The 136,862-nt window shown below is 53.1% G+C and overlaps 4 protein-coding genes across 4 annotated transcripts; 3 read left to right on the top strand and 1 right to left on the bottom strand.

Annotated features, from left to right (window-relative positions):
• The first annotated feature begins 21,562 nt into the window (after positions 1-21,562).
• Positions 21,563-24,426, top strand: LBHD2 (LBH domain containing 2). Its single transcript, XM_065870958.1, has 3 exons — positions 21,563-21,631; positions 23,141-23,296; positions 24,328-24,426. Exons 1-3 carry the CDS (start codon positions 21,563-21,565, stop codon positions 24,424-24,426), a joined length of 324 nt encoding a protein of 107 aa, XP_065727030.1.
• A 9,182-nt stretch (positions 24,427-33,608) lies between these two features.
• On the top strand, positions 33,609-42,091 carry EXOC3L4 (exocyst complex component 3 like 4). The gene is made up of 11 exons (XM_065872526.1): positions 33,609-34,014; positions 34,886-35,537; positions 36,506-36,617; positions 36,837-36,959; positions 37,327-37,427; positions 37,628-37,708; positions 38,846-38,960; positions 39,476-39,595; positions 39,683-39,835; positions 40,506-40,627; positions 41,899-42,091. Exons 1-11 carry the CDS (start codon positions 33,609-33,611, stop codon positions 42,089-42,091), a joined length of 2,178 nt encoding a protein of 725 aa, XP_065728598.1.
• A 13,174-nt stretch (positions 42,092-55,265) lies between these two features.
• Positions 55,266-64,080, top strand: TNFAIP2 (TNF alpha induced protein 2). The gene is made up of 11 exons (XM_065871848.1): positions 55,266-55,611; positions 55,919-56,552; positions 58,710-58,824; positions 58,986-59,108; positions 59,272-59,372; positions 59,990-60,088; positions 60,667-60,790; positions 61,628-61,750; positions 61,940-62,095; positions 62,284-62,405; positions 63,939-64,080. The coding sequence occupies exons 1-11, from the start codon at positions 55,266-55,268 to the stop codon at positions 64,078-64,080; spliced, it is 2,085 nt and encodes a 694-aa protein (XP_065727920.1).
• A 60,242-nt stretch (positions 64,081-124,322) lies between these two features.
• LOC136119414 (ras-related protein Rap-2a-like) lies at positions 124,323-125,580 on the bottom strand. Its single transcript, XM_065872941.1, has one exon. It carries the CDS (start codon positions 125,559-125,561, stop codon positions 124,959-124,961), a length of 603 nt encoding a protein of 200 aa, XP_065729013.1. The 5' UTR covers positions 125,562-125,580; the 3' UTR covers positions 124,323-124,958.
• Positions 125,581-136,862: the final 11,282 nt, after the last annotated feature.

Below are 136,862 nucleotides of genomic sequence, written 5' to 3'. Positions count from 1 at the left end.
GAGAATGTCTTCCACCCAAACAAACCTTTGGCGTCGGGAGAGGAGGGGGTGCCTAGAACTCGTGGGAGGTCACTGAGGCCATGGGGGTGGGCGAGGGCTGGGGAGCCAGGATGCAGGGTTAGGGATCCCCAACCTGGGAAAGGGAGGAGGAGGCGGGGGGAGCTTCAGCAGGAGCAGGGCAGCCAGGTGGAGCAGATGAGGGGACAGATAGAGGTTCGAAGATGCAACACTAAAGGAACCTGTGGCAAAACTGGCTCATGGAGATAAAATCACAGTAGCATCTACCTCTGTGGGAGGTATTGACTGGAAAGGGTAGGAGGGAGCCTTCTGGGCCTCTAGAAATGTTCTATAATTTGACTTGGGTGATGGTTATGCAGGAGTACATAAAAGGAACATTCTTCAAGCTGTACACTTCAGAGTAGTGCATGTCACTGTATATCTATTATACCTCAGTTTTTTAAAAGCAGGCAAAAACAATCTTTGGTGTTAGAGGTCAAACTAGAGGATACTTTGGGGGGATTATGAACTGAGGGGCTAGGAACATTCCGTGTCTTGACCAGACCCATCTTGGTATATGGGTCTGTACATAATTAATCAAACCGTACTCTAAATATGTATGCACTTTATACGTATGATCCCTAAATTAAAAAAAAAAAAAAAAAGGCCGAGCAGCCCACGTGGCCATTTTACAGTTAAAACCAAATTCTTCATCTTAGCTTTTAAGTAGGGTGATCAAACGTCTGAATTTGTCTGGGACAGTCCCCATTTTTTGCCGTTGTCCCAGTGTCTGTATAACAGCGTCCTTCATTCCCACTGTGTCCGCCTTTGCACAGTATATTCTCTCATGCTCAGACCCAGCAGGGGTCTGCTCAGCCCTCTAGCCCTGTCCCTACTCTCTTCTCAGTCTCTGACTCCAGTCTCACTGGCCTCTTTGCTGTTCCTCTACTATTCCTGCTCCCTCCTGCCTCAGGGCCTTTGCACTTGCCAAGCCCTTCACGTTGGATGCCCCTCCCTGACCACCTTCACTTTGTGTGCTCAGCCCCAATCTGTTTCAGGATTGTCCCTTCAGGCAGCCTTGCCTACCTGACTGGGCTGGATCAGGCCCCAGCTCACCCTGTAGTTTTTCTTAGCACTTGCCTAAATGGATACCTGTGAGTCTTGCCCATTAGTCTGGATACTAGAAATCTTCCTGTGCCTCAATTTCTTCGGAGGTAAAAAGAGAATAATAATAGGACCTACCCCAGTATTTCAGTGAGTTTCTGGAAGGATTAAATGAGTTAATAACCAGAGAGTACTTTGAACAGTGCCTGGCTTGCTTTACATGCTCACATATTGGTAGCTGGTATTGTGCATTAGAGTTTTATTTCTAAAACTAAGGGCTCTGTGACCAGCTGATGGATACAGTGTCTTGGGTTCCCCGGACCAGGGAATCCCAGTGTCCTCAGGCAACCATGAGGTTCCTCTGTGTCTGTCTTAATCACTTTGGGCTGCTATAACGAAGTACCATAGACTGGGTGCCTTACAAACAACAGAAGCTTATTTCTCACAGTTCTGGAGGCTGGAAGTCCAAGGGCAGGATGCCAGCATGGTCTGGTTCTGGGTGACTGCCCTATCCCTGGTTACAGAGGGCTGTCTTTCTGTGTTTTCACATGGGGGAAGAGGTAGCTCTCTGGCCTAATAAATAGGCACTAATCCATTCATGAGGGCTCCACCCTTATGACCTAATCATTTCCCAAAGGCTCCACCTCCTAAAAACATCACATTGCGGGTTAGGATTTCAGCATATTAATTTTGGGGACACAAACGTTCAGTCCATAACAGTATCTTTACAATAAACTCCTCCTACGTAGGCTGGTACGGTGGGTTTCTGGTCTTTGCAACACTGCAAGCCAGCCTTAGCCTCAGACCCTGAAACGTGTACAACATAGAGTAACCAAGTCACAAACAACGTCTCAGTTCAGAAGTTAGAGCGTCCAGGTCTACAGAGTCAAACCTTTGAACCTGATGTAACTTTAAATCTTACCTTGGGCCCTTTAGGGCCTGGGATGAGCCCTGGGGAAAGGGGGCCGTGCTCAGCAGTGTCCCTCGTTCCTTCCCGCAAGCCACTCAGCTAGCTCGGCCCTGCTTCCACCCATCGGGGCGGCTGCCAGAGAGGAAGAACGGAGAGGCACTGGGGAGGGCTATGGCCTCACCTCTGGTCTGGCAAAGTGTAAGCTGACCCCTCTCTCCTGGGAACATTCACAGGCTCCCCAACAGTTCCCTGATATTCTCTCTCCTGGGCAGCAGTATCACTTTTCTGGGTGGGTGTTTATCTGGTGCCTGCAGGGGACCCTCTGCCCTTCCATGGAGACCACTGGACAGGACCTAAGATGACCCATCCATGCAACTCACATCTGTCCACACAACTCACGTCTGTCCACAGGAAGCACCCCTCACCCCGACAGATGTTCCAGAGCAGGCACACTCCTGGCTCTGCCTCCAGAGCAGCTCGTGAGCCTTCTTTCCCGGCTGGGAGTCCATCCCCAGTCCACTGTGCCCCAAAATGGAGGGCTGCTTTTGAAGCTCACTGAGCAATCCCTTGTACATGGACACAAGACAAAGGTCATTGTCCCTTTGCTGGACAGTCTGGTGTTTGTCTGCCTGGCACTCCCTGTCCCCTGAACCCCATTCCCCGTAAGTCTTTGTTCTGGCTCCACTCTGCTCATGGGATCCTAGAGGGGCCGCCGCAGGGGGTGAACATGTCACCGGAGGTGGCTGGTCAGCTCTCCATCTCCCCCCCCACCCACAGCGACCCCGGATCAGGGGCACCATATGATTCACGCCAGGCCAATAGGTGAACTCCTTTAGGATGTTGTATACTAAACTGGGAGAGGGACTTCCCTGGTGGTCCAGCCATTAAGACTCCATACTCCCAATGCTGGGGGCCCGGGGTTCGATCCCTGGTCAGGGAACTAGATCCTGCAACAAAGGGTCTTCATGCTGCAACTAAATATCCCACACGTGGTAACTAAGATTCCACGTGCTGCAACAAAGACCCGGCGCAGCGAAATAAATTTTTAAAAAAAGAAAAAAAAAACTGGGAGAGAGAATTTCTCGTCTTTTGCTTTAGACCGGGGGCAGGTGAGCTTTTTCAGCCAAGGTCCAGATAGTAAATACTTCAGGTTTTTCATATCCTAGTCTCTGCCTCTACTGCTACGGCATGAAAACAGCCATAGACAACATGTAAACAAATGAGCATGTGTCCCAGAAAAGCTTTACTTACAAAAAAGGAACTCGGCCCACAGGCTGCAGGTGGCGGATCCTTGCTTCGTAGCCCATGTTGCGATGGTGGGACGTCACCCCAACAGCCACAGTTCCTGTTAGAAAGAGAGAAGGAGCAGGGGGTATTTTGTTACGTACACAATAAAATTTCCTCTTTTCTTTAAACCAGTGTGAGCAAGGGTCTTGCCATTTACACTGAAAAGTGCCCTTTCAGATCCTTAAGAACAAATGAAAGTAATCCAAAAGGAACACAAGCAAATAATATGAACAAGGGTGTGTTGTACAGAAGAAGAAACACAAAGGATCAATAGATATATGAGAATGCGCTCAATCTTACTGACAGGAAAATGCAAATTAACTTCTGCTTTCAACCAAGATGGAGTAATGGGGATCAGATTTACCCTCCTACCTGAAACAGTGAAGAAAATAGTCAAAATACATGAAACAACGATATTCACGATGCTAGAAGCCAGGTGACAAAGGACTGTGATCCCTCAGACACCATAAACAAAAGTGATCCCTATGGCTGCCCATCCAGGGAGAGGGGACTGGGTGGGGCGGGGGAGCCCCGTGGGCTGCTTGAGATGAGGAAGCAGAGCTGAGGGTCTGGCAGCTGGAAGGCTCAGGACAAAGTACCAGAGAGGAGTGAGCTGCTCAGAGAGAGAGCCAGGAGATCAGCAGAGGGTCCCCCTGAGTACCCAACAGCATACTGACTAGCACTTGTGTAGAAAGAAACTACCCAAGGCTGGGGAAAGAACCAGGCATAGTGCCTGGTGCTCACCTACGTTGAAAATAGTGTTGTTTTGCAGCAGTCAGACTAGAAAAACTTGTTAATTCACCAGCACTGGGCAGAATTCTCTAGAAAGTTATACCTTGGGAGTGGGAGCTAGCCCTGGACTGAGCATTGCTCCAGATCCACCTACTAACAAATCGTAAAAACGAGACCCAAAAGTATTAAACCGTTTCCAACTAACTTAACTGCATCCCAGAACAAAGCTCCAGAAAATTTATAGGAACAGAAAAATATCCAGCACCCAGAAAGGTAAAATCACAATGTCTGGCATCTAATCAAAGACTACTAGACATTCAAACGGGCAAGAAAACACAACCCATAGTGAAGAGAATAAGCAAATAATCAAAATCCACCCAGAACTTACACAGATGCTAGAATTAACAGAGAAAGACATGAAAGCTCTATTCCACATGTTCAAAAAGTTAACAGAGGGACTTCCCTGGTGACACAGTGGTTAAGAATCTGCCTGCCAATGCAAGGGACATGGGTTCGAGCCCTGGTCCAGGAAGATCCCACATGCTGCGGAGCAACTAAGCCCGTGCGCCACAACTACTGACCCTGTGTGCCACAACTACTGAAGACCGCGTGCCTAGAGCCCATGCTCCCTAACGAGAAGCCACTGCAATGAGAAACCCATGCACCGCAATGAAGAGTAGCCCCCGCTCGCCGCAACTAGAGAAAACCTGCACACAGCAACGAAGACCCAACGCAGCCAAAAAAGAAAATAATAAAGTAAATAAATATTTTAAAGTTTATAGAATCATAAAAGACATTTTTAAAAAACCTAAGAGAACTTTGAGAGATGAAAACTACACTTTCTGAGATGAAAAACACACTGTATGGGATTAATGGCAGGTTAGGCATTACACAAGAAAATATTACTGAATTTGAAGGCATAGCAATAGAGCTTATCCGAAATAAAACAGTGAGGAAAAAAGGAATTTAAAAAATAAACAGAACATCAGTGAACTGTAGGACAATATCAAGTGGTCCAATATGTGGATTGGAGTCCCAAAGGAGAAGAGCAAGAAAGAGGAGGGACAGAAAAAAAAAAGTGAAGAAATAATGGCTGAAAACTTTCCAAACTCGATGAAAACCATAAATCACAAATCCAAGACGTTCAATGAACCCCAAGCACAAGAAACATAAAAAAAAAAAAAAACGGGCTTCCCTGGTGGCGCAGTGGTTGAGAGTCCACCTGCCGATGCGGGGGACATGCGTTCGTGCCCCGGTCCGGGAAGATCCCACGTGCCACGGAGCGGCTGGGCCCGTGAGCCATGGCCACTGAGCCTGTGCGTCAGGAGCCTGTGCTCCGCAACGGGAGAGGCCACAACAGTGAGAAGCCCGCGTACCAGAAAAAAAAAAAAAAAACCAAACAACTATACTAAGGCACATCATAATCAAAACCAGTGATAAAGAGAAAAAGAATAGCCAGAGGGTGAAAAAAGACACGTTACATGCAGAGCAACAAATTTCTCATTGGAAATTACGTGAATGAAAAGACATTGGAGCAACATCTTTAAAGGACCAAAAAAAAAAAAGTTAACTGCCAGCCTAGAATTCTATACCGAGCAAAAGTATCTTTCAAAAACGAAGGTGGAAATAAAGACATTTTCAGACATACAAAGGCCCACCATGAGGACAGAGGTCCATTGCCTGACTGGCGTCTTTGGATTTTATAGACACATTTACTGCTTGGGTAAGCTTCTCTAATCCATTTACTGGGTACCCACTAAGACTGCTAATTTTGAGTGGAACCCAGAGAACAAATGGGTTCTTCATCAGGTCTAGGCTTTGATGCAAGCTGCCTTGCCACTTAAACCCCATGATCCAGCAGAACCTGTTGTTTTTAGTGTGTGTGGCAGACAGAGGTGCTCTGTGGAGCAAGTCCCAATAGGAAAATCACTGTGTGTGCACCCAGAGTTTTGGAGTCAGGCCATGTCTTCTTCTGCCAACAACTTTTCTCCATTTCAAAGGGAGCTCCTGGCTTGCTCCTGGATCTAAGTGGCGACTTAATGCCTGGCCATGGATACCAAGAAACTATGACTCAAGCTGTCCATCATAAAATAGATGTTATCTTATCTACTAAATCTTAAACATGGATAGGCACACAGCATTCCATTGTAAAATGAAACTGGTCCCTGACAGACCTGGAAGGAACAAGGAAACTTCATGAGTAGGTGACTTAGACTCCATGGTACCTGCTGCTACTGTATTACCAACTCCTTTAAACTCACAGCTGTGCCCTCATGGGAAGTGCGGTGATCAGTCAACAGAGGATGAAAAGGTGTGTGCCTGACTTAAAGATTTGTCTGCCTGGGGTGGTGACTCCAGCCAGAGATGGATGGCTGTGGCTTTACAGACACACTCAGAAGCCCTGAAGGACCATAGTGAAGAGAAAGTCTTCCAGAGGCAAAAATGTTGATTCTATGTTGACTCATGGGGCAGTGGCTCACAGGTTGGCCAGCTGATCAGAGACTTGGAAAGAATACTTTTTCTAGGAGATCTGGGGGAAAGGCAAGCAGACGGAGCTCTCAGAATGGGCACAGAGTGAGAATAAATACTCACCAAAGGACATCTACCATGGAGGAAGCTCTTGCGTGTCAACTGGACAAGATGACCTACTCTGAGGACGTCAGCCTCTTTCCTCCCCCGCCCCAGTGCTTGCTCAACGGGTCCATGTCCAAGTGGCCAAGGAGGCAGGAATGGAGGCTACGCAGGGGCTCAGCCACACAAACTTCCCTCAGCCTGGCTGACTTGGTTTCCATTATGGCTGAGAGCCCACCTTGTCACCAGCAGGGACCCACGCTGAGCTCTTAATATGGTACCATTCCCCAGAGGGACCAGGCAGTTGCCTGGAGATATAGGACCTCTTTCATCATGTAAGAGACAGTGATTTGTTTTGCCCTTGTATATTTCAGGTCAGAACTTGCCTTTCCAGCCACATCCTTCTACGGACACTTCCATTTGTGGACTCAGAGAATGCTTTAATTAATCCATCACCATGGCAACTGAAGCAACATTGCCTTGGACTGAGGGACTCGTTTTTTAAAAAATATTTTATTATTTTTTAAAGAGATTTGATGTGGATCATTTTTAAAGTCTTTATTGAATTTGTTACAATCTTGCTTCTGTTTTATGTTTTCTAGCTTTTTTGGCCACGAGGCATGTGGGATCTTAGCTCCCTGACCAGGGATTGAACCCGCACTCCCTGCATTGGAAGGCAAAGTCTTAACCACTGGGCCGCCAGTGGACCGCCAAGGGACTCACTTTTTGTTGAAGAAAGTGTGGCAGAGAGCTCAAGCCCATGAAATTCCCTGGACTTACCATGTATGTGCCCCATCACCCAGAAGCAGCTGGCTGGGGAGAACGGTGGAAGGGTCTGTAGAAGACTAGTTATGGTGCTGGTTGAGAGCCAACACCCTGCAAGGTTCAAGAGCTATTCTCCGGGCTGTAGTGTATGCCTTGACCCAGCAGGCATTATATGGTGCCATTCCCCCACAGCCCAAAAGCACGGGTCCAGGAACCAAGCAATGGAGGTGGGAGTGGCCCCTCCCCACGATTACACCAAAGAAAGGGCGCACCGGAGGAATTTTTGCTTTCCTTCCTGTGACCTTGGGCTAGTGTCCAAGAAAGGAATGCCTCCATCAGGAAACAGTCACGCTCCCAGAGAATTAAAGTGAATTAAAGCCGAGGCTGTCCCCTCCCCCGACGGGCTATTTCTGGTTCCTTATACCACTGAACCAGCAGGCATAGAAGGGGATGTGGATCTCAGTCATCAGAGGGATTTTGAATTGAGTCTACACATTGGGGCCAGGTAGATCACGTGTGGAGTCCGGGGATTGCACTGTGGTTCTTCTTACTGGGAAAAAGGAAGGGAGTTCCTTAATGATGGGCCCACAGAGCGCTCAGGTCCTGAAGGAACAAAAGTTTGGGTCATCCCTTGGGCTGACCCAGGGTTCAGTGGTTGCAGGACGTTTTGCAAGCAGGCACTGGCCCAGCAAGCCCCCTGGGGGCTATTTCCTTCTCACCTGCCCGGCTCCACCCCTGCGACCTTATATGGGGAGCGCTGTGATGCTCGCCACGAGCTCACCACCTCCGGCTTCGGGGTTGGCTGCTTCCCCAGTTGCCCATCACCCAGCACGATCAGAGGCTAACGTAGCATCGTGCGCCCTGGGTGTTGAGGACACATGTCCCCCACTGAACAGGGGTGGATGCTGAAGGCCGAGGGGCGGGTGCCCCTCCCGGTCCACTCTCCGTCTTTCTCTGCCTGTTTTGTGCCCCAGATGGGCTGTACCCATGGGAGGCGGAGCTCAGGAGAGCGAGAAGGGTATCTTGTCCCCACCTCCCCCTTCCCGTCGCTGCAGCCACGGCTTGCTCCAGGCCCCTCTCCTTGAAACAGCTGCCCCCAGGTTCCAGCCACCCCTCCCTCCCACTGCCCCTCCCCCCCATAGGTGGTAATAGCTCCCTGCCGCTGCCAGCCTTGCCCCCCCCATCCCTCCCCAACTGCCCGGAATCCTGCTCACACGTCAATAAACAGGCCATTTTATGCTTTCCTGGATCTCCCTGCTTTCGTGTGCCCCTGCTGGGACTCTGACCAATGCAGTCCTGTGTACAGTAATATTCATGAACCGGTTATTTGCAGTTAAAATAATGAAAATCTAAATGTCCATCGATGGACAGATAGATAAATGATGGTACCTTCAAAATATGGAGTTCCACGTAGCCATTAAAAAATGATACAGGTCCAGCACCGTTCTAGGTGCCGAAGATGCAGCAGCGGCCCAGGTGGTTGCCCAAGCGTCCACTCTGGTCCAGGAACAGATTACAGAGGAGTAGAAAGAGAGAATTTTGGAGAGTGATGAGGGCTTGGAAAGAAGTGGACCTGGTAATGAGATAGGGCAGTGCCTGCCTTCCAGATGGGGAATACGGGGAGGCCTCTACAGCGTGGACACTGTAGCTGAGAAGTGAACAAAAAGGAAGGAGCTCTGTGAGGCTTTCCAGGTAGAGAAATCCCCGTCACAGAGCGGGAACAGAAGGCAGCCAGCATGGAATGGTGGAGAGGCGGGCAGGCCTAGACGTGTGTGGCTGGGCCTCAGCTGATAGGTTAAGCGGCTCCACCTTCCCTGACAGTCGCTGCCTTGGTCCTGCGGCCGCTGTGACCCTGACAGTGGTTCCTGAGGTTTCCTGCTGCCGGCCTCCCTAGGCCACAGTTCTTCCTGAGGGGTGTTTCTCTTCCGCTTTCTCAGCCTCCGAGCTGACGACGTGGAGAACTTTGAAGGTCAGGGACACGAGCGGGTACTCTGCCAAGGCCAGACACAAAGTAAGTGTTCCCACAGACGTGTGCACAGGAAGGAAGGAGTCAGGGAGCCCACGGTGAGGGCAGCGGCGGGGGGGGGCGGGCGAGGGGACGTCAGGAGGTCCTGTCTCGAGTGTGTGGCCTCTTGTTGCCTGGGCACCTTGGCACAGAACTGGCTGCAAGTTTGTGAGCCCCTCCCCATGCATGTCCCTGCGCGAAACGCCCCGTGGCTGCCTGGAATGTTCTCTGCATCCAAAACCACTGAACCCAGCAGTATCCAGCAGCTGCCCACGTGGGCTGCTCTGAGGGCTGGGTGAGAGGACTAGACCGAGGCCCAACTCTGTGACCCCCAGCTCCTCCTCTGAAAGAGAGAGGGAGACCCTCCATTACAGGGTCCCGGAGAGACCTCAGCGAGGTCACGGGTGACCTGCAGTCGTACTGGATACGTGAATGCAGATCGTCCCAGTCACACTAATAGCAGCTGATGACAGTGATGACAATGGAAGGAGAGAGGCTGGAGGCGGCGATCAAGGCAGCCGGTGCAGCCTCATCCCCACCCGGCCGCCCTCCCCTACCTGGTGGTCTCCCCCATCCTCCACTGGCCGCCAGACGCATCTTCCCGAAGCCTGGCTCTGATCACATCTCTCTCTTGCTTGGAAGGCTCCCCACTGCCTCAGGGATAAGGGGGCCCTTTGGAGCCCTTTTTAAAAAAATTAATTAATTTATCCGGCTGTGCCGGGCCTTAGTTGCAGCATGCGGGATCTTTAGTTGAGGCATGTGGGACCTAGTTCCCTGACCAGGGATTGAACCCCGGCCCCCTGCATTGGGAACGTGGAGTCTTAGCACTGGACCACCAGGGGCGTCCCCTTTTTGAGCCTTTGACCTAGGACTTCCCCTCCCAGAGTCTACACTGCTGCTTCGAGAGGGAATTACTTGCTGCTGGTGTGGCAGCTAGACCAGAAAGTCAGGCAGGAGGCGTAGGGTGGGGATGGGGGGCTTCGGGGAGGACATCAAGGCTTTGCAGCAAAGACTGCAAACACTCTAAGCGCCCTAAGTGCTCTTTACAGACTAATCTGCTGAGAACCCAACGAGGCAGGGACAGGAATCGCCCCCTTTTTCAGAAGAGCAAACTGAGGCTCGGTGAAGCAAAGTAGCGGCTGGTAAAGGCAGGGCCTGCTTCCGAGCCTAGGCACCGTGGCCCACCACTGTCCACCTTCCCTCAAAGCAGCAGGGGCCTCCTCCTATCCCAGGCTGGTGTCTTCTTCCCAGGAAGAAAGAGCAACTCCGTAAGGAGTACCAACCCCAGCTATTTCTGCACGCCAAGCACTTTCCACGTGGCCCCTCGCTTATCTGCACACAGCCTTAAGCTCCTCCCCACTGTTCAGATGAGGAAATTGAGGCTCAGAGTGGGTGAGAGACTGTCCAGGGGCGCACAGGAGTTGGAGGAGCTAGGGCTTCGTCTAGGCTTGTGTGGCCAGCAGAGGTCTGAGCATCGACCTTGAGCACAGCCTGCAAGGCTGACATGTCCTGTTTGGTGTGTGGACAGAGGAGGCCTGGAAGAGGCAGACTGATGACACTCCTGTCGCTGTGGCCACCCTTCCACCTTGTGGTTCTCAAAGTGTGGTCCCCGGACCCGACCAGCAGCATAACCCCTGGCAACTTGTTACAAATGCACCCCAGACCCACAGGGGCAGGGGCCACGCTGCTGCGCGCTGAAGCCTGGGGACCATCGGTGGCTGTTTTCCCTCCAGGGCCTCTGCTCTGGGCCGTGGTGGGTGCTCACCTCCCTTCTACTCCCCTCAGTCCCCCAGGACTGAGTGAGAAGGGGAGGGAGGGAGACTGCTGGGCCAGTCCCCGCTTCACCTGATTGAGCCCAAGGGATGATTACACCTGTCAGCAAATTATCCCTCATCTGCTGCAAGGGTATAAGGGTCCCCACCTCCCAAGGCTGTGAGGATTAAGTGAGAGAATGCGCAGGGTGGGCACCGAGGGCACTTCACAGCTCACGTCTCCATCACCATTAGAACTGCCGATCTTACCATAGATCTAACCCCACCATTCCACCACCCCGTACCGCTCCCACACCTCCCCCGGGTGCCGCCCGCAGAGCTCAGAGGATAATCTCCCTAAATCGGCCTCCAAGACCCAGGGCTCCGGGCCCCCACTGACTCTCCAGGGTCAGGGAGTCTGGAGGCCTGGCCTCTGCCCACAGGGCCTGCCGCCTGGGTCGCCCCTCCCAGCAGAGCTTCCCGCCTTTCCCCACCCTCCCACCCATCTAGGGAGCGGCGCAGAGCGCCCGGCCCTGGGGCGCGGGGTTTGGGGGCCTGGGCTCCCACTGGCGAGGTGCGCCTGGAACGGCGGATGTCGCGCTGCGCGCTTGGGGGCTTGGGGAACGGATGCGGGAGAAAATGGTGGCCGCGCGGCTGAAGGACCTGCCGGAGGTAGGGGTGGGGAGGGAGCGGAGAAGACCGGGGCTGGGGGGCTGGGGCAGAGTGTGGCGGGCGTGGGCTGTCCAGGCCTGGTCTGGCGATCTCCCGGCGGCTCCCGGGCGCAGAAGCCGGGCGGGACCGGGGTGCCAGGCCCCACCGCTCAGCCCTGACGCGCGGGGTCACCGTTCGCCGGGCCTCCAGGCTGGGAACCCCGCCCCGCCCCACCCGCCGCCCACCTAGAGCCTGCTCAGGTCGGGCCTTGCCTCCGCCGGCCGTCAGGGCTTTGCCCCCAGGCGCGCAGGAGAGTCACGCGGGGGCTTTTCGAGCCCAGCTCCCGAGAATCGGTTAAACGCGAGGGTGCCGGGGAGCGGGTAGTTTCTGCGCCGTCCAAGGGCCGAACATCCATCCCAATCGTCTGGCAGGGACTCGACGCCCCTGGGGCGGGGAGAGGGAGGACTCCGGGGCGCCCCCTGGAGGGCAGGAGGGGCCGGGAAGACTCGAGTCCCAGCTTCACTTCTGCGCTGGGAGCCCTGGGGCAAGCCGCTTCCCTCTCGGAGCCTCAGTGTCTGAGCCCGTATCCGGGAACAGAAGTTAACCGCCCTTGATTCCAGGGCTGCTGTGAGGTCTGGAGGACCCACGGGGTTGGCCGGGCCACAGCTGGGGTGCGGCTGGACAGTGTTAAATGGAGGTGCGGTGAGAGGTCTGCCTCCCGACCCCTTTGCGCCCAGTACCCCGAAAACGACAGCCCAGCCCAGTGGTTTGCAGCAGGTCTCACGTGCCCACTCAAACCCGAGCCCCACCTCTCAGCTCTGTGACCCTGGGCAGTTTCCTCAGCCTCTCTGTGCCCGGTGTCCTCCTCTTTAGAATGAGATAATAATATACCATCCTCACAAGGTTTCCAAGATTAAGTGAGCTTGGCAAAGCACCAGACAGTGCCTTGTACACAGGAAGTACAATGCAGGCTCAGCTAGAATACTGGTGTACTTCCAGAACATTTCAATGCCATACAAACATATATACGTATAAAAGGGCACATATTTTAAACTTCATGTTTATTACACAAAGGGGCTCAGGACAGGCATTGCTAATTTACCAGTGCGTCTTGGAGAACAATCTGTCCCCACCTCTGTGAACAAGAACTTCAGCTTAGTGGGGTGGCCACGTGGGGCAAGACCTGGGGTGTCTCCGAGGCTGGCCAGCTGGGTTCTGCCCTCTGCTCCTGGCACTGGGCGAGTCCTCGGGGGCTTTAGAGATTAAAACTCAGGACCGTGAGGGACGTCACTGGTGGCGCAGTGGTTAAGAATCCGCCTGCCAATGCAGGGGACACGGGTTCGAGCCCTGATCCGGGAAGATCCCACGTGCCGCGGAGCAACTAAGCCCGTGCGCCACAACTGCTGAGCCCACACACCACAACTACTGAAGCCTGTGCACTTAGAGCCGGTGCTCCGCAACAAGAGAAGCCACCGCAATGAGAAGCCAGCGCACTGCAACGAAGAGTAGCCCCTGCTCACCACAACTAGAGAAAGCCCACGCGCAGCAACAAAGACCCAACGCAGCCAATCAATCAAAAACAGAAAAAAACAAAAAACTCAGGACCATGAGCCCTGCCCAGCCCCAGTCTCTCCCTGCTCACATCGGGCAGGGCTGGGGTGAGGCACAGGGAAGGGCAAGCGACAACACTGTCCCCTATGGTAGGCGGAATGACCGAGTGGCCTCTGCGGCCGTGGCCTTGGACAGCTCCCTTCCTCCCCTGCTGCCTCGGTCAGCTCTGCGGTGGCACCGGCGCTGGATTCCAGCAGTAGCCCCACGCTCACTTGCCCGCCGCGCTCTCCCTACACCTGGGCTGCCTCTCTCGCTTCCATCCCCACCTGTCCCAGGTCACCTGTCCTCCAGGCCGGGCCCGGCGGAGACAGATTCCCCCCCCCGCCCCCCGCGCCCGCTTCCCTTCTCCGCCCAAGCTGAGTTCCCTGCGCGGGGTGGGGGGGGGGGTTGGGGGGGGGCGAGCGAGCGCCTCGCGCCTCTGAAATGGGGAGCAAGCCCCTTCCTCCCCCAGAGGGCAGGGTGCCCGCGCCGCGCGGGGCGCCTGGCGCTGCTTCCCGTCCGGTTCTGCCTCCCATTCGCGGGCGAGCCCGCTCTCTCCGGGCCCCAGGTTCTCCGGCTGTGCCTGGGGTAGATGCTGCAGGCGGCGGCGCTGAGCGAGGAAGGAAGGTCAACTGGATTCCCCTTCTCTGGCTCCTGCAACCGGAATCCCCGCCCGAGGGAGGGCCGGAGACCCGGAGAAACAGAGACCGAGAGGCAGGCTCCGGGCCACCCACGTCCGAGGGGAGAGCGAGTGCCGGGCCGCGAGCGGCGCTTCCTCCACCGCCCGCTCCTACCGTCGGAGGCGGGGCGAGGCTCCCAGGCCAGCCGCCCTCAATCTGCCTTTCCTGGGTCGGGGGTCGCGGGAGCGAGGAGTGGGGCGGAGGGCCTGGGCGACCCCGGGCTCCCCGCCCGCGCAGGGTCGCCTCGTGGCCAGCGCGCGCTGGAGGAAGGCGAGCGGACGGACGTCGCCCGGACCGGGAGGGGGCGCGCGAGAGAAGCAGTGAACGCCCAGCCCCGACCCCTGGAGCCTCCGGGCCGTCGGCCCGCCCACCCCAGCTGACGCCCTGTCTCAGGACCCCAATCCACCCAGTCCCCCTGTCAGGCTCAGCGCAGCGGCAGTGCAGGTCAAGGAGGGCGGTTCGGGTCTGGGGGCAGGCCCAGGTCCCTCTCCGCTCCCCACTCCGGCCTCACCCGGAGGACAGATTCCCCCTACCTCCGGGATCTGTCCCCGCACTTGTCCCGGCGCGGCGCTCAGCGTAGGCGGAGCACATCACAGGTCTCAAGGGCTGATGGCAAGGCCGGTGGCTCTTGGGGTCCTATAGACGCTGGGAAGGGCGCCGTGCACCTGTGCTCTGCACACCTGCTCGCCCGTTCTCTCTGGGTGTGATTCTCTTATAGCATTTTTAAAACTCTGAAATCTAATTATTTACATTAGAGAGAAATGTCCAGAAACTTTGTGCAGTCAACCAATCTTTAGGGGCTGGGGATTTAGTGTTGGAGCAAAGGTTTTAAAAAATGCCTCAGGGCCTTCGTTCTAGCGGGGTAGGGGTGGGATGTTTTCTCCAGCCGGACCTCCCTCTTCCCTCGCTGTCAATCCACCCCCTGGGCCCGTCCACTCCTCCACTGGGGTCATTTACTTAGGACCCTCCGCCCAGCAGCCCACCAAGGGCAGAGGGGCTCCGTTCTGGACCTGCCTCTCACAGAGGATCAGCACGCGAGGACAAAGTATAGGACCAGGTGCTCACATTCTAATTAACGCCTGAATTTCCCTTTGCTCTGCTCTGCCCTCGCGGGAGTCTGGGGTGTTTTACTCTAGAATGGCCACAAGATGGCGCCAAGAGCAAACCTTCCTGGCCCAGAGCCAGGATTCCACCCACTCTGAGTACCCCCAGCCGGGCGCTGTCCTCACCTCCATTCAAGCTTTGGAGGGTGCGTGTAGGTGAGGGGGCTGGGAAGGGGATAACTCCAGCCTCACCGGGGCCAGGGAACATCAGAGATAGTTGGTTCTTACTCTTCATTTGGTACTCCATTCTCTTACTGCATTGGCGGGAACACCAAAGCCCAGAGAGGGGCAGGGCTTCCCAACGGCACACAGCAAAGGCTGGGAGCAGCCGGGACACACAGCTCCTGCCTCCAGTTCTGCCCGTCTCCTGTGGAGAAGGGCCCATGGTGGAGGGCAGAAGGCGGGGAGGAAAAGCAGAATCGGAGGCTGGAGGCAATGATGGACCCCAAGACTGGACTCTGTGGGCTCAGATACAGGCCTCCAGGCCTGTCCTTAAAGATACTCCCCGTCCCAAGCCGCCGCTGCACCATCAGAGCTTTAAGCCTCAAGGGCCTTGAGCACTTCCTGAGAGCCCTATTAGGAGTGAGCGAACCCCAGGAGCCGTGAGGCCCTTGTCAGCTAACATCTTGGGTGAAAGGCAACACCTTGGGTGACAGCTATCACCCTCATTAACAAGTAGGGAGAGAAAATCCTGCGCAAGTGGAAAGGAGGTGGGATGGCCTCTGGGGGGATGGGGTGGTGGGAGGGGAGTGTGCCCACACACGCTTTCCTGACACAAGGGTGCCTGGGTGTTGAGAGGGTGTGGCTGCAGCCACAGTGACCACCGCAGCTTTGCACCTGTCCTTCTGGTCCAGGTACTGTCCATGAAGAAGTGTATGTATACTGGGGGAGGGGTCCCTTCTCAGGACTTAGCTGAATGGGGTACTTGCCTGCCTAAACACTGCCCCGCAGAGCTCCCCGTTGTCACCAGGAACCCATCATCAGGGACCAGTCTCTTAGCCGGGTACTCCCAGCCTTGCCTCATATCTGCCAACCTCTTTTCCCATTCTCACCTCTTTTCTCACCCACATCATCAAGTCTCCCACGCTGCAGCCACCTTGCCCATATCAGGCCTCTGCCGATCCTGACGTGATGCCACCTTCCAGGTCATCCTCCTTGGAAACTTGTGCGAAGAGCTACAGCCATTCCATGGCCAGAAGATGGAGGCACCAAGATTTGGACGGAGTATGCATTTTGACACTGACACTTCTCTGTCTGGCCTGATTCCCCTTTTTTAAAAAAATTTTAATTGTACTGAAGTATAGTTGATTTACAATGTTGTGTTAATTTCTTCTGTACAGCAAAGTGACCCAGATATACACATATATATAAATTCTTTTTCGTATTCTTTTCCACTGTGGTCTGTCACAGAATATTGAATATATAATAGTTCCCTGTGCTCTACAGTAGGACCTTGTCGTCTATCCATCCTATACATACTAGTTTGCCTCTGCTAATCCCAAACTCTCATTCCTCCCTCCCCACCTCCTTGGCAGCCACAAGTCTGTTCTCTATATCTGTGAGTCTATTTTTGTTTTGTAGATATGTTGATTTGTATTGTATTTTAGCTTCCAAATATAAGTGATATCATACGATATTTGTCTTTCTCTGTCTGACTTACTTCGCTTAGTATGCTAATCTCTAGGTCCATCCATGTTGCTACAAAGGGCATTATTTCATTCTTTTTAATGGCTGAGTACTATTCCATTCTTTTTAATGGCTGAGTACTATGTACCACATCTTCTTTATCCATACATCTGTCAATGGACATTTAGGTTCTTTCCATGTCTTTTTTTTTTTTTCCAATGTATTTTTGAATTTTATTTATTTATTATTTTTGGCTGCGTTGGGTCTTTGTTGCTGCGTGAGGGCTTTCTCTAGTTGCGGTGAGCGGGGGCTGCTCTTCGTTGTGGTGTGTGGGCTTCTCATTGCAGTGGCTTCTCTTGTTGCGGAGCACGGGCTCTAGGCATGCCTGCTTCAGTAGTTGTGGCTCGCGGGTTGTAGAGCACAAGCTCAGTAGTTGTGACGCACGGGCTCAGTTGCTCTGCGGCATGTGGGATCTTCCCGGACCAGGGCACGAACCTATGTCCCCTGCATCGGCAGGCGGATTCTTAACAGGGAAACCCTGTTTCCATGCCTTGGCTATTGTGATGTTTCCCTTTTTTGAACCATCAGACTGTGAATACAGATGAGATCTTATTCATTTTGATGATCCCAGAACCCAGCGCTAGCACTGAGTAATAAGTGTTAACTATTTATGTTTAATATTAAGATTTATTAATAAATAAATGCTTAGTTTATGAACAAATGGGTAGACGAATGGTGAGAAGATGGGTGGATGGGTGAATGCTGGAGATGGGTGGTGGAAAAAGAGAAGTGAGAATGATTTACTTCTGTTTATGTGTATGGATAACATAAGAATATAGGAATAGATGAATTCATCTCAGAATGATGGATGGGTAAGTTACTAAGTGGGTAGGTGGTTGGTGGGGAATGAATGACTGCATGGGAGGTGAATTAATGGATGAGTGATGGATGCAATGGCAGAATGTGTGTGTGGTTGGGTGGATGGTGTATAGATAATGGTTGGATAAGTACTGGAAGGATGGTAGATAGTGGTGCTAGATGGTATGTGGTAGGAAGATGGTGGATGCACCTACATAATGGTAGTTAAGTGATGATGAATAGGTAAATAGACTGTAGGTTGATAGATGGAGGGTGGGTGAATGTGGACACTAACTTGACGGATTGATGGATACTGAAATATCCATAGATAGTGGATGCATTACAGGTGATAGGTGGTGGGTGGTGGATGCCTGTTGGGTGAATGGATCATGGGAGTATGGATGGATGGTGGATGAACAGTAAGTGGATGCTTGTGAAGGATCTAGCTGTGGAGAATGGATGGCAAGATGGTAGATCAATGTGAATGGATATATGATTGATGGATGGATCATCAATGGTGAACAAGTCAATGGTGGCTGGAAGGTGCATGAATGGCAAATAAATGGATGGTTGCTAGGTCAAGAGATAATGGTTTGTGTACTGTGGACGTGTAGATGAAAGGTGGATGGTGGACAGATAATGAATGGGTGGATTCTGGATAGATAGATGATGATTAGGTGATGCATGGATGATGGCTAAATGATAAATGGCTACATCTTGGAATATAGATGCATGAAAGGTGAATGGTGGATGGGAAGATGGTGGAGAGATGGTAGATGGATGCTAGGTGGTCAGTGTACTGTAAATGCAAGGTTTAATGTATAGATAGAGGAAGATGGGTAGATGGCAAATGGATAGTGAATGGATCATAAATGAATATGGATGTTGAGTGAATAGTGAATAATGGATGGGGGATGATGCACAGATAATGACTGGCTGGATGGCGAATGGATTGTAATGGTGGAGGAGTCACGGTGGATGAATGCTCACTGCTGTCTCTCTACTCTATCCCCAGCACCTAAAGTAACGCTTGGTACATAGAGGGCACTCAGTAAGTTTTTCTAGAATGGATGAATATGGATGGGTGGTAGATGGCACTTGAATGGGTTTCGGATGAATAATGAATTATGGATGATGAATGGATGATAGAGGATATTGTGAGATGGGCAATGAATGGATAGATATGTGTGAATAGGGATAAGAGTTGGGTGAACGGTAGATGGCCAGTGGGTGGGGGTGGTAGATTATGGTTCATAGAAATACGAATGGATTAGGGAGGGGCATGACTGGTGACTGAATTGTGAATGGGTGAATTGTGGCTGGCTGGCTGGAGGCTAATGGTTGGGTGGTGAATAAATTCAGATAAATAGACAGTAGATGGCAGCTTGATGATTCACGGCCAGATATGTGGTGAATGGATAAATCATCAGTAGATGGATAGATAGTTGTTAAATATTGATGGAAAGCTGTTACCTAGTGAATGATGGATATGTAGCTGGTGGATGGATGGATGGTGAATTAAGGACTGAAGGGTGGGTATTTTCATGGTGTACTGATGCTTGGTAAATGGTGGGTGTGGTGGGGAATGGATGGATGCATGGTGGTTGGATGGTGGTTGAATGGTGGATAGTGAATGGATGCCAATTGGATGGTGGAAGTTAGGTGGTGGATTGTGGATGGGACAGATGTTGGTTTATTGATGGAGGGTAATGGATGGTAGATGGTCGATGTTGGGTGGTGGTTGAATGGTGATTGGATGGTAGAAGAGACACGAATAGATGGTGCATGGTAGATGACGGTGGTTGGATAAGTGGATGCTGAATGGTGACGGATTGTGGTTGTTGGATGGACGTTGGACGTTGGATAAATGATGGTGGATGTTAGGTGCCGGATGGTGGAAGGGTGGGGAATTATGTGGATCAGAGGTTAGGCATCTTGGCCTCAGGTGTCAGGCCTATCCACCAGGCTGAATGAGACTGATTGTCCCAAGGCTGTTTTGTTCCTTTTGGGGAATGGCATCAGGGGTGAGGAGGGGACTGGTGCAGTGACACGCCCCGCCCACGCACATATTGGCCCTCACACTTGAGCGTAGTCCTCTTCACTCCCCCTTCCAATTGGAGGGCGTCCTCTGTGTACCCGGCCTCCCCAAATTCTGCCCGCTGAATTCCTGCACCCCAAACTTGAGGCTGGGCGCCTCAAGTGACCAGGATCAGGTTCTGGGGGATGCGGTCTTGTCAAAGGGAAGTTGAGGCCGGGGTGCTACCTGGGAGCTGGAGCTGGGAAGGGCGGTGGCCGGTAGCCGAGGGGCGTGAGTGTGAATGAAGGGCGGGGCGAGGGACAGCCCGTGGGCGGAGAGCGCGGGAGACGAAGGGAGGGAGCGAGCCACGGAGGGCGAACGGGGCGAGCAGCTCCAAGCCCCGCGTGGCAGCCCCGGCGCGTGCATCCAGCGCGGGCGGGTGAGTGTGAGTGAGGCACAAGGGGCGCCCCTCCTCACCCTTGTCCCTGCCGGGGCCCCGCGGGGCGCCCGGGCGGCCAGGCGCGGCGTGGGTGGGAGAGGAGGAAGGGGCGAGTGGGGGGGTTGAGTCGGAGCTCCCTTGAGAAGGGGAGGGTGTGGGGACCTTGGCTGCTGGACGCTGCGCTTTGGGCGAGAACAGTATATGTGGGGGCTGTGCGCGGCCATACCTGGCCCTACACACCTGGCAGCTGAGGGAGGTGTGGGTGGCGGAGCCTTAGATGTGCGGATGCCCCACTGGCACTGGCCCCTGGCGCCGGGCTGCGGGGTGGCAGCCCTCAGGCATTTGCTGGCTGCCTGCTTGCCCCCTTGGCTCTATCACCTGTCTCTACCGCCCCTCCTCTCTCCTTCTCCATCCGCATAATCTCTCTGGGTCAGTTTCTGTCTTCTCTCTGTACCTCTCTTTCTCCAGTTCTATCAGCTCTGCGTTGTCTCTGTGGCCAGTGGGTTTTTCCTGCCTGTCCCTCTGGCCCTTTCTCGCATCTGTCTGAATCTCTGAGTCCACTTTCCTGGTCTCTGTCCTGGCTCCCCGGGCTCTACTTGAGGTTCTGGGGTCCTGGGATGGGATCCCCCATGAAGGGCTCCTCTGGAGGGACTGACCTGGGAGCATCAGCCTGGGGGGAGGGGCTTTCACAAGCTCTGGGATTGGGTGGAGGCTCAGGTGGGTATGCCCTGGGATGCCCACTGCAGTGTGTGGTCCCCTCGCAGCCTTCCCTGGGTCCCAGTGGGACTTCAGCTGACCTAAGCTGGGTGCTGGGTGAAAGAAACCTCATTTCCCAGAAAGGCAGCCATCCTGTTTTGCTGGGTGGGCACAGGATCCCCTCCCCACAAGCAGCAGGGCATCACAAGCATTCCAGCCTGCCGGTCAGTGCCCTCCCTGCCAGCACTCCTGCCCCTTGCACGTGGCCGCTGCTGTCCCCCGAGCCAGCGCCCAACGAGGTGTCTGCCTGCCAGAGCCCGCCCCCATTTCTGCCTCTGGCCTAGTGCAGGTGGAGAGTTTGAGGCCGGCGCCCACGAGTCCTGGCAGGACCTCTCTTCCCAGAGCCCCTGCTGTGTGGTCTCTGGTGGGGCTCCCTTGCCCCTGCGCCTGGCTTGAGTGGGCGTGGCCACACGCAGGCAGGAGGTCAGTCTCCCTTCGCCTTGGGTGTGCAGGGTGTCCGTTCTCAGGGAGGACTGAGCACTCCTGCCACTGCCCCGCTGCAGCCTGGGCACACCGTGTGGGACCTGTCCCTCAGCGCCCCCTCTGAGGGTGGGCTCGGGCAGGGAGCAGCCGTGAGAGAGGTCCAGCCTGGGCTGTGGGTGCTGGGCCCGGGCTGGAGTCGTCTGAAGCCTCCGGGAGGCGGGTGGGGTCGAGCACCTGGCCCACAGCAGACACCCCGTTTCTGCTCCTCGTCTCCGAGCAGCCCAACGTGGCAGCAGCATGAGTGCCCCCCAGCCCGCCGTGCCAGAGCTGAACCCAGCTGAGGAGGCTGGAGGCCTGGCAGGACAGGTATGCAGTTGGGACCCTGTGGTCTGCCACCCTGGAGCCCTGGCCTGCGACTCAGCGCATGCCTCAGTTTACCCATCTGGGTGGAGGTTCTCCTCTACGGGGGTCTGATCTGCAAAGCAGACCTTGTGCCCAAGACAGTCTGCTCTCTGCTGGGTGAGGCCATGCCAGGGTCCCCTGCCCTCAGTGCTACTTTTCCGGGTGGTATTGATGGAGCTGAAAAGTGAGGTCCCTGCCTAAGGGGTGCCGTCCTGATATCCTGAGTGCTGGAGTTGGGCTCTTCTCATTGTTGGGGGCAGTGGGACCAGAGTGGGGGGACCAGCCCAGAGCTGCACGAGGGCCAGTCTGGAGCCTGGGCTTGCCCTCCTGGCGAGGCGGACGGGGAGGGTGGACACCAAACTCCACGGGCCCGGATCACCTTCCCCCACTGTCTGGGCAGAGGAGCGCCCCTGGGCGGGGACCAGCAGGGTTCCCTGGAGGAGGGTAGGAAGGAGAATGGCAGGGTGGGATGGGGGGAGAGGGATTCCCAGAAGGAGCCCCTGGACTGGCAAGGCCAGCAGGAGGTCCAGTCATTGGGCCACGCTGGGGTCCCTGTTCTGTTGTCACTCCGATTCCGCAGATGTCCCAGGCTAGTGACACCTGTTTTCACACTTAAGGATCACTTGTGGTACTTTGTTAAAATGCTGTTTCCTGGGCCCCCACCCAGAGAGTGCATTTAAACACATGTTCAGATGGTTCTGCTGGGGGACTCAGGGCCATTTAACAAAGTCCTGCCGGCTGTGTGCCTGCCCTTCCTCGATGCACCTTTGGGGGAAGGGACACGCACCAAGCAGTTCTCTTTCTGGGTAAAAGAAGGGGGGGTGGGGAGCTCCAGGAAGGGGACCAGCCGAGGCAAAGGCACGGAGGGAAGTCAGGGCTGCTGTGGCGCGGGGGCCGGAGGCCTGTGCCACGGCACTGGTGGTTGGGGCCTCTACCTTGGAAGGCCTTGAATGGGAGGCGGAGATGCTGAGGGCACCAGGAGAGCTTGGGGAGGCGGCCCCCCCGCAGGGCTCCTGTGGGCACTGAACAATGAGCCCGGAGCAAGTCCCTCAGGTTGCCATGGCAACAGCTTCCCAGCTCCTCTGAGCTGGGGAGGAGGCCAAGGGCCCAGTAGGAAAGACCCCAGGAAAGGGCTTTGCAGGATACCGGAGACAGCTGGGGATGCACAAAAGCCCTGAGCTCGCTCACCATGTGACCTTGGCCTTCTGGTCTCAGGCTGCTGTTTGTTAAATGGGCCTAAGGGCTGAGCCCAGGTGGGTCCTGTGTTGCCCCAGGGAGAGCCCGCAATCCCAGGTGCTGAGTGCCCCAGCTCCAGCGGTGGGATGGGGGAGGGGCCGGGACCCTCTGGGGGATGTGCATGTACGCGCATGTGCTCTCCTGGCCCTGAGGACTGGGACAGTGCAGGACAGGCATGGCAGGGAGTGGGGAGCCCAGGCCTGGCGTCGCCTTGACCCCCACCCACCCTCCCTGCAGGCCATGGTGGGTGCCCGGGAGAAGGGCCCTCGGGTGGGCCAGCGGCTGCCCTCAATCGTGGTGGAGCCCGGCGAGGGGGGTGCCGTGGCGAGCGGGGAGCTGCGTTGGCCTCCGGAGGGCGCCCAGAGGGGGTCCGCCCAGAGCCAGGCTGCTGCTGCTGAGTGAGGGGGCTGCCTGTAGGGGTCCCGAGAGGAGTCAGGAGCCAGGTCCCCCACCCTCCAGCCTGCTTGCACCCATTCACCTGCCTGCCCTGTGAGCTTCTGCCCGGCGCTTAGGCGCTGCCTGGCCTGCCCCTCTCCCTATCACCGTCCCCCTCCCATCGGCACACGAGGTCCCCTCATCCGGCACATTGTGGCCCCTGGCCTGGCACACAGGTATGGGTCAGTTCTCACCCCTCGCCACCCGGTCCCGCCCCCTCTCCCCTCGCCCTCACGATTCATTACCTTTGGGACAGGCGTGCATTGCCCACCAGAGCCTGCGCGGGGTACGGGTGTGGGTGCGAGGCCGGGGAGATGGGCCAGCCTGGTGGGAGGTTAAAGGCCGAGGGGCTGCCAGAGCCAGCGGAGCTTCTGGGAGGGGGATGCGGGCAGGAGAGGGGTCAGCCAGGAGCCAGCCCTGCGGCACGGGAGAAACAGCGGGCTGGGCAGTGAGGGCCTCTGTGGAGGAGGCATGAGGGGTGCGTTGTGCCCTGGCTAGCTCTGTCCCCTGGAGACCCCTGGGGAGTCTGTCCCAGGGAATTCAGCCTCAGCTGGGGCTGCTTGACCCCCCGCCTGCCGGTTGCTCCTCCCCAGAGGCCAGCTCCCCGCCCCCGCTGCAGCCCTCCCCGGCCCGCAGGCCCCTTGCAGCCGGGGCCCAGAAGAAGCCTGTCCCTGCCGTGCCGCCCACCTCTCCCCAGACTCCCCTCAGCCTCTGCCAGGTCTGTCCAGGGTCCGCCCCTCGGGTGACCAGTCACACGTGGGCTCTGGGGAGGTCCCGGGCCTCCTCCCAACCTCTGGTGGCCATGCTCTGGGGCGGGGGCTCCCAGAGCCTGGCCTCATCCGCCCTCTCTCACCGAGGACCACGCACCCAGCACCTCCTCTACCTTCGCCCGTGGGGGAACTTGGGGCCTGCCCCACCCTCGCACGTTTCCTTGCAGACCTGTCAGAAATGCATCACCCACCAACACGGAGGCCCTTGTGTTTCTGCAGCCTCCCTCACCGCGTCTGCCGGGAGCACCAGGGAAGGTTCCAGATGGCACTGGCAGCAAGCGTGCCAGCTCTGAGGACCAGTCCCCCTGCACCCAGTGATGGGACAAGGACATGGCCAGATTCCGCTGTCCCTGGGCTCTGACAGCTGAGAGGGCCTCAGCCCCAGAGCGGCTGGGGATGCTTAGAGCGGCCTGGGCCTGCCCGGGCGCCCAGTAGGCAGAGCTGAGCTACCACCTCCGGCCTCACCAGCTCCGCCAGCACTGCAAACCCCTGCCCTCTCCTGTCCACAGCCCAGGGCCCGGATCACACCCCTCCTTGTTCTCTGGTTGGAAGCAGAAATAAAGACTCTTCCTGGTGGTCAGGGGGTGCACCTGGTGGGGATTCGAGGAGCTAAGGACAATTTTGGTTCTGCCAGTGGCATTCCAGGCAAGGGCCTCTGTTCAGAGCCCATGCTGACCAGACCAGAGTGCCCAGTGAGTGACCACTGGGTGTTCCACACTGGGGGTGAGGGTGGTTGGCGGGACTGTCGTGTTTGCTGCTCTGGCGCCCTGCCTAGGGCCCTCTGCTCTGCTCGGCCTCAGCTGAGGCTGTCCAAGGCAAGACCAGCTTCCTCTAGGTGGCCTCCCCCCTCTCCTTGGGACCTCCAGCCCTGGCTGGACCCCGAGGCAGGACTTCTCCTGTCACCCCCTACCCACTCTGGGTGCAGTAGGGCACAGGAATGGTACATGGGTGGGGTGCACTATTCCAGCTTGAATCTTATTAAATCCTTGCGTAATCCCATCGTATGGATGAGGAAGCTGAGGTGCGAAGTGAGGAGCCCAAGGCTAGTGCAGGCCCCGGCTATGACGGGATCCCTGAAGTTGGGAAGCCACTGATCCAGCCAGAGTGCCCATGTGGGAGATTGGGTAGCACCTCCTCCTGGGCCATGCGAGGGCCCTATCCCTCCATGCGGTACAGCGACATCGTTTCTTGGCTCTGTTAGCCGGTTGGGGTGGGCCTGGGGCGCAGAAACCTGATCACTGCCTGGAACCACTCCCCAGCTGTGCCACCCTCCCTCCCATCATCCCAACCTGGCCCCCTGCTCTCAGCCAGGCTGACCCAGGCCTGAGGAAGCTCAGGGCCTGGCAAGGGGGAGCCCTGCATAGATGTTAGCTCAACAAATCCACAGGCCCAGGTGGGTGGTAGCGTGAGGTCTTGGTGAACCTGGAGGAGGAGGTGGGAGACACAGGCCCCTCTGTTCTTTCCTGGAGGCCTTGCTAACCTCCAGGATGAATAAGGCACTTTCTCCTACCCGCCTTCTTTCTAAAAATAGCCCACCCCCCAAATGCCGGAGAGGTGGGAGGCGAGATGCAGAAGTTTGCCTGGCAGCCTGCTTTAATTTTAAACCTGCGGCCAGTACACAGGCCCAGGATGGCTCCTCTTAGGAGGGGGTTGGGCTGTCCTTCAAGGTCCCGCCCCTCTTCCTCCACAGACCCTTCCTGTCGGCTCCACAAGGGGGCAGGGGGCAGACACTTCACAGGAAGCCTTGCCAGGACTTGCTGACACATGGGACTGGGTCGAGGGCCTGAGCAAGCAGGAGTCATTTCCGGGTTCCTGGTGTGGAATGCTGGGGAGGGGCGGGACGATGGTGCCATTTACTGAGATTTCATCCTCGCCCCTCCCAGGCAGAGTGTGGCAGCCATTTAAACGCGACTTTCTCAAGGTCCCACAGTTGACAAAGAGCCGGGCTGGGGCAGGATCCCAGGTGCGCCCGAGGCCTAAGCCCTAGCGGTACCCACAACGCCACTCTGGAGCTCACCGCCTAACAGGGCAGCTCTTGGGTGGAGGCGACCCGTAACTGGAGGTCCCGGGTCCCCGTCGTGCTCCGTGAGCTGGGGAATAAGGGGGTGTCAGGCCCGGGGAGGCAGCCCAGTGGGGGCGATCTTCACCCTGTGGGTCTGCTGTCCCGCACAGCGCAGGGCCTCGGCCCTTAAAGACCTGCAGGCTGAGACCACGCACACACCGACTGACCCGCGAGCTTGCGCATAACGGTAGGGGGCGGTGCCAGAGATATATGCTCCGCCCCTCCTCCTGCGGCCCCGCCCCCAGCACGCAGGAGCGGGCCAACCTAGACTTTGCAACATCGGCCTCGGAGAGATTGAGGCTCAGAGACAGACACTGACCCCTGCCCAGGCCCACAGCCGGTTAGGGGCAGAGGCTGGAGCCTTGGTGTCCTGTTCCCAGGCCGGTCTCTGCCCTGGACCCGGCGGCAGTGTAAGTGGAATTTGCCACTTTGGGCCTCTACATTCAGCGTGTAGTAGCCTGGCTCCCCAGGAACCCCTAGGACAGGCAAGCATCTGGTGGTGTGGTCCTTCTCCCTCCCTTCCTGCCCTGGGCGCCAGGTCCTCTGCTGAGGTGAGCCCACTGGATCCCAACAATAACCCCATTTTATGGAGGAATAACCTGAGGCTGAATGAGAAATGCCTCTCCCGGGGCTGTGCGGCCCAACATGGGGCAGAGGAGTTGCTCTCTTCTTGGGGTCCCCAGCTGTTGCGCCCCTTCCCAACTGCCCCCTCTGCTCGGCCTTCTCCTGACCCGGGCCAGACCGGCCCTGTGCCCAAGGCTCCTCTGAGACAAGGCTGGGACTTTTCCAAAGGGATTTTACTGAGAAAGTTGGGGGGAAACAGCACGGAAATGGAGTAAAAGAAAGAGCACAGCCTCACGCTGAAAAGGGGCCACAGGTTTGGGCAGGGGTGGGGTGCAGCTGGGGGTTGGGAAGAGGTCAGGGGGCAACCCCCTAGGCCTGGGCACCACCAACTTTTTAGGGACCTGTCTTTTGAGTGGAGGTGACCTACATTGGGAGGTCCCAGCACTCAGTTGTGCCCCGTGACCTGGAGAACAGGAGGGGCGGACCGAGGAGCCCCCAGTGTCCACCAGGGCCCTGCTCCATGGGAAGACCCAGTCCTCAGAGGCAGAGATCTAGGCTGGAAGCCTCGCCTCTTTCTTGCCAAATGTGTGGCCGTGAGCAGGTTCCGATGCCTTTCTGAGTTGGTGTCCTAGTGCAATATGGGTGGGGAGCAGCTACCCCACGGGGTCCCAGGACTTGCACCGAAGAGCCCTGGGTGATCACCTCGAGGGCCCCCCACACACCACTTCGGTCTCCTGAGTTGTGCTTGCCCTTCTCATCTCTTAGTCTCTGACTGTTGGAGACACATGGGACAGGAGGCCATTGGGCAGGCTGGCCTGAGCTGGGGTGGGGGGGAAGGCCCACCCAACCAGCGGGGTGCCTCATAGGCTTGAGCTGGGACTCTTATGGCCCCACTTCACAGAGGGGAACCCAGGGCTCTGGGAGCTAATGACTCAAGAGAAAACTAGAGGGCTTCTGGAGGAGGTGCTGGTATCTCCAGGTACAGCTTGGTCCATGTGCAGATGTCAGCAAGGTACTGCAGCATCTCAGGTGCCTTCCAATCTGTTACGGGCTGGATTTTGTCCTCAAAAAATTCTTATGTTAAAGTCTTACCTCCCAGTACCTCAGAATGTGACTGTATTTGGAGGTGGGTCTTTGTAAAGAGTGACTAAGTTAAAATGAGCCCATTTTGGTCCTAATCCAACACGGCCTTACAAGAAGGGGAGATGAGGACACAGACCCACAGAGGGTGACACAGGGAGAAGACGGCCGTCCACAAGCCGCAGAGAGATGCCTCAGGAGAAATCAGCCCTGTCAACACCTTGATCTGGGACCTTGCAGCCTCCAGAACTGTGAGAAAATCAATGTCTGCTGTTTAAGCCCCCCAGCGCCCTGGGACAGCTCAGGGGCTTGTGTCTGCTCTCTTCAGAACGCTGCCCAGAGCACCTCCCCTGCTCTGCCCCAGGCCCCTGTGGCTCCAGCCCGAGTGAACAGGCCTGGATCTGTCCTCTCTGGATTTTCCCTAAGTTTTTTCCCTTGGACGCCAGCAGCGGAATCCCCCCAGGAGGGTGTCGGGCCAGCGTCTCCTCAGTGACCCTCCCCACAAAATGTCTTTAGCTGGAGCCACCTTGGAGGAGTGGGACCTGTGCTCCTGGCCACTCAGGCTCAGGCCCACCTCCTTACCTTCCCTCACGGGCGGACCCCTGCTATCCCTCCTGTCCGTGAGCGTAATCCTATCTGTCCTCGAGGGCCCCTCTCCTTCTTCCAGCTCCTGGCAGGTGGCCTACAATATTCCCTTTGCTGTCGCTGTCTCCCCCCCATTTCTGCCCTCGGGGCTCTCAGCGCCAGGCAGGGCACAGGGCTGGCGCTGGCGACTCTGCCCTGGAGGGAGGGGTCCTTCTGGGCTTGGCCGCTGTGGGCTGGGTGCCCCCTTCCAGCCAGCTGGTGCCTGCTGCCTCTGGCCTCAGTCTGACCAGCCCTCCGCAGCCGTGTCCACCCCCTCCACGGCCTCCGGAGCGCTGCTTCCTCGTCCCTCCCCTCCACAGCCCCTGGCCTGCGTTGCCAGGAGTCAAAGGTTGGAGTGATTGCCTCTGGAGTGGGAAGGGGGTGGGAGCATTTCTACAAGTGAAAGCATGGGGCTGTGGTGGAGGGTGGGGCTGGGGGCGGGCTGGGGGCCGTGGCCAGCTTGGCAGTAGCTGGGGAGTCCCAGCTGTTGGTCACTCGCTCTGGCTGCTCCAGAGGCCCCAGCGCCTAGGCCCCGCTCTGAGGCCCCAGCTCGGCCGGCTTCTCCTGGCAGCCCTGCTCTGTTTGGGGCCCAGTGTCTACTCACCCGGCAGGTATGTCTGTGCAGGTGGGGCAGGTGGGCCACCGGGGTGCTGTGGGGGGTAGGCGGGGACTCAAGGGGCTGAGGACAATTCTGGTTCTGCTAGTGGCCTTCCAGGCTGAGCACCCCGGCTCGGAGCCCAGGCCAGAATGCCAGCTCAAATCACAGCGATACACATGTGCACACATGCATACACAACACACAGAGATAGAAAGCATACAGACGTGAACATGCAGACCTACATGGACTCACGAACAGAGCCACTCACAGACACTCTGAGGCACACACGTACCGGGAGACACACTCAGGTTAACACACAGTTGTGCAAAACCCATATGCACAAAGTAGTGGCACACCTATGGGCTGATACGCCTACATGAAGTTGCTTATCTCTTTTCCTTGGGCACCTGCCATGTACCAGCCCTGGCTGGAGGCTGGGTCAGGCCCACTCTCTGCCCTGGGGGGGTTCCTGGTCAAGAGGCAGATGCCCCAAACCCTGTAATTGTCCCCCGATCATGGGAGAAGTTGTGCCCAGGGCAGGAACCAGGCCCAGAGCAGGAGGCGCTGACCATGATCTGGGGCTCAGCTGGTTGGAGAAGGCTTCTTGGGGGAGGAGCCACATGTGCTGAGCCTTGAAGGAGTCAGCAGCTGCAGAAGGTGGGGGTGAGGTCACTGTTGGCAGAGGGAACAGTCTGTACAAAGGTGTGGAGGAGAGGTGAGTGCATCCAAGTGGTCAGAGTGGGTGAGGGATTGAGTAGATGAAACTGGAGGGGCCAGTTAGGAAGGGTCTTGAATGCCCAGCTAAGGAGTCTGTGCTTCTCCCGAGGGTGATGGCAGCCCAGGGTGGGGAGAGGGGTTATGTTTTGTTGCTATTAAAAAGGGAAGCCTTTTAAGTGCCTTTTAAAAATAGGCTTTTCTGGAGTATAGAAAAGCTATTTCTAAGCAGATGATCATATCACCTACAAATAATGACATTTTTTATCAGGTCCTTCCCAACATTTATACTTCTTATTCATTTTTCTTGCCTTATTGCCTTTGCTAGTTCTTCTAGGCAAATGTTGAATAGTGTGAGAACACACGCTTGTCTTCTTCCGTATTTCAGGAGAAGAACCTTACCTTGCAAGGAAGGGTTTTAAGGGAGGTTTATGTTTTGGCAAGACCCCCCCCCCATTGCTCTGACGAGATGGGTTTCAAGGGGTCTAGGAAGGGGTACAGTTAGGACCTGTGATCAGGTGATGGGGGTTGGCAGGTGGGAGGTATGAGGGAGACACAGTCCTCTGCCCGAGGTGGCTACTTTGGAGCTTTGAAGGATGGGTTGACAGTCCAGGCCCAGGGTAGGCGGAGAGGCTGGGAGTGGGAAGGGCACCACGGGATACCTGGGAGGAGATGCTATAGGAGGGAAGGCCTAGGAAAAGGGGGTGGAAGCTGGGGCTGGGGTTAGCAAGTGGTGGGGGAAGCCCAAACTTGACTTCTTGGTCACAGATAGGGTGGCCCCAGATGAGAGCTTCCAGTGACCATGTCTTCTGGGTGGCATTCCTGCCCCTGCCACTGGCCCTGCAGTGTGGGTGCCTTGGCCTGACCTGGAGAACATGGGGCCCAGGGCTCAGGCTAGGTCTGGGCCTCCTGGGCCTTGAAGCTCATCCAGCACCACGTCCCAGGCACAAGGGCCAGGGCCTCTGAACACTCAGGGCAATGGGACAGAGAGAAAGAAAGCCAGAGAGAGGCCCCATGGGTGAGGAGGCAGGCACGGGGCAGGGGCCAAGGTAGGGTCGGCAAGGAGTCTGCAGCCCAGAAGACACCAGCGTGACGCCTGGCCAGGCCAGCCAGGCAGGGGGTGACCCTTACATTGATGGTTCACTCCTCCGCCAGGCTGGCTCTGGGGTGACGGGGAGGGGGTAGAAGAACAGAGGTCCCCAGGCCAGTGAGGAGGCCCCATCACCACAGGGACAGTCCGAGGGCCTGACGAGCAGACAAGTGGTACAGCACAGCCCAAGGACTCCTTGGAGGTGGAGGCACCTGCACCCGAGGTTCTGAAGACCAGGTCAGATTCGGGGAGTAGCGGGGGAGGCTGGGAGGAGGAGCAGCCTAAGTAGAAGGCGGGAGGCTGGACAGGCACGAGGCGGCTGGTGGGGCTGGATGGGTGCAGGTCAAGAAGGCCCAGAAATGAGGCTGCAGAAAGCTCTGTCCGGGACAGGGGGCTTCGAATGCCAGGCTGTGGGGCTCAGGCTTGGCCTGAAGGCTGCGGAGAGCCATGGAAGGGTTTAAAGTAGGAGAGTGACCGGGTTGACTTGTGCCTTGTGAAGGTCAAGAATGACTTGGGAAGCTGCAGAAGCGGGATACAGAGGGACCAGCTAGGGGCCTCGATGGGCCTTCAGTGCAGCTCTGATTTGGGACGAGGGTGGTTGAGCAGGGTAGGTGGGCTCCAAGTCTCTGCCTCTGTGACCTCCCATGAGACCCAGCCACCAGCTGCCCCTCCTCCCCCAGAATTTGCCTCTAGGCTTCCTGGGAGAGCTTCAAGTCCAACCCCGCTCCGGGCATCTGGAGCTGACCCCACCTTCCGAACCTCTGCCAGGAGAAAGGGTTCCTCGGGCAGCAGGGCTTGCTGATGCCGGGAGACACAGGAGTCCAGCCTCTGCTCCCAGGTTCCTAGACAGACCTGGGCTGGCCCAGGCTCCCCGCCCGGGAGCTGTGTGGCTTAAGGCAAGACCCTGTCCCTCTCTGAGCCTGTTTCCTCATGTATGAAATGCAGTGAACGACACCCTGCCACTTTGTTGTCATGGGGATCTGACGTGTGTCGGGCATTGGGCTGAGCACGCAATGGGTGCTTACTAAGTGTGAGCTCTTCCCAGCCAAGGTAGGCCAGCTTGTCCTTCCCCCACACTCCCTGGAGACAGAGCCCGGAGCACGGCAGGCTGAGCACAGCTGGAATGGCTTTCTTCATCACCACACCTGCCCCTGCTGGGCACTGGGGGACACCTGGGGTGGGTTGGGGGGGCAGTGGGTGCAGGGGATGGCCGGGTCCTGTGACAATGCTCCCTGCCATTGGGCTGGTCTGCGGGCAGGGTCCCCGAGTCCTGGCACCACGGGAGGACAACGACCTGTGGCCGGGGTGGGGCTGATAAGGCCCCCATCAATCACCTGAGCCTGCCCCTCCCTCAGTGGGGCCTCCTTCCAGCAGCTCAGTGGCCTCTGGGAGAGGAAGGTAGGCCTCAGCGGACCCCCTGCATGTCTGACCCCCGCACAGACATCTCACTGGAGGGCATGAGGGGGTGGATAGGGGTCTGGGTCCTGCACATCCTGGTGTCAAACTGAGGCCTGGGGAGAGGCCGTTCCTGCCCACTATCACCCAAGAGTCAGGTGCTGGCTCCAGCCTGGCCTTTGTCCCCATGGTGGGGGGTGACCTGGGGATGGGGGGGTCTCAGCCTCTGGTTGGTCAGTGACTTCAGCAGGTCCTGCCCTTCTTTGGGCCCCAGTTTCTTCAAGGCCAAAGTGAGACCTTGCCGGCCCCCCACCATCTCCAGCCCCTCTTAACACAATGGGGTGGGTGGGAGGTTCCAGCAAGCCAAGAAGTTTCTCTCCTTTCTCCCACCCCTAGCTTAACCTAAAGGCAGAAAGTCAAACACAGCCAGGCTGGGCGGAAAGGGGGTGGGGTGTGGGCGGAGCCTGGGGGAGCCTGGGTGGTGAGGGCCCCGCTCGGGGTGGGTCAGGGGCAGCCCTTGTTCTGCACCCCCATGCCCTGGGGACCCCCTCCCCACCCTCTGTCGGGGAGGGGCCAGAGCATACCTCTCTGGGTGGTGGGGAGGAGATGCAATGGGTGAGAAACAGCTTGGGAACCTCCCGCCCCTGGTTAAATATAGAAGCATGGCCCCTCCCACAGCCTTCCCTGCAGGCTGCAAGGCCCGATAAGCCCCCGGTGGCCTAGGCCAGCCCCCTCCGGCCTGACCCCACCTCCCTCCAGTTCTTAGACACCCAGGGAAAAGGCATGGCCTCCCACGGGGGTCCCTGAGCTCCGCTTTGAGCAGAAGCAGTTAGGCCTGATGGCTGAATGGGGGTGAGCTGAAGGATGGGGTGGGGGCCAGTGAGTGGCTTGTGGAGGGGGTGGGCATTTTAGCCTCAGGACCTAAGGTCCAGGAAGTCCTGGACGTGGTTTCTGGGCCCAGCCCCGGGGACTGTGGGCTGCGGGTCGGGCTGTGCCCCAGAACCCACGCGTTCAGTTCCCTCTCCAGCTCCGATGGGAGGGTCTGGCCTGGCAAAGCCGGTGAGGTGGGTACCTGGAGGAGACCTTCTTGGAAGATGGTGTCAGGGAAGGTTTCCTGATGGAAGCAGCTGTCTGTGTCTGCAGAAGTAGCTGCAGCCTGGCACAAAGATGGCTCTGGCCATGGGAGCTGCCTGGTGACATTTCCTTTTTGACAGCCCTGGGGTCACCTCCTGGGGAAAGCTTCCCTGACTAAGCTACTGGGCCCCAGCACATCCCACAGGGCTCTCATGGGTTTCTGTGTCTGCTCCTGGGGGCTAGGCACCCCCCAGGGCTTCCTGAGCCTCCTTTTCGCCCCCAGCTCTGCTGCCGCCAAGATGCCGTCGCCTCAGTCAGTGGCCTCTGGGCCGGAGCTGCACAGCCCCAGGGAGCCTGTGGTACCCCAGATCCCAGCTCAGGGCACTCGGAAGGCAAACAGCGAGGATGCGTCCAGCGCCCATCGTGAGGGCTTGAGGCCTGGCCTGGGCACCCTTCTGCGGGCCTTCTCAAAGGCAAGCCAGCGGGCTTCAGGCTGCGCACCCCAGGAGGACCCAGGCCTGCTCAGGCGCAGCTCCCGCCTCTTGTTCCGGTCTTTACGGCGTGCTCGGGACGAGGGCCCGGCTGCTGACCAGACCCAGGCTACCACTGGGCCAGGGGTGGCCCATGGCCGGGAGGCGTCCTCAAGGGCCATGGACGGTGTCAGCCCGCAGTCATCCACTGGGGCGGGGCCTGCGGAACTAGAAGGTGAGGGATCCCTCACCTCTAAGCAGGGGAGGAAACCGAGGCCAGAGAGGAGGGCAGTGGGGCCTAGGCTTCCTGACAGGCTCTCCTCCCCAGCTACCCCAAACCCCTGCCCCTGTACGATCTCACGTTAAATTCTTCCAACATTCCAACAAGGGCAGCTGAGAAAAGTGGGGCTCAGAGAGGTTAAGTGACTTGCCTCAAGTCTCACAGCTGCGAAGTGGAAAAATGGGATGTGAACCCAGATCTGCAGGACCCTAGGACTCCACAGGCTTCCACAGCCTGGCTCCTAGCCAAACCAGAGTGGTGGAGAAGGCACTGGCCCTCTCAGATCACAGCGTCACAGAGGGTGCCTGTGAGCCATGGGGCAGAGGAGAGGCCAGAGGGCTGCCCAGGAGAGGACACATTGGAGTAGGGCCCTGAAGGGGGAATGTAGGTGAAGGCAGAGCGCTCCTAGGGGCTGGAAGTTGGCCCAGAGCAGGGAACAGCAAGAAGTGCTGAAGCTGGACACAGCGGCAGGAGCCTGGGCATGCCCACCCTGAGCTCTGACCCCATTGGACCTGCAGTCAGGACCGTACTTGAAGCCACCAGGTCCAGTTCTGTAGAGCTGGGAGTGGGAATGGGAGTGGGGCAGGGGGAAGGCAGGGGCTGATCCCAATTGCTGTTCTGAGCCAGGCTTGGCACCTGGGGTTCTCTGCCTCTTCAAAGGTGATTCCAAAGGACACAGGGCACCTGGGGCTGTCGCTCCTGGAGCAGGCCTTCAGATGCAGCTCTGGGGCCCGGCAGCCCGGCTCCGGATGTGTGGGATCGGGGCCGACAGGCCTAGCTGAGGCGTCCCCCTCATTGCCCCTCTTCTCACCTGACCTCGCGAAAGACAAATCTGTGGCTGACCTCATCACGGAGCGGAAACTGCTGGCGGCCTTCGAGCAGCTGCGGCACCTCGAGACTCGGCTAGTGGCCGAGAAAGCCTCGCGCACCTTCGAGCAGGACCCCACGGGCTTTGCGCGGCGCGCCATGGACCTGTGCCTGCACTACGACGGGCTGGCTGCGGAGATCGGCGCCATCGTGCTCGAGACCCTGGGCCCGGACGGCGTGGACGCGGCCGTGCTCGCGGAGCTGGCCCGCGTGGTGCGCGCGGAAGAGGAGGCCCACCCAGAGCCCCCTGCAGACGGCGACTTTCTGTGCACGCCGCGCCACTGGCGCCAGCACTGGGAGGACGCAGTGCGCCGGAGCGCGCGTGAGCGCGTGCAGCAGGTGAGCACGGGGGAGGCCCCGGGGGCAGCCGAGGGTGCCTCCGGCTTGGCCCAGCTTCTGGCCGAGCTCGGCCGCTTGGTTCGCCACGACCTGCAGAAGGTGCAGCTGGAGGTGCACCCGGCTTACGCGGCCGCCGGCTATCCCGCATGGGAGGCCTACCTGCGCGCCTTCCACGGCGCAGTGGCCCAGCGCCTCCAGGAGCTGGCACACGACGCCCATGGCTGCGAGCAGCTCTACGTCCTGCTGGACTGGGCCTCCAATGTCTACAGCAGGTGAGGCTCCAGCCAGGACGCCATGAGGGGCAAGGAGGGGCTGGAACTGCCCACACGAGAGGCCTTCAGGAACCTGCTCTAAAGAGCACAGGGCACCTTTCTTCCCCTTTTCCTCCCCGGAGAGTGCTGGCGATATCCGGGAGGCTTCGACATTCTCTCCTCTCCGTTCTAGACCATGGTGCTCTCCCGAGAGGGGAGGGGGCCATCCAGCCGCCGGTTCCTGAAGCTGGAAAGCATCCGGGTGGGGGGCGGGGGTTGCTTATGAGGCAGGGAGCCCAGTTAGGCACAAGCTAGTCCACAGGGCGCCTCTGAGTGAATTAGCAACGGGCACCCCTCCAGGCAGGACACAACCGTGGGCTCACAGCACTTGGCGTGAGTTGGCTTTCAGCCCCACTCTCGCTTTGGATGGACACCTGGGTTCAGGGCTCTGCAGAACGTCGTGGGGTGGGTCACCTCCCGCTGAGCGCTCCCCAGCCCCACGGGCAGACAGGCAAGCCGGAGGAGGGCGCCAAAGTTCTGGGCTCCTTAATAGGCCCTGTGGCCTCAGACAAGTGCCCGCCCCTGTCTGGGCCTCCCTACTGTGGACAGGATAGTGGCTGGTCCCTGAGCTGCATGGTCCTGGGGGCGTTTAGAGTTCAGTCTTGGGTGTACCCTGACCGTGAGGGTAGTGGTCACACCCGAGGCAACCTGGTCAAGGTCCACCTGGACGGCCCTCTTTACGCAGTCTGTGCAAGCACAGCTGAACGCTGAGGGTAACAGGAAGTCCTGCAGTCAGAAGCCGCGGGGAGGGGTGTCTGGCATGGAAACCTGGAGGGCGTGGTGGGGGGCTGAGGATGTGAACAGCCCAGATTCAGGGCCCTCACGGTGATGGCGTTAGGCTTTGAGCCTATCCAGAGGGGAGGAGGGGCAGCCACTGCCCCATCAGAGTTCTGCTCAGAACTTCAGGCTCCATCCACCCTGCCTTCCAGTCCTGATTTCCTGGGCTCCCAAGACCTGGCTCTGCCCTCGGAGCCGCTGCCCCCACTCCTGGCACCCGATGTGTGGGCCCGACTCGAGAGCGACTACACCAGCTTCCTGGAGGTAAGGGCCACGAGGGGCCAGGCCGGAGGGGGCAGGGTCTAGGTTGAGTGTGGCCGCCACTGCCCCACTGCAGGGAGGCTCCATGCCCTCAGGCGTGGGCCTGTGCACCAGCAGGGTGGCCCCTGTCTCCAAGGGTGCGTGACGGGGCTCTGGGCTCGGGAGGTAGGGGACCTCCTTCCTGGGAGGGTCTCACCGCGACCCCTTCCTTACCCCGCACAGACCAAGATCGCGAGCTGCTTCGATGGCATCCTGCAGGTAGAACAGAGTCGCTGGGTGGCTGCCGAGGCCCCCGACGTGCTGCAGGGCCACTACCATACGCCGCTGTCCATCGACGTACACATGGTGTGCCCAGAAGGAGGGACATGTGTTTGGGCCTCAGGCGGTAGAGACACCCAGAGCTGTAAAATACAGTCATAACCGCCTCCCCGTTAGACGGGAGCTTGAGGCCCCATATGGGGCTGGATCAGAGGCCCTCGGGTTGCCTGGCCAAGCTGGGAGTGCCAGGCCACAGCTCCCAGCTTAGCAGGCGGCCCTGTGGGTGGGGGGAGTTGGGAGGGCTGACCTCGAGGCTGGGGCCGCTGGAAGTTGCAGGCGAGACGTCGAGGAAGGGCAGGGAAGGCTGGAGACATCACGGGGCCGCGAGGTGGGGGGCTGGGGGCGTCGGGACTGGGGGTTCAGACGCGCCTTCAGCGCGTGGCATTGCTCTCAGCTCGTGGCAGAGCACGTGAAGGCAGCCGGCGCCATCTCCGCGGAGCTGGAGGCCACCACCTTGCAGATCTGCACGCGGGCCCTTGGCCTCTTCCTGCCCAGGTAGGGGCCCACCTTGGGCCGGGGTGTGGTGGGTGGAGTGGCCAGGGTGTGGATGGTGGTCGTCCCTGGGGAGGGCCCATCCCGTTGGCTCAGTGTCCGAGATCCCCGGACAAGCCTCATCGTAAGGCCGGAGGGAGGGCGGACGCGAGGTCATAGAAGCCAGAAAGAGTTTCCAAGACCTCTGCGTACCTCTCCGCCAGGTTTGAAAAGGCTTTCCTGGAGTCGGGGGCGGTGAGCGAGCCTAACCTGTGCGCCAACATCAATGCCTGCGAGGAGTTCAGGTGGGTTTATCTCGCTCCTCCGCAGGGGCGGTGCCGAGCACGGCCGGCAGGGGGCGCGCAAACTGAGGGAACCGGGACCGGGAAGGCTACCGCGGCGGCCTCAGGCGGCCTTCCCAGGAGGCCTCCAGGGATAGCTCGCCTCTCCGCCTCCGTCTCCGCTGTGGGGTCCTGTCTCGGCCCCGCAGAGCTGAGGCCCTGGAAGGGATGCGGGGAGTTTCAAGGCCGAGCAGAGGCCAAGAAGCCCTCCCTGACACTCCGCCCCCCCGCCTCCCCGGGCTTTGCTCGTGCTGGGGCCTGGGTTTATCTACCCCCAGAAAGCAGAGGCCCCCCCGTGGGCTGGCACTGGCTGTCCCCCTTCTGTGCCAAGCGTTAGTGTCCCCCCACTTAAGAGGCATCAGCTGCTGCAGCGCGAGGGTGGGGTCCCCATGTACAGATGGGAATGTGGAGGCCCAGAAAGGAAGTGCCACTCGTCCACAGTCACACAGACAGTACGTGCTGGATCTGGGACGTGAACAAGGTCTGTGTGAACCCAAAGCCTGACCACGCTGAGGCACTGCTTCTATAACACTCTCTTGTCCCTAATCTGTGCCAGACTGGCCCTGGGCACGGCGAACCCTGGGGTTCAGCCCCAGGGAACATTCTCTGTTCCTTGGTAGGCAGCCTCTGGCCAAGCCCCTGATGGAAATTTAGCCTGCCTTTCTGTGTCCCCGGGCTGGGGACCGGGCGGAGCCTGGCCCTCGGTTTACTCAACAGTGAAATGGGGACATTACAATATTTGGAGAGGCAGTTATGAGGCTCAAAGGAGGGGCCCCTGTGTCAGGAATGGCTGCATTGCACTGTTCTGTCACCAAGAGGGGTGCAGGTCCGGCTCAGTGCTGCCAAGGGGAGCTCTGCCATGCAGTGGGACCTCCACCACTCCACTGCCCTGCCCCTCTATGACCTGGGGCATAGTGCCGTCCCCTCACTTGACTCTGCTCCCAGGGCTACTACACTGTGTAGCCCCAGGGGTCTGCCCTTCACATTATAGTCTAAGTGAATGGCGTTGGTGTGGCACCAGTCTTCATGGCTGTATGCCAGGCCTTGACCCCAGCCTGTTCCCCCTTGCTCACTTTGTCCCCTATCCTGGCCCCTCCCCAGAACTCATCTTCTGGCCAGGTTCCCAGGAAGCCTTGAAGAGCTGGAGAAGCCCCTGGTGGCTGCCACCTGCGCCTTTCAGAAGCGGCTGCTCCAGGGCTTGCAGGGTGATGTGCAGGTGAGGGGAATGGGCCCTTCTCTCCCCACTTTCCATGCCCAGCAGGTGCCCCCTGTGTCCTGGAGCCTGGAAGCCCAAGTCACGGCATTCATTTACCGTGGGGGCAGTGCTGGGGTGGTGTGTCGGGGGGCTGGCGGGGGACCCAGACAAGTTCCCAGTCTCAGAGTGGGTGTGTCCAAGGAACTCCTCCTCCTCCGGCCCCTCAAGCCGCCCCAGGACTCCCCAAGCAAGGCCTGGCTAGAGGCTCAAACTCAAACTCTGCCTACTGGGGCTCCAGGCTTGGAGGAGGCAGTCCCTGGGAAAGGCCTAGTGACATAATTTGTGGCAGGAGAGGGGATGTCACCAAGGTACCGTAGAGAGGGGGTCAGATAGCTCCCCAGAATTTCTTCCTGTTGACAGATTGTCCCTTGGCCTGAAACACCCCTGTCAGGAGCCATGCACGGGGCTCCCAGGGGAGGGTCTAGTGCGTGGGGAGGACACCTGGCTAGAAGACTCCTGACCCCCTCTGCCCCCAGCCGCTCTTCAAGGTCCTGTGCACCAAGGCCTGGCTGACACAGGACGTGCTGCAGCCCCTCCTGGACAAGGTGGTGGCATTCGCCGGCCACCTCGAGCGTGTGGTCCCGCCCCGGGCGCAGGTATGGGGGGGGTGCCGAGCTGTGGTGGGGGCATGCCCAGGGCCCCTACTGTTGACCCTGACCCAGACTCCCGCTTTGGCCGCCCAGGAGACTCTGCAGGAGGTACACCGGTACGTCGTCCGCGAGTACCTGGCGCAGGCGCTGAGGCCCCACGAGCGGTTCCGGGGTGTGGAGCGCGTGAGTGGCTCCCAGAAGATGGGCCTGGATGCCCAGGCCATTGGCAGCACCTTCCAGGGCCTGGTAGGAGCGTTGTCTGGCTGCCCGACGTGCCGGCCTCCTCGGGGGGCCTCCAGCGTGGGGACCCTCCACTAGCACCCCCCATTCTCATTTCCGCTCGCCCCTGTAAGAGCCCCTGCGGGGCAGGCTTTGTCGGAAGTGATTCTGCGCACTCTCCCCCAGCCGAGCGGGGCTGGTGGGGACGACACTTTGCATACGTTTGCATTCATTTGCATGTAGTTTGTGGGGTGTGTGGGAAAGGGATGAGGGTCGCAGCCCCGTCTGATGGGCGGGAACTATGGAAGACCTCTCCTGAGCCCCTGACCCTGAGCAGTTCGAGAGTCTGCTCCCTACACATACACCTCTTATCTGGGCTGCTGGTCCCCCACCCGCTGTACGACTCCAGGCAGGACTTGCCCGCGGGGCCTCGGTTTACCCATCTGAGCAGATTCTGGAAGACACCTCCGTGCTCTGTCGTGGGGGAAGGAAGATGACTCTTGAGCTGCGACTAAGTCCACGGTGCCGAGGCCCGCGTCCCCTTCCGCGATGCAGGAGGCAACCCAGTGGGACCGCGGTGGTGGCTTCAGGAGGGCTCTACGGGGCTCTAATGGATGGGCTGCAGGCAGGCGCGGCAAGGGGGTTCCGGGGGGGGGGGCCAGTGGCCCACCCCGCACGCGTCTCCCTATGTCCGTAGGGCTCTGAGGCCACTTGGTTGGGCCGAGCTATCCCGTGCGTGGCGGACATACTGGGCGAGACTTACAAAGACGACATCCGGCGGCACCTAGAGACACTCATCCGGAGCTACCCCGACATCAGGTCCGTTCCCCACTAGATTTGGCGGGCCCCGCGGGGCCCTGGGGTCAGGGGACTCGTGCCTGCAGAAGTGTCCCTGCGGCTGCAGGTGGGCGGGCGACGAGCCTGAGGGCGGCGCGAGCTGGTTCGGGGGCGGGGGGAGGGGGGAGGGGAGGGGGCGGGGCTCGGACGAGCGCCGGCCTGAGTGCGCAGGTGCAGGTGCAGCAGCTACGGGCCCCCGGCCTTCAGGCTGTGGCGGGGCCTCGTGGGATCGGGGCTGCCCTTCCCTCGTGGTCTATTGTCACCATCCTCATTCAGTCCTGTGGTGAGATGGGGAGACACGTCCCCACCCCTGGAGTCTGAAGGGAGTGGAAGACCCTCCTCCCGTGTCTGATGGTGGGGACACGTCCCTCCCCCGGGAGGCTGAGGGGCGGCCGCGGCCCCCACCCCTGGGAGAAGGCTCTTTCCGGAAGCCCCAGACCTGGCCAGGAGAAAGGAGGCTTTGATCCCGGGTGTGTGATGGGACGGGGCGGGGGGTGGGGTGGGGGTGGTGGTGGTGGTGGTGAGTCATGGTACCCATGGAAATCCCAGCCCGAATTTCTCCATGACCTTGGAGATTACAGGGTGGGGAGACTGCAGAAAACCCCCGGCCTAGCTCCTTCCTGGACCCACCGCCTTGCCCTGCACCCCGACCCGCCGGGGAGAATTCCAGGCCCCCAGTCCTCAGTGACCACCCCTCCCCTCCAAGCGCCCGAGGTTTCCCTTCTGGCCTGTCCCTGTTTTCCTGCCCTGGGCTGGCCTGCCCTCCCTAGCTTGTGGGGCGGTGCTTCGAGCTTCTTGGGGTGCTCGGGAGGGGAGGGGGAGCTCCTGACGCCACTGGGCGCAGGCCTCCCACCCTCATGCTGCCTCTCTGCGTGCTGCCTGGCTGTGGCTCCCTGCACAGGGCTGGAAGCAGGAGGCCCTGACTCCTTTCTGAGGCCAGCGGCTCCCCCGGCCCCGCCCCCGTGTGGCCGCATTGCTGCATCCTTCAATCCACTAGGTTTCTTGAACCTGTTGCGTAGGCCACAGAGGCCTGCCCTCCTGGCTCCACGTGGCTTCGCACCCTTCAAGGCCCAGCCACCGCTTCCAGGAGCACGGCTCCTCCAGGCTCATTCTCAGTCTCTCTGAGACCAGGCTCCAGGAATGCGGGGTGCACTCATACTTCCAGCCCAAGCCCCCAGGGTGCTCCTCACCTCGGGGTCTGGGGTGTCGTTGAAGCTGCTGGGTCTGCAGTGAGGGTCCGCGTGTCTCTGCAGGCGGGACCACGTGCTGGCCATTCTAGCGCTGCGCCGACTGGGCCACCGTCGGAACCAGCACCTCCTGACGCACGCCCAGGACCTGCTGAGGGCCGCGGCCAAGGCAGAGGGCCCCGGCGCTGCTGGGGGTCACGTGCTCTTCGAGGAGATCGAGGTGCCCACCTCCATGGATGTGCTCATCACCTGCATCTAGTGTTCCTGGGCCTGAGAGGGGCCGACCCCAGGTGGAGGGCTGGCCACCTTCCCCCAGGCACTGAGCCCCAAGTCAGGAGCCCGTGGTCCTGGAATTCCCATCCTCAGCCACGCATGGCTGGTGACCAGAATGAACAGCCATGAGAGGCATCTCAGGCATTTGCGGGGGAGGGTTCGGGCGTGTCAGAAGTTCCCATCGGTACTGCCCACCCAGGAAGGCCTCCCTGCCTAACTGTCCAGCGCCACCCCAGTCTGAAAGTGAAGAACAGAGTATTTATTTTTAAAATAAACATGAATGAAAATGGTGTCTCCCTAAGGAGGGGCAGGCCAAGTTGACTTCAGGCAGGAGGTCTGGGTTCCCATGCACCCAGGGTCCAGCCAGAAGTTCCGTGGTGACTCCATTTGCTGATGGCTGTTTCCTGCTCACTGTACCAATGGGGAGACTGAGGCAGGCCTAGAACTGGGAAGGCCCACCCCTGTGGCTGCAGAGCAAGCCAGGCTTTGACCCCGGGCCCCCAGTGCCGCGTGCCTAGTGAGCTTTGCCCAGCGGGGTGAGCGCTGCTCTGTCCCGTTCTAAGCAGGCCTGGGCCCTGGGAGACAAGAAAAGGCCAAGCCTTGTCCTGCAGCTTGAGGTATTTGGGTTAGTTGTGAGAGGAACTTCCCAGCAGTGAGAGTTGTAGGCTGCGGCAGGGCAGGTGTCAACCTGGAGTGTGTGTATGAGGGGTTGCCCCTGCAGGTCTCGGCTCTGGACGTGGCGCTGCAAGGAGATCACCCCGCTGCGCCCCCGCGCACGCCCCTCCTCATTCTCCTCTCACAAAAAGTTGGCACTGAAATTGGGCTCCAGCCTGCAGTTGAGGCTGCTCTGGAACCCATTTGCGTCAGTAAGCTCGGGCTTGCCAGGAAGGCTGAGCTCTGAGATGGGGAGACTGACAGGATGCGGCCAGAGGCAGCGATAGGTGCCTTTCCGCCCAGTCCCTTTTCGGGGTCCCGGGGGGAGCAGGAACAGGTGCCAGCGGCAGCCTGTTCCATGGGGGCACCTGGCCAGGGGTGGGGCAGGCCGGGGGCCGAGGGAGTGTCCAGATCTTCCCAAGTGGGGAATCCAGCGGGGGTGGGGTGAGCAAGGTAGGAAGGAGGAAGCAGAGAGGATGGGGCTCCCAAGCTCCGGGAACAGGTGCGGGGGCGGGGTGTGTGAGTGCTGACGCTGACAAGCGGTCCTTGTGTCAGTGGGGAAACTGAGGCCAGTGGAGGGTGGAGGTTGGCACTGCTTCACAACAGGCCCCAGCACTGGTGGCCTGGGATCCTCACAGCCAGGGAGAGGGGAGGTATCAGAGGGGCACCTCTCTTCCTAGGGAGGGGCAGGTGATTGACAGGTCAGCCTGACCCCACATGTAAAGCCCAGGGGCCGGCAGTGGTCTGGGTGAGAGTCTCAGGCCGGGGGGGTGGGGGGGGTGGTGAGGGTATAGGAAGCCTTGATCTGGTTTGGTCCTGGCCAGGTTCTCCCCTGGGAGCCCCTGCCACCCCCTCACACATTTGAGTCCCAGTCCCCAGGCCCCTCAGGGAGGCCCCCTCCTGCAGGCCCTGTTCCTCGCCCTGACCCTGACAGGCCTGACCTTGCCTGAGCCCCTTGGCTGCAGGCTGAGGGTCCTGGGGCTGGGTTTCTAAGCCAGGCTGCAGAGGTGGGAGGGGATTCAGCTCTACCACTTTCCGGCCAGGAGACTGTCGGCAAGTTTCTTCACCTCTCTGTGCCTCAGTTTTTCCAGCTGTGAAACAGGGGTTCCGTCTGTGCCTCCCAGGCCGGGGAGAGTGAAGTTAAGAGCCTGCCGTAAAGCCAGGCGCTGGCCCCACCGTGACCCCATGTTCGCAGGTGTCTGGCCAGGCCACCATCTGCAAGAAAAAGCCGAGAAGAGGCTGGGTGCAGGGGTGGGGGACTCCGTCAGTGAATCCTGAGGTGGATGGTGGCAGTGAGTGGGCAAGGCCCCAGCAGGAGGCTGGGGAGGGGTGTGGGTCTGAGCAGACTCCTCATGTTGCAGTGGGAAGGATTTAGGCTGAGACCCAGGCCCAGAGACAGGAAGTCAGGGCGTTCCCGGCAGGAGCCTCCATGCCCGCTGGGTATGTGTGCCCTGTGGATGTGCCTGTGAGCCCAGCAGAGTCTGGTGGCTGGGGTCAGCTTCCCAAGGCCAAGCTGGGGTGAGCAGGAAGCCAGACGGCAGCTTCTGTGGGGGTGCAGCCAGGGAGGCTGCAGACTGGAGGGAGGGCTGAGGACAGGGGACCCAGGGCTGGCTCAGGTCCAGGGCTCTGGCCATTGGCTGTTCTGCCCCGGGCCTGGGGGCTGTGCTCAGGACCCCCCTGCCCACCAGGTCCCATGAGGCCTTGCGAAGGGCCAGAGTGCTTCCGTGGCCATCCTGTTGTCCAGGCCAAGCATGGGGGGAGGGGGCTGGCTCTCAGAGCTCCTTCCGGACTTGTGAACCATGTTGACTGGCTGATAAGGAAACGTGTGTGCTTGTGTGCATGTGTGTGTGTGTGTGTTCACATGTGTGTGCGTTCCTGGAATGTGCCAGCCCCTGTCAGTGCCTGGGCCTTGCCTGGTGTCTGTGTTCCCCTGTGCAGCAGGACATCCTGTTTGCCCCTAGATCTCGGGTCCTGGGCCCTACCTCTGACCCCTGGTCGCACCTCTGCCTGGCCACTCCCTCTCCCCGCACGGCCCCCTACTCCTCCCGCTTCGGCTCAGCTTGGCTTCCCCCAGTGCCCATGTTTCCTGGGGCTCCTTCATGGACTGAGGGTCACGTCTGGTCTCTGGCCCTGAGCCTGTGGGTCCTTGATGAGGCTGGAGGGCAGTGAAAGGGTGTGGGGGCCGCCTGCCCAAAGCAGGGTGCTCGGGTCCGAGGACAGGATGAACCCAGCCTGATTACCCAAGGACAGCCTGGGGTGACAGGAGGGACCTGGGTGTCCCCCTTAGCTCCACCTGGACTTGTGCCCTCTGTGGCCCTTCGCCCATGCTTGAGCGTGTTCAGGTCTCAGCGCTGCCCTCCCACAGCTGGTGACCTGGGCCCTTTCCCCTCTGAGGCTTGGTCTCCTTATCTGCAATGTGGGAGGGCGCGCCCAGTAGGTGAGGGAACTCAGGGGTAGGTGACACCGGCCAAAGAGACCCGGCACCAAGGGCTTGCTGCGAGGGGCAGTCATCGTGTCACCTCCGTGCCTACACGGCCTCTCCCTCTTCCTTCCTTGCCTGGTGACCCCGGCCCCTTCCTTCCAGGCCCTGGACCACATGGGGCCCGTAGACACAGGGGCAGCACCCTCAGCGGCTAGGATGTGGTCCTGGCGGGGCCCTTCAGCGCTGCCCTGGCAGGGAGAGTAGCTGCGGGGTCCCCGGGGCCACTCTCCATCCCCTCCCTTCCTTTGCTACCCCGAGTCCCTTAGGCAACTCCAGCAGGTCAGAGGCCCCGCCCACCAAGGTCAGTGTCTGCCCACTGTCCATCCTCGGCCCTGGGGGAGGAGATGGGACGGTCCTTCCCCAGCCAGTCGGTGCAGAACACTGGGCAGTGGGCCTGTGCCAGGCACTGCGATCAGATGATCGGAGGGGGCTGCTGACGAGGGCTGAGCCACAGAGCTCCAGGTCTGGGGGAATCAGGCCCGCCGCTGGGTGACAGCGCAGGGCCCTTTTTGGCGGAGTTGCTGGGAGCCGTCACACCCCCGTGGCTGAGTGCCTCTAGGGACTCAGGGCAGCCTCCCTGGGCTCCTGCTCTAGTGAAATGCTTGCAGCGGACTGATACTTCGACAGGTCACACCCACCTCTGGGTCCACTCCTCTCCTGGGGCCCATGGGGTCATTACAAAACCCTTCATCCTTCCAGGGATTCCCATCCTCTGGGTGCACATACACCCACCCGCTCATTAGCGGCTTTTAAAATGCATTTGTTGGGACTTCCCTGGTGGTCCAGCGGCTGACTCCGCACTCCCAGTGCAGGGTGCCCGGGTTCGATCCCTGGTGAGGGAACTAGACCCCACAGGCATGCTGCAACTAAGAGTCCACATGCCGCAACTAAAGGTCCCACGTGCCACAGCTAAGACCCGACCCGGTGCAGCCGAATGTTTAATAAATAAATGAATGTTTAAAAAAATAAAAATAATAAAATGCATTTGTTAAATGTTTTCTTTTCTTTTTTTTTTTTTTTGCGGTACGCGGGCCTCTCACTGCTGTGGCCTCTCCCGTTGCGGAGCACAGGCTCCGGACGCGCAGGCTCAGCGGCCACGGCTCACGGGCCCAGCCGCTCCGCGGCATGTGGGATCTTCCCGGACCGGGGCACGAACCCGTGTCCCCTGCATCGGCAGGTGGACCCTCAACCACTGCGCCACCAGGGAAGCCCAAATGTTTTCATTTTTAACCTTAATGTTTTAGTGGTACATTCACATAGCTCAAAATTAAAAAGGTACGAAAAGGATATACAGTGAACGGCTCCTTATTCCCATCTCCCTGTGTCCTTCCCCAGAAACAATGAGGGCTCCTTATAGGACCCTTGAGTTTGTAAGAAGCAATATACGTGGCTATACACATGGACATATACACAGACAGTAGGCTGTATACACGGAACACCCATGGGATAGTGACATTTCAGGCATTGGTGAAGCACCTGCTTTTGCTGGAGGGAGTTGTGCTGGGGGGACGGCAGTCTTTCCTGAGCCCTGTGAAAGCAGACGGTAGAGAACCTAACGCTCTTAGATTGATAGGATCCCCAAATATTGGACTCTTAGCATGCGGGAAGGAGGAATGCTGTGCAAAGTCCTGCTGTTTCTGGGGTGCGCTGTGTGCTGTGATTCATGACCTTCCTCCTTCCTAAGGATTCGGCGCGGGGGTTAAGAATTAACCTCTTATTTTATACTAACTTTAAATGGAGTATAATCTGGAAAAATATCGAATCACCACGTTGTAACCTAAAACTAATATAATATTGTAAATCAACTATACTTCAATTAAAAGAAAAAGAATTAGCCTCTGGATTCAGACCTCTCTGGGCTGGGGTCCCAGCTCTGCACCTTCCTAGCTGTGTGACTTTGGGCAGTTACTCCACCTCTCTGGGCTCTATCTCCTGGTGTAAAATTGGGAGCATTACAGGAGAAAATGCTGATGTGCTGGATAAGGGCCTGGCCTGGGGTTTGCACTCCCTCCGAGTAGCAGTTCCTGTTATTTATATGCACTCTCTCCTTGGAGCCTTCCCTGGCAACCCCCTGAGCAAGTGTCTGCTCCATTTCCAGAAGGGATTGGGAGGTCCCAAAGGGTGAAGCAATGTGCCTAAAAACACAGATGTGGGAATTCCCTGGTGGTCCAGTGGTTTCACTGCCAAGGGCCGGGGTTCTATCCTTGGTTGGGGAACTAAGATCCCACAAGCCGAGGCGTGGCCAAAAAACAAAAACAAAAAAACACAGATGTAAGTGGTGGAGTGCCCCAGGGTCCAAGTGGTCCCATGCCCGAGCCCCACCATCATGCCCTCCTTCTCCAAAGTCCAGGAGGGCAGAGCTCCCTGGTATCGGATGAGGAGGCATTCCAACACCCGGATTTGAGGAACTGGTGGGCCCTGTGGCGGTTTGGGGCAGGCTCCCCCCCTCCCCTTCAGCCTTGGTGGGCTCTACAGAGCACTGGGATTCCCACCAGAGCTCCTGCCACGTGACCTGCCTCTGTCACTGGGTGGGAATTTATGCGGAGTAAGGCTGTTTTCCTGGAAATGATGCCGTCTAGGAGAAGGGCCCGCAGGCTGCTGGACCAGGGCAGCCCCGGGTCTGAAGGGCTAGGAGGAGAAGTTAGCCATCTTGCATCACCACTGAAAGCCATTGTGAAAAGCCAGGCCCACTTAGGAAACAGGCCAGGTCACTGGGGCTGGCACGGAAATTCCCTGATGCCCTGGAAGGGCATCCCTCCAGGGGGCCCTCCTGCATTACACTCCTTAGAAGGCCACTGGGGTTAGGGTCCTGCTGCCTAGTGGGCCCTGCTTTCTCCCGAGTGGTCCCACCTCCAGCACGGGAAGTGGGCCAGGCTCATCGAGCACCAGAGGAAGCCTTTCCTCCTCAGGCCTCATTTTCCCCATCTGCCAAACACAGAAAGGAGTGTGAGGTCTAACTTCCTCCTGGGAGGAAGGGAAGGGCTGTTATCAAGTAGACGGCTGCCTGGGGGTTGGGGGGCATTGCCTGCCGGGGTACGCCTGCTCTGATGGGTGCCCCCCTGGGAGGGGCTGGCCTGGGAGGGTGGTGCCTGGTCAGCTGTCCTGGCCATTCCATGGTCCTCAGCGGGGTCAGGAGACTCTGGCCGAGGTCAGGTGCAGCTGCCAATGACCCTGAGCAAGTGACTTCCCCTTTGGGGAAGCCTGGGTGGCAGCAGAGATGCCAGCCTGAAGGCCTCAGCTTTTGCATTCACTTACCTCTCCAGGACTCAGTTTCCTCACCTGTCAACAGAGGATCCAATGGCTCTGCCCAGCGCTCTTAGTGAGTGGGACATCCCCAGGAAACAAGAGGCTCCAGGAAGGGTCCCAGGTCAGGTGACCGCCTGAGAAGTGAAGGGAGAAGCAGCGCCCTGAGAGCCAGGGCTGGGGCAGTGGGAAGTGCAAGTCATCTCACAGAGGGAAGTTGGCGGGGCCGTGAGGAGGAGTCCACCCGCGGTCAGCACCGCCCTGCCAGCCAGGTCCTCCTGGTGCCCCCTGGCTCCAGTCCCATCCCCCCACCGGCTTTTGCACCTGCTGAGCCCTGTGCCAGAACGGGCTCCCTCTGCCTCCCACCCTTCTTCCAGGGAGCTTCGGGAGGGGGAAAAGAGGGAGGACATTAAACACACACCGCCTGCATTATTCTCTGGTTGGGCTGCCAGGACTGGGTCAGCCCCTCCTGCTGCCCCACAGGGTGAGGGTGAAGACTCCGTTAATTGACTGGACAAGGTCGTGAAAGAGATTGGGAATTTTTTTTTCTTTTCCAAAGATGAAAAAGGAGTAGAGGGCAGTAAAAGCTCCCATTTGTGCATCGAAGCTTCCTAGCCCAGCAGTCAGTCCTTCCTTGTGTCTGACTTAAATGCATCAAGCTGTATTTCAGTTGATCAACATTAGGGGATAAGTAATACAGCAAAACGCTTTCTGTGTGGCTTCCAGCTCCACCGCTGACCACCACGCGACTGGAACTATCTGTGCCTCGATTTCCTCATCTGTGAAAAGGGGATAATTAAGGAGTACCCATTTCATAAGGTTGATGAAATCAGTTAGTGCATGCAAAGCACTTAGCACAGAGCTTGGCACCTGTTGACAAATGTCAGCTGTCGACCCGTGCTCAGAGCAGCGTTACTCGCGACAGCCAACAGGCAGCAGCAACCCAAGCGTCCATGGACAGCTGAAAAGATAAACAATGAAACATTATTCAAGCTTAAGAAGGAAGGACATTCTGACACACGCCACAACATGGATGAACCTTGATGACATTATGTGAAGTTACATAAGCCGGTTACCAAAGGACAGTTACCATCTTTTTGATTCCACTTATATGATCTACTTAGAATAGTCAAGTTTATAGAGATGGAAAGTAGAATGGTGGGTGCCAGGCTAGTGGGAAGGTGACGAGGGGGAGTTAGTGTTTAATGAGTACGGAGCTTCAGTTTTGCAAAGTGAAAAAATTCTGGAGGTGGATGGTGGTGACGGTTGCATAACAATGTATGACATCATGCCACTAACTATATATTTTAAATGGTCAAAATGGTACATTTGGTTATGTGTATTTTACCACAATTAAAAAAAAACGTCATCTGTCGTTTCCAAGCGGAGGGAAGGCACGTGTCCTGGGCCTCCCAAGCCCTGAGTTGCATGCAAGGAGCTGACTACAGCTCCTGGCCAGGTGCTGGCACACTTGACTTCCGGGCTGGCCTGAAGGATCTTCTGCCAGTCCGCTCCCGCGTGCTGCCCTCCCTGCCAGGTGGAACTGGCCTGCAGCCCCTCCGACCCATCCCCTGGGGAGGTGGGGGATGGGAGAGCAGCTGGCCAGGGATGCTCTCAACAAGCATCTGATGCTCATTTCCTGCTGAGGGTGGAATTCTTGGCTGGCCTTTGGCTCCTTCTGGAAGTGTGGTCTCCTGGGGACAGTCTCCCCATCTGTCAAGAGGGGGTTAGAATAGCTCCTGCCCTATGGGCCCCACTGGCAGTCACACCCCTTGGCCCTCTATGCAGCCCTATTTTCAGAGGATTTCCCTTGAGTTGGGGGTTTCACGTATGTGATGCTTGACCCTCATGCCTGAACTCAGGGAAAGAAGTGCCTGGTGCAGCCACAGGAGGGGTGGGCAGCTTTTCCCACCCCCTAGCCGCAGCCTGGAGCTCAGTGAGGCCATGGAGAGGGAGCGCAGGTGTCATGGCAGCTGGGGACGAGGGTGGCTGCCCAGCATCTGCCCGGTGAAGCATCCTTCCTGTCCCTGAAGACCAGGGTCTGGAGCTCTGAGGGGATGGTGGGGTCTTTGAGCCTGACACTGTCCCCTCCCCCCATTACCCACAGCACTTTGGATTCTCCAGCGATTTCCCAATCTGTTTGGGGTTAGAAGAAGAAGCCTGGTGGGAAGGCATGGGGATTGCGCAATGAGGCCACAGCAGGCAGCCACGGAGGCACTGGGCCAGGACCCCTTGCTTCTTGCCCTTGTCACCCTGTCTGGCTGGATGAACTTGGGGGGAGGGGGGTTCTGGCCTTTAGTCTCCCCATCTATGCACTGGGAGCAGCTGGAATGACCCTCCCTGTCAAGGGGCACTGTGACCAGTTGGTTCAGATCTGAAAAATGTCACCCCTGCGGCTACAGGGAGAGAAGGGGTGGAGCCCTTCTTACTGCAGCCCCCCCTTCCCACCCCCCCTCCCCCCGAGGGACAGGATCGATGTCCAAGCCACCATTCCTAAGGAGGAAGAGGAAGTTCTCAGTTCCAAAGGGCACCCCCATCTCCCCCCTGCCTTGCCCACTTGGCCAGGCCTCCCAGCCTGCAGAGATCTGTGCCCAGTTCCCAGGGGGAGCAGGGAACCAGTGGGGAGGGGGAGGGGTGGCAAACAAAAGGGAGGGAGGAGCAGAGGCTCTATTAAGAAGCAAAAAGGAAGCTGGTGCCCAGGCGGGAAATTCCTGAGCCACAGGGTCCTTTCCAGAGGGCAGGAATTCCTAAGATGTGAAACGGGGAAGAGGTACTCTTCACCAGCACCCCTCCGGCCCTTTGACAGAAAAACAGGGCTTAGATAGGGAAACGGAGGCCCAGAAAGGGATGTGACCTGCTCAAGGCCACGCTGAGTGCGGACAAAGCTGGGCTGAGTGAGACTCAAGCCTGAGCTGTCGGGGTCCCCATCTGGTGCCTTTAGGAGCCTGTCCTGGCCCAGCGCCGGTCCCAGGAAGGGAAAGTGTTTCAGTGGGAGTCCTACAGGCCTGCGTGTGGGTTCCGACCACCGACCACCATTTACTGACTGTGTGCCCTCGAGCAAGTCACTCACTTCCCCCGACCCCCCCGGCCCCCACCCGGCACGCGGGCCTCTCACCGTTGTGGCCTCTCCCGTTGCGGAGCACAGGCTCCGGACACGCAGGCTCAGCGGCCATGGCTCACGGGCCCAGCCGCTCCGCGGCATGTGGGATCTTCCCGGACCGGGGCACGAACCCGTGTCCCCTGCATCGGCAGGCGGACTCTCAACCACTGGGCCACCAGGGAAGCCAAGTCACTCACTTTTGTGAGCCATTTCTCCGTTTTAAGCAGGACTCGATGGTGACAGCGTATGCAAGGCACCAGCGTAGGTGCTTTGTCCATGGCTGACCAACCCCCGATCCCTTAGGGAGGCTCCTCCATGAAGGCCCCCTCCCATGGCTCTCTGCGGCCACAGTGATACCCAGAGTGGGAACACTCTCTCCAGAGGGGGTGATTCTCCGCGCGGCCACCCTCCGAGGGAGTCAGGTGGGACTGTCCCCAGCACCCCGCGGGGGGAAGGGGACTCCCCACAGTTGGGCTGAGCTGGGGTGGGTGCTGGATCTGTGACGCGCGAAAGTGGTCCTGAGCGCGGGGGCCCCTCCCAGCCAGCCAATCGGAAGCCGTCGTCGGACAACGGGTCAGCGCCAGACCCACTCCGTCCGCCTTGGGTGCCGGTCCCGCGCCCGACACAGCCTGGCGACGCTTGGCCAGCCCAGTCATCCCGTCCGGGCTGGTGGGAGGTCGTGACCCCTTCCCCCGCTCCCCTGCTACGCAGGCCCAGCACCGCCTCGGGGAGGCGCGCGACACCGGACACGGGGACACAGGCAGCCCCCGCCACGCTGTGCTTTGGCCCTCGCCCGCGGGTTTTCCGCGGAGGCGGCGGGCGGGGCGAGCGGGCCCAGCGGGGGCGGAGTCTGCGTCTATTTCAGGCGGCGCCCGGCTCAGCCCAGACAGCGGCGGCCCGGCCCGGACACAGTAAGTGACCTCCGCCCGCGGTGCGTCCGTCCCCAACCTCTCCGCGCGGCTGCTCGGCCGCCCCGACCCCGAGTCTCCGGCCCCATCCCACGAGGGAGCGGCCGGCGCGACGGAGGGGACCAAGGGGGCGGGACGGAGCCCAGGTCTCTGGCAGCCCCTCTTCTAGGGAAACTGAGGCCCCCGGGCTGAGCTGCTGCGTCAGGGTGCTTAGATGCTCCCAGCGGAGGACTGTGTCCCGCAAAAAGCATCAGGGAGAGGCTGTGGGGAAAGGCGCCGGGTGTCCCTTTTGCGGTAGGAAGCAGGACCTATAGGCACGGAGGAGCTAGGCACAGGGACCAGGGAGGATTGGGTGGACCTCAGCCCTGACCCGGAAAGGAGAGTGAGGGTGTGTGTGCCTGAGGAGAAGCTGGGGGAGCTGGGAGGACCTGAGGGGTGCCACTGTTGGGCCACAGGCTGTGGCCGCAGGGTATGACTCGGAGCACTCCCCTTCCTGTCTCAGTGTGCCCAGCCACGAGCCTGGCCTTAAAGGATCCCTCTCCTGCCCTCTTCTGCTGTATCCGGGCGCCAGGGTTAGCCTGACAGACACTGGGACACATGACGCAGACCCTTACTGAGGCCTGGCTAGGTGCCAGCATGTGTCTGAGTGGTTTCCTCACATCCTTTCAGCAGTACTGTGAGGTGGGGTCCTCATCCCCATTTCCCAGATGGGGAGACTAAGGCCTATGAAGGAAGGGTGAAGTCTGGTCCACACCCTAGTGGGTGGTACAGCTAAGCCCACAGTTGTTCTCTTTCTATTGCACCAGCTGCCTCAGAGTCAAGGCCTGGGACGTGGGCCAAGGGGGCTGCTGCAGGACCCTGAAGGGTGAGGAGAGTTTGTGCCACAGAGGCGAGGAGGCAGCGATGCCATGTGGGGACCTGCAGGAGCCAGGTCTGGAGGCTGGGTAGAGCCTAGCACGTGTGGGGATGGAGGAGGTGGGGGGCAGTGAGGACAGAGGTGAGGCCGGTGGGAGCACAGCGGGTCAGATGGCCCTCACCCTCACCCCAGCGGGGGGCAGAGGTGGGGCCTGGGGGCCCAGGGTGGCGCTGAGCAGCCCCAGCCAGCCAGACCAGCTCCTGTGGGTGCCTGGCATGAAAATGGGATGGAGTAGGAGGGAAGCTGAGGCAAGGGCTCTGCAGGGCAGAAATGCCCAGTAGGCTTGCACCTGGGGACCCTGGCTTTGGGGCTCCCCAGAGTACTCCCTGCTTGGTTCTGGAGTGGAACTCTCAGGCCAAATGGCACAGGGGACGCAACGGAGATCCAGCAGGGTAGGACTCTGCCCAGGCACCTGCTGAAGCCAGTGGGAGTGTGAGAAAGCCCAGCTTCCTGGCCACTGAGTGGCTCTGGTCAAGCCTGGGGGTTTGGGACGAGTCCCGGGGCGAATGTGAGAGGAGACTGGGCCGATGGGGAGGCAGTAGGGGTTGTAGAAAGTCTGACAGGCCTAATCCCACCCCGCCTCCTGCCGCCTCAATTTCTCTCTCTGGATGATTGGATCACCCCATCTGCCTTGCAGGGGTGAACTGAAGTCACTGTTTGTATGAGTCATGACTTGGTGTGTTTACTCTCGGGTGGTGGGGCAGGCACTGTGGTTATGGATCACCGCAGTTACCAGGGAGGCCCAGCCCTGCCCCGCTCCCTCCTTTGGGGTCAGCCATGTTCCCCTCCACCAGTCCTGGCCTGGCTTTCACAATGGTCAAGGCGCTGGGGAGGGTGCTGCCCCTCTGAATGCAGCTCGCGAGGTGTTGGGGGCCATGAGGCAGGGGTGCCCGGAGCCAGGTGATCTGAGTTCCAAGCCCAGGCTGTTGACCATTGGGGCATTTTAAGCCCCTCTGAGCTAGCTGTGTGAGATGAGGAAAATAACACGCCTCCTGGAAGGGAGTGCGGAAGTGATGGGATGGGCACTCAGGAAGCGCCCAGAAAGTGGAAGCTTTTGTGACGATGATGTCACCCCATTTGTGGAGCTGGGAAGCTTGGGTTTCCAGTCCCAGTTGCCAGTTGCCGTGTGACCTCAGACAGCCCTGTGCCTCATTGAGCCCCTTGTCCCTATGGACATGGGAAAGACCCCCTGAAGTTTGAGGGGGCACTATGGTTTCTGTGGACTTGAGCCCCAAGGTCATATAGGGGTCAGGCCCTGCCTACCTTGTGGTCCCAGCCGGAGCAGCCGTGTTTCTGCTCAAAGCGTTCCTCTGTGACCCCAAAGCTGCACGAGTCAAGACAAGAACAGGCAAAATGGAGGACGGGGCTGGGGCTGGGTTCCTGCCTCGGCCCAGCCTCTGGTGCTCTGTGACTTTTCTGGACCTCGGTTCTCGCTCGGCGCCGTGGGACGGCGGCCCGTGGTCTGCCTGCTCCCCTGGGGTCTCGTGGAATCCTGGTGGTTCTCATGCACTGCAGTCCCTTCTCCCTGCCCAGAGGGTGGGCTGTCAAGGAAGGATTTGCCAAAACGAAGTGAAGGCCCCTTCTGTCTGGAATATGCCTCCCAACCCCAGCTTCCTCCCTGCCTCGGTAGTTCTCAGAGGGGCGGTGGGTCCTGAGGAACTGGTGTCTGGGAAGAGAGTTGAGTTGTTGGTGCCCATCTGGGCCAGGAGAAGGCCAGAGCCTGGTGGTCATACGGGTGAAAACACATCAACCTGGCTGTGTACCTGGACCGGGGAGCCGGAAGCCAGGCCCATCCCCTGGTGACCGCTGAGCCTTTCATTCCCTCGCCTTGCCAACCCGCAGGCCTGAGCCGGCGTGATGCTGAAGACGATGACCTTACAAGGCTTTACGGGCCAGCAGCCTGCGCCAGGGGTCCTTGACTTGCCCCGAAGCCCCCAGAAGTTGCCCTTCACCTCGGAGGCAGAGTCAGAAGCCTCCATGTCGGAGGCCTCCTCCGAGGACCTGGTGCCACCCCTGGAGGCCGACGAAGCCCCAGATAGGGATGAAGAAGAGGCTGCGAAGAAGAAGAAGAAGAAGTCGAAAGGCCTGGCCAACATGTTTAGCGTCTTCACCAAAGGGAGGAAGAAGAAGAGTCAGCCCAGCTCAGCAGAGACAGAGGGCGACTCTGAGTCCCAGTCCGGGCCGGCTGGCCGGCTGCCCACAGGTAGGCAGGGGCCCCAGGTCCCAGCCGGGCAGGGTCTGGGCAGGATCGGGGCTCACTGGAGTGGACGCCCCACTCACCCAGGACAGAGAGGGCAGGGAAGGTGGGCGCGGAGGTGTCTCCCTTGCCAGCTTCCCCTGCGCGCCCTGATCTCAGGGGCAGGGAGCGAGCGGAGGGGCCCTCGGTCCTGTCTGGGACGTCGACTCGCCCCTTCCGGCGCCTCACCTCACCTTTTGAGGTCTCGGCCCACGGGAGGTGACTGGTGGGTTTCGGGGCCCCGGGCCGCGCTAACGTCGGGTCCTGGCCGCAGTGGAGGAGCTCAAGGCTGACCTGGAGCACGGACGGCTGGAGGCGGCGGGGCCGCTGCTGGCGCTGGAGCGGGAGCTGCAGGCGGCGATGGCGGCGGGCGGCATGAACGAGGAGGAGCTGCTGCGGCGTCAGAGCAAGGTGGAGGCGCTGTACGTGCTGCTGCGTGACCAGGTGCTCGGCCTGCTGCGCCGGCCGCTGGAGGTGGCGCCGGAGCGGCTGCGCCAGGCGCTGGCCGTGCTGGCCGAGCAGGAGCGCGAGGACCGCGCGGCGGCGGCGGCGGGGCCCGCGCCCTCGGCACTGGCGGCCACGCGGCCCCGGCGCTGGCTGCAGCTGTGGCGGCGCGGCGTGGCGCAGGCGGCCAAGGAGCGCCTGGACCAGCGGCCGGCCGCGGCTGCCGAGGGCCGCACGGAGGCCGAGCGCGCCTTCCTGCACATGGGCCGCACCGTGAAGGAGGACCTGGAGGCCGTGGTGGAGCGGCTGAAGCCGCTGTTCCCCGCCGAGTTCGCCGTGGTGGCGGCCTACGCCGAGAGCTACCACGAGCACTTCGCGGCGCAACTGGCGGACTTGGCGCAGTTCGAGCTGAGCGAACGCGACACCTACGTGCTGCTGGTCTGGGTGCAGAACCTCTACCCCAAGTGAGCGGCTGGGCAGCCGGGCGCCCCGGTGCTGGGCGGGGCCCCGGGGGCAGGGAGGCCGCTCTGCAGGGGCTGTCACCCCGTGCAGGGAGTTCCAGGTGGGAGAAGCACAGATGGGCTTGGACTCAAGGGGGCAGGGCCTGGGCTGGGTCTGCTTTGCACTTGTAGTCCTTAGTCTCTTGGGCCTCGGCCCCATTCCACAGTTGGGGAAACTGAGGCACAGAGAATGGCAGGGACTTCATCATTCATTCATGAGTTCCCAGTCTGGGGAGGACATGAAGCAGCGCCCATCCAGAGCAGGAAGGGGTGTGGCAGGGGAGCCCGGGGGAGGGGGCCCTGACCTCGCCTGGGTCAGCCCAGGAAGCCAGCTCAGAAGAGACGGCGCAGACTTCTACCTGCCACAGGAGTTTGCTGCTCTGGGGCAGCTCACAGTCTAATAGAAGTCAGGCAGTCAGGCAGGGGAGGAAAGAGGAGGACAGGTCAGTAAGAGGGAGGGTGGTGTTCCCGGCAAAGGGAGTCATCTTCCAGGGCCTGAGGCTGAGCTGTGAAGCATTCTGGGAGCTGTGTGGAGCTCGTCAGTGTTTGGATTATCCAGCAGGCCCCTGGGGGCACTCCCAGGCAGGACAGGGAGCAGGGGCAGGGTGGGGCCGCTGGGCCTGTTGGAAAGATCCCCATTGTGCAGGGTCATTCAGTGAGGCCGCACAGAGCTGGGCTCTGGCCCCCGAGGCCTGGAGCCCCTCAGTTTGGAAGGCTTGCTCTGCCAGTGAAGGATACCTGGTTACCAGCCGGGTACCGCCTCAGGCATCCCCTCATTTCCCCAGACCTCTGGTCGTTCACACAAGCTGGGTGGGGAGAGACTTATACTGCAGCGTGGAAATGACCAGGGCACGAGAGGCCAGGGGCTCCTATAGGGACTGGCCCCGGCACCTAGTGTAAAGCCCACAGGAAGCCTGGAGGTGTAGCCCGTGTGAGCAATGCCCAAGCATCTCGGGGACACATCTGGGTGGCCAGTGGTCTCGGTTGGTACTGGTGGGTCAGCCTCACGGGGGCCGGAGGAAGGGCCGGTTGGGGAGTGGTGGGTGAGGAGTCGGCAGGGCATAGGGAAGTTGGCACAGGGCAGGGGTTGCGGGAGAGTCAGGGCGGCTCTGAACCTGTTCCTTCTTGCTTGTCCTGACTCACCAAGAAATGCCAGGCACTCACACTTCTCACCCTCAGCCTTCCTGACCCAGTGACCCCAGGGGCTTTTAGCCTGGGACCCACTGGGGTCACTGCAGCAGGAAACTGAGGTCAGCCGGGCATGGAGCCCCGAGGGGGGGAGTCCAGGGTTGGCTCCGTGGAGGCCTGTGTGGCCAGAAGTGCGGGGAGCAAAGGGACACAGCGCATCCAGGCTGGGGGAGGGGCAGAGAGGGCCATTCTTGAGCCTCCAGGCAGACCAAGGTCCCTGAGGAAGTGCCAGGGCTGGGCAGTCCCCAGGGGGCTCTGGGACCCGACAGAGGTGCCACAGGGATGGGTGGATCTGCCTCCTTAGAGCAGTTCAGGGTGGTGCGGGGACAGCCCTTCCTGCTTGGACTGGCCCACCTCTGGGGGCAGCAGACCCGGCTGGGGGGCGGGGGGAAGAGGGCACAGGGCTAGTGGGTGCCCAAGGCCAGCAGGGCTCGAGTGTGGTGGGGGATGGGTGAGAAGGAGGCAGAGGGTAAGGAGCTGTATCCTGTCTGTGTGAGAGCGGGGAGCCCTTAGAGCCGGGAGATCAGACCTGAGAGGTGGTACTGCCTGTTGGGTGGAGGAGGGATTGTTGGAGGTGAGGGCAGAAGCGGGGAGGCAGGGAGGGGGGTCCTGCAGTGAGCCAGGCGAGAGAGGGCGGTGGCTGGGCAGGGGGGTGCCTCTAGCCGTAGCTCGCGGCTCATCAGTCTCGGGGCGGTATTTTGGAGCAGAAGCAGATGGGGGTGAGAGTAAAGGAGGCACGACGGTTCCAGGGTTTGGGGCCTGGATCAGGCTGAGCAGGTGCAGGACCCACCACATGAGGTGGGGAAGCAGGGATGGGGTTCGGTGGAGGCAGGCAGTTGAGCTCTGGGCCTGCCAGAGGCTGAGGCCGAGGAGGAGGGCTCTTGCCGGAGGGGTGGCGTGAGCTTTCCTCATGCCAGCCCCCTCTGCCCACAGTGACGTCATCAACAGCCCCAAGCTGGCAGGCGAGCTGCAAGGAGTCAGGCTTGGGAGCCTCCTGTCCCCCAAGCAGATCCGGCTGCTGGAGGCCACGTTCCTCTCCAATCAGGTGGTGAGTCCAGCGCCAGCGCCAGCGCCAGCGCCAGGGCCGGGGCAAAGGGGGGGCGGGAAGGAAGCGGAGGGGCGGCCGGGGCAGACAGGACGTGGCAGGGAGCCTGACAGGCACATCCACGTGGGCTTCGCGCTCCCCTGACCAGCCCCTCCTCCCCCAAGGCCAGCGTGAAGGAGCTGATGGCCCGTGCCCTGGAGCTGGAGTCACAGCGCTGGACCCAGGATGTGGCTCCGCAGAGGCTGGACGGCCGCTGCCACAGTGAGCTGGCCATTGACGTCATCCAGGTAGCACGGCTGCCCCTCGTGCACGAGCGCACATCCTTGCGTGCAAACACACGCTCGCCCCTGAGCACAGTCCCTCTTTTCCATGTCTTACCGACCCCCACACCCGCCGCAGCCCCAGCCCTAGACCAGGTGGGCCCCTGCTCAGTTCACCTCACCCCTGCAGATCATCTCCCAGGGCCAGGCCAAGGCCGAGAGCATCACCCTTGACCTGGGCGCGCAGATGAAACACATGCTGCTGGTGGAGCTGGCTGCGTTCCTCAAGAGGTGGGTGACGGCCTGTGCGCACGCAGGAAGGGTCCCTGCGGCCACCCCTCTCAGCGCCCCGCCCCGCCCTCGTGCCCCAGGTGGGAATCCAAGCTAGATCAGTGCCCCTCCCTGCTCCTTGGGGGTCTGTCATTCTGAGCAGGCGTCCTCATCCCCCTGTACCACCCACCTGGGTGCTAAGAGCCTGAGGTAATCTGACCACCTGCTCTCGGCGAAGCTCCCAGCAGAGCAGCCCCCAGCTGCAAAGAAGATGCCCCGTGAGGGACTGAGACACTGGCCTCCGCATCCGGGGACGCTCCAGTCTGCACCCTCACGGTTCTCTTGGCTAGCTCCCTCCCCCTCCTCTGAGGACCCCTGCATGGCCCAGGCCTCCAGTCTTCCAGCTCTAGAGGGGGCCTGGGGGGAGGAGGGAGGCAGCAGAGCGGGGTGGACACCCTCTTCAGGAGCTCTGCAGGGGCCCTGGCCTCACTGGCCTGAGAACGTGAAGCCAGTTACAGGATGCTTCGGGGCTAGGGGCCCCTCCCTGTGCTGTGGGGAGCCCATATGTAAACCCAGGGAGGCTGCTCCCGTCCCGGTGTTTGTGCTGGTCCCGCATGTTCCCTTTCGGGTTTCACCAGCTACCAGCGTGCCTTTGATGAATTTCTGGAGAGGAGCAAACAGCTGAGAAATTACAGGGCCAATGTCATCGCCAACATCAACAACTGCCTCTCCTTCCGGTGAGGGCACTGGGTGGAGTTTGTGGGAGCCGGCATCACTGGGGCTGCCTGCCTGTGAGAGAGACAGAGAGAGAGAGAGAGGGTAACTGGGAGGCGGCTGGGAGGTGCCCGGGATGGGGGAGGGGGGGAGGGGCAGCTTCAGCAGAGATGTTGAATTAAAACGAGCAGGTCCGTAAGGAAATGCCAGGGCCTGTGGCGCGGCAGCGGCGGCAGCAGCAGTGAACGTTTATCTAGTGCTGGGGGGTCAAGCACTCGCGCAACTGATTTACTTTATTTTATTTCATCCTTATGACAACCCTATTAGGTAGGCACAGTGATCACGTCCATTAAGCAGATGGGCAAAGGGAGGTGCTGTGGAGAGGCCCTCAGTTAGAAGAGGATGTGGTGTTACGTGTGTGCTGGGAGCGGGAAGGCTGGGCCTTGCCTCGGCAGCATGGGTGGGATGACGTGGACTCGCTCCCATGGGGAACGGGGAGCCAGGGAGGGTTCTAGAGGAACGGTTTAGGAAGATTAGCCTCAGGCTAACTGGCGCTCTCGGCAGGACTGGTGTGATCTCCCTGCCTCCCATGTCCTTCCAGGATGTTCGTGGACCAGAAGTGGCAGACACCACAGGACCTCCCGAGCCACCTGCTGAGCCCCCTGGAGGAGCTCAAGAGTCGTGGCGTTGATACCCTGCTCCAGAGCCTGTTTGGGGTCCTGAAGGTAGCCGGAGCCTCCCGCCGTGTGTCACACGCTGAGCCCGGTGCTGGGGGAGGGCGGGGAGGGCCTGGGAGGGGACTGGGCAGGGAGGGTGGCAGAAGCGAAGAGCTGGCACGTGGAAGGCGTGGTGTGAGGCCAGGTGAGGGGCCCATGGCGGGCCCCTGACCTCACTCCCAACGCTTCAGCCCCGGGGCTTGGCCTCAGAGGGCCGCCCAGGGCCCTCGGGTGCAGACGGGAAGCTTCAGTGCCCGTCCCCCGCTGAGACGCCCCAGACCCTCCTGTCCAGGCCCTGTCCCCATGCCTGACTCCCAGCTGTGGTGCTCAGAGCCTTTGGCAGCCGTCACCACGTCTGCTGTGGGCCAAGAAACCCACAGAAACCCTTTAGCGCCTTTAGCAGAGAATGAGGCAGGGGTCCCAGGAAACGAGGAGGAGGGACTCCCTGCCTGCCCTCCATGGGAACCCGCCCTGGCCTCAGTGCCCGGCAGCTGTGGGTGACCAGGCGGTGACCCTGGATGACTTGGCCGGCTCCTCACAGGCCCAGCCAAGCACAAGGCTTTGTTTATGCAGGAATTTATTTATTTAAGGAGGGCGGCCAGTGGAAAAGGCCTCAGGGCAGGCAGATGGCAGCTGGTCGGCCTGTGAGAAGGGTGTGCACACCACGCCTCCAGTCCCTGCCTGTGAGCAGGGCCCGAGCGCTCCCTGGCTTCCCTGGGAGTCCTTAACGTCCCCGGCCCCTGTCCTGGGCCCCGTGTGTCCGTGTGTGTCTGTGTGTGCATGTTTCTGCGGCTGGCCCTTCCTCTGCAGGGCGTGGCCAGACATCCTGCTTCTCTCCTTTCACAGCCGCTGTTCAAGAGGTTCACACAGACCCGCTGGGCGGCCCCCGCGCAGACCCTGGAGGAAATTATCTCCGTGGTGGGCGAGAGGCTGCCCGAGTTCTCTGAACTGCAGGACTGTTTCCGGGAGGTAAGGGGGTGCTGAGCTGGTGGCAGGAGCCGGTGGGGTGGGGGGTGGTCTGGACATGCGCGCACACATACGGACGCGCTCCTTTGCTCTGGCATCCGCCCCTCCCTGGACCCTGGCTTCGAAGCCTCGAGGGAGGTGGTGAGTTCCCTGTGTGTTGGCTCACATGACCCTGCCCACTCGCCCACCCAGGAGCTCATGGAGGTTGTACACCTGCACCTGGTGAAGGAGTACATCGTCCGCCTCAGCAAGCGGCGCCTGGTCCTCAAGACGGCAGAGCAGCAGCAGCAGCTGGCGGGGCACATCCTGGCCGACGCCGAGCTCATCCAGCGCTTCTGCACTCAGAACGTAAGCCCCCACCCGCCCCTCCCAGCTCCCACTCCCATAGGCTGCCCTCCTGCTCCAAGCTCTTCACGGGCCAGGACAGCCCCTCTGGGCCTCTCCAAACCCAATCAGGTCGGACCTGAGCCTCTCTGGGCCCCTGGGTGGCCTCCGGGGCAGGGACAGCCTCCCTCCAACCAGGCCTGTGCCTGCAGGGCTCCCCGGCAACCTGGCTGCATCGTGCCCTCCCCATGCTCGCAGAGATTATTCGCCTGCAAGACCCCAGTGCCATCAAGATCGAGGTGGCCACGTTTGCCACCTGGTACCCTGACTTCAGGTGAGAACAGGGGCACCAGAGGACCTGGGCAGGTAGCATGACCCTGATGTACCCGACTGTGGTCAGGGCCTGGTGGAGCCAGAATGAGTCCCTCCAGGGTGGGTAGAGCTCAGATACCGGCCACCGTGATGCAGTCCCTTTGCTGAGTGCTGTGTACCGGCCACCATGCCCAGATCTTTACAGTGGCTGTTCACTCAGTCCTTACTGCCACCCTGTGAGGCTGACACTCTTCATCCCCATTTACAGATGAGACCTGGGGAGCTTAAGGAACGTGTCCAGGGTAACACAGCTAGTCAGTGGTAGAGCCAAGATGACAAATCCAGGGGGTCTGGCTCCACAGCCCACATTCTTAGCCTTTATGATAACTGCCCCTCAGAGGGGAAACAGATCAGAGAGACCAGGGACCTGCTGGAGGCCATGGCAAGTCAGTAGTGAAGCTGGGGTCCACCACTCAGCCTAGGGGCCCTCAGGGGCGTGACCTGTGCCCTGGGTCCTAGTACCCCTGTTCCGGAGTGGAGGCTTAGCCCCTGGCTGCCTGAGGATCTGGTGAGTCAGGGAAATTGATTCTATGGTCTGGGTCCTCTAATGCTGTCAGACTGTTCCAGTTATGGGATATGAGTTGGACTGTCCCAGCGTAGCCTAGTCCAGCCACGGGCTGACCCACTCCACCTACTCATCTACCCATCCCCTCACTTACACACTCACCCATCCATCTCCGCACTCATACAAGCACCTAGTTACCCACCTGCTCCCCCATCTTCTATCCATCCATCTGATGACCCGCCCATCGACTCATCTGTCCATCCGTTGACCCATCCACCCATCCACCCACCTATTCATCCACCCTTCCACCCTTCCACCCATCCACCTATCCATCTATCCACCTATCCATCTATCCACCTATCCACCTATCCATTCGTCCACTGATCTATCCATCCATCCATCCACCCATCCACCCATTCCACCAACAGTTACTGAGTGGTCTCCTACTAGGTACTGGTCTCCTTAGGCTGTTTTAGGCACCAGGATGCAATGAAGTACAAGACGGACAAGGTCTTCGTTCTCCCTTATGTTACTTACAGTCTGTTTAAGGTTAGCAACGACGAGGTGATCAGGCAAAGGAGTTCAATTGCGAGTTTTAAAGATTGTTTAACCAAGGTTGTGAACCGCAGGAGGTGCTGACTTTAGGGATGGGAAAGCCTCTCAGGGGAGCTGACATTTTAGCTGAGAGCTAAAGGGTGAGATGAAGCGGGTTATCTCAAGAGCATGGGGAAGAGCACTCCAGGACGGACAGCCAGTGCAAAGGCCCCAGGAGGGCAGGAGCTTCGCGCGCTCTGGAGACGCACGGTGGCCAGCGCCGCTGGAGCTCAGTGGGCAAAGGAGCGTGTGCGGGGTGGGGGTGGGGGGGGTTGCTCGTGGGCAGGGGCTTGGCTGCAGTGCCCTGTGGCTCCGCCCGGAGTCTGGGGAGCTGGGAGGGGGTGTGAGCAGGGGTGTTGCGAGCGGGCTGGACTGACAGGATACTCTCTTTGCCAGCAAAGGCCACCTGAGCGCCGTCCTGGCCATCAAGGGGAACCTGTCCAGCAGTGAATTCAGGGCCATCCGGAGCATCCTGGACATCCACACGGGGGCGCGCGAGCCCTCTAAGTCCCTGTTTTCACTTATAAAGGTTGGTTAGCTACTTCCGCGGCCTGACCTGCTTGTGAGCTCATGGCGAGCAGCGGATGCCACCCCGTTCGGTTCGGGGGCCGTTCAGACCAGCACCGGCTTCACAGCCCCACACGGCCTCTCACGGACGTCCTGCCTTCTGCTGCTGCTTCTGACCAGCCCTGGCCTAGGCGCAGGTCCCTGGGCCGTGAGAACTGGACAGGCCCTGGCTTGTTCACCCCTCCCGTGGCGGGCGGGGGGAGCTATGGGGACCCAAGGAGGCCACACATGAGAAGTTCCCTGTAGATGACGGTGGATCTTGCACGCTCTGAAGGAGGGGCCAGGAGGGGGAGTGGCCAGGGGACGGAGCTCCAGGGTCACCGCCTGTCTGTGGGGTCCTTCCACAGGCTGCCTCCGAATTGCCCTCCTCAGCCTGGGTCTTGGCGCCTCTCCAGCTCCGGGGTGGCGGCCTGAGCGTCACCCCTCCTGCCTCCTCTGGTCCAGGGCTGTGCTGAGCTGGGCTCAGCCAGGGCGTGGAATGGAGGGCAGAACTGGAGGGAAAAAAGGGAAAGATGAGCTCTCATCTGGGACCTGGAAAGGGGCCTGTGGGGTCACATGGCAAGCTGGGGGCAGAGCTGGCATCAGGGCCCCTGCAGCTCAGCCCCTGACCCTTCTCTGCTTCCCCACGGGCTTCCCCTGAGGATGGGTCCAGGAGGGGCAAGGACCTCCTGGGTTTTCTCAGCCTCCACCTTCCCCCACACGGAGACAGGCCCAGGGGTTCCTCCGCAGGTCCTCCCCAGAAGTCAGGCTGAGGTCTGGGCAGGGCAAGCTTGACCTCTGACTCCTCGGCCTCTGGATTAGTTTCCTGTTGCCACTTCAGCAAACTTCCACAAGCTCAATAGTTTAAAACAGAACTCTCTTTCGGTTGTGGAGGTCAGAAGTCTGACATGGGTCTAGTGGGCTAAAGCCAAGGTGTCAGCCGGGCTGACAGCCGGGTTCCATCTGGATGCTCTGGAGGGCCATTTCCTCGCCTTTTCCAGTTTTTAGAGGCTGGCCTCCCCTGTTCTTGGCTAGTGGCCCGCTTCTATCTCCAAAGCCAGCAACGGCCGGTCGATCTCTCTTTCACATCTCAGCACCCCTCTCCTGCCTCCATCTTCCTTCCTTAAGGACCCCAGTGATGACCTTTGACCCACCCAGACAATGACCTTTGACCCACCCAGACAATCCAGGATCCTCTTCTGATGTTAAGTTCAGCTGATTAGCAGCCTTAATTCCACCTGACCCCTTAAGTCCTCTTTGCCTTGGAACGTGACGCAGTCACAGGTCCAGGGATGTGGACGTGGGCATCTTTGGAGGGGGGTATTATTTTGCCCACCACAGCCTCCACCCATCCCCTGCCCTGTGGGGTGCCTTGTCCTATCCCAGGGAAACATGGGTTCAGCTACCCTCCTCGGCCTCTGCTTACCCCAGAGGCTCTCGGCAGTCAGACTTGGGCACAACTCCACCTCGCCTGCGCCGCTGGGCACGCCGTGACGGGGTTTGCAGCCAGCTCTCGGGTTTGTGCTCCCTCTTTCCAGGTACTGTGGCCGGAAACTGGCCCGTGTAAGTGGTGCACAAAGGCCTTTGTACATTTGTAGGAGTTAGCGTGTTTGATGTTATTATTATTATTTTTGGTAGTACTGCTTTTGTATGTGTTTTTTTATAACATGATCTTAGTTTTATAGCTTGATATAAAGCTGATTTCAAAAGTGGCTGTGGAGTGATTTATTTTGGGAGCAAGGATGGGCCATCAGTGGCTTTCTCAGCCTCTTGGGGTCTGGCAGACCCTGTGCCCCCAGTTTCTGTGTCAAATCCCCAATGAGTCCGGCCCCCCAGCGCCTCCTACCCACTTCTTACCTGTGAGCGTGAGTTTTGGGGGGGTCTGCTGTGGGGCAAGGCCCATCACTTCGCCCTTCAGTTTCCTCACCTGTAAAGGGTGGTCATGACCCTATCCAGCCCCCCCACTGTCCTTTACTGAGGAAGGGGAGGCGGGGCCTCCAGACAATCCTTTCAGCTCCACGCATAGGGCCAGTGGGAACTGACTCTCATATTTCTGGAATTGACCTTGAAGGCTACAGCTGTGAACAGAGCTGACCCCAGCTGTCCTCTACATCCCCATCCTGGCCCAGGATTGGGGGAAGGGCAGAGTCCCTGGGAGGGAAAGGGGAACCTGGGTGAACACATTCCACAGAGCTGAGGGGGGCGCCCAAGGGAGCCAAGGGTGGGTGGAGTCTGGAGTCTGGCAGGAAAGGCCTGGATGGGGAGGAAGGTCCTTTCAGATGAGATGGGGGTGGGATGGATCCACCAAGCGGTGTTGTGCAAGGAGGGGAGGGGAGGGGACAGTGGTGACTGAGGACGCCCTGCGTTTGGGCTCCGAGTGCGGGGTCCTGGGCGCGTTGAGCCTGCAGTGCGGGGTGGGAGTGGCCGCGGGTTTCCCCTGGATCCTCCCGCAGAATCCTGGGTGAGGGATAAGAGGGAAGGGGGTGCACAGGGGGACGTGAAAGGAGCTGAGGACCAGATGGAAAGTTTTAGATCAATCCGGGCAGACATTAATGGACCAAAGAGGATGGATTTGGACTCAAAAGTGCTGGGGTGCTGAGTCCCCCAGTCTCACAGCAGTGGGTGGGCCGGGGTCTGAGGAGAATAGAGGCAGCCAGAGGCAGGCACCCTGGGGTGGGTTTGGGGGGGCAGGGCCAGGTCAACTCCTGCTGGACCCAGGGCAGGAAGGGCCACCCCCGGCGGGGCAGGCGAAGGGCAATGAGAAGAGGACATGGCCGTCGCAGTTAGGGACACGTTGCTGTTCCTGTAGGAGGGGTAGAGATGTACGAGTTCCCGTCAGGGCCACCAGCTTGGGCCACCTACTTCAGTAACTTCTCGGTCGCCGCAGGAAAATTCCTTTCAGGGAAGGATTTGCCCCAGAGTTGGGGAGTGAGTGACTGGGCAGAGGGGACAGAGGGCAGAGCCGGGGCAGGGGCCCCAAGACCCGGCTCCCCATCCAGGCTCCTGTGAACTGGAAGGGAGGCCACGGTGGATGGTGGGAGAAGCATGGGTGGGACCCTCCAGCCCTCGCTCCATCCCTGCTGGGGGCGGGGGGAGAGCTGGCCCGGGCCCTCCCTGAAGGGCTCACATTCCCGGGAGACCCGGAAAGAACAGGGAGCAAGTAAGTAAACAGTCCAGGCCCAAGTGCAGGGGGAGACGGGGAGGGGGTGATGCCGCAGTTACGGGCGGAGGGCCAGCTCTCACTGTGGCCATGGAGAGTGATCACTGAGGAGGGGACCATGCGTGGTGACCCATTTGCACAGACGGGAAAGGGGCGGGATGGGGACAGCCTGGCCATGCCAGGAGGTGGGAACTGGAAGGGGCTCAGGTTTTAGGGAAAGAAAGAGCTCAAGGGCGGGGGTGGCCGAGAGTGGGCAGTGGAGCGAGACACCCCCAGAGAAGCAGGCGGGGATCCGGGGGCCTTCGCTGGGGCTGGGAGTTGGGATTCACTCCAGCTGTAGAGGAAAAGCACTGGAGGGCTTGGAAGAGGCCATTTGCTGTGATGTGTGACTGGGAAAGGCCTTGCTGGCTGCTGCAGGGAGAGTGGGGGGCAGCGGGGAGGCCAGGAGAGCCCTTAAGGGGTGCTGGGGTGCCTGGGGAGAGACAGCTTGGTCTGTGAGCCCTGTGACTGGAGGGAGATGAGCCTGGCTAGGGGCAGGATGAGGGAGAAGAGCCATCACCATCCCAGCCGGGGACCTGGGGGCCTCTTCACAGCCAGGGGAGGCCTGGGAGGAGACAGGAGATCCCTGGGGGAGAAATCTGGGGAGTTAAGTTTGAAAGATGTGCAGAAAGCGAGGGTGGCTCATTAGACTGTCCAAACCTCAAGCGTATGGGTGACAACAGTGTCTGGCGAGGCTGACAGCCACCAGGCGTTCTCCTCACTGCTCTGGGAGTGTGATTTCACAGCCCCTGTGGAGGGCCATTCAATAAGATCGGTGAAGCCCACAAATACTCCCGTGAACCAGCCATCCCGCTTGTAGAAATGAATCTTATCAACACTCCAACATCCATGCAAAACGACACAGGGATCAGGACAGTCGCTTCCACTGTAGCAGGAAAATATTGGAAACTCCCTGCATGTCCATCAGTAGACACTGGGGAGATATTTGCAGTGCGCCCAGACAGTGGAGTACCATTCGGCCAGAAAAGAAAATGGGGAAGTTCTCTTGGTTCTGATTTGAAAATTGTCCCAACATATAATGTTGAGGAAAAAAGCACAACGCAGAACAGCTGGTGGTGTTCCGCCATCGAAAAAAAACAAAAGTAGGAAAAGATAGACATCCGTGTCTGCCTGTGTGTGCATTAAGGCAGCCTGGAAGAACACACCAGGAGCTAAGCACGGTTGTTGGTGAGTGCGTGCGCACAAGTGCGTGTGCAGGGCTGGTGGGGGAGAAGGAGAGGAGGGGAGGGGGAGGGGGAGGGGAAGGGGAGGGAGACAGCAGTTGGGGAGGAGATATTCCACTGTGTCCTGTTTTAATTTTTTCATTATCGAGCCATGTGAACGTGTTATACATGTTATAATCTAACATTTCATTGAGATGCTGGAGGTCCCAGGAGAGAGGAGACTTGGGACTCTCTGGCGTGGGATCATCCGGCGAAGCCGAGGGTCCTTGAAGTGGGTTCATCAGCCTGAGATTTTCTCCAGCCAAGTTCAGTGCTCAGGTACCAGCCTGGAGTCACAGAATTGGGTTTAACCGAGAACATGGTTTGGGTCAGGCGATCACACCAGGGGGTGAGCAGAGCTGAGGTGTGAGGGGTTCCCCCGGGAGAGGTTAGAGCAGTGGACCTGGGGTCTCAGCTGGCAGGAGGCTGGTGGGCGTGTGAGATGGGGAGGGGCTGTGAAATGGTGCTGGGTCAGAAGATGGGGTCCCAGGGGGCTGGGGTGCTGTTGCAGGGGTGAGTTGGTAGGTGTGGGGATAGGAGGACCGTTGAGGTCGTGTTCCTGCTGCGGTTACCGGTGAAGACACAGCGGGGGTGAGGCTCCGAGACAGCGTGGCTGACGTTGCGGGGAGCCGAGGGCTCCAGGAACCGGGAGGAAGATGTGGATGCTGACCACGTGGTGGAGGGGGCAGCGGGCAGGGGCTGACGTTCCCTGAGAATGCCAGGGAGAGACCCAGAGGTGAGCAGACCACAGCAACATCGAGGGAAGTGGAGATGGCTTGCCTGCGGCGTAAGTGGGCACGGACCAGGCTCAGCCCCTGGCTTCTGCCCATCATTGCAGGGCGGTAAACAGTCCTTGGATTTAGTGGATGGATCAGGCTTGTGCTGGAGCCTCACCTGGGAGGGCTGCGTGGGCGTGACCCCAGGAAGGAGGGAGCCTTCCAGGTGGGTCCGCACATGCTGAACCTGCATTAAGGACTGCGGTGAATCAGGTGGACTGCGCTCCTGTACGGACGGTTATTTCCCTGCAGAGACACCCTGAAGGCCTGGGACAGGGTGGGGTCAGGGGATGCAGGGATGGTCAGCTAAGATCTCCACTACTGTGACTCTGCTTCTGGTGGATGGGGGGATGGTCCGATGGTTTAGGGCTGACCCCGAGGCTGGACCCACAGCCTCTCTTGTCCGGATGGCCCTGGGCCCTCAACTGTGGAAGTTTCTGGGTTGGGGAGGATGGCTGGGGCAGCTGGGGCCTCTCATCTCCCATGAGGCTGGCCTGAGCTTGTCCACACAATGGTGGGAAGGCTCCTGCAGCAATAGAGGGCAGCCTGGTGCACAAGCACTTCCTCTTTATTTATTACTATTTTAAAAATTGAAATATAGTTGATTTATAAGGTTGTGCTGGACTTCCCTGGTGGCGCAGTGGTTAAGAGTCCGCCTGCCAGTTCAGGACACACGGGTTCAAGCCCTGGTCCAGGAAGATCCCACATGCCGCAGAGACACTAAGCCCGTGCGCCACAACTACTGAGCCTGCGCTCTAGAGCCCGCGAGCCACAACTACTGAAGCCCGCGCGCCTAGAGCCCGTGCTCCGCAACAAGAGAAGCCACCACAATGAGAAGCCAGCGCACCACAGCGAAGAGGAGCCCCCGCTCGCCGCAACTAGAGAAAGCCCGCGCACAGCAATGAAGACCCAGCACAGCCAAACATTAATTAATTAATTAAAAAAAAAATGTGTGGCCAATGTCTGAGGCACAGCAAAATGACTCAGTTGTACACCTACATATTTACATTCTTTTTTATATTCTTCCATTATGGTTTATCGCAGGTTATTGAGTATAGTGCCCTGTGTTATACAAAAGATAGAAATTCTCAACCATGAATTCTATTTTGTCTTTTTTTACAAAATTTTTTTGGCTGTGCCACTCAGCATGCAGGATCTTAGTTCCCCAACCAGGGGTTGAACCTGCGCCCCCTGCAGTGGAAGCGCGGAGTCTTAACCACTGGGAAGACCCCACTTTTTCTGCTTGCGTCACATCTGCTAAGGTCCCAGTGGTCAAAGGCAGTCACGTGACCAGGTCCAGATTCAAGGGCAGGAGAAACCGGCTCCCTTTTGATGGGAGAAGCTGAATGCTGTGGCCACTTCCCCCTACAATCTACCCTCTGACTACAATTATTATATTCCTCCCTCATGAAAAATATATTCACCCCCGTCCCAAGATCTCCCGGAGTCTCATACTATCGTGGATCAGGCTGTCTGTCTGTGATCCCGCGATCCTGTGAACGTAGACGGGCTTCTCCAGTACAGCTCCTTGGGTGGAGCAACTCCTGACCCAGAGTCTTGTGAACTATAAAGACTAGTTAGACTTTACACACGCAACACAGAGGAGAGGATGACGTCAGTTAGCAATGCCACGCAAAAAAGGAGGGGCCGGAGGCAACTCTGAAGGCCAGCCTCTGTGTGCTGCCCGGCCCCCTATTCCGGGAGAGGGTGGCTATTCCCTGGGGTGCCCTTGAGTATCCATCCTTCTCCCCAGCTCTGGACTCCACCATCTCTTCTCCACTCGTGGCTCTGCCCTCTAAGCATCCCTCGGCCATAACAATGGCCCGCGCTTGTAGCTGAGCACCTTTCTGGTCTTCGCGTCATTCAGGGTCCAGTCAAGAGGTGGAAAGCACGCAGTAATTGGGACAGGAAGCATTTAAAGCAGGACAGCAGCAGGGCATTGGAGTGACAGGGACTGGCTACTAAGCAGGAGGAGAACTCTCACAGTGCGGGCGCTCAGCCCCTGCTGAGGGCTGAGGCACAGTTCCAAGGAAGGAGCAAATCTGGAAGTGTCCCCTCACCTCCACTCCGGCACTGGGACTGGACTCAGGCCTCAGTGGGGAGGATGCAGCCCCGGTGAAGTTCAGTGAGGTGCTGTGCCTGTAGAACTTGCTGGAAAGTCACTCCCTGGGAAGGCAGGTGAGCCGTGCACCGGCAGGTGCCGTGCTCAGAGCTGGCTGCAAGGCCACCTCAGGAGGTGGCGGAGGAAGCAGTCCATGGAGAGATGTGCCAGGTGGCAGCCAACAAACACTTTGAACCAGAAGACCCCTTTGCACTTCACTGTCCCTCCAGCGCCCTCTACTGACGAAGCTTAGCACTCTGCAAGGGAGAAAATTCCAGAATCCCCAAGCAGGGCAATATAGGAGGAGTTTGGAGCTGGGGGCTGGGCGGGCAGTAGATTGCCCACGGGCAATCAGCTTCCAGACACACCTTCTGCGCATACTTAACCTTCCATAAACATTTCCACTCAACACAAGACACCTATCCTTCCTACAAGAGAAGGTGCTCACTCTTTCTCCAAAATGAGGAGATGCAGTCGCAAGAGTCACCGTATCCCTCGCTGGCTGTGCTCTTTATTCCTCAGATTTAGTCACGGCCCACTGGATAGTCTGTTACCTGAACTCTGAATTGTAAAGTTAACCTCCAGCAAACTGCATGTACAATCACAATGTCAAGGGCAGAAAAGAGGGAAATGGTTTGCATGTGCAAACAAACGCATTAAACAAGCAAAGAGAATGAGGCAAAGGTACCACGGCCCTTGATTCTGTAAGAGCTGTGGAGAGCTTATGGAGAGGCCCTACGGTGTCTGTGGCTTCCTTCTCTCATTACTCATCCTTCTTTCCTTACCCAGCTCGGATTTTCCCCACCCTCAGTCAGAACCTCAGCTGTCCGGGGATGTTTACTTGATGAAATGACCTGAATGAAGATTCCCAAGGGGTCTGAGTCCCCAGCTATGCTGCCCTGCTATGGTTGATGCAATTCTCCGTTAACCCTTCCTGTGGGTCATGGAAATTGTCAGAAGAGCTGCAGAGAATGCCCTGCTCTGCAGACCCACCCTCCTGTCCTTACTGCAAAGCAGCAGTGCAGTTTCCCCCCAGTGATCAGAACTGGTCACTCCAGCCACAGAGCAATCCCTCGCTGGCTTTTTGCTTCCATGCATAACAAGCCCCAAAGGGCTAGGCGGTAGTATTGCCTTTCAATTTAATGAAGCCTCTGTGTGTCCCCAGGCCACAGTATGCCCCGCCGTGGGGACTGAGACCCTGAAATCAGCAGAGCTCAATGTTGGGTATAAGAGAGAGGGCTGGGCACAACTCCACTCCTTGATCCCTGGACCAGTGCGTTATGGCCACGGCGGAAACAGACCCATGTAACTGTCTCTGATCCAAACATATAAAGAAGCCTGTGAAACAGAGACTCATCCGTCCTGGATGTTGTCTCCCAACCGGCACCATAACTGAAACTTGACTAAGTCGCTCACCCTTCCAATCAGGCCAGCCACTTCCAGGTGATCAGGTATGCGGTAAGATCAGTGAATTCCATGGCCGGGAGACGTGATGCATTTCCTGGGCTGTGAAATGAGCTCCTTGCTTTCAGAAGCAATGCAGCGTGGAAACCATGATGGTAAATAAGGCATTTCATGAGTCTGTCAGTCATGGTGCTGACAGAAGCGCTGTGGGCAAGAAAGCCAAATCCATGTCCAGAATGCATCTATTCCAGGGAGGATGAATCACGGCGCCTTCGTGATGGAAGAGGTCCAATGTAATCAACCTGCTACCAGGCAGCTGGCCGCTGTCCACAGGGAATGGTGCCACCAAGAGCTAAGTGCTGACCTACAGCTGTTGTCGGATAAGGCGCTCAGCAGTAGCCAGAGCTGCCTGGTAAGAGGAAGTCTGTGTTGTTGACCCCACGCACAGCTACCATCCCTGTTACCGTAGCTGCTTTGTTCATGGGTCCATTGAGAAAGCACTGGGGTGGCTGGAGAAAGAGGCTCTTATGGGTAGAATTGTGTTCTTCCCCCCTGCCTTCATATTGAAATCCTAATGCCCAATACCTGAGAAAGTGACCTCATTTAAAGACAGCATCTTTACAGAAGTAATCAAGTTAAAATGACATCATTAGGGTGGCTCCTAGTCCAATATCACTGCTGACCTTATGGAAAGGGGAGATTTGGACACACACACACACACACACACACACACACACACACACAAATGTCATGTGAAGATGAAAGCAGAGATTGGGGTGATGCTTCTACAAGCCAAGGAACACCAAAGATTCCCAGAGAACCTCCAGAAGCTAGGTGAGAAGCATGGAGCAGATTTCTTCTCACAGCCCTCAGAAGGAAGCCAACAACTTGATCTTGGACTTGTAGCGTCCAGAGCTGTGAAACATACATTTCTGTGTTCAAGCCACCCAGTTTGCGGTGCTTTGTTAAAGAAACCCTAACAAACTATTACAGAGGCTGACTGACACCACTGCAGTGCTTCATTCTTTCACCTGATTAATAAGCGTCTTCCGAAGTGAATGCCCTTTGATAGGTATTCATACCACACACAAATCTCTGTCTGTACCCCCTCTGAGAGGTGGTCTGTCTATACACTTCTTCCCCAGATACTCTTGTCACCAAACTCCCAATTCTGTTTGGGGTCCATCCAGCCAAACTGTTAGCAACTGTCTAAATGAGCGTAGATCTGTCCCTTTAGCCATCTCTCACTCTAGACATAGTGGAAAACCAACTGTATCTCTGTGGAATATATTGTAGCAGAGAGCAGGAGAATTTACATAGCTATGAGGCAACATTGTTAAGGTTTACTGTTGACCCTGCCAGGTAAAAGCAAACTGTCTCTGGTGGTCCTTGAAAATTAGTACAGAGAAAAAGTTATTAGCTAGGCCAGTAGCTACATACCTAGTGCCAGGGCCATTTTGATTTGCCCCAGCAAACTTACTACATCTGGGACAGCAGATACAAGTGGAGTCACCACCTAATCACATTTATCACAGTTCACAGTCATTCTCCAAGATCCATTCAACATCTGCACAGGCTAAGCTGGCGAGTTAGATGTATGGGACTGTATTAGGCATTCCCATTCCTGCTTCTTTCAAGTCTTCAGTGGTGGCATTAATCCCTGCAATTACCCAGGGACACAATCAGGGCCAGGACTAGGATGAAGCAGTGAGGCACCAAGGCACAACATTTAAGGAAGTGCTCTTCTAAGGATCATGCAAATACCAAGCCTGCACTTAAAATCTGTGCCCTAGTTGCCTCACTCCTAAAGCAACACCCACTCCCAGGGTTACACAAGCAAAGTGTTGGAAATTAATACATGCACCCACCATTGGTGGGACTGTAACTTAGCACAAAATTTCTGGAGGGCATTTGAATATTTATTTTTAAAAATGTAATTCCAAGGTTTCAAAATTATCTTGTAACTTCTCACAAATTTTTTCTGTCTTGTGAATTTTTTCAAATTTCATTTTATATTTTTATTTACAGACTGACAACGTAAATATTGTTCAAAAAAGTCAAATACCAGCTCTAGGCTTATAATTAAAAAGTCAGCTCTCTGCCCCCTGCCACCAGCACCACCCCAGGCAGCCCCTTGTACTCTACCCATGGATTCTGCCCCCCTCCTTTTTTTGGGGGGGCCACGCTGCATGGCATGTGGGATCTTAGTTCTCTGACCAGGGATCGCACCGGAACCTGTGCCCCCTGCAGTGGAAGTGCACAGCCTTAACCACTTGACTGCCAGGGAATTCCCTGGTCCTCTTTCTTGATTCTTAGCTTTAAATGTTCTCTATTGAGCTGTTATCGTATAGGTCTTGAACAATCCTTTTAAAACTTATTACTAGGGTTTTCATGGTTTTAGCCAATATTGTAAATCAGACCTTTTATCGTAAAAATCATCTTATGAGGTCCTGGGCATAAAGTGTTAACCTACTGAGTTGTGTACATTTGTCTTGTGATCAGTGACCTTACCAGATTGTGCTATTTGTTCTAAAAGGCTTTTAGTTTAGTTTCTTTGATTTTTCAGGGTGAACAATAGTATCATTTGGGGGCATTGTACACGTACATGTGCATTGTGTTATATCTTTATAAAATACACACACCTTGGAGAGGATCCTGGGAAGATGGCAGAAGAGGAAGCACCAGGGATCTATGTCCCCACCTAGACAACAATCACATGGACGGAGTCTGCCTGATGTAACTATTTTGGACCTCTGGAGTCTGTTGAAGGCTTGCAAATTGTACGGAAACACTTGGATGATAAATTTTGATTGCTGATTAATTTTGATCAATTTCAGCTCCTAGCACAGTAGCAGCTACCCATCCCCCATCCCCAGCCATGTGGTAGGCGGCTTTTATATATATATATATTGGAGTATAGTTGATTAATAATGTTGTGTTAGTTTCACATGTACAGCAAAGTGATTCAGTTATACATACACATGTGTCTATTCTTTTTCAAATTCTTTTCCCATTTAGGTTATTACAGAATACTGAGCAGAGTTCCCTGGGCTGTACAGTAGGTCCTTGCTGGTTATCTATTTTAAATAGAGCCGTGTGCACATGTCAATCCCAAACTCCCAATCTATCCCTCCCTCCACTTCCCCCCCGGTAACCAGAAGTTCATTCTCTAAGTCTGTGAGTCTCTTTGTTTTGTAAAGAAGTTCATTTGTATCATTTTTTTTAAGATTCCACACATGAGATATCACATGGTATTTGTCTTCCTCTGTCTGGCTTACTTCACTTAGTAGGATAATCTCCAGGTCCATCCATGTTGCTGCAAATGGCATTATTTCATTCTTTTAATGGCTGAGTAATATTCCATTATATATATGTACCACATCTTCTTTATCCATTCATCTGTTGAACATTTAGGTTGCTTCCATGTCGTGGCTATTGTAAACAGTGCTTCAATTAACATTAGGGAGCATGCATACTTTCTAACCAAGTTTTTCTCCAGATATATGCCCAGGAGTGGGATTGCTGGATCATACGGTAGCTCTATTTTTAATTTTTTAAGGAAGCTCCATACTGTTCTCCGTAGTGGCTGTACCAATTTACCTTCCCACCAACAGTGTAGGAGAGTTCCCTTTTCTCCACACCCTCTTCAGCATTTAATGTTTTTAGATTTTTTGATGATGGTCATTCTGACTGGTGTGAGGTGATATCTCATTGTAGCTTTGATTTGCATTTCTCTAATAATTAGCGATATTGAGCATTTTTTCATGTACCTCTTGGCCATCTGTTTATCTTCTTTGGAGAAATGTCTATTTAGGTCTTCTGTCCATTTTTTAAAAAAATAGACCTTTACTGGAGTATAATTGTTTCACAATACTGTGTTAGTTTCTGTTGCACAACAAAGCAAATCAGCCATATGCATACACATGTCCCCATATCCCTTCTCTCTTGAGCCTCCCTCCCATCCTCCCTATCCCACCCACCTAGGACATTGCAAAGCACTGAGCTGATCTCCCTGTGCTATGCTGCTGCTTCTACCCATTTTTTGATTGGGTTGTTTGTTTTTTGATATTGAGCTGCATGAGCTGTTTGTAAATTTTGGAGACTAATCTTTTGTCAGTTGCGTCATTTGGAAATATTTTCTCCCATTCTGTGGGTTCTCTTTTCGTTTTGTTTATGGTTCCCTTTGCTGTGCAAAAGCTTTTGAGTTTCATTAGGCTCCATTTGTTTACTTTTGTTTTTATTTCCATTACTCTGGGAGATGGATTGAAAAAGATCTTGCTGCGATTTATGTCAGAAAGTGCTCTGCCTATGTTTTCCTCTAGGGGTTTTATAGTATCTGGTCTCAAATTTAAGTCTTTAATCCATTTTGAGTTTATTTTTGTGTGTGGTGTTAAAGAGTGTTCTAATTTCATTTTTTTACATGTAGCTATCCAGTTTTCACAGCACCATTTATTTATTTATTTTTAAAATTTATTTATTGGCTGAGTTGGGTCTTTGCTGCTGCATGCAGACTTTCTCTAGTTGCAGCAAGAGGGGCTACTCTTCATTGCGGTGCATGGGCTTCTCACTGTTGTGGCTTCTCTTGTTGCCGAGCATGGGCTCTAGGCGTGTGGGCTCAGTAGCTGTGGCACACGGGCTTAGTTGCTCCACGGCATGCGGGATCTTCCCAGACCGGGGCTCAAACCCATGTCCCCTGCATTGGCAGGCAGATTCTTAACCACTGTGCCACGAGGGAAGCCCCACCAGCACTATTTATTGAAGAGACTGTCTCCATCATTGTACAGTCATGCCTCCTTTGTCATAGACTAATTGAACATAAGTGCATGGTTTCATTTCTGGGCTTTCTATCCTGTTCCATTGATCTATATTTCTGTTTTTGTGCCAGTACCATACTGTTTTGATGACTGTAGCTTTGTAGTATAGTCTGAAGTCAGGGAGTTTGATTCCTCCAGCTCTGTTTTTCTTTCTCAAGATTGCTTTGGCTATTCGGGCTCTTTTGTATCTTCATATAAATTTTAAGATTTTTTTTGTTTTAGTTCTGTGAAAAATGCTATTGGTAATTTGATAGGGATTACATTGAATCTAGATTGCCTTGGGTAGTATAGTCATTTTGACAATACTGATTCTTCTAATCTAAGAACATGATATACCTTTCCATCTCTTTGTGTAATCTTCAATTTTTTTCATCAGTGTCATAGTTTTTGGAGTACAGGTCTTTTGTTTCCTTAGGTAGGCTTATTCCTAGGTATTGTAACTTTTTTGATGTGATGGTAAATGGGATTGTTTCTTTAATTTCTCTTTCTGATCTTTCATTGTTAGTGTATAGAAATGCAACAGATTTCTGTGCATTAATTTTGTATCCTGTCACTTTTCTGAATTCATTGATGACCTCTGGTAGTTTTCTGGGAGCACCTTTAGGATTTTCTAAAGTGGTCTGCAAAGAGTGACAGTTTTACTTTTTCTTTTCCAGTTTGGATTCCTTTTATTTCTTTTTCTTCTCTGATTGCTGTGGCTAGGACTTCCAAAACTATGTCGAATAAGAGTGGCAGGGGGCTTCCCTGGTAGCGCAGTGGTTGAGAGTCTGCCTGCCAATGCAGGGGACACAGGTTTGAGCCCTGGTCTGGGAGGATCCCACATGCCATGGAGCAACTGGGCTCATGAGCCACAACTACTGAGCCTGCACGTCTGGAGCCTGTGCTCCGCAACAAGAGAGGCTGCGACAGTGAGAGGCCCGTGCACCACGATGAAGAGTGGCCCCTGCTCGCTGCAACTAGAGAAAGCCCTCGCACAGAAACGAAGACACAACACAGCCAAAAATAAACTAATTGATTAATTAAAAAAAAAACTCACTTAAAAAAAAAAGTGGCGGGAGTGGACATCCTTGTCTTGTTCCTGATCTTAGAGGAAATGCTTTCAGCTTTTCACCTTCAGTATGATGTTAGCTGTAGGTTTGTCATATATGGCCTTTATTATGTTGATGTATGTTCTTTCTATGCCCACTTTCTGGAGAATTTTTATCATAAATGGGTGTTGACTTTTGTCAAAAGCTATTTCTGCATCTATTGAGGTGATCATATATTTTTTTCAACATCTTTATTGGAGTATAATTGCTTTACAATGGTGTGTTAGTTTCTGCTTTATAACAAAGTGAATCAGCTATATGCATACATATATCCCCATATCCCCTCCCTCTTGCGTCTCCCTCCTACCCTCCTTATCCCACCCCTCTAGGTGGTCGCAAACCACGAGCTGATCTCCCTGTGCTATGCGGCTGCTTCCCACTAGCTATCTATTTTACATTTGTTAGTGTATATATGTCCATGGCACTCTCTCACTTCATCCCAGCTTACCCTTCCCCCTCCCCATGTCCTCAAGTCCATTCTCTATGTCTGTGTCTTTATTCCTGTCCTGACCCTAGGTTCTTCATAACCTTTTTTTTTAGATTCCATACATATGTGTTAGCATACGATATTTGTTTTTCTCTTTATGACTTACTTCACTCTGTATGACAGACTCTAGGTCCAACCACCTCACTACAAATAACTCAATTTCGTTTCTTTTTATGGCTGAGTAATATTCCATTGTATATATGTGCCACATCTTCTTTATCCATTCATCTGCTGATGGACACTTAGGTTTCTTCCATGTCCTGGCTATTGTAAATAGAGCTGCAATGAACATTGTGGTACATGACTCTTTTTGAATTATGGTTTTCTCAGGGTATATGCCCAGTAGTGGGATTGCTGGGTCATATGGTAGTTCTATTTTTAGTTTTTTTAAGGAACCTCCATACTGTTCTCCATAGTGGCTATATCAATTTACATTCCCACCAACAGTGTAAGAGGGTTCCCTTTTCTCCACACCCTCTCCAGCATTTACTGTTTCTAGATTTTTTGATGATGGCCATTCTGACCAGTGTAAGGTGATACCTCATTGTAGTTTTGATTTGCATTTCTCTAATTATTAGTGATGTTGAGCATCCTTTCATGTGTTTGTTGGCAATCTGTATATCTTCTTGAGAGAAATGTCTATTTAGGTCTTGTGCCCATTTTTGGATGGGGTTGTTTGTTTTTTTGATATTGAGCTGCATGAGCTGCTTGTATATTTTGGAGATTAATCCGTTGTCAGTGATCATATGGTTTTTATCCTTCAATTTGTTGATGTGGTGTATCGTGCTGATTGATTTTCAGATATTGAAAAATCCTTGTATCCCTGAGATAAATCCCACTTAATCATGGTGTATAATCCTTTTAATGTATTGTTGATTTCAGATTGCTAGTATTTTGTTGAGGATGTTTGCGTCTATGTTCAGCAGTGATATTGGTCTGTAATTTTTTTTGTGTGTGGTATCCTTGTCTGGTTTTCATATCAGGGTGATGGGGGACTCACAGAATAAGTTTGGGAGTATTTCTCCCTCTGAAATTTTTTGGAATATTTTCAGAAGGATAGGTGTTAACTCTTCTCTAAATGTTTGATAGAATTCTCCTGTGAAGCCATCTGGTCCTGAACTTTTGTTTGTTGGGAGTTTTAAAATCACACTTTCAATTTCAGTACTTGTGATTGGTCTGTTCATATCCATTTAAATTTAAGGTAATTATTGATATGTATGTTCTTATTGCCATTTTGTTAATTGTTTTGGATTTGTTTTTGTAGGTCTTTTTTCTTCCCTTCCTCTTTTGTTCTCTTCTCTTGTGATCTGATGACTAGTTTTAGTGTTGTATTTTGATTCCTCTTTCTCTTTTGTGTGTGTATCTATGGTAGATTTTTGTTTTGTGGTTACCATGAGGTTTTTGTTTTTGTTTTTTAACATCTTTATTGGAGTATAATTGCTTCACAGTGGTGTGTTAGTTTCTGCTTTATAACAAAGTGAGTCAGCTATACATATACATATATCCCCATATCTCCTCCCTCTTACATCTCCCTCCCACCCTCCCTGCTTGTAAATTTTGGAGATTAATCCTTTGTCAGTTGCTTCGTTTGCAAATATTTTCTCCCATTCTGAGAGTTGTCTTTTCATCTTGTTTATGGTTTTCTTTGCTGTGCAAAAGCTTTTAAGTTTCATTAGGTCCCATTCGTTTTTTTTTCCATTTCTCTAGGAGGTGGGTCAAAAGGGATCTTGCTGTGATTTATGTCATAGAGTGTTCTGCCTATGTTTTCCTCTAAGAGTTTGATAGTTTCTGGCCTTACATTTAGGTCTTTAATTCATTTTTTTTCCCTTTTTTTTTTTTTTTTTGCAGTACGTGGGCCTCTCACTGCTGTGGCCTCTCCCGTTGCGGAGCACAGGCTCCAGACATGCAGGCTCAGCGGCCATGGCTCACGGGCCCAGCCGCTCCACGGCATGTGGGATCTTTCTGGACCGGGGCACGAACCCGTGTCCCCTGCATCGTCAGGCGGACTCTCAACCACTGCACCACCAGGGAAGCCCCTTTAATCCATTTTGAGTTTATTTTTTTGTATGGTGTTAGGGAGTTCTCTAATTTCATTCTTTTACATGTAGCTGTCCAGTTTTCCCAGCACGACTTATTGAAGAGGCTGTCTTTTCTCCATTGTATATTCTTGCCTCCTTTATCAAAAATAAGGTGACTATATGTGCATGGGTTTATCTCTGGGCTTTCTCTCCTGTTCCATTGATCTATATTTCTGTTTTTGTGCCAGTACCACACTGTCTTGATTACTGTAGCCTTGTAGTATAGTCTGAAGTCTGGGAGCCTGATTCCTCCAGCTCCGTTTTTCTTTCTCAAGATTGCTTTGGCTATTTGTGGTCTTTGTGTTTCCATACAAATTGTGAAATTTTTTGTTCTAGTTCTGGGAAAAATGCCATTGGTAGTTTGATAGGGATTGCATTGAATCTGTAGATTGTTTTGGGTAGTATAGTCATTTTCACAATGTTGATTCTTCCAATCCAAGAACATACCATGAGGTTTTGATATAGCAATATACAAAAACAAGATTGTTTTAAGTTGCAGTCTTTTAATTTCAAATGCATTTCCAATATCCCACATTTGTGTTCTCCTCTTAGCACAATTTCTGGTTTTGATATTATATTTGTGTGTGGATGATTTACTACCTTTACTGTGTGTTTGCCTTTACCATTGAGCTTTTCCGTTTGTAATTTTCTTGATTCTAGTTGTGGCTTTTTCTTTTCCACTTAGAGAAGTTCCTTTAGCATTTGTTGCAAAGCTGGTCTGGTGGTGCTGAATTCTCTTAGCTTTTGATTTCTCCATCAAATCTGAATGAGAGCTTGCTGGGTAGAGTATTCTTGGTTGTAGGTTCTTCCCTTTCATCACTTTAAATATATCATGTCACTCCCTCCTGGCCAGAAGAGTTTCTGCTGAGAAATCAGCTGATAAACTTATGGGAGTTCCCTGGTATGTTATTTGCTGTTTTTCCCTTGTTGCTTTTAATATTCTTTGTTTTTAATTTTTGTCAATTTGATTACATGTGTCTTGGCATGTTCCTCCTTGGGTTTATCCTGCACTTCCTGGACTTGGGTGATGGTTTCCTTTCCCATATTAGGGAAATTTTCAGCTATTATCTCCTCAAATATTTCATCAGGTCCTTTCTCTCTCTCTTCTCCTTCTGGGACCCCTATAATGTGAATGTTGATGCATTTAATGTTGTCCCAGAAGTCTCTTAGACTGTCTTCATTTCTTTTCATTCTTTTTTCTTTATTCCATTCTGCGGCAGTGATTTCCACCATTCTGTCTTCCAGGTCACTTCTCCGTTCTGCCCCACTCATTCTGCTATTGATTCCTTCTAGTGTATTTTTCATTTCAGTTATTGGGTTGTTAATCTCTGTTTGTTTGTTCTTTAGTTCTTCCAGGTCTTCGTCAAACATGTCTTGCATCTTCTCAATCCTTGCCTCCATTATTTTTTCAAGGTCCTGTATCACCTTCACTATCATTATTCTGAATTCTTTTTCTGGAAGGTTGCCTATCTCCACTTAGTTGTTCTTCTGGGGTTTTATCTTGTTACTTCATCTGGGATGTATTCCTCTGCTGTTTCATTTTGTCTAACTTTCTGTGATTGCAGTTTCTGTTCCACAGGCTGCGATTGTAGTTCTTCCTGTTCCTGCTGTCTCCCCTCTGGTGGATAAGGCTAAGAGGCTTGTGCAGGCTTCCTGATGGCAGGTACTGGTGGTGGGTGGAGTTTGGTCTTATCCTTCTGGTGGGCAAGACTTTAAGCCGCTTGTCTGCTGATGGGTGGGGCTGTGTTCCCACCCTGTTCATTGTCTGGCCTGAGGCTTCCCAGCCCTGGAGCCTACAAGCTGTTGGATGGGGCTAATGGCAACCTCCAGGAGGGCTCCCGCCAGTGGGTACTCCCCAGAAGTGCTGCTGCCAGCGTCTTTGCCCCTCCAGTGAGCCATAGCCACCCACCCCCGCCTCTACAGGAGACCCTCCAATACCAGCAGGTGGTCTGGCCCAGTTTCTTATGGGGTCACTGCTTTTTTCTCCTGGGTCCGGTGTGCACAGGTCCTTGTGTGTGCCCTCCAAGGGTGGAGTTTCTGTGTCTCCCAGTCCTGTAATTCCTATGATCAAACCCTTCTGGTCTTCAAAGCCAGATTCTCTGGGGGATCCTCCTCCCATTGCCAGACCCCCAGGCTGGGAAGCCTGGCAGGCAGCTATATACATGCTCTTGGAGCAGCCCACACATAGCATGTGGGAACTAGGGTGGGAAAAAAGGACTCTGCTCTCCAAATACTGGGAATTTGTGCTCTCATCACGGACTGCTGTGTCTGATCACAGAGGTGCAGACAAAGAGGTGGCAGCTATTGTTGTTGCACTCCCCCCTCCCCATTGTTGGAAGACCCTCTCCCACTAGCTGAAGTGACTTGCAGGGGATTTAAAGGGCCATGGCCCTTCCCCACCCCTTCCTTTTTGCTTTTTATCCTTTTGGGAGCCAGAGTAGGGCATTCGAAAACAACTGCATGTACAGGGGAACATAGTAAGTGACAGTGTATATCCAGGAAAGACTCAGAAAGACATTATGTTTACATCTCAGGCTAATCCTCAGCACAGAGACAGCCTGCAACAATAAAAATAAAAAATAAAAACAATAACAAAAAACAGCAAACGCTGGGGAAGGAGGACAATCTGATTTCCAGAGTTACTACATTGAAATGTCCAGTGTTCAACCAAATAATCACAAGACATACAAAGAAACAGGAAGGTATGGCTCATTCCAAGGAAAAACTAAACCAACAGAAACTGTCCCTGAAAAAGACCTGATAGAAGATAAACTAGACAAAGACTTTAAAATAATTGTCTTAAAGAAGCGCAGAGAACTAAAGGAAGATGTAATGAAAGTCAAGAAAATGATGTGTAAACAAATTGAAAATATCAGTAAAGAGAAAACCTAAAAAGAATCACCTCCCCCCAAAATTCTGGAGCTGAAAGGTACACTAAATGAAATGAGAAAGAAAGTAGAGGGATTCAAAGTCAGATTTGAGCAGGCAGAGGAAAGAACTAGTGAACTTGAAGATAGGACAATGGAAATTATTAAGGCTGAGGAACACAAAGAAAACAGATTGAAAACAAAGTGAACTGAGCCTACGGGACCTGTGGGACACCATCAAATAGATCAACATACACATCATAAGAGTCCCAGAGAGAAGAGAGAGAGTATACTTGAAGAAATGACAGCTGAGAACTTCCCAAGTTTGATGAAAGTCATGACTATAAACATCCAAGAAGCTCAACAAACCCCCCGGTAAGATGAACTCAGAGACTCACACCATGGCACATTATAATCAAACTTTCAAAAGACAAAGAAAGAATTTTGAAAGTAGCAGGAGAGAAATGAATACAAGGGATTTTCAGTAAGATAATCAGCAGATTTCTCATCGGAAATTATGAAAGCCAGAAGACAGTGGGCCAATATATGCAAATACTAAAATTTTAAAACCTGTAAACCAAGAATCCTATATCCAGCAAAACTGTCCTTCAAAAGTGAGAGAGAAATGAACATGTTCCCAGATAAACAAAACTTGAGAGACTCCATGACCACTAGACCTGACCTGCAAGAAATGCCCAAAAGAGTTATCCAAGATGAAATGAAAAGGCATTGGACAGTAACTTGAAGCCGTATGGAGAAATAAACATCTCCATAAATGTAAATACATGGGCAATTACAAAAGCTAGTATTATTGTAACAATGGTTTGTAACTGTACTTTTGCTTGTTTTCTGCATGATTAAGAGATTAACACATTTAAAGAAAAAAGATTACTAGTATAAAGCTTGTATTACTGTAACTTTGGTTTGTAACTCCAAACCTTGTTTTGTACATAATTTAGGAGAATAATGAATTTAAAAGAATTATTGATTTATGTTTTGGGAAACACAAGTGTAGTGTAAGTACCTAAATTAAGCTTTTGATTGTAGTGTAAATGCTGAGACATCCATTTCAAATAAACACATTGCCATCTGTTTGAAAAAGCTACTACCAAAACAAAGAGTTAAGGAACTAGGCCACCCGAACTCAAGATGTTCCCCTTTCAGAACACTGTGGGAAACGTAGAAAACTGACAACTTGGTAGAAAACTACACCCTAACTCTTGCTCTTATATTTCAATGATGAGTGACCCACAAAACCCCAGACACCATCTTTGGAGCCCAATAAGGGCAAAGCCCCAGGTCCTCTTTCTCTGTCTCTCTTTCTCTCCCACAATCTAACTATGTGGCCCTCAGATGTGCTGTGCACCCTCCAGGACCTGTGAGTAATAAAGCTTGTTCCTCAAACTTCCCTGATGGGTTTTTGCTGAAGTGCATGCATCCTGCAATCATACTAAGAAACACAAGGCCAGCCCAGCCACAACATTGGTTCTGATGGCAGAAATGCCTGTGGTGCTCACTATGAGTGACATAGGCCCAGGCCAGTGCCTTAGACATTCCCAGCCAAGAGCGTTCCCCTCAGTAGGCTGGGACTGACACAACAGTAATCGTTAAAGATGTAATTTTGTGGTACTGACCATGAAAGAGGTGAGGACAGCTGTAAAGGAGCAGAGTTTTATATGTTATTGAAGTTAAGCTGGAAGAAATTTAAATTTGGGTGTTATAGGGACTTCCCTGGTGGCACAGTGGTTAAGAATCTGCCTGCCAGTTCAGGGGACACAGGTTTGATCCCTTGTCTGGGAAGATCCCACAAGCCATGGAGCAACTAAGCCTGTGGGTCACAAACTACTGAGCCTGTGTTGTAGAGCCCACGAGCCACAACTACTGCGCCTGTGTGCCACAACTACTGAAGCCCGCGCTTCTAGAGCCCCTGCTCTGCAACAAGAGACGCCACCGCAATGAGAAGCCCATGCACCGCAACAAAGAGTAGCTCACACACACTGCAACTAGAGAAAGCCCACGCACAGCAACAGAGACCCAATGCAGCCAAAAATAAACCAAAATTAATTTAATTAATTAATTAAGTAATTAAATTTGGCTGTTATAACTTTAGGATGTTAAATGTAATCCCCATGGTAACCACAAGGAAACTACCTTTAAAATATACACAAAAGGAAATGAGAAAATAATGTAAATATTTCACTATAAAAAATCAACTAATCCCAAGAGAAGACAGTAGTGCAGGAAATGATGGACAAAAAAGCTATGAGACATATAGAAAATAAACAGCACACTGACAGAAGTAAGCCTCTCCTTATCAGTAACTACTTCAAATGTAAATGGATTAAACTGTCCAATCAAAAGACAGAGACTATCAGAATGGATAAGAACACATGATCCAACTATATATTGCCTACAAGAGACTCACCTGAGATCCAAAGACACAAACAGATTGAAAGTGAAAGGATAGAAAGAGATATTCCATGCAAATAGTAACCAAAAGAGAGTGGGGGGGGCTATACTAATGTCAGACAAAATAGATTTTGTTTGTTTTTTTTTTTTGTTACACGGGCCTCTCACTGTTGTGGCCTCTCCCGTTGCAGAGCACAGGCTCCGGACGCGCAGGCTCAGCGGCCATGGCTCACAGGCCCAGCCGCTCCGCGGCATGTGGGATCTTCCCGGACCGGGGCACGAACCCGTGTCCCCTGCATCGGCAGGCGGACTCCCAACTACTGCGCCACCTGGGAAGCCCCTGGTCAAATGATTTTTGACAAGGGTGCCAAGACCATTCAATAAGGAAAAGACAGTTTTTTCAACAAATGGTGCTCAGAAAACTGGATACCCACGTGCAAAAGAATGAAATTGTACCCTTTCCTAACACCATTTACAAAATTAACTAAAAATGGATCAAGAACCCAAATGATAGACCAAAGGCTATAAAACTCTTCGAAGAAAAACACAGGTCAAAACCTTCACAGTATTGGATTTGGCAATGATTTCTTGGCATATCACCAAAGGCGTAGGTAATAAAATTAAAAATAGACAAGTTAGACTTCATTAGAATTTTAAAGTGTGTTCATCAAAAGACACTATCCACAGAGTAAAAATGCCACCCACAAGATGGGAGAAAATATTTGCAAACCATATATCTGATAAGAGATTAATATCCAGAATATGTAAGGAACTTCTAAGCCTCAAAAATAACAGTAATTTTTAAAAAAACCCCACACTATCTAGTTCAAAAATGGGCAAGGCTTGAACAGACATTTCTCCAAAGAAGATATATAAACAAGCACATGAAAAGATGCTCAGTATCACTAATCATTAGTGATAAGGCAAATGAGAACTACAATGAGATACCAACCTCATACCCATTAGGGTGGCTACTATCAAAAAACCAGAAAACAGCAAGTGATGGTGAGGATGTAGAGAAGTTGGAACCCTTGCGCACTGTTGGTGGGAATGTGAAAAATATTGGATTGGCCAAAAAGATCATTTGGGTTTTCTGTACCATCTTATGGAAAAACCAGAATGAACTTTTTGACCAGCCTAATAGTACAGCTGCTGGAGAAAACATATGGCGGTCCTCAAAAAATTTTAAAAAGAATACCCTATGATTCTTTATTCTACTTCTGGGTATATACTCAAAAGGAACTCAAAGAGATATTTGTACACCCATGGTCATAGCAGCATTACACACAATAGCTAGGACATGGACGCAACCCAAGTGTCCATGGATGGATGAATGGAAAAGCACAATGTGGTGTATCCATACAATGCAATTAAAATAGAATTAAATGGAGTTCCATTGAACTAAAATGGGATTCATTACTCAGTCTTTAAAAGGAAGGAAATTCTGACATGTACTACAGCATGGGTGAAACTTGAGGACATCGTGCTAAATGAAACAAGCCAGTCACAAAAAGACAAATATTGTATGATTCCACGTAGATGAAGTACTTAGTGTGTTCAAAATCATAAAGACAGAAGGTGTAATGGTGGTTGCAGGGGGCTGGCGCGGGGAGAGAATGGGGAGTTATTATTTGACGGTTATGAAGTTTCAGTTTTACAGGATGAAAAGCATTACGGGGATGGATGGTGATGATGTCTGCACGATGATGTGAACATGTGTATTTAATACCACTGTAACTTTAAACTAGTTAGGATGGTAAGTTTTATGTTATGTGTATTTTACCACACACACAAAATACACAGATACCTTGTAGAATGCATGTATGGCATGTGTATAAACTGTTGGCATACAATCTCATTGTTAGGGATCCAGTAAATGACCTACCTGTGCACAATCTGAGTTTGGCAGGCAGGTGAAGATCAAAGTATCCTGGGCATTACTGCAAAAGCTTACACGGAGAAGGTGGCTTTCACCTCAGGCTCTGGGCTGTCCAACACTGAGCACCACTGCTGGACACACAGACCCCCTTGGATGTGAGCAGCTGTGCTTCCCCAGGCAGATCTCCCCCTTGGAGACAGAAGGAGACCAAGCGGGACAAATGTAACAAATAAAAGACAGAGAAAGCCTTGATAACACCACCCAACTGCCAGCCGGCCGGGTAAATACTTCCTCCCTCTCCTGCGGTGAGGGGTGGGGAAGGGCAAGAGGGGCAAAGGTCGGGGTCATGGCTCTCCTGATGGTCCCCAAAGAGTGAAGAGGCACGCACACCACCCACTGCTCTGCACACACACTTCCCCTTAACATCATATCTGGGGGTAATTACTGTATCAGAAGCAAGAGAACTTCCTCATTCTTCTTTATGGCTGCATAGTACTCCATTGTCTGGGTGCACTGCAATTATTTCCCTGGTGTCTGCGGATGGACATTTAGGGAGTTTCCAACATTTTGCTACTACAATCGAAGTGTCTAGCTGGTCCTTCATCATTTTGCACGGATGTTGATAAGATTCATTCCTAGAAGCAGGATGGCTGGTTCAGTTTGTGCATTTGTCACCTTGACCGATATCGTCAAATGGCCCTCCACAGGGGGTGTGACAATTACACTGCAAAAGCAGCGAGCAGGAGGGCTAGTGGCCATCAGCCTCGCCACTGGAAAATGGGAGCTGATCTAACTAGGAAAGCGGGTCTGTCCCTGCCTGGGGGGTGGTGAGCAGCGAGGGCGAGGAGAGGGCTTACAAAGGGCGTGAGAAACTTTTGGTGATGATGGATGTTTTAATCGTGATCGCTGTGATAGTTTCATGAGTATATATACATATGAAAATTTACTAAACTGGATACTTTAAATATTTGCAGTTTATTACATGTCAATTACATTTCAATAAAAGCCCTTAAAAATTTTTTTTAATTTTTGGCCGTGCCACGTGGCACATGGGACCTTAGTCCCCTGACCGCACCCCCTGCAGTGGTAGCACTGGAAGTACAGTCTTTTTTTTTTTTTTAATTTATTTATTTATTTATTTATGGCTGTGTTGGGTCTTCGCTTCTGTGCGAGGGCTTTCTCTAGTTGTGGCAAGCAGGGTCCACTCTTCATCGCGGTGCGCCGGCCTCTCACTGTCGCGGCCTCTCTTGTTGCGGAGCACAGGCTCCAGACGTGCAGGCTCAGTAGTTGTGGCTCACGGGCCCAGTTGCTCTGCGGCATATGGGATCTTCCCAGACCAGGGCTTGAACCCGTGTCCCCTACATTGGCAGGCAGATTTTCAACCACTGCGCCACCAGGGAAGCCCTGGAAGTACAGTCTTAACCACTGGACCACCAGGGAAGTCCCCAGCCCTTTTTCTAAAGCATGAAAACATGCTAATTGTGTGTGTGTGTGTGTGTGTGTGTGTGTGTGTCCTATCAGATTGTCCAAAAATAAACAAGTTAATTGCCTCCAGTTCTGGCAAAATTGTGAGGAAACTGGCTCCCTGTTAGTAGAAGAATGAATTGGCCTAAGTCTTTTTGGAATTAATTATTGCAGTATCCATTAAAAAGCGTTTCTATTCTTTGCTGAAGAGAAATTATATGTGCTCCTTATTCAGCTGTTATGAATTAAGATCCTATTCATTTATTTCTCTTTTTGGCTCAGTAAAATGGAGCTCCACACATCTGTTTTTTGCTTCTAAGGCCAGCTAATGAACTTCCAGAACCTGGCCTTAAAAACGAAAGACTACGTAGTTAACAAAATGGAGCCGACAGTTAAAGATGTCTCCTCCCCCCGAAATCATGGAGGGAAAGATATCATTCTGAATTATAAAACTTGATGGAAGAATTTGATTTGATAAGGTGTTGAACTCAGACCACTTACTCTGTACAAATCTTGTCTTCTGGTACAAAACTGGGACTTGTCTGAACATTTATACTGTTACCAACTTCTCACTTCTGTTACAACGCATCTGTTATTTAAACAGAAGGGTCTTAAAACGTTTTTCTAAGACTTTAGAATTTGTTGCCATGACTCATGAGGACAACTTCCGGTAGAAACCTGAACTCTGCTTACTGGTCTTACTTGGTAACCATGTGTAATCACATTTCTGGATTCCTAAACAGTGTAAGTACCTAAGAGATTTCTCGGACAAACAGTAGACAGTTTGCCTCTCTGCTAGATTTCTCTTTTTTATTTTATACATTTATTTATTTTTGGCTGCGTTGGGTCTTCGTTGCTATGCTCGGGCTTTTCTCTAATTGTGGCGAGTGAGGGCTACTCTTCGTTGCGGTGCACGGGTTTCTCATTGCGGTGGCTTCTCTTGTTGCAGAGCACAGGCCCTAAGCGTGCAGGCTTCAGTAGTTGTGGCACGTGGGATCAGCAGTTGTGGTTCGTGGGCTCTAGAGCGCAGGCTCAGTAGTTGGGGCGCACGGGCTTAGTTGCTCCGTGGCATGTGGGATCTTCCCGGACCAGGGTCGAACCCGTGTCCCCTGCACTGGCAGGTGGATTCTTAACCACTGTGTCACCAGGGAAGTCCTCTGCTAGATTTCTTATCTTAAAAAAGAGATAAAGAGTCTTATCTCACCTTAAACAAGATCTTTGAGGTAACAATCTTACTTCTAGGGAATGTATGTATCCGAAATAAATGGACATGTGTCGTTATGTATACAAGGATTCTTGCTGTAGGAGAAACTGGAAAATCCCAAAATATCCAGCAAGAGGGCAAGAGGAAATAATTACACTACATGACAATGTGGTCATTTCAGAAAATGAGCAGTCCAGTGGTTAGGACTCTGAGCTTCAACTGCTGGGGGTCTGGATTTGATCCCTGGTCAGGGAACTAAGATCCCGCATGCCGCAAAATGAGCCAGGTCCATTTTCACTCATTGGAGAAAATGTCCGTGACGTGACATTAAGTGAAAAACGCAAACTTGCAGTAGAGTATCTATGGCAGGGTCGCTGCGTGAATATGGATGTGTTTGCACGCCTGGGGAGGGGAGAGAGCAACAGACAGGCTGAGGGCGGAGGGGTCCCGTCCAGTCTGTCCTTCACATAGTCCTTTAAAATCTATGGGATGGTGGGTGACTTTTCTTTGTTCAGATTTTTTATAATAATTATTATTTTTTAATATTATTTATGTATTTATTTATTTGGTTGTGCCAGGTCTTAGATGCAGCAGGTGGGCTCCTTAGTTGTGGCAGGCAAACTCTTAGTTGCGGCATGCATGTGGGATCTAGTTCCCTGACTAGGGATCGAATCCAGGCCCCCTGCATTGGGAGCGCAGAGTCTTGCGTCCCCAGGGAACTCCCTGTTCAGATTTTTAAAAACAAAATGGTATTTTGTACAAACATGGTGTAGAAAGAGTTTGTTTAACACGTACCCATGTCTGTAGTGCTTGAGTCTGTTGGAATTATGAATAATTTTCAATTTCTTATTTGATATTTTATTTAGTTTGGACATTTTCTACAGTGAAGTACTTTTGAAACTAGAAAATCGTTTTGTTTTGTTTTTTCTTTTTTTAAGTCTATATAATAGAGCAAAGGATGCCTAGGGTTTTACTTCAAAACGAGACCAGTCACACTGGTATATTATGTGATGGGGCCTGAGTTGTGGCCGGGCTCCTCCCAAAGGGACTGGCCAATCCTTCTGCCAGTTATTCCGTGAAGAGTTGATCCAGGTGGAGGACTGAGGGGCTGGGAGGCTTAGGCCTAGGCTGGGGGGAAGGAGGGCAACATCGTCCCCTCCTGGAGGGCCAGGGCCCACCTAGAGCTTGTCCAAGACCCCAGGGCTGCAGCTTCCTGAAGTGTAGCCAGGAGTGGTGGAGGGGACCCAGTTTGGGGTCCCCAGGACAGGCAGTAAAATTTCATCACCCTCACTGCCTGGTCTGGGCCCTGTGGTGGGCGGTTAAGAGCAGCTTGTCTTGGTTTGGGGCAGAGCCACCCCCTGAAGGAGGAACCAATGCTGAGGGCTGCCAAGTACCTGGTGGGCTAGGGGGTCTTTGCCCAGGAAGCTGTCATTGGGGTCACAGGGTGAAAGGAGAGCTGGGTCAAGCTTGGTCAGCAGAGGTGCTCTTGGACCCAGAGGGCAGTTGTTTCTCAGGGGTGGGTGGGCAAAGTCCGGAACTTGGAGGTCAGGAACTGTCTCGCAGGATAAGCCCTGTCAACACTCCATGCCCCCCAGTTGCCCTGACCTTCACTCTGCTCCCTGTGAGCTAGAGACCCTGGCCCACTCTGTGCAGGAGCCCTTGGGTCCTTCCCCAGCCTGAGCAGGGGCACACGAGTCTCACTTTAGCTGGGAGGGGCCCTGCCTCAGCTCGCCCCAGCCCTATGGGGGGAAGGGGTCAGTTCTGCCGGCTGCCTCTGCCTGCCAAGTCTTTGCCCTGAGTGCAGTCAGCATCCCAGTCTGTACTACGTTATCAATAGGTGAAATCTGGGAGGCCAAGAGAGGAAGGCGAACTCTTATTTTTTCCAAGGAGATCCAAGGACTGCTCCAGAATTGTTTAGCAAGGGCTGAGCTGGCTAGTGAACTTCTAGATAGACTTAAAGAGGAAGCAGTGTTGGGATTCCCAAGGACACAGGGCACTCTGAGCTGGAAGGAGAGAAGCCAGGCGGACTGAGAGAGGTGTCCCCAGAGAGAGGGGGCTGCATGGAGGGGGCCAGCCCCTCCCCTTTGCACTGAGAGGAGGGGAGTCAGTGGGCAGGGGACAAAGAACAGGCTGGGTCACCCACGGGGACACCGTGGAGAGTGGACACCAGGGCGGGGAGCTTGGCTGGGCCTCCCTTTGGTTGTTTCCTCCATGTGCCTTCCCCACAAGGCTTAGGAGGGAACTGACAATCCAGCACTCTCCCCGCTGGCCAGTCGTTACTCTGAGTCCCCCTTCCAGATCACCACAATGACATCTGTCAGCCCTACGCCCACTCTGTTCCCATGACTCACCCCTCAGATCCCTGGCCCTGGGAATCAGGGCAAAAGGTCCGTGCTGCCCAGACTTTCCTGTGTTCCATATGCTGCCCAGGGGCAGATGGCAGCCCTGGGTCCTCCAAAGGCCAATGATCCCAATGACATTCCTGAAAAGGTGGGCCAGCCTTGGGGCAGGGCAGCTCCCGGGAGGGGGGCCCCAGCCAGGGAGTGGCCCCGCGGACTGACCTGGACGCTGTACGTCAATCAACGGGAACCAAGACTGGAAAGAAAGGGAGGCGGGTGTTGGGAACCCCCTCGTGCAGAGGAAACTTTGGAGAGCAGGGTTCCGTCGGGGAGAGGACACCAGCCCATCTCGGCTTTGCATGAGGCTCTCGGGATTGCAGACTCCGGCCTGATGCCCTGATCTGGAAGCTCGGGGCAGACGCGCTGCTTCTCTTCCACCGAGCTGGCTGCGCCCCCTCGTGGTGGCAACTCGGAATGGACCGCTCCCGAGCCCATCCCTTCTCAGGCCCTTTGCCGGTCTCCTGGGTTACTCCTTGTTCTGACTCCCTGAGTGGGGAAACAATTACAGAAAGAAAAGACCACAGCTTTAAATATTTTATCCAATAAAAATTTCAAAATGAAAGTAAATACGTGAAGTACGGCTCAGCCTGGGTTTTCTAGAAAACAGCCTGAGGCAAAGATGAAGTTGGCACGATGCTTTTTCGGGGGAGATGCAAACCAGGGAGCAAGGAGGGGAGACAGAGAAAGGCAAGCAGAGTGCGGCCCAGGGTGAAGTGATGCATCGCCACGCTGGTACCATTTCACAGCGAGCCCAAAGGGGCGAGCAGATGCTTGGCAGGTGAGTTCGCTTGGCCCGTGGGACCTCTTTGGATAGACTGGGAGGGGGAATTTCCTCAGCACTTCGTGAAAGGGAAGAGGGGAGGAAATGTGTCTGCCTAGATGCCTTCAGTTTTCCATTGGCCAAAGTTTGCGCTACGAGGAGGTCACTTTCTCACCCTTCTACGTTACTTCATTTGGCCCTTCGGTGGGCAGTCAGGGTGCAGATCCTGCAGCTTGGGATGTGGGGCTTCATCCAGAGGAGTGAAGAGGAGGCCAGCATTGCAGGTGTGTGTAAAGTAGGTTGGATATGTAGTGGCAACCAAGGAGAGGCGTCCAGCGTCCGCAGAGCACAGGGCTATTCTGTCCCAGGTGCCAGGATAATCTGGGCGCTGAGTCAGTTGGGAGTAGAAACAGCTGGGGAGGAACAAGCCACAGGGAGGTTCAGGAGGTGGGCAGCACCGAGGGGACCCGGGGGACGCGTAACATTTGTGTCCATTACTGTCTTCCCCTTGCCGCCCTGGATCTATTAGTTTCCTTGCATGTTATAATGCGGGGGCTCACTTTTCCCCCTTTTTCAATGAAAACAAGATGGTGTCATTCCAATCAGTCACAGACCCCCTCTCAAGGTGACGGCCAGCAGCTGTCTCTTGGAAGCCTTAAGATGAGCTGTCCCAGGGAATCCCCAAGCTCCCGACAATCTCTTCCCTGTGTCCCCATCGTGTAAGAGCTTCTCGTGGTGATAGGATCTGGTACCGTTTTGTCCTTGGTCCACTGGCATGCAGAGTCAATGACAATTTGTGGAAACTTTACCAGTAATAATGAGTAGCCAAGTGGTAATTAGCAAAACCTGCCGTGCCAGGTTTCAGTGTTCTCTCCTGGGAGAGATCCCTGGGAACTCTAACTTGACAGAGTTTTAGGGACAAGAAGCACAAATTCCATGAGTGGGTCACTGGCCCAAGCCCGTCATTTTACCACCAGCTGGTTATCGGGAACTCCCCAGGGCCCGTGGGTGAGGCTTGAGAGAGAAGAGGCGGTGGATCTGTTGGAATTTACTCCTGTCTTCGGCACTGGCTTGAGCCTGATTCGAAAGTGCCACTACCATCACATGACAGATGGCTCCTGGGCATGCCTGCCCTGTGACTGACTCTCTTATGACTCAGTGGGTCAGATAACAGTTCATGACGGGAAGCTCTTCTGCATAGTCACTTGTGGCCACGACTCTCTGCTGTATGTCTACCAGGGCTGACAGCTCCCAGGAGCTGTTTCATAAGTGCTGGGGAGAGTGTGGACCTGCCCCACATTCTGGAGGGCTTTGCTGCAACTCTTTTATCAGGGCTCGCCAGAGAGTCCAAACAGCATTCAAATCCAATCCTGACACTTTTATTTCCATTAGATGTGCTGGATCTTGTGGCTCAAAAAGCATCCCGCATGCACCGCAAAGCCCACTTTTGCTCTGGGTCCTATTCAAAGCCGGAAGTCTCTGGATCACTCAAAAAGTGGGTGCAGTATCTGTTGCCTCTAAAATACAAAGAGCCCCTTTACATAGCTGTACCTCCTTTTTAGCGGTAGGAGATGCAAAAGGGAGCAATCTTCCCTTCCTTTCCCTTCCCTTAGAGAAGATGTCTTGGCATGCTCAGACCGTTGGACCTGTAAACATTTCACTGATGTGCCAGTCCGCCGAATTGTCTTTAATCTCCCATTATCTGGCATGTATGAGACCCACTAGCATGTCCAAAATACTTGCCTCTTCCCGCTTAACAGATCCCATTAGCATATGGTGTCGTCAGTATAGTGAACTAGCATGACGTCATGCAAAAGATCAAGATGATCAAGGTCTCTCCTGCCCGTGCTGGAACAGAGGGCAGCAGATTTAACGTGGAGCTGGGGTGTATTGATGACCTTACCACGTAGTGCTGATTTGCTTCTGCTCCTCTGTCTTCATAGGTGTTGAGACTAAACCACTCACTAAATCAATAACCGTATATCATATTCCAGAGGGTTGATTGATCTGCTCCAGTAAAAACATATCATATCCAGCACATCAGCTATAATTAGAATTACTACCCGTTTAACCTGTTTAAGGTCACATTAGTCCACCACCATCTGCCATGATCCATCTAGGTTATGTGTTATGTAGATGCCAGACAGATGAATCAAATGAATATTTTGGAGGGACCACCATCCATACATCTTTTGAGTCTTCGATGGTGGTGCTTTTACTTGACTCTTCCTACCATATTGGCCTGGACTGCGTAGGTCAAAGAATTATTGAAAAGGCGAGTCACAAAGAGCAAGCACTTTGCAAGTCTGCGTTCATGGTATGCTGGCTAATATCGCCTTGGCCAAAGCAAGTCACATGTCCAAGCTCGAAATCAAGAAGCAGAGAGACTCTACCTCTTGATGGGATGAGCATCAAAGAATTTGTGGTCCTTAAAAAAAAACGACTGCAGCCTTGCCATGGGAAGTAGAAAGGTTGCGTGGTGCCCACTTGGCTTGGGATGTCGTCGACCTGAGCTTACGTGGAACTGCCCGTTGCGCTTGTGGCTGAGGACAGAGCGGGCTGATGATGTGCAACGTGGGACATCAGGGGTGTCAGCCACCATCTGCCGCTTGCGCCTCTCAGACCCTCTCACGCCATACTGAAGTCCAATTTTTCAGTTTCTTTCAATATCCACAAAAGGCTAAATGCACGAAAATTAGGGGGAGAAGCTAGAGTTGCTGATGCACCTGGACTGAAGAGGGCAATTGATATTCATCTTCTTTCTCCACCACTCACGTGAGATTTTCCTCGCCTTCAACAATCATTTAAATTGGCTTAGGTTGCTTGCTTGGTAGGGTGACCAAGACTTTCAGACTTAAGGAGTCTGAGACTTTAGTTGCCTTGCTTTTGTCAAAATACGGTTGCTGCAATAGGCCATTCACCATTTTCACTTAGGATATAAGCACCCAGAGATACCCCAGAGAATCCCCTGAGTTCCAGCCGTGCTGCTCTCTGTCCTCATTGTATAGCAGCACCGTGGCTTCCCATGATAACCAGGGTCAGTTACCCCCACCAAGACAGTAACTCCTTGCTTTGCTGGTCCATCAGAATACAGAGCTCAGAGTGACCAGATGGTAGTCATAGCTTCAGGTTCAGTGGAACCCTTACTGTACCCGGAGGAAGAATTCACCCCCTGGATAATAATGTAGTGGAAGCTACTGCTTCAGGGACAGGAAGCACAAATCCTTCACATGGGTTTCTGGGAGTGATGAGAAGAGTGGTCACTCCCACTTCCGCCGGCGTCTTCTAGCTATTTGGATGTAGTATCATATGTGGGCCATTGGTTCCATTCTTACCCTACACCCTGGTGGACAGACCCTCAACCCTGTAGGATGAGGTCCCCAATCTGATGTCTTAGCAGCTGAAGGTAATTCCAATCTTCTATCTGGCCAGCTGCTTCAGGGTGATATGGCCTCTATTAGGAACAGAAGATCCTGCGGTCCTAACCCATTGCCGTACCTCTTTTGCTGTATCATGGGGCCCTCACTCTGAAGTGATGTATGTAAGATCCGTCAGGCATCAGGTACGCCTTTGGAGAGCAGACCTGGCAGAGGAGCTCTGGGCATAGAAAAAAAAATCTATATCCAGGGTAGGTATTGATTCTGTTGAGGAAGAATTTCTTCCTCTCCTGGTTGGAGGAGGTCTGATGTAATAAACTGGCCAAGTGAGTGGTTGGTCTTCTCAAGGGACAGTCACTCTGAGGGCTACCATCTCTCTCTTTTTTTTTTGCGGTACGCAGGCCTCTCCCTGTTGTGGCCTCTCCCGTTGCGGAGCACAGGCTCCGGACGCGCAGGCTCAGCGGCCATGGCTCACGGGCCCAGCCGCTCGGCGGCATGTGGGATCTTCCCAGACCGGGGCACGAACCCGTGTCCCCTGCATCGGCAGGCGGACTCTCAACCACTGCGCCACCAGGGAAGCCCCTTAACTTAATTTTTAGAAGTATATTTTATTGTGTATCCACTGAACTTGAGAGGAGAGAGGTTGGGAATGGGGATGGCTCCACAGGCAAAACCAGTCACAGCTGCAAAGGACCAGGTGACGCTTTGCTTTCTTCTGTAAAATGTAATCTCAGAAGTGAAAGCAGACACCATTCTATTTATATGTAGCCAGGGCTTAATCTCAACCAGCGCGAGTACCGTGTGCTAGAAACGCCGCCAGGAGTGGAGAAGGAACTGGCCCCCAGACTGTAAGTTCCTCCAGGGGGAGCACTTACCCTCCTGTGAAGCAGCTTCGTGGCGTATCCTGGAGAAGTAATTGTACAGGAAAAAAATACTGTCCATGTCCCTGTACCCTGGGACCCTGTTTTGTGGCACCTGTCACATCCTGCTCCCAGGTATAGCTTCAGTATAGTATATAGTGTGCAGGCACCTCTACTCTAACAACATTCATGCATCTTAAAATGTTACCTTCTGGGGCTTCCCTGGCGGCGCAGTGGTTGAGAGTCCGCCTGCCGATGCAGGGGACGCGGGTTCGTGCCCCGGTCCGGGAAGATCCCACGTGCCGCGGAGCGGCTGGGCCCGTGAGCCATGGCCGCTGAGCCTGCGCGTCCGGAGCCTGTGTGCTCCGCAACGGGAGAGGCCACAGCAGTGAGAGGCCCGCGTGCTGAAAAAAAAAAAAAAAAAAAAAAGTTACCTTCTGCAAAATTGCTCAGTAAAAATAACATACTTATGGAAAAACAAGATTGGGGCAGACCACTCAAAATGTACAGAATGTCATATGCATAGCCCTAAACACTCAACATTGCATCCTAATCCCAGTAAAAATACTAGCACAGTTAAGTCAAAAAAAATTATATATATATATATATATATATAGAGAGAGAGAGAGAGAGAGAGAGAGAGAGGTATAGTTGATTCACAATGTGTTCATTTCTGCTGTACAGCAAAGTGACTCACGTGTACATATATACATTCTTTTTCATATTCTTTTCCATTATGGTTTATCACAGGATATTGGCTATAGTTCCCCGTGCTGTACAGTAGGACCTTGTCATAGGACCTTGTTACTTATCCATCCTATATATAATAGTTTGCATCTGCTAATCCCAAACTCGCAATCCATCCCTCTCCCTTGGAAAAAATAAGTCTTGAATGGACATTTTAAAAAGCAGTTTCTAGGTCTAAAATACTTGTCGGTGGTGACAATCAAACATGTTTTGTGGGATAAACTAAAACGACCTGGAAGTACTTCCAATGTCCACTTGCATGACAGTCATCGGCTAGATGCTTAGCTGATCTTGTTCTCTGGAGAAGACTCATCTCTTCCATCTGACACGTGGGTTGTGATAGTGATAGAACTTAGTGACTCTGGCTAACTGTCATCAACAGGTGATTTCCACTTCTCTGTCACTTACTGAAAGACATGTGCCTCAAACTACACATCAGAGTCAGAATCTCCTGGAAGGAAACACTTCACCTCCAATGACCGTGCCAGTCCCCTGATCCACTGACACTGTAGAGACTGGACTTGGGACACAGGCTTCCCAGGGTCACCTGCCACAATTTCCACAAACAGACAAGCCGACTGATGGGTGACATCCTGGGATTTAGTCCAGAAACGTTAGTAAACTGCTCAATGAGACAACAGTTAACTAGCTAAGCCTACGTGGACCAAATGGATTCAGCTGTGTTCTATTTTATGGGTTTGTGACTAGCACTTTTGTTAACCACTAAACCTTGGTTTACCAGGTGACACTTGGAAACTGGAATAAAACATTTCAAACGGCTTTGTGTCCGACTGGCTGCCTGTGTCCCTTTCATCGAAGTTACACAACTTGTCTGCATCGCTGTTACAGCTCTCGCAGGCTTTGTTTCTGCTGGTCAGGAGTGGCATCCCCGCTCATCTCTCATTTCAGTAATTTGAGTCTCTCATGGTCCATCTACCTGAATGTTTGTCAACGTGTTTGATCTTTTCAAAAAACCAACTTTTGGTTTCATTGACTATGTTTTCCCTCATTTTTCTATTCTCTGTTTCATTTGTCTCTGCCCTGTATTTCCTTCCTTCTCCTAGCTTTAGGCTTAGTTTTCTTTTTTCCAGTTGCTTGAGCTGTGAAGTTAAGTGGTTGATTTCAGACCTTTATTTTCTTTGTTGTGGCCTCTCCCATTGCAGAGCACAGGCTCCGGACACGCAGGCTCAGCGGCCATGGCTCACGGGCCCAGCCGCTCCGCGGCATGTGGGAACCTCCCGGACCGGGGCACGAACCCGTGTCCCCTGAGTCGGCAGGCGGACTCTCAACCACTGCGCCACCAGGGAAGCCCTTTATTTTCTTAATGTAAGCATTCGTGGCTATAAATTCCCCCTTAGCGCTGCTTCCTCTGAATCCCACACATTTTGGTTTGTTGTTTTTTGTTTTCACTTGTCTGTAACTCCTAATTACCCTTGTGATTTCTTCTTGATCCATTGGTTGTTTAGATTATGTTTAACTTCCAGTTTTTGAATTTCAGTTTCCTTCTGTTGACCTCTAACTTATCGCCTTGTGGACAGAGAAGGTATCCTATATGATATGCATCTCTCTAAATCTATGGAGGCTTAATTTGTGGCCTAACATATGGTCTATGGTAGAAAACATCCCGTGTTCCCTTGAAGAATGTGTATCTTATTGTTGAGTAGAGCGTTCTGTACATGCCTGTTAGGTATAGTTGATTTATAGAGGAACTGACCGCTACAATGTTCTGTCCATTATTGGGAGGGGGGTAGTGAAGTCTCCCACTATTGTGGAGCCAACTGTTTCACCCTTTCTATTTTTTATTCGAATACTCTGGTCTGCCATTAGGTACATATACGTCTATTACTATATCTTCTTGCTGTATTGAACCTTTTATTATTTTGTCTTGTAACAATTTTTTTACTTAAAATCTAATTTGTCTAACATTAGTATAACGAACTCTGCTCTCTTCTGGCTACTCTTGGCACAGAATCTTTCCTACCTTTTTTACTTTCAATCTGTTTGTGTCTTTAGATCTCAGGTGAGTCTCTTGTAGACATAGTTGGATCATGTGTGTTTGACAGAATGGATACTCTTGACTGGACAGTTTAAATGTAAATGGATTAATTACTGATAAAAGGGACTCTTGTCATTTTGCTGTTTTCTATATGCTTTATAACTTTTTGTCCTCATTTCCTGCATTACTGTCATCTTGTGTGTGTAGTTGAATTTTATGGTGAAACACAAATTCTTTATTTCCTTTTAATTAAGAAAATTAAAATTTTTTTAATTTTATTTATTTTGGCTGTGCCGGGTCTTAGTTGCAGCACATGGGATCTTCGTTGCGGCATGTGGGCTCTTAGTTGCAGCATGCGGACTCTTAGTTACGGCATGCAGACTTATAGCTATTTTCTTTGTGGTTGCCATGTGGATTATATTTAACATTTTAAAGTTATAACACTCTAATTTCAATTTACACAAGCTTAACCTCAGTATCAAACTCTGCACCTTTACAGATGAATCCCTTTTAGCTGTTTTCACAAAACTATATCTTTAGACACTTTGTGTCCCAAAACATGAACTAATAGCTGAATGCATTAGTCTTAAATTATACAGAAAACAAATCGTGGAGTTACAAACCAAGGTGACATCAATATCTTTTATAACAGCTCATGTATATCCTGAGATGTTTGTCTCTCCACCTGGCTTAAAGTTACTGTCCAGTGTCCTTTCCCTTTACCCCACAGGACTCCTTGAGCATTTCTTGCAGGGCTGGTCTAGTGGCAACCAGCTCCCTCAGCTTTCGTTTATCTGGAATGTCTTTTTTCTCCCTTACATCTGAAGGACAGTTTTGCCGGATAGAGGATTCTTGGTTGACAGAGGTTTTGGTTTTAGCACTTTGAATCTATTAACTCACTGCCTTCTGGCTTCCAAAGCTTCTGGTAAGAAATCCGCTTTAGATCTTATTGAGGATCCCTTGTATGTGACGAGGCACTTCTCCTGCTGCTTTCAAGATGCTTTGTCTTTCTATCCAACGTGTGATTATAGCAGGTGTGGGTGTGGCTCTCTGCATTCATCTTATTTGGAGTTCATTGAGCTTCTTGGACATTTATATCCACGTTTCATCATATTTGGGAAGATTTCAGTCATTATTTCTTCAAGTATTCTCTCTGATGCTTTTTCCTTTCTTATGCTGTGACTCTCACAATGTGTATGTTGGTCCACTTGATAGTTTCTGACTGATCCCTTAGATTCTGTTCACTTTTCCTCTATCTTTGTCTGTTCTTCAGACTTGGTAATTTCCATTGCCCTATCTTCCAGCTCACTGACTTTCTTTTGACCACTTAAATCTGCCTTTGAATCCCTCTGGCAAATTTTTCATTTCAGTTATCATACATTTTTAGCTCCAGAATTTTTTGGGTTTCATTTCAGGTTTTCTACCTCTTGACATTTCCATTTTGTTTATACATCATTTTCTTGACTTTTTCCACATCTTATTTCTTTGGGCATATTTAAGATAGTTGTGTTAAAGTCTTTGTCTAGGAGATCTGCCATCAGATCTTTTCCAGGAACTGTTTGGTTGATTTCTTTTTCCTTTGAATGGGCCATACTTTTCTTTCTTTGCCTTGTGTTGCTGTTGTTGAAAACTGGACATTTGAATCTATTGTGGTATCTCTGGAAATCAGATGCTCCCCCTTCCCCAGAGTTTCCTGGGGGATTTGGTTATTTTTGTTCTCTTGAGGGTTGTCTTTATGTCAAGGATCAGCATAAAGTGTAAACTTAAGGTCTTCTCAGCTCTTTTCTGAGCCTGCATCTGTCCTGGGCATGTGCAGTCATCTTCTGGCTGTCACTGTATATGTAATTGTTTTTGAGTGCCCTAGTCTCCAATATCCGGCTCCCAACAGAGGAAAAAGAAAAATGAAAGTGGGAAGGGCACTGGCCTATTATATCCCCTGGAAGTCACTTTGGCTGGAGGGGGGCGGATTGCAATTATGGGGAAGGGGCAACATCAAAGGTTGCCTCCCTCTTTGGACCCCTGTGATCACAAGAGTAGCTGGAGCACACGTCTCCACTGTTGGGTAGACAGGGTCCTTTGGGCCCACCCTGACCCTGCAGGCTGTATGGAGGGTGCGCACAGCTGGCACCCACAGGGCTGAGGGTGGAGGACGGGCATCTGCTGTGCTAAGACCTGAAAATGACTAAAGTTACATGCAACTTACTGTCCAAGCCTTTGACTGCATGCTGAAAGCCTTCAGTAGACTATGGAGTCCCCAGATAGTAACATCGGACAGACTCTGCCAGGGCAAGTGTTGGTTAGGTGGTAAGACTGATTTTGGGGCTTCCTACCCTGCCATCTTCCCAGAATCCTTTCTGTAAGCAAACTTTTATAAACCAGCAACTTTACTAAAGACACATATTAATTGTCACTTATCTGTAGATCCTTTGAGATTTTCTCCAGGGACAAGGATATCTGAGTTATGCCAGTTTTATTCATACCGCTGCTGTGTCTGGCTATTAAGCCATTTAGTTAGTGTTTAATTTTAGTTGAATTCTTATAACTTTCATTTCTAGAAGGTCTGCTTGAATCTCTTACAAATCTCCATGGTCATTATTTAGGGTCATTTCCTTACCAATTTAAGGAAAAATATAAAGTAAATTCTGGGGGCACAGGTTCAACCCCTGGTGGGGGAACTAAGATCCTGCAAGACGTGTGGCCAAAAAAAAAAAAAAAAAAAAAAAACAGCAACAACAACAAAAAGATGTTATATTTAAACCCAATTATAATTTAATTACATTAACTATAAATGGAATAAATTCTCAATTTATGAAACAAAGATTATCAGATTAGATTTTTAAAATCAAACTACTGTTGTTATGAGACACACATTTAAAATGTAAAGATGCATACGGTTTGAAACAAAGAGTAGAAAATTATAGTGGTGCGGTACTAACTAGAAGTTGATTTCATCTCTTTAAAAATATAAAGTATAATTCTGTGCTGATAATCCCATTCTATCCAGTTTATATGATTCTGCTGGCGTGCTCTCATGGTGTTTCACTTCCTGTGTGCTTTGTCATTTTTGATGGTAAGATGCCTCTTCTCCTTGGAAATACATTGGGATGTTTATGAATCCTAAGCTGAACTGTGTTTCTTTTTTTTTTTTTTTTAAAGTGAATGTTTTTGTTTTTAAATTTATTTATTTTATTTTTGGCTGCACTGGGTCTCTGTTGCTGCACGTGGGCTTTCTCTAGTTGCAGTGAGCGGGGGCTACTCTTCATTGCGGTGTGCGGGCTTCTCATTGCAGTGGCTTCTCTTGTTGTGGAGCATGGGCTCTAGGTGTGCAGGCTCAGGAGTTGTGGCACATGGGGCTTAGTTGCTCCGCGGCATGTGAGATCTTCCTGGACCAGGTCTCGAACCCGTGTCCCCTGCGTTGGCAGGTGGATTCTTAACCACTCTGCCACCAGGGAAGCCCTGAATTTTGTTTCTTAAAGAACAACTGCAGTGCTCTAGCTTTAATACACTTTAGCTGGAGGATGAGATCCAGCAGATCCTTCCAGGAATTGTTATGCACTGAACTGCATTCCAAAATTTATATGTTCACATTTTAACTCCTAGTTCCTCAAAGTGTGACTGTATATGGAGGGAGGGTCTTTAAAAAGGTAATTATATTAAAATATGGATATTAAGGTGGGCCCTAATCCATTACGACTGGTGTCCTCATAAAAAGAGGAGATTAGGACACAGACACAGAGAGAAGACCATGTGAGGACACAGGGAGAAGACAGTCATCTTTAGGTCCAGAGAGAGGCCTCAGGAGAAACCAGCCCTGACAGCACCTCAGTCTCAGACTTCCAGCTTCCATCATTGTGAGAAAATGAATTTTTGTTGTTTAAGCCACCCAATCTGTGGTGCTTTGTTATAATAACCCTAGCAGGGACTTCCCTGGGGGTGCAGTGGTTAAGAATCCACTTGCCAATGCAGGGGACATGAGTTTGAGTCCTGGTCCGGGAAGATCACACATGCCACGGAGCAACTAAGCCCATGCGCCACAACTACTGAGCCTGTGCACCTACAGCCCGTGCTCCACAACAAGAGAAGCCACCGCAGTGAGAAGCCTGAGCACCGCAACAAAGAGTAGCCCCCACTCACCGCAACTAGAGAAAGCCCACAGGCAGCAACAAAGACACAGCACAGCCAAAAATAAATAAATTATTAATTTTTTAAAAAAAGAGATCATTGGTTCTAGATGAAATCATCTTTAAAAAAAAAAATAATAATAACCCTAGCAAACTAAGACTGGAATTGAGTTTTTCTTGGTTGCTAATAATCAACCAATTGTGATATTAAATGGCCACAAGAAAAGATCTATGTGCTTGCATGTCAGGTAGAAGTTTGAAGAAAAGCACTTTCTGAGCAGGAGCTGGCACCCTATGAAGACAGAATGGAATCCGTGCCAGTTCTTGCTGCCTCCGGCCTTGGTGTTATGGGTATCCTGCAGAAGAGTTGGGTCCTTCATCACAGAGCTAAACGCACACACCTGGTCCAGGAGTCAGAGAAGCTGAAGGAGGATCTAGGGGAAGGTGGAGCAGGTTGAGGCCCAGCTATAACCTCACATCTATAGGTCAGTCAGCATGTCAGCAAACACTTGTGTGAGCTACAAAATGGAGACTGCTTCCCTTAGCCTTCCAAATCTGTGTTTAGGCCTATTTGTCAAACACTGATATGGTTATACCAAACTTCTAGGTATTACTGCACCACTATAATTTTCTATTCTTTGTTTCAAACATTATGCATCTTTTTTTTTTTTTTCGGTACACGGGCCTCTCACTGTTGTGGCCTCTCCTGTTGTGGAGCACAGGCTCCAGATGCGCAGGCTCAGTGGCCATGGCTCACAGGCCTAGCCACTCCGTGGCATGTGGGATCTTCCCGGACCGGGGCATGAACCCATGTCCCCTGCATCGGCAGGCAGACTCTCAACCACTGCGCCACCAGGGAAGCCCTCAAACGTTATGCATCTTTACATTTTAAATGTGTATCCCATAATAGCAGTAGTTTGATTTTTTAAATCTAATCTGATAATCTTTGTTTCATAAATTGAGAATTTATTCTATTTATAGTTAATGTAATTAAATTATAATTGAGTTTAAATATAACTTTTTTTTTTTTTTTTGGCCGCATGGCTTGCAGGATCTTAGCTCCCCAACCAGGGATTGAACCTGTGCCCCCAGAAGTGTGGAGCCCTAACCACTGGATTGCTAGGGAATTCCCTAAATATAATATCTTATATTCTGCTTTCTATTTGTCCTGCCTATTCTATTTTCTTTTTGCCATCTCTCATGTCATCTTGTAGATATTTCTTATTTTTTCATGTTTTGATTAAATATTCTATTTGTTACACTAAAGTTTTTAATATTCGCACTTAACTCATCAAAGTTTAAAGTTAATCAAAACCTTTCTGAGGACTTCCCTGGTGGTCCAGTGGTTAAGAATCTGCTTTCCAATGCAGGGGACACGGGTTCGATCCCTGGTGGGGGAACTAAGATCCCACATGCTGCAGGGCAACTAAGCCCATGTGGTCTAGAGCCTGCAGTCCACAACTAGAGAGCCTGTGTGCTGCAACTACTGAGCCCACATGCTCTGGAGCCTGCGTGACACAACTAGAGAACCCATGTGCTTCAACTACTGAGCCTGCATACCACAACTAGAGAGGTTGCATGCCACAACTTCTGAGCCCACGTGCTCTGGAGCCTGTGTGCCACAACTAGAGAACCCATGCGCCACAACTACTGAGACTGCATGCTCTGGAGCCCATGCATCACAACTAGAGAGAAGCCCACACGCCACAATGAAGAGCCCACGTGCCTCAACGAAGATCCCGTGCGCCACAACTAAGACCTGATGCAGCCAAATAAATAAATAAATATTTTTTTAAAACCTTCCTATCTTCCCATAAATAAGGATTTTTAGAAACATTAACTTCATAAGTCAGAAAGGGAAAGACAAATACCATATGATATCACTTATATATGGAATCTAAAATATGGCACAAATGAACTTATCTATGAAACAGAAACAGACTCACAGACATAGAGAACAGACTTGTGGTTGCCAAGAGGGAAGGGGGATGGGGAAGGGATGGATTGGGAGTTTGGGGTTAGCAGATGCAAACCATTGTATATAGAATGGATAAACAACAAGGTCCTACTGTACGGCACAGGGAACTATATTCAATATCCTGTGATAAACCATAATGGAAAAGAATATGAAAAAGAATGCATATAGATGTATAACTGAATCACTTTGCTGTACAGCAGAAATTAATACAACATTGTAAATCAACTACACTTCAATTTTAAAAAAAGAAACATTAACTTCATATTCCTTCCTCTAAACTTCTGCTATTATTATTGTTGTGGTTTTAATTCCATCTTGTTTTTAACCCCAAAATACTGTATAATTATTACCATTTATATAGCAATCTTCATTTAGATTTTACCACATATTAATCATTCTTTGCCCTTTATTCCTTTTTATATCACTCTCACTTTGCTTGAAGTACATCCTTTAGAATTTCCTTTAGTATGAATTTGTAGTGCCCATCCCTTTTTTTTTTTTCTGAAAATGTCTTTATTTGGCCCTCACTTTTGAAAGACAGTGAAAGGTAACTAGGTCGGCAATTGTTTTCTTTCAATATGCTAAAGAGCTCTTCCTACTGGCTTCTGAATATTACTGTTAAAAACCTAGTTATTAGTCTAACTACTGTACTTTTCTCCTCTGACTGCTTTCAGATCTCACATTGTCTTTGGTGTTCTGTAATTTCATTGTGATGTATCTTATGTATAGGTTTCTTTTTATTTATTCTGCTGAAATCCATAGTTTTGTTTGTGTATATTGTCATTCACCCATTTTCAAACATTTTCAACCACTAGCTCTTTTTTTAAAAAATTTATTTATTTTATTTATTTATTATTTTTGGTGTGTTGGGTCTTCATTGCTGTGCGCAGGCTTTCTCTAGTTGCGGCGAGCAGGGGTTACTCTTTGTTGCAGTGCGTGGGCTTCTCATTGCAGTGGCTTCTCTTGTCGTGGCACATGGGCTCTAGGCGCACAGGCTTCAGTAGTTGTGGCACGTGGGCTCAGTAGTTGTGGCTCACAGGCTCTAGAGCACAGGCTCAGTAGTTGTGGCGCAGGGGCTTAGTTGCTCCTTGGCATGTGGGATCTTCCCAGACCAGGGCTCGAACCCGTGTCCCCTGCATTGGCAGGAGGATTCTTAACCACTGCACCACCAGGGAAGTCCGCAGCCATTAGTTGTTTTTTTTTTTTTTTAAATAAATTTATTTAATTTTGGCTGCATTGGGTCTTCATTGCTGCATGCAGGCTTTCTCTAGTTGGGGCGAGCAGGGGCTACTCTTCGTTGCAAATGCGTGGGCTTATCATTGCGGTGGCTTCTCTTGTTGCGGAGCACGGGGTCTAGGCATGCGGGCTCAGTAGTTGTGGCTCACAGGCTCCAGAGCACAGGCTCAGTAGTTGTGGTGCACTGGCTTAGTTGCTCCACAGAATGTGGGATCTTCCCGGACCAGGGCTCAAACCCATGTCCCCTTCCTTGGCAGGCAGATTCGTAATCACCGCACCACCAGGGGAGTCCCCAGCCATTAGCTCTTAATATGCTTTTTTGTGGTCTAATCTGCCTTCTTTGGGGACTCAAATTACACCTATGTTGGACTTCCTCACCTACTCTCTTACCTCTCCTATTTACTTTTTTAAAATTTATTCTGAATAATCTTGAAATCTCTCAGAGTCACTGATTTTTCTCTTGAGCTGTGTCTAATCTGCCATTAACTTGTCAACTGGGATTTAAGTTTTTCAATTTTTTAGTTCTAGACTTTCTATTTAATTCTTTTTCAAATATGCTATGTGATTTTTACAGTTTTCAGTTGTCCGCTAAATTTTTCAAGCTTTTTTGTTTTTTCTTTGAACAGAATAAAAGTTTGTGTCTGATTAAACCAATATCTTGGGTCTTTAGGGTCTGTTCTTATCTTTTTGTTTCTTGTTTTTTTTTTCTTCATCTCTCATATGGGCCTGATGATATTTTTTACATATTGGATAAATCACTGAAACAATTTGAAGCTTAGGTTGTTCTCTTTCTCCAGAAGAGTTTTAATTGTTTTTTTCCGGGTGCCTGGGAGCACTTCACCATAAGAGAGGGCTTAATCTAATCTAATTTTCAGGCTTAATCTAATTTCAGGGCTTGAGATTTCCTTAAAAGATTTTCCTAAAGCTGGGCTCCAGACACTCTGAAGGTTGATTTACTTCCAGTTAACCCTCACTTCTAGGGTGCAACCCTTTAAGATTCCAGCTCAAAGTAGCACGTGTTTTCCCTGGGGCCCCAATCTTGGTGGGCCACAGACTCTGTTGATTATTTGTTGCTGCATAACAGAAACCCAGAGACTCAGTGGCTTAAGTTTAAAAGATGTATTATTTCTTATGACTCTGAGTATGGACTGGACTTAGCTGGACAGTTCTTCTGCTGAAGCCACTTATGCAGCTCAGCTGGGGAGGGAATGTGCATGTATTCACTCATCCGGGAAGGCTGGAATGGCTTCAGCTCTCTCTTTCTCTTCATATGGTCTCCCACCATCCAGTAGTCTAGTCTTGACTTCTTTATCTGGCGACTGCATCCCAAGAGGACCAGAGAGGAGCTGCTAGTCCTCTTGAGGCATTGACACAGTATCACTTAATGCCACATTCTATTAGTCAAAGGAAGTCAGATTCTAAGGGAAAGGAAACAGACTCGCCTCCTTATGGAAGGAGCAACTGTGTGTGCAGGAGTCATCATTGGTCATCTCTACAGACAAACCTCAATTCCACACCTCTAAGCCATCGAGGCTTTCAAAGATGCAGCACAGCCTTCCATCTCTCCTGGATTTGTCCCTAGGGAAAACGCTTTCCCAACTGCCAGACTCACTTCTCCGGATTCCTACTGCGTGATGCTGCCTGGGTTGTTTTCTCTGGGTTGTTATCTTGTAAGCTCTCTGGTGCTCTGAAGAATATGTTTTCTAGATCTTGTTCATCAGTTCACTTGTCTTCGGCAGGCAGTTCTAGACTACCTAGGCCACCATTACCATAAACTTCCTCTTCAATAGCCTGTTGAGAGTGATATGGTCCCCGAATCAGTCGGACACTTCTTAATAAGTTGTATGCAGAAGGGTGCTCGTGTCACTCCTTGGAATGTGGAGGTTCTTTTTTTGTTGTCTAATAGGTTGAAATAATGGGATCACCCAGACTCAGTTTGTTCACTGACTTCTCTGGGTCTTGCCTCATCTGTTTCATTCACCATTCTTCTCAAATCCTCGTTCTGGGTTCAATTTCCTTTTTCCTGAAGTGCATACTTTAATCACGGTCTGTTACTAACACTTTCCATTTTTGTTTCTCTGAAAATATTTTCATTTTATCCTCACTCTTGAATGGTAGTTTAATGGGGGGTATAAAATTCCACAAGCTCTTCATGCCTTGCAGGGCCACCCGGACCTTGGCGAGCACATTGGGTGGCGGTGGAAGCTTCAGCAGGTGAGTTGAGGGGCTGACAGTGCAGGGCACACACTGGCCTGCTAGGGGTGGTGCTGGGGCCTGGAGGTCCCAGCAAAGAGTGAGGCCCAGGTGGACCAGGTGTGCACTCGGGTTCAGCATGAGGTGGAGACTAGCCTGAGGTGGAATCTCCAATGAGGTCCTGTGCCACCACTTCAGTGTCCCCAGATGGGGGCCTTGGTGCTGGCTGGGTAGAGGACCAGCCTGTGCCGTGGCCTTGGCCCTGCAAGATCCATGGGCGGAGAACAGGGGTGCTCAGCTGTTCCCACCAGTATGATATCTGGTCCTTATGAGTCAGCCCTTTAGTCTTCTAAGATCTTCCAAATGGCTGAAATGCAAAGGATGGTTTTTAAAAATATAATTGATTTTCTTAATCACATTCTGTGCTTGTAATGAGTAAATATTTGAGCTCTGAATTACCAAATCAGTGTCTTTTAAAGAAAGAAAAAAAGAAGAATTGAGCCTCAAACCAGTGGTTACTTATTTGAAAACTTTCTCCCTGTCTGGCATACTCACGCTTTGACACTTTGTTTCCTGGCAGGGGAGACACACTAGGACACTGCTGTATAGATGAGATAATATGCAGAACCTGCTCTGAGAGTTATAATTAATGTTTTCACTGGACAATTTAGCTGACAAGTAAGCTCAGAATACTATGAAGCCTCATATATTTTAAAGCTTATCTGCAGCCCTGAACTGCAGCTGTGGCCCTTTCTGTATCACTCTAAGTATAGCTGTGACCTCCCTAGGAATGCCTTGAGAAGGGGCCTGCATCACCGGGGTATTAATTGTGTATCCAGACCCTAGAACTCAGCTCTGCCAGTTTTGTAAATGTTAGTTTTAGTAGACATTTGCATCAGTAAGTTGAGCACAAATAAAGTGATTTTACATTTGTCTGAATGAATTTTATTTTAAAGCTGTGTTAACTAGCTGTTAGCACGTCTACTTTTTTAACTTCTCTCCCAAGAATTCTGTTAAGAGGAAAGGCAAAATCAGCATAATGAGAAACAACACCGAGTTTTGCAGGCCTCTCACTGCTGTGGCCTCTCCCGTTGCGGAGCACAGGCTCCGGACGCACAGGCTCAGCAGCCACAGCTCACGGGCCCAGCCGCTCCGCGGCACGTGGGATCTTCCCGGACCGGGGCACGAACCCATGTCCCCTGCGTCGGCAGGCAGACTCTCAACCACTGTGCCACCAGGGAAGCCCTGCAAGTGTATTTTAAAAGGTGTTTAGCAGATCCCTCTATTCAGTCTGACCTCTCGAATATTTTAAAGGTAGCATCAGCACTGGAACAGATAACCTATCAAGCCCAAGTCCTTTTTTTTAAGTAGGTTTTTTTTTTAATTATTTTTGGCTGCATTGGGTCTCTGTTGCTGCGCAACGGCTTTCTCTAGTTGCGGTGAGCGGGGGCTACTCTTTGCTGCGGTGCGTGAGCTTCTTATTGCCGTGGCTTCTCTTGCTGCGGAGCACGGGCTCTAGGCGCGTGGGCTTCAGTAGTTGTGGTGCGTGGGCTCAGCAGCTGTGGCTCACAGGCTCTAGAGCACAGGCTCTGTAGTTGTGGCGCACAGACTTAGCTGCTCCGCAGCACGTGGGATCTTCCCAGACCAGGGCTCGAACCCGTGTCATTGGCAGGCAGATTCTTAACCACTGCGACACCAGGGAAGTCCCCTAAGTCCTTTTTTAGATCCTGGTTTTTGATAGTGGTGTATGGGGAACTCTTTTCTGAAAGGTTTTACCTTTTGCAATTTTAGGAAGGATTATGTTTTTAGCTTGTTTTAAAAAGCTGCAGTTTGTGGCTTCTCTACTTCATCAGCTATACCGGCCGGCCACACGCTTCCAAATAAAATAAACCCAAAACCAACCTCAGAACCGTATTTTGATCTGTCACAACTAAATAACTTTGTCAAGGGGAGTTCTATTAATATTCCATATAACGTTTAAATAAGGTGATGGCTTTTATCTTACTATCCACCTCAAAAGTAAAAACAAAACCAAAAAACTCAATTCTCAACCCGAGGCAGGGCGGGCTCTGGGGCGCGGTCGGCGTCCCCTCCCTCTGAGGTGTCGGACTGTGTTTTGAAGCCTTGGAATCCAAAAAGCTCACCGCCCTGCTCCCACGCTGGATGGGCCTCCCCACCCCCCTCCCCGGCGGTGTCACCTTACACCTTGAGTAAGGACGTCCTCCTCTGGACACGCCCCTCCCTCCAAGTCACCAAGGAGGTACCGAAGTCGCTGCCCTGAGAGGCTCCTTCCCCGCCACCCGAATGCGTCTTCGTCCCATAGATGGCCCCTCCGCCGCCGCAGCACAAACACCTAGTGGGGGCTGGCGTCGGGGGCCCTTCGTGGCCCGGCCCGTCCCCTGCCTCCCGGCCCACGGCAGCCCAGACTTCCCGCGTCCCGGCCTCTCTGCGTAACAGACCGCGATCCCGCCACAGACGCCAACTTTCCATTAAAAGCTGATACTACGCAGCCCCGCCCCGCGCAGGCGCAGGCGCAGGCGCATTGGCGGCCGGGCGGGAGGCGCGGCCAGGCCGGCGGGAGGCGCGGTCAGCCTGCCGGGCCACGGGACCCGCCTCCGCCCGCTGGAATGCGCAGCCCCTCCTCGCCCCGCCCACGGCTGCCAACCCGGGTGCGAGGTCTCCCCTGCGGCCTGCGGTCCTCCCTGGAATGCGGGCGGGCCTCACTAACTAGCCGAGTGTGACTTCACAACACGCATGTGTAACAGGACGTCTGAGAGTTCGAGCTCCGGTGTCCGCACCCCAGGAAGCCCTGACCTCCTGTGTTGTGGTTCAAGGAAAGTGCTAGAGGCCCGTCCGGGAGATGCCGGGGGTTCACTGCCTGCACAGATGGAATCTGGAGAGATATCCCCCTATGGGCCTCCTCAGCGCCCCAGTGCCTGCCCTCCCCAAGATGCCTTCAGACGGCTCCGGGGCCTTCATGCCTTTGGAACTGAGTGTCTGTCCCCATTTCACCTGAAACCACCGTGACTAGTTGTACCCACACTGCCCACGCAGCCCCCTCCCCCGGCAGGGCAGGGCAGGGCAGGGTAGGCCTTTCCGAGGGAGCCCCAGGAGCCCTTTCTGCCGCAGCTGATACCTGGGGTTCTGCTTGCGGAGCCCAGTCAGAGTCCCAGACCCAGATCCCGGGGAGGCCCCGCTCTTTCCCGCGCCAGTCAGAAGTCCGGACCCAGTGGGGTTAAACCCAAAAGTTTGGTTTTGTTAAAAAAAGAAAAATCTGGAAGTGGGTCGTGCAGCTGCTCGAGGCCGCATTGGGGGAATTGGTACAGCCGCGTGACCGCACTTCCTCCGTCTCAGATCTGCATGGGAATTGGAGTCGGCCAACTGTATGATATTCCAGGAGCTTTGGAAGGGGGAAAGGGCATGGAGGCCATGCCCCTGCTGTTCTTTGCTCTTTTCTGCCGACGAGCAAGGTCGTGAAGCGATGAGGACTCTCTCAGCATGTTCCCGTGTCTCCTCCGAGCTGCCCGGGTGCTGGCGGGGACAGCAGTGAGGGTAGCAGTAGAAGCATCTCTGTTTTGGCCGCCAGAACCTGGAATGGTAGCTCTGGGTGTTTTGCAAACTCGTGACTCTAGAGGCAGGTCCAGAGCGCGGAAGCCCCACCCCCACCCCAGGCAGTTTTTGTTAGCTTGGAACTGTTCTTAGATCGCGGAAGCCCCACCCCCACCCCAGGCAGTTTTTGTTACTCTGGAAGTGTTCCCAGAGGGCGGAAGCCCCACCCCACCCCAGGCAGTTTTTGTTACTCTGGAAGTATTCCCAGAGCGTGGAAGCCCCACCCCCACCCCAGGCAGTTTTTGTTACTCTGGAAGTGTTCCCAGAGGCCAAGCCCAGACCTTGTTCCTCCAGCTCTTCCTGATCAAGTTTAGTAAGTCAGCCTTGCTTAGATTACCTCCCGTGGTTCTGCTCCCCGCACCCTGACTGCCCCAGGTTTTGCCGCTAGAAATAATGTGGTAACAGGTGAGGTGTGGGTGATGTCACTGCCCTCCAGCTAAAGACCAGAGGAGCACACCTGTCACTGAACAAGTTGACTTTACTCCGGGCACTTCCCCGGTGGTCCAGTGGCTAGGACTCCATGCTTCCCCTGCCGGGGGCACCGATTTGATCCCTGGTGGGGGAACTAAGATCCCGCAAACCGCGGACGGTGGCAAAAAAAAGTTGACTTCACTCCGCACTGCTGACCACACACCTGGGAGTCATGGGGTGTCTCAGTAAGAAGATGGTAGAAGGCACTTGGTTACAGGCTTGTATAAGGGGGTTTTGGTGAAAGTTTAATAGGAAGCAGGGCTTTGCTCTGGATTAGACGCTGTCAGGTGGTGGGGGAAATTAAATGCTTGAATATCATAATAACTCATCTATAAGGAGGGAAGGCTGCACTTGGTAAAGAAGCATTCATCACTCATAGTAGATAAGAGAGGGGGAATGTTTGGTCATTTTTTGTGGTTTTGAAAGTATTCATTTTTTTCTGTGTTTAGACCTAATTACAGGGTGCTCTTGTTTTTGTCTCGATCCATCTAGGTCATGTTCTGTGAACTTGTTTACGTTCAACAGGAGGACGCCATGGTGTAGCTGTGAGCGCCAGGCCAGCTCCCAGATGGCAGGGGCTGCTTTTCCCTTGGTGTAAGTATGCATCTAGGTGGGCTGGGAAGCCAGTGAGCCCTGTGCTACCACGGCAAAACATTTGGTAAAACTGTTGTCCAGTGCCTTTGAAGGTAGACCATGTACCTAAAGAGTCTGTCGAAATGTGCTGATAGGCTGTGTCTCCTCACCCACAATCCACACCTATGGCCTCACAGGGAGGTCCTTATGACTAGTAGATTGAGGAGGAAAAACCTTGATCCTGGTTTACAGATGGTCCAGGAATGGATGGCTGCGGCTCTACAGTCCCACTCAGAGGTGGCCCTAAAGGAGAGTGATGGGGCTTCCTTGGTGGCACAGTGGTTAAGAATCCGCCTGCCGATGCAGGGGACACGGGTTTGAGCCCTGGTCCGGGAAGATCCCACATGCCACAGAGCAGCTAAGCCCGTGTGCCACAACTACTGAGCCTGTGCTCTAGAGCACGTGAACCACAACTACTGAGCCCACGTGCCACAACTACTAAAGCCCGTGTGCCTAGAGCCCGTGCTCCACAACAAGAGAAGCCACCGTGATGAGAAGCCCGCGCACTGCAATGAAGAGTAGCCCCCGCTCGCCGCAACTAGAGAAAGCCCGCGCCCAGCAACGAAGACCCAACGCAGCCAAAAATAAATAAATAAAATAAAAAAGAGTGATGAAGGAAAATCTTCCCAGTGGTCTCCATTTCAAGCATTCCTTTGGATTGTTGTCCACTTTGCCTGGACTGAAAGATGGCTAGAAGTATGGCTCTACATTCGCTCAAGGACAGTTGCTAATGGCTTGGCTGGATCATCAGAGATTTGGAAAAAACAAGACTGGAAGATCGGGGGAGGGTGAGAGGGAGAGGCAAGAGGGAAGAAATATGGGGATATATGTATATGTATAGCTGATTCACTTTGTTATAAAGCAGAAACTAACACACCATTGTAAAGCAATTATACTCCAATAAAGATGTTAAAAAAAAAATCGGTGAAGAGGTGATCTGGGGAGGAGACATGAGGATGGACCTCTCTGTGTAGGCATAGACTGTGAAGAGAATTTACCATATGTGAATACCCACCCAAAGGCACCTACTGCAGAGAAGGCTCACAAGAATCAGCTGGGCAAGGGACTTCCCTTGTGGTCCAGTGGTTAAGACTCTGTGTTTCCACTGCAGAGGGTGCAGGTTCGACCCCTAGCGGGGACCTAAGATCCCACATGCCATGCGGCATGGGCAAAAAATTAAAAAATTTAAAAAATCACTTGAGCAAGACAGTCCATCCTGTGCATAGCAGTTCAGCCTCTTCAGCCAGCCATCCAAGTGATCGTTCAATGGGCCCATGTACAAAACAGCCAAGGAAGCAGGGACAGAGGCTATGAAAGGGCTCAACATCATGGACTTTGCCTCACCAAGTCTGATTTGGCTGTCATCACTGTTGAGTAACAGCAGAGACTAATACTGAGCCCCTAATATGGTGTCATTTCCCAAGGGACCAACTAGTCACTTGGTGAAAAGTCAATTACACTAGATCTCTTCCACTGTGGAAGGAGCAGCAATTTGCCCTCACTGGGTAGACATTTATTCTGGATATAGATTTGCCTTCACTGCCTGTAATGCTTCTGCCAGCACCACCATCAACAGATTTACAGTACGCCTCATGGACCTTCGTGCTATCCCACAGAACATTTCTTTGATCAAGGGATTACTTTTACAGCAAAGAAAATGAAATAATAGGCTATGGCCATGGAATTCCCCCACTCGTGTCAAATGGAGGAAAGGAACAGAAAAAAGAATTTTTTACAAAATAATAATAAAATTTAAAACTGAGCTGTTTAAATGTTGCTGTTTTTACCTGTCTGTTCTTGTCCAAAAGTGGGACATTCCCAAGGAGAAGAGGAAGGTTCCACTTGTTTCCTGAAATCGCCAAAAGCCTCAGCCCAGAATTCAGCACCCCCTACCCGCCGAATTCTTGCAACATTATTTCCCGGTTGGTCGATGCCAAGGCAAAAAGACATCCTTTTAACGGTTAGAGAAGATCAGTTGCTTAAATGATTTCATGTCAGTGTTGTATTTATGGTTTTACAATAAAATGACCTTTAGAAGAAAAAAAAAAGACTTGTACAATGAAGACAACAATAAATTGCTGAAAAAATTAAAGACACAAATAAATGGAAACATTCCATGTTCATGGATTGGAAGACCTCATACTGTTAACATGTCAATACTACACAAAACAATCTATAGATTCAATTCAATCCCTATGAAAATTTCAATGGCATTTTTTCAGAAATAGCAAAAAACATCCTAAAATTCACATGGAGTGTCAAGAGATCCCAAACAGCCAAAGCAACCTTGAAAAAGAACAAAGCTGGAAGGCACATTTCCTGATTTCAAAACTGCTGCAATGCTTTGGTGCCCAGAAGAGTGTAATGCTGGCATGAAGACAAACACAGACCAGCAAGCAGAATAGACCCACCCCGTGTTTCTGTAGGTCAGAGTCTTCGCAGCCTTGGATTCGGCAGTGATTTCTTGGCACGGGCAACAAAGAAAAACTGAACAATGGATTTCATGAAAAATTTAAAATTTTGTGCATCAAAACACATTATCAAGGGACTTCCCTGGTGGCTCAGTGGTGAAGAATCCGCCTGCCAGTGCAGCGGACACGGGTTCGCGCCAGGGTCCAGGAAGATCCCACATGCCAAGGAGCAACTAAGCCCCTGAGCCACAACTACTGAGCCTGTGCTCTAGAGCCCGCGAGCCACAACTACTGAATCCCGCACACCTAGAGCCTGTGCTCTGCAACAAGAGAAGCCCCTGCAATGAGAAGCCTACGTACCGCAACGAAGAGTAGCCCCAGCTCGCCGCAACTAGAGAAAGCCCGCGCGCCCAGCAACGAAGACCCAACGCAGCCAAAATAAATAAATAAATTTATTTTTAAAAAAGACATTATCAACAGAGTAAAAAGGCAACCCACAGAATGGGAAATAAATTTGCAAGTCACATACCTCATGAGAGATTAACATCCAGAATTTAATGAGAATTCCTGAAATTTAACAACAAAAATACAATCTGATTAAAAAAATGGCCAAAGAATTTGAACAGACATTTCTCCAAAGAAGAAATACAAATAGTGAGCACATGAAAAGATGCTCAACATCACTAATCTTTAGGGAAATGCAAATCAAAACTACAATGAGATATCACCTCACACCCATTAGAATGACTTCTATGGGGAAAAAAAAAAGACAATTACAAGTGGCCCTGAGGATGTGGAATAATTGGAGCACGTTTGCGCTGCTGGCATTGCTGAGGATGTACTGCTATGGAAAACAGGATTGTGAGCCCTAAAAACTTAAGCCTAGATTTACCGTAGGGTCCAGCAAGTCCACTTCTGAGTATATATCCAAAAGAAAGCAGAAGAGAAGATTTGCACACCCATGTTCTTAGCACTGTTCACAATAGCCAGAAGGTGGAAGCAACCCGAGTGTCCACTGATGGATGCCTGAATAAATAAAATGTGGTCTATACATACACGTGTATATGTGTACATAATACAGTGGAATGTTACTCAGCCTGAAAGAGAAAGAAAATTCTGACGCAGGCTACGACATTATGATCCTTGAGGATATCACTGCAAGTGAAATAAGACAGTCACAAAAAGACAAATACTGTTCGACTCCACTTCTTTGGGGTACTAGAGTAGTCAAATTCACAGAGACGGAAAGTGGGATGGTGGGTGCTATAGGCACAGGGAGGAGGGGGAAATGGCAAAGAGCAAGTTGTTGTTTAATGGATCCAGAGTTCCAGTTTACAAATGAGAACGTTCTGGGGATTGGTTGCAGGACAACATGAATATACTTAACGCTACGAAACGGCGCACTTCACGATGGCTAAAGTGGCAACATTTGTGCTATGTGTACTTTATCACAATTTAAAAATCAACTGTGGCCTCATGGTGGGTTACAGAAACAATGCCTATGGCAGCCGTGAAAATTTTCTTCCTTTCATGTCATGTGGCTGTGTGTGCATATCACGGATAGCTTCTTTCTCTCCTTCTTCCCATTATTTCATAGAAGGATCGCAAGTGGTGGTGAACCTTAAAATTTAGTCTTTCGGTAACAGCATATTCATATGGGACTGGGCCTGAATTTATGGAGTCATTAACGCCGTCCAGAGATGGATATTGTAACTGTATCCCAGTGATGGATGCAATGACTCTTGGGACTTTGTGTCCCCCGTGGTTTGGGATGAGGGGGAGAGCATTTTCAATTTAGAGTAAATAGTTACATCTCGTTCAGTAGAAGCATCAAGTTGTGTCTGTTGTTGTGTGTGTAGGAGTGTACGTATGGGTGCTTAGCAGTCAAAGAGGGGCACTGCTATTATTCTCTCTCCTTCAAACCCACGCTTCTACACTCTGCTTTCTGATGCTAAGGCAGGGCCTCTGCAAACACATTTCTCCTTTGCCAACTAGCTACCTGTTAGCATCTCACCGAAGTAGGTAATGGATGTCGATCGGAAAGCTGCAGGAGGGAGAATGCACTCATTCTAATCTGTTTGCCAGAGAAATGGTGCTTCACCGTGAGTGTAGCAGGTGATTTCAAGAGCATTTCTAGAACCAGCAGTTTTCCCGCATTTCTAGAACCAGCCTCACTGCACTCCTCCTCTGGAATGCCAGCGCCAGCGCCCTGGTGCCCTCTCCTCAGGAATCCCAGCGCCAGCGCCCTGGTGCCCTCTCCTCAGGAATCCCAGCGCCAGCGCCCTGGTGCCCTCTCCTCAGAGATGTCGGATCTCAGCTCTTTGAGGTCCCTCCATCCAGCTGCTTAGGCACCAGCACAAATCAGGCGTGGCCCTTCCTCAGAGGTCTGGCTCTCAGTTCCTACAGGACCCCTTCTCTAAGCTTCTAAATTTTAATCATCTCAGCCTCTTAGCTTTGTTCCCCCAGCACTAGGCATGGTCGCTTCTTCCTGAAATACCAGCTCTGAGATAAATTATTGTCGCCCTTTTGCTTTTTCAGTTTTCTGATACCTGGTGAATAATCCTTTATGTTGAATTCTCTCTGTGGAAATAATTAGTCTAGTTTCCTTCTTCTGAATTGACTGGTACATGTAGTAAAGGAAGCAGTTAGAAAAAAACGAGTAAGTGGCATGTGTTGGCTGCTTCACGCTAACTCTAGCAAAGTTATAAGAAAGAAAAACTTGAGGCATAAGTTAGCTAGACTGGAAGCAAACCAAGGAGAATAAAGATCTGACTTATTTACGCCACCATTGCCATGAAGGACTGCAGAGGCGCTGCCCGGATTCTCCTTCAACAGGCTTGTTGCCTCAGCTGCTGGGAGGGCTGTTGATCGACAGACTTCAGCTGTCAATCAGGGACTACCTCAGCATATAGAGCAGGCCTGCTCAATATCACACATCCAGTGACCGACCTGATGGGGGAGTATAAAGACCTGGCCATTCTTAGCCAACTCAGAACACCTGAAGAGCCATTCTAGTTTGGAGACCCCTGTGGGGTTGGCTGGGGCCACTATCATGGTTGCATTGCTCAACTTCTCCCTCTGCCCTCCTACTTCCCTTCCCTTCCTTCCATACGTGTCCTTCCCAAAAGCATCTCTTAATGAGCGTCCTGCATGCTAAACTCATCTTGGAATCTCTTCTGAGAACGTATCGACTTTTTCTTTTGTGAATTTTGGAGTAAACCAAAGATAGAGAAGGAACTGGAGCTAGAGAGAGGGCATAAATAAACAATACTAGGAACAAAGCAGAGAATGTAACCAGAGATGCTACGGTTACTCAAAATCTTGTAAGAGGTTATGAACAATTTTATGCCAATACATCTGAAAAGACATAGGATGTATAGATTCCTGGAAAAATACAAACTAGGAAACTAAATTAAGAAGAAAAGGTAAAACCTGTAACAATGAAATACATTAGAAATCTTTTCAGAATAATGGATTTACAAGCAATACCTGCCAAATATTGAAAGAACAGATCATTTCAATCTCACACAGAACCTGCAGAGACTAGAAAAAGAGGGAATAGTCCCCCGCTACATTTTTGTGTATGTTAACATAATATTGATACCAAATGCAAACAACGGCAGTATAAGAAAACTATAGGCAAGTGTCATTCATAAACACAGAGGCAAAAATATGAAGCAAAATCTTAGGAAAACCGACTCATCAAATGTATCAAATTTATAGCAAATAACAGCCAGTTGGAGTTTATCTCGAGTGCAACGTTGGTTTAACGTCATAAAACGGATTAGTAACCATCCATGTTTGATGAGCTTAAAGTTTACCATCTTGTCATCTAAATCAAGTCTAGTGAGGATGAGGCTCCTCTGGTGTAGTTCCTTAAGTAAACAGATGCTCAAATATAATTTTTCTTGGCCTGTGGATCCATGCAACTAAGAGAAAGGTTATCCGCCTCTCCCCTGCCACACATAGCCCGCGTATACAATGGCGCAACTGGCATAGGAGAGCTGCTGTAGACATTCCTGTTCAAAAAGGGGGGCAGATGGGAAACACAAAAGAGTCACCAGGGCATCCCTGGTGGCGCAGTGGTTAAGAATCCGCCTGCCAACGCAGGGGACACAGGTTTGAGCCCTGGTCTGGGAAGATCCCACATGCCGCGGAACAACTAAGCCTGTGCGCCACGACTACTGAGCCTGCGCTCTAGAGCCCACAACTACTGAGCCCATGTGCCACAGCTACTGAAGCCTGTGTCCCTAGAGCCCATGCTCCACAACAAGAGAAGCCACCACAGTGAGAAGCCCGCGCACCACAACCAAGAGTAGACCCCGCTCGCCACAACTAGAGAAAGCCCGCGCGCAGCAACGAAGACCCAACGCAACCAAAAATAAATAAATTTTTTAAAAAAGAAATTAAAATAAAAAAATAAAAACCTCCAAAAGAACTCTCAGCATCACCAGTTCCCTGGCAGTCCAGTGGTTAGGACTCGGCGCTTTCACTGCTATGGCCTGGGTTTGATCCCTGGTCAGGGAACTGAGATCCCGCAAGGCACGTGGCAAGGCCAAAAAAAAAAACTTCTCAGCATCACCAGCAATCTGAATAGTACAAACTGAACCATAACACACTGGCAAGAAAAAGATCTGTCCGTGCCCTGAGTTGCAGGGTACTTGGAGAATCAGAAGCAGTCACCCCGCTTGTGGGCAAGTGAATGTTCCTCACTCTTTGGAAACCAGTTTCACATTCCCCAGTGCTAAACAAAGGGCTTGTGATTTGAACACCATTTTCGAGCTATCAGGTTGGCTGCCACAGTTTCATGGGTCCCTCCACCTGGGCACAGTGCTTCCGGGTAACATGGTACCCTGACAAGTGGTCATATCGGCCACTTGCAAATTCACTGTAGAGTTATTTAGGTCTCAGTTGAGGCCAGAGGGACTGCAGGAAACTTGTAAATAACATACATGAGTTAGAAATTAGAAAGGCAGGAAGAGAAAGAAAATTAGTGTCTGGGTCTTTAATTTTATGTGTGTGTGTGGTGGGGGGGGCATATTACACCCAGAAAGCTGCTTCATACATATTCCTGAGGTCACAGGAGCTGATCACCTGAGCCTGATCATTCCTGTGTTGACCAGTCAGTCAGGAACACCCCTGGGCTCTAAGCCGACGCTTGGATCTGAGTGGTAGTCTGAGATGGTTCTAGTAATTTAAAGGAAGAAATGGCTATTTATGTATTTTTTCCTGGATCAGGCCTGATATCCAGAGGGCCTGGGATCCAGGGACACAGAACCTCCCCGGAGGCCTCAGCCTAGGCAGGTAGAGTCAGAAAGGCAGGGCAGGCAGGGCGAGGGGAGTCGCCAGCTGGCAGTCCTGGGGCCCCAGCTCTCAGGGCTGGGAAGGGGCTGCTGTTCACCCGCCCACCCCAGCCCTACACCCTGCTTTCTCTGCACCGCCCACACCCAGTCAGGGAACAGTCTTGGCTCTATAACCTCTGCTTCTACAGGAGGAGGGGGCAGCTTTGGACAAAGCTGAGGCCAGAAGATGCTTCCTGCCTGCCACCCCACCGCCCCCTCCCCTCCTCCCTGTGTTTGAACCGTCCCCTTGGAGAAATGATGGTTCGGAAAAGGGTGTGAGGTAATGCTGCCGGGAGGAGTGACCCCACGAGACAGAGGGTCAGAGAGTAGTGACTTAGCTGGGTTTCAAGGCTTCAAAAGTAAGCACCCCAACTGCCCCAGCCCCCAACATCCAGGGGAAAGAGAAGGGATAAAAGACAGGGGAGGTCCCAGCCTAGCCCTCTCCTGTGGGGCGAACTGGCTCTCAGGCACTGTTAGGTTCTAAAATATATTTTTTGTGTTAAAATCCATTCTTCTAGTCAAACATCATACACAATATAAATAAAACTCCCAGAGCCTTGTATAACCATCACTTTATAGATAAATTTCCTTTAACAAAATTATTTCAGATCACAGGCACGGAGCTTTCTTTTTTATTATTTTTAGAAGTTTGCTCAAATGGCTAAGTTAGGTTTGTAAATTTGAAAATTTTGTTGCAACGGCTGAGGTAAAATTGTTAACTTGTGCAAATAAACACAAGTAACCATATCAAAGACCAGTTTTTAAAATTATAAAACAATAATATTTTTAAACCAGTACAAGAAAAGTCTCTTTTATCGTTACTTGAAAACTATACAAAAAGATTCTTCACGTTTTGCTTCTACTTCAGCACCCCTGTCACTGTTAAACTAGGCAGGTATTCAGACAACATATCCGACTCTGGCAAGTGACAAGGAAAATAACACTAGCTGCAGAAAGCACTTCTGCAAAAACACAAAAAGATGTGGTGCCATTTTCACCCTAGCAACTAACTTTTCCGGGAAAATAACTGAAAAGCAAAGATATGGTGTATGGAAACTTTAGGAATTGTAGCTTTAGGTTCTAGAAAGACAAATATTAAAAACTATCAACTTCTAGAGTCATTTTATTTTCACTTAATTCACAGATGCAGAAATCGACTAGATGTCAATTACAAAACTGAAGGCAGAGCTGAACTGTCTTTGCCTAAGTACACAGTTGATTTTTCCCCTCCCAGGGTACACAACATCCCTTTCAAACCAATGCTATGTATGTCATAACTATATTTAGAAATACGCAGAGAGGAAAATATTACTGCTGCAATTCAAGGCTGTAAATGAGAGGGGAACACATGAAAGCCTAATGGATTGGAAAGCTTCGATTTAGGTCATGTTCCTCAATCAATGTCAAATGTCAGATGACATTTGAAGGTGTTAATTATGACCAAAAAGAAAAAAAAAAAAAAAAAGAATCCTGCAACAAATCCCACTTGAAGAAAAGGGTAATACTCTCTCCATACAAGAAAAGAAAATCGATTTTTAATTTCTTCTTCCAGCACTGTCAGAGGCAAAGTTTTCAACAAAATATTTAAGAAGCTCTGGACAGTCTGAAGCACCGATCTGAGTCAATATATAGAAGCAACCACTTGTTTACAGCTGGATAACTTTATTCAAAAAGGCAGAAGAGTAAAGTGAGCTTCAGAAATCAAGAAAAGCGATGAATACAGGAATCATGAACGGTTTGCACATCAGCCGATGAACCTTTCCGATGGCCACGTCTCCTGCGCGTTGGTGGGGACGGCCGGAACCTCTTCCTCGGGCGGGGCCAGGGCCTCCATCTCGCGCACCACCTGCGTGAACACCTGGTCCACCATGAGTTTGCTCTTGGCCGTGACCTCCAGGAACGGGCACCGCCACTCGCGGGCCAGCGCGCGGCCCCGCGCCGTCAGCACCTGGCGCTGGGCGTCCAGGTCGGCCTTGGTGCCCACGAGAACCAGCGGCACGGCCTTGGACCCCCGCAGCCGGCCCATGCGCTCCCGCAGCGGCCGCACCGCCTCGAACGAGGCCTCGCTGCACACGCTGTAGAGCACCACGAAGCCGTCGCTGTTCTTAATGTACAGGTCCTTGAGGGTGACCAGGTGCTCGGCGCCCACCGTGTCCACGATCTCCAGCAGGGCGGGCGCCGCGTTCACCTCGATCACCTTGCTGAAGAGCTCCTCCACCGACGGCTCACACTGCTCGGGGAAGCTGCCGCAGGCGAACTGCGTGGCGAGCGCCGTCTTGCCCACGGCCACGCTGCCGAGCAGCACCACCCGGTAGCCCTTGGCGGGTCGCGGCCCCAGGCCCGCCATGGCCCAGGCGCGGCTGGCTGGACGCGCGGCCGGAGGAATGGCGCGCGGAGGCTGGGGCCCGGCCGCCTGGGCCGCGGGGGCGTGGAGGCAGGGCCGGGGAGGGAGAAGCAGGGGGGAGAGGGGCGGGGACGAAATCAGAGGGGAGGGGACCCCCGGGGGCCTGGCGCTCTGGCTCTGGCGTCGGGGCCGCGGTGGGCTTCCTCCGTCGCGCCCAGACCTGCCCCCAGCCCGGCCCCGATCTGCTCCCTGCGGCTCAGAGGTCACCCGCCCCGCCTCCGGGACGGGGTCCTCCGCCCCCTTCTCCGGCCCCTGGTTCCCGCGCAGCGTCTGCCCCGCCCCCGGCCCGGGCCGTCTGGCGCCAGCCACCCCCCACCAGCTCCACGTCCCGGCCGCCCTCTCCGGTCGGTCCCGAGCTGCCGGCCGCGCTCCGCCTTTCCCCAGTACCCGTCGGCCTGCCGGCTGGGGCCCCTCCCTCAGTCCCCGCTCCCTGCCACCCGTTCCTAGGAGAGCCCGCTCCGCCCGCGGGACCAGAAGGTAACCTGATCCCTTCCACGTCAGCCGGGAAATACCAGCATTTCTCCACCATTTCAGATCCAGTCTCGTGGCCGGAAGCCAGACTGGCCTCGCTCAAGGTCAGGCCTGGTGGGGCTGCGCCGCTGGGGCACCTCTCCTGGCCGGGAGGACCCCACGGAAGGGGGGAGCGGTGAGGGAGCTTCAACCGAGGGCCCCACGTTGCTCGCTCCTGGCACCCATTCTGTGCCCCTCGTGCCCCTGCCTTCACTCTGGCCCCCGCCAGCGCCCTCTTGTCACTGAGCAGAGCCCAGGGGAACTTTATAAAATGTAAATCACATTTCACTCCCCCACTTAAACCCTCCCTGGCTTTCTATTGGGCCCTCCTGATCTAAGAGTAGAGGTGACCGCAAAACTCCAGCCCAAGCCTGACAATGAAAGCATGAACCCATTCACCCAGCGGCAGGCAAAAACCGAAAAGCCCCGGGAAACGGGGCTTATCACCCTACTTATAAAGGGGCTCCCCCAGGTCTGACTCCCGTGCCCCAGTCTCTCTTCAAGCTTCCATTCTCCAGCTACACAACCTTCTTGCTATTCCTTGATGTCGGAGCAGAAAGGCTGTGTAGGGACAGAGGGGGCTGGACAGAAATTCTGGGATCGGCTACCTGAGTAAACTCCGCCCACTGTCTGTTTCAGGCACTAACAGGTTCCTTAGGACTTCAGGGGGCCTGCAGGCCTGGGTTGGAAGTGGAGATGAGATATCCACACTGTCCCTGTCCCTAGGCTTGGGGTACCACTGAGTCTCCCTCATTCCGGTGCAGCCCTGAGGGAGCAGGGCCGCAAAACTGCCCGAGCTGGAATTTCCCGGCTCCCTGGCGGCACAGACTCAGAGATAAAGGTTAAGTGACAAGAGGACATCCTGCACCTCGGTGTCTGTGGTCAGCTACAGAATGTGCTTTTCTATAGACAGTGCATGGAACATCTTTAACGTATAATGTTAATTATATACTTATTACGACAACTTGATTTCTAAATTGAGAAATCTTACAAGACTTATTCTCTGACTGCAGAGTAACAAAACTAAGAATCAATTTTTAGAAAAGGATAAACTGCAAACATTCTCTGGAGAAATGCAAGTTCCATATAGGTTTCAACAACTCCCCGTGGATAACTTTTGAGAGAAATAGGGGACTCACCGTCAAAACAAAGTCCCAAAATGCACAAGGAAAAAAAAAGTCACTCTGAGTGAGAGCCACTGGAGGCACCAGACAACAAAATCACATCCAGAAAACAGCAGATATTAGTGTTATCAGACACACAAAATAATCGTGTCTGTGTTTAAAGAAACAAAATCTTAAAAATATGAACGAGGGACAAGAGACTGCGGCCAAGTAGTTCGAAAGAGATCCTCCCCCAAAAAGAAAAAAAAAACCTTCTAGAAATGGAAAACATAATCATTTATTATTTTAATTAACACAAAACACCCACTGACAGGTTAAACAGGAGATTAAACATGGCTGAAGAGAAAATAAAGCCAACAGTATCCAGAGATGTGAATAATCCTGGACCAATTTTCATCATACAGTGACCTGTGCCTGCAGGAGATAAGGGTTTCTTCAGGTTGCCATGAGGCTGCCGGACAGTCACAGAGCGCCTTAAATTGATTGTTGGCTGGTTTGAGCCTGTCATTATTATTTGAGGCCTTTAAAGCCCTTAGCAAAAGTCAGCCTGACCCACAGTCCTTCTTCTTACCCTGACCTCAGTTCGATTAAAGGACCACTGCTACCATGTAGGCCCATGCTTTACGTTCCATATGCGTGACATCCTAATGCACCCCTAGTGAGTCACTGTAACTGTTGCCACAGGCCAAAGCTCATCACCAGCTCACTTACCACCAGCAGTAAGGTTCTTATAACGGGGTCTGAAAGGTGCGTGACATATCTTAAAATTCTTTCCCAATGTTCTGCTTTCTACAGCCTCTTCTGTACTAACTCTCTTAGTTCAGGTTCCCTCCAAAAGCGTAATCTATGACATGGGACATGGTCTTGTGGGCAAATAGTTTATTTTTGGAAGTGATCACGGAGATCAGGAATGGGGGCCCTGGAAAAGAGAAACAGGGAAGGGGGGACCTTATGCCAGGTGCGTCGCTGAGTTATCACTGCTGTGGGAATACTTGAGGAGCAGTGTAGAACGAACGTCAGAATTGTCCGTTGATGCACAGAAGCGAGGGGAGCATGTGTCCACTGGCACCCATTCCTCATTGCTCCAGGGTTGCCCTGCAAACTCCCTCTCCCATGTGTGCACATGTGCCAGGTAGGCTGAGTGAGCTCCAGAAGCATTCCAAGCAGCAGCAGTAGAGAGCAAGGGCTGTGTAGTGCAGTTGAGGCAAGCAGCAGCCAGGCTCTATCTGCACAGCTAGCTGGTTGCTGTAGCCATGACTAGAGCAAGGAAGTGGACCCAGAGTACATGAGTTTAGGGCATAAAAGACGACTGACTCAGTTCTATTTTTTTTTAATTGAAGTGTAGTTGATTCACAGTGTTGTGTCAATCTCTGCTCTACAGCAGAGTGACTCAGTTATACACACATATGTATATTCTTCTTCTTTTTTTATTCATTTCCATTATGGTTTATCCCAGGAGATTGGATATAGTTCCTTGTGCAATACAGTAGGACCTCGTTGTTTATCCATTCTATACATGATAGTTTGCATCTACCAACCCCAAACTCCCAGTCCATCCCTCTCCCTCCCCCCTCCCCCTTGGCAACGACAATTCTGATCTCTATGTCTGTGTGATTCAGTCCTAATAGTTCGAAAATACCTCATTTGGGGCAGGGGGGCATGTTTAGGAGCATATTATCTGCAAACAATGGTGAGAATATTGCTTATTTTCTTTTCTTATCTTATTGCTTTAGCTAGACTCTCCAAAAATAACAATACTGAACCAAAAGCATAATTGCTGGCAGCCCTCCTCATTTCTTTTCTTTTTAAATTAATTAATTAATTAATTTTATTTATTTATTGGCTGTGTTGGGTCTTCGTTGCTGCACGCGAGCTTTCTGTAGCTGCAGTGAGCAGGGGCTACTCTTCATTGTGGCGCCTGGGCTTCTCATTGCGGTGGCTTCTTTTGTTGCGGAGCACGGGCTCTAGGCATGCGGGCTTCAGTAGTTGTGGCACATGGGCTCAGTAGCTGTGGCTCGCGGGCTCTAGAGCACAGGCTCAGTAGTTGTGGCACACAGGCTTAGTTGCTCCGCGGCATGTGGAATCTTCCCAGACCAGTGCTCGAACCCATGTTCCCTGCATTGGCAGGCGGATTCTTAACCGCTGTGCCACCAGGGAAGTCCCCCTCCTCATTTCTGAATAACAGAAATGTCTTTATATCACACAATTAATATGATGTTTGCTTTTGTTCTCTAACCGATATTCTTTATCATAAGAGGAAGTTTTCGTCTATTTATACCTTAGAGTTTTTACTGGAAACATCAGCTGTTTTTTGTTTGTTTTGTTTTGTTTTGGTCCGTGATAAATGCATAAGGGTTTTCTCCTTTAATTTTGTTAATTTGTTGATGGATTTCCTATTGGTGAATCATTCTGTGTCTTACCTCATCTCTTACACCACTCTTCTCCTTGCTACCTTCTAGACACGATGACTGTTTCTTTGGCAGGCCAATCGGTTTTCCTGTTGCAGAACCTTCACATTTGCTGTTCCCTCCTCCTGAAATTGTTCTCTCAGGTGTCTGCAGGGCTCACTCCCTCATTTTATTCAAGTCTCTTGCTCAAATGTCACTTACTTAAAGGGGTCTTCCCTTGCCCCTTTAAGGGGGCAAGAAGTAAGTGACAGGTAGAGTTGTATCTGCCTCCCCAATCATATGTTGAAGTTTTAGCCTTCAGTACCTCAGAATGTGACCCTATAGGGTCGTTTCAGATGTAATCAGCTAAGACAAGGTTCTACTGGAGGAGGGTGAGCCGCTAATCTAGTAAAACTCATGCTCTGTAAAAGGGGAAACTTAGACACACACACACAGGGACAGCGCCACATGAAGGGGAAGACAGAGATGGGGGGCGGTTTCTACAAGCCAAGGAATGCCAAAGATTGTTGGCAAATCAGTAGAAATTAAGGGAGAGGCATGGAATGAATTCTTCCTCACAGTCCACAGAAGGAAGGAACCCTACCCACACCTTGATCTCACTCAGGCTTCTGGCCTCCAGACCGTGAGATACTAAATTTCTGTGTAAGTCACCAGTCTGTGGGGCTTTGTTAACAGCAGCCCCAGGAACTAACACATCAACCTGTAAGAGGGCTAGGACTTCAACATAGGAATTTGGGGCATACAGTTCCACCTACCAGAAACCCAGAACTTACCGTCCTACTGTCTTACTTCATTTGGGCTGCCGTAACAGAATACCATAGACTGGGTATTTATCTCTCACATTCCTGGAGGCTGGGAAGTCTAAAGTCAAGGCGCCAGCAGACTTAGTATCTGGTAAGAGAAACTTCCTGCTTCATATGTAGCCATCTTCTTGCTGTGTCCTCATATGGTGGAAGGGGCCAGGAGCTCTGTGGGGTCTCTTTTATAACAACACTAATCCCATCCATGACAGCCCCACTCTCAGGACCTAATCACCTCCCAAAGGTCCCACCTCCAAAAGCCATCACCTTGGGAGTTAGGTTTCAACATATGAATTTGGGGGGAGGGTGATATGCAAATGGTATTATATGAAATTGATTATTTACTTGTTTATTGTTTCCCTCATTACAATGTATCTCCCATGAGGGCAGAGACAGGAGATTGCTGAACCTACTGTGTGTCAGGCAGTACCTCCCACAGAGTAGGTACTCCATAACTACAGTTCTGCTATGATGCTTGCTTTGAAAATGTGAATTTGTTCCAACACCATTGAACAGGTAGGGAACAGTTGGAGTATAATGTGAATTTTGCATTCCGTGTGATTTTGTTTACGAGAAATACTGGGTGGACGCAGGAAACTCCACCAGCTGAGCTCAGGTGTGTAGGAAGCACACACACTCACACACCTCAGATGTCTCCCAGCTACCTCCTAACCTCTGTGTTATGAGCCACCCCCCTCCACACCGGGGTTACAACATTCCATTCACCTCACAGTACCTCCTAAACTGCAGCCCTTCCGACGCCTACTTCCACAAGCAAAGTTCAGGCCTTTTCTGATAAAGAATCATTTTTTTTGGTAGTATTTATGTATTTTTAAAAACTAACTTGTACAACTGTGCTAACCTTCTGTATTAGGTTCCCATCTTTTTAAGAAATGTGTCACTGATGAAGTATTTTGAGTGTTCTGCTCCAGCCCCATCTTCCCCGTAAGCCCTATAGTTTTCATTGTACAGTTTTGCGTGGCACCCTGAATTTTAGGAATGCTTACGACACGTCATAGCAAAACCGACCCTATTTGTTGAGTGATTGAATAAATGCTTGCCTTTCTGAATTAAACCCCAATGTATCCTGGTATATTTTCAGTATATTAATGAAATACATTCGCTAACCACTTGTTGAGGCTGTTTGCATCCTAAAGGCTGCACAGAGTCACACAGGATAAGTTAGTGGTTAATGCAGGGCTGTGAAAGGTCCCAGTAAGTGACAGCTCATTATTCTTGCCCAAGGCCCACTCGAGAGATGGGATAAAGAAGACTCAATATTTTATATATTTTATATAATATATAAAATTATACCTTGTCACAGATGATGTCTGGGTCGGAGCAGACGGCTGGCTTTAGCAGACCGCACAGTGACCTTCCTAATCCTAAATCCCACATTTGGACTCACCTGCCCAGTGGTGAGCAGCCCTGCAAACCTACAGGCCACCCCAGTGGGAGTGGCCCCTTGAAATTCATGGCAGAGAATCACAGGTAGCAAACTTCACACCATATTCCAGGTGCCCACTCCCCAGACTTCTGGCCTGGTCTTATTATCTAGGACTTGCTGTGCCTGGGAGCCCGGAAACTGTCTCTGAGCCTTTGGCCCTAGGCCAGAGAGAATCACTCTGACCTCCAAGTCTCCACCCAGTTGGGAGGAACTGTGGTCTCAGTACCTCTCGGCACAGAGAAGGACAGCATTCCTGGGAAAGAAGCAGCTGCCGCTGGCCTCTGTGGAGAGCAACCGTATGACCCTCCCGGGAGTAGCAAACAAAGGAGCCCTCTGATGACCACTAGAACTGTCGCAAACATGCTGGGCTGTCTCTGTTAACAGGTCTACTAGTGAAGACACATGTGGACGCAGCTATTGCAAAGCGGAAGTGGTTACTCCCTTTTTTGGCAATTAGAAATTCTGAATGAACTGTTACAGAATCTTTCCTTGCACAGCTGCGGCAGTGGGGAAGAGGAAATGTCCCAAACAAAGAAGCTGCTAAAAATGGGCATGGGGGGGTGGTATTTGCAATCTTGGTCACCAAGAGCTTTGGGTGTGATGGAGAAGAGAGACAAGATTTTGAGCCTTTATAAAGTTCCCAGTTAGAACCGAGAATCCCACACAAAGTCTGCATCCTAGAAGGGCCATATCCTCAGCGTATGAATGAATTCAAACATTTTCGAACTATCAGCAAAAGGAGATGAGAACGAAAATGTCCTACCCAGGGCCCTTCCTAGGACAAAAAATAAAATATCTTCCTTAAATTTGTAACGAGGGCTCAGTCCGGGGTGGGGGGGGTGGACCGGGTGGGGGGTGGTTTAAACTGAACATCCTTTTGAGGTCCTGGAAACAGCAAGCTTAGAAATTAACATTAAGGAGCCCAGGTCGGTAGTTCCTTCAAGACCCCAGAAGCATTGTCCGGAAGGATGCACCTTCAGTGGGGATCTCTCAGATAAAGCTCACGGTCCAAAGTTACAGAACAGATAAGGGAACGAGTCACCACAAGCAACAGCCTGCACAGACAGGCTAATTTTCAGGCAGGAGGGTTACCAGATCAAAGACATAAGATAAATACGTTTTAAAAACAAAAAATATTGATAGGTTAGAGACATGAGGAAAATTGTGATACTACATAAAAATACTGGCTTTCGCAGAATACCGGAGTTACCAAGGTCAGAGGCAACGAGAACTGACTTTGGTATCTCAGCCTGTATCTGTATTTCAGCCTGTGTTCATGGGGCACCAGCTCCCATTCAGGAGGCTGCGGGCTGCTCCCGAACTTCCCTTCCTGACAACCTGCCCCGTGGACATTGAAGCGCCAGCATCAGTCCTGGAGACGCCCCACACGTGCGCCTATTACAGCCATCTCGCTTGAGTTCTGCTTCTCAGACAAGGCCTGGACAAAGCAGCTGCCTGGCCTTGAGGGGCCCTAGCTGGAGTAAGGTGCAACACCTTTTCCTGATGCTCTGTCCTTTGTCACTGCCCCCTCAGTCTGCATTTCTTGACAAAGTAGTTAAATTTGTCATCGCTGCCATTCTACGGTGTATATGTATTCAGAACACGTCATCTAGAGCCAAATATCCAGTTTGTAACTAAGGTAGGTTCTAGGAAAGAGTTCATATGGGAGTCCAGAGCTGCATGCACCTGCCAGTCCTTGGAAAGCTCTGGTACACCTCAGCGTGAAGACGGCTAGAGAAGACGTGTGCAAGTGTGGCGGGGGGGGGGGTGGGGGGTGGGGGGTGGGGGTGGGGGGGAGGACAGACATACGCGAGCTGAAATCCAGTTCCCCAGTGGGGGAGACTGAAGTGATTCCTAATGATTCCTGAATTCAATCCATCCGTTAACTAACAATAATTCAGCGCCTCCCGCGGTGCAGACGCTGTTTCCAACCCAGAGGCCAGGATGCCCACGGGAGCCTTCTGCCCATCCTGACTCGTTCTGGGACAGCCAGGCTGCAGCGGGGACGAGCCGGGAGTCGCGACCCCGCCTCCAGCTCCTCCTGCGCCCCCCTCAAGAGTCGGACAGGAGCGGCGTCTGCGGGAGTGGGGGAGAGGCGTCGCCCTGGGAAGCCTGCCCTCCCCTCGGGCAGACACTCTTTCGCCACTCCCTCCCCCCCGGGCCCAGAGTGGCGCGTCTCCTTTCTTCACCCTGCCGCCAGGGTCACCCTCCCCGACACCCTTCCCCCCCCCCCGCCCCCGGTGCCCGCCAGGTGGTCCAGGGCCTGCAACGCTGTCGGAGCTCCGGGAGGACAGGACTCTGCATTTCGAGGCCCAGGGACCCCGGCCCGGGAGAGCGCTGTCGGGGGCGGACCTGGGTCCGCGTTGGGGGCGGGGCGGGGCCGCGGAGCCTCTGAGGTCCCCAGGGCCCCCAACCCCGGCCCCTTCATTTCCTGCAGGACCGAAGACTGCACCCCGCAGTGCGCATTTCCTTCTCGCCCCCGGAAAGGAGGCGCCCCGCCACGTCCCCGCGTGCCCCTCCTCCATTCTCCAACGTGACCGGCGTGCCCCGGGCGCGGCTCCGATGGGAAGGCCTGGAGGGGGCACTGGTGGGGAGCGCTCGCGGGCCGTGGACGGCAGGACGGCGTGGGCGCCACTTGGTGCCGTTTTGTCCCCCCGCGGTCCAGCCCTCATCGAGGCGCCGGCGCCGCGTGGCAGGGCCGGGGAGTGTCCCAGCGCGCGGTCCCTGCCCCGCCCACGGCCTCGACTCCTCCGGCCGAGGCACCGGTGTCTCCTTCGAGGCCACCCGGGCCACGGCGAGCGCATCCTGCGGCGGGGAGGCTTCGGTTGGGTCGCGCGGGCGGGGCCGGCCCGGGAGGTCAGGGCCGAGAGCCGGGCCCGCGGACCAGGTGGGAGGGAGCTGGAGGCGGCCCGGGCTCCTGAGCACAGAGTGAGACCTGCGGTGAAGTCCTCTGTCACCGCTGGAGCGTTCCCGGGACGGGCCCTCGATGCCCTCGGGGTAGTGGACCGGCCGGGCTGAGGCCTTGTCTCCAAGATCCTTAGACGGAGAACAGGCGCGCCCAGCAGAGTTTCCACGATTTTCACATCTGCCCGAGGGCAGGACAGTGTCCAGGGCGCGCAAAATGACCCCTCTCCGCCCCGGGGCCCTCTTCCCGCCAGGCCCGGTTCCAAAGGGGCTGACGATGTCGCGGATCCCTTGGCTGTGCCCCAGGCTCCGCCGCGCCCGGGCCTCGGCCAAGCGCACCGGGGTCTCCGTCCCTGCCCGTCTTGGTCCTGCACCGCCGGGAGGCAATGACCCCAGCGACACAGGAGCTTGGGGTGGGGAGTGCGGGATTTCCTGGGCTGGGGTCAGAGCCCTGGGCCCCTGCAAAGAGTGGTGTAGAGAGGAAGGGGGGCCGCTGAGACACCAGAACTCCGAGGAGACCCGCCTGCCCATCCTCCCCAGCGGGTGGTGGGCGTGGTGATGAGGGAAGGGGGAGGGGGGAGGGGGAGGCGGGGGGGGGAGGGGGAGGAGGGAAATGAACAAACCGCCTCTTTGATCAACAAGAGGAACATTAAGCCCTCCTTTTGGACCCCCGGTGTCTGCCCCACCGCCTCCCATAGCCACACGCCCTCCTCCTAGTGCAGGGGTCCGGAAGCAAAAGGAAGGAAGAGGGACTTCCATCTCACCCTGTGAGGAGGATCGCCCATCACACAGGCCCCGGACTCGCCTGCCCCCCACTACCTGCATGGCAGGACCTCCCCAGCCTCTGTGCGGGACTCCCAGGGCTAGACCAGCTGTCTGGAAGCTGAGGGGTCGAGAACTCCTGGGACTCTCAGGGGTGGGCCAGGCTGCCCTCTGCTGGACGTTGGGCCAGGGTTGGAGAAAAGGTGGGTGGTGGGAGGGGGGATCCTGTGTATTTGGGCCCCCAAAGTAATGCCCTCCCCACCCAGCTGAGGGTCCTTCTGGGGGAAAGACACAGACTGATCCTGAGCAGGGTCCCAGGGAGGGACCAGGTTGTGGCCTGTAGACAAAGCCTGCTGGGAAGGGGGTAATCAAGGTTACAGGCTGGTGGGGGAGGGGGGGAGGGTGGCTGAGTGACCAGACTTGAGTGGGGGTGGTGATCTGGCACATCCCACCAGCCTCCGGGCTCCCAGGGATCTTCAGTATCAGTAAAGCTAGGGGCCCCAGGCCCAGGACAGTTCCTTGGGGACGGGGGGATGATGTGAAGGCCAGGCTTGTCCTTCTACCCAAGGCAGAGGAGGAGCTGGGCCAGCACAGAGTGGCTCTGGCCCAAGCTTCTCACAGCCCTTCCCAGGGAACCTCCATGAACATCTCCCCTAAATGACAATAAGTTCCAAGAAATAGAAATCATGTAGACAATATTCTATGATATCACACAATAAAACCAGAAGATAAAAACAGAAAACAAAAAGACCCTCCCACCTGGAAATTTATATTTAAAAACCCTTTGACATCTTTAGGGTCAAAAAGGAAATATAGCCCCAAACTGCAGAATTTCTTTTCTTTCTTTCTTTATTTTTTTAATTTGGCTGTGTGGGATCTTAGTTGCAGCATGCAAACTCTTAGTTGCAGCATGGGGGATCTAGTTCCCTGACCAGGGATCAAACCTGGGCCCCCTGCATTGGGAGTATGGCGTCTTAGCCACTGGACCACCAGGGAAGTCCCCAGAATTTCTTTTAAAATATATAAAAGTACTATATGGGGACTTCCCTGGTGGCACAGTGGTTAAGAATCCACCTGCCAATGCAGGGGACACGGATTCGAGCCCTGCTCCGGGAAGATCCCACATGCCACGGAGCAACTAAGCCTGTGCGTCACAGTCACCGAGCCTGAGTGCCGCAACTACTGAAGCCCGCGCACCTAGAGCCCGTGCTCCGCAACAAGAGAAGCCACCGCAATGAGAAGCCTGCACACCGCAATGAAGAGTAGCCCCCACATGCCGCAACTAGAGA

The sequence above is a fragment of the Phocoena phocoena genome, chromosome 2 (genome assembly GCF_963924675.1).
Source record: "Phocoena phocoena chromosome 2, mPhoPho1.1, whole genome shotgun sequence".
Taxonomy (NCBI): domain Eukaryota; kingdom Metazoa; phylum Chordata; class Mammalia; order Artiodactyla; family Phocoenidae; genus Phocoena; species Phocoena phocoena.
Note: the sequence above shows the minus strand (reverse complement) of the source record. Positions and strands in the feature narration are given on the sequence as shown.

Bases quoted from the DNA above. Each gene is read 5' to 3' on its own strand.
- LBHD2 (XM_065870958.1), top strand. From the start codon at position 21,563: ATGAGTGCCCCCCAGCCCGCCGTGCCAGAGCTGAACCCAGCTGAGGAG. The intron at 21,632-23,140 runs GTATGCAGTTGG...CCCTCCCTGCAG, and splicing joins CTGGAGGCCTGGCAGGACAG to GCCATGGTGGGTGCCCGGGA. The intron at 23,297-24,327 runs GCTGAGTGAGGG...GTGTTTCTGCAG, and splicing joins CCCAGAGCCAGGCTGCTGCT to CCTCCCTCACCGCGTCTGCC.
- EXOC3L4 (XM_065872526.1), top strand. From the start codon at position 33,609: ATGCCGTCGCCTCAGTCAGTGGCCTCTGGGCCGGAGCTGCACAGCCCC. The intron at 34,015-34,885 runs GTGAGGGATCCC...ACCTCGCGAAAG, and splicing joins GGGGCCTGCGGAACTAGAAG to ACAAATCTGTGGCTGACCTC. The intron at 39,836-40,505 runs GTAGGAGCGTTG...CTATGTCCGTAG, and splicing joins GCAGCACCTTCCAGGGCCTG to GGCTCTGAGGCCACTTGGTT.
- TNFAIP2 (XM_065871848.1), top strand. From the start codon at position 55,266: ATGCTGAAGACGATGACCTTACAAGGCTTTACGGGCCAGCAGCCTGCG. The intron at 59,109-59,271 runs GTAGCACGGCTG...TCACCCCTGCAG, and splicing joins TGGCCATTGACGTCATCCAG to ATCATCTCCCAGGGCCAGGC. The intron at 60,089-60,666 runs GTGAGGGCACTG...ATGTCCTTCCAG, and splicing joins AACAACTGCCTCTCCTTCCG to GATGTTCGTGGACCAGAAGT.
- LOC136119414 (XM_065872941.1), bottom strand. From the start codon at position 125,561: ATGGCGGGCCTGGGGCCGCGACCCGCCAAGGGCTACCGGGTGGTGCTG.